Here is a 144,179-nt window from a genome sequence, read left to right as displayed (position 1 = left end):
TTTTTAGCACAACTATGTTATTTTCCATAATATTACGATATATCATCAGGGAAACAATTCTTGTAAAGTCGGAAGAATACTGAGGATAACGTGGTCCTTTTCCACTCCTTATAACTCCTGTCTGATTTTGTTCTTTGTCATACCCAAAATTATGACTCAAATCAGCACTTTGAATGATAAACACTTATTGATCCTCAGGTAAATGAATGGCTTTTTTTGTGCTATCTTATCCTTTGATACATAAATTCCGCAATATTCAAACTTTTGTACACCTAGACATTTTCGAACTTTGTCATTTATGGCTACAACTATATCAATAATACTTGGTTACAATACAAATTTTTTTGAATGTTTCTACATAACGTAGTAACGAGAAAAGTATATCGAGCAATTTATCAATTTCTTCCCTTTGTAGTTGTATAGATTGATTATTTTCCATTGATTTTATTTCTACGACATTCTATAATATCTAATTTTTTTTGGTGTCGGATCAGTGTCCTTTGTAATTTTTTTTCCATTATGCAGAGTCAACTCAAATTGGGATAATTGTGAGTCTACGTTCAAATTTTGTTTTTTTCGTAAATTGTGTGATACTATAAATTAAGTGAAATTTTTTGGGACTTTTCTTGTAGAATAATTTAAAAAACTCACAATTTATTGAGTATTATTCACAATTAGAAATATAAAATTTCTTGAGAAACCGGTATTTCAACTCATACTGTTAAAAACGAATACTGATTTTAAAGTGATATTAGAGAATAAATCTTTAAATTACAAGACAAACAAATAACACATTTTATTGTACATTACAGTTTTCATTTTTTGGGACTTTTCTTCTAGAACAATATGAAAAAGTCCCAATTTATTGTGAAGTTTTAAGAGTAAATTTCTTGAAAAACCAATATTTCAACTCATACTGTTCAACACCAATACTAAATGAAAAATGATTTTGAGGATAAATAGTTGAATTACAAGACAAAAAACACAATTAACACAAATTATTCTACATAACAGTTCTCAACAAACATAAAGTCTCCCAAAACTTTGGACAGTTGTTTGAATTTGTTCAAAGTATAGTTGACACAGGCAGCTTGTTTAATTGCTTCCTTCTTTTTTGCAGTCAAGAGTCAAATCTGAGTTTCAGGAGTCTTGAGAACACTATACTTCTTGATCTTGACACAAATTTGTCTTCTATTGTAAGTTGCTATGTCATACACTATGTTGAAGTGGGCAAGCACCTGATCCAGAGTTGAAGCTTTCTCTGAAGTGATTTCAAATATAGAACAAGTCAAATGTTTTCAGCATCGTGAATAAAAGTTTTTCTAGTTGCGGAGGTTGCTTCTCCTTCTGTTTTTCCCAAGATAGACTTGCTGTCTTTTTTCGAGTTGCCGCAACTCAATTTTTTTGAATAGTTGAAAGCCGGGCTCAAAGTAATTTTTCCCCTTTTAAAATTTTTCGGGACCAATAAAATCACCCAATTCTCGTTTGATTTTTTTGAAAATTTAATATAATTGGAACTAGTGTTTTTAGCACATTTTAAATAGAAGAGAAAATTAATCAGATGAGGAAAAATGGGAGAAAGTAGTTTGAGATTAACTGAATATGGAAATAAGCAGTATGAGTCATTAAATTAACCATTAAAGGAAATAAAACTAAAAATGGAGATTTTGTGTAAAATTCCAAAATATGGAAACTGTTGGCGTTATGGCTCCTATATAATTGCACAATTGTAAGAAAAATTTTTTGTTACAGATAGCTACTTCAATGTTTCAAGCTCTTACCAGCTTTTGTCCAGATTATTGTAACAATTCGGTATTTATTTCTGTTTCCAGTGACTTTTACTAAAAGTTTATTGTAACCCAAGATTATTGTATCACTACCCACAATTCCTACTGTTCTTTGGATAATTGTAAGTTCCACGTACTTCTGTTTGGTTTCTTTTTTGGTCAAATTTTACAAAGATTGGGTGAATTTCATTTCACATACCAAAGTATCGATTGCCTTTACCCTCTGTACGAATAAGATTTTATTCGAAAGTTATTTCATCAACTGGTTTTCATCCTATATAACCACGCTGTTCGTCACAATTTTCAATGGGAAGGAACAGAAAAAATGCGAAGTATAGCCAAGAAAAGACTGTTACGCAAACGATTGACTATTTTAATAATGGCTATGGATTTGTGAATATTTATCGTGTCAACTTTTCTAGGAAAATTCATTAAACATTTGGTAATTTATCTATTTTCTCTAATATGTCTTCAAAGTTACCAAAAGTATCAGAGAAAAAAAATCGTCACAATTATTTAAGGAAAATGCAAAAACCTCTTCCAGTTGATAAAAAAAATATTTTGTTCTAATTTTCATAAAGCTGCAAAAAACTTATTAATTTTTTTAACAAGGTACGAAAAACTTTTCAATTTTTTCAACAAATTGCAAAAAATGATTCATTTGTTTTGACATAGTGCTAAAAGTGTTTCAACTTTTTAAACAAGATGCATAAAATAGTTATTTTTCTGACAAGATGCGAAAAGTGTTTCGAGTTTTTCAACAAAAGTGAAAAAGGTTTCTGTTTTTTTTTCGACAAGACACAAAAATGATCAAATATGTGTATTTTTGTGACATTTTTTTTTGTTGTTTTCCCTAACATGTGTGCTGAAAATCATCAAGTTTCTTAATGCACGTGCAAACGTTGTGTCGCTAATTTAATTTGTGTTCTAACTGTTTTCATTTAATTGCTTTGTTTTACCCTGAACTACTCATCTAATCTCATAGTTAAAAGTAGATTAAAACCAGATATTAATTACTAAAGATGAAATAAATGACAAGCAACAATTATTTACAAAAGTTTTAACCAAAGAGCTGTCGAGCAGCAGAGCTCTGGAGGTTCTCTAAAGAATGCAAAGTTGGTCGAAATTCCATCGCTCGTGGTGCTGGAGGCGTCATTGTTTGAAAGGACCCCTCATCTTCGTCTGTTGAGATGGGGTTTTCGGCTGATCCTGCTTCCTCCCAAGAGGAGCTGAAATTACAATGAATTTTAGTTAAGAGTGAGGGGAAAACTTCAACTGAAACTTGTGGGTTTTACCAGTCAGAATTGAATTTACTCCTTTTATGGAAATTTTTATAAAAGTCATGTCCAATCCGAAATAAAATTCCATTTTAGGAATTTTTTACACAATGTCGGTTCCAATCAAAAAAATTGCTCATTTTGTTTTGTTTGTCGTATCCAATCAGAAAAAATTATCTTTTAAGGACAAGATGCGAAAAGTACCAAAAGTAAACTTGGATGTCATTCGAGAAGATTTGGATGTCATTCGTGCAAAAATTTTCCAGAGACTGTTTCTCGCTTTTGGATTTGTACTAAATCAGGCAAAAATTCTGCCTAGCACATAATATTGCTACTTTGCTCTCGAGAAGATCATTTTGATAATAAGCTGAGTAAAAAATACAGAATAAAGAAAACAAAAATGACTAATTAAGAGCTGAAAATAAAAAGATTCTTAGTTCAGAGTGAGGGGTACCTTCAACTCAAATTTGCGGATTTTGTCAATCAGAAATGAATTTTCTTGTTTAGTTATAAAGTTTTCTGCTAAACTTATTTTGTTAAAAATTTTTGACTGTTTCATTAAAAATTCTGGATTTATAGATAATTACCATGTCATTTTTTCAATGGAAAATTTATAAACATTTGATAGTTGATCTGTTTTCTCTCAAATGCTTACAAAATTATCAGATAAGTAAATCGTCAGTTGTTTTAGGAAAAAGCAAAAATCTCGTCAAGTTTGTAAAAAAGATGTAATATTTTATTCTGATATTCAACAAGCTGCAAAAACATTTTAATTTTTTCAACAAGGTCCGAAAATTTTTCAATTTTTTTAAACAAATTGCGAAAAATGATTCATTTTTTTGACAAAATGTTTAAAGTGTTTCATTTTTTGATTTAATATTTTAAAAAAGATTTAATTTTTCTTTAAGATGCAATAATTAATTCAATTTTTTCAACAAAACGCTAAAAAGGTTTCATTTTTTGACAAGACGAAAAAATGATCAAGTATTTTTATTTATGTGATTTTTTCTAGTGCTTTCTCTAAGAAGTGCGCTAAAAATTATCAGGTTCCTTAATAATTGTGCAAATGTTGTATCGGGAATTTACTCTTTGATCTAACTGTCTCCAGTCAATTGGTATGTTTTAACCTGAACTATTCATCTATTCGCATAGCTAAAAATAAATCAAAAACAAGATATTCATTACAAAAGATAACATAAATGACCAGCAACAATTTTTACAAAAATTATTATTCAAAGAGCTGTCGAGCAGCAGAAGAGTTCTGCAGGTTCTCCATAGAAGGAAGAGTTGGTCGAGACTCAAATGCTGGTGGTACTGGAGGCGTCATTGTTCCAGAGAAGCCCTCATCTTTGTCTATTGCGATGGGGTTTTCTGCTGATCCTGCTTCCTCCCAAGGAAAGAGTCGTTAACTAATTGAGCCACATATCTAGAGCCAGGATTCTCGGTGTAGTTCATTCCCACATGCTCAGACACTTCCTCAATCATTTCTTTTGATCCAAGTTGGTTCTCTGTGATGGGTACTTACATCAGATAATGTTCGTTGAAATCTCTTCGCATCACTTCCACCTTGTGCCAAACTTGGATTTGGATGTCATTCGTGCCAAAACTTTTCCAGAGACTGTTTCTCGCTCTTGGATTTGTACTAAATCAGGCAAAAATTCTGCCTAGCACATAATATTGCTACTTTGCTCACGAGAAGATCATTTTGATAATAATTTGAGTAAAAGATACAGAATAAAGAAAACAAAATGACTAATTTAGAGCTGAAAATAAAAAGATTCTTAGTTCAGAGTGAGGGGTACCTTCAACTCAAATTTGTGGATTTTGTCAACCAGAAGTGAACTTTCTTGTTTAGTCTGTAGTCGTGTCCAGTCATATTTCAGCTTCCTTTTTTGAAAATTTATATAAAACTCATGTCCAATCCGAAATAAAGTTTCATTTTAAGAATTTTTCTCGCAACTACGATTCAAATCAGAAAAAAAAGTTCATTTTTGTTCTGGTTGTTGTAACCAATCAGAGAAAAACTTACCTTTTAAGGACTTGAATTTCACAATTAATTAAAAGTTTAAACAAAAGAAAATGCAAAAATAAATGGCCACAGGTTATTTGCTGTAAAAAAAAGAACTATCATTGATATCAGTAACTCATAAAAAATAAACAATAAAAAGCAACTCTGCAAGTTTTCTCATCAGGTTGATTCAATTTTTTTATTATAATCAATGATAAATTGCTGATTTTTGAGTTGATGGACAAGTTCTTTGATTTTGATGTATGTTTGAGAGGATAGGTCAACGTTAATGAGTTTTTCAAAGAAAACCTCTGGAAATCTTATTCCAAACCTCATAAGGCAAGTTTTTGAACTTTGAAAATTTAAAAAAAAATAAAAGAACAAAGACTTTTGCTGGGGATTTTTGACAATTTTAGGAATCAAGTCGGAAATAAAAAGAGTCTCTGACGTTTTTATCATTCGAAACTTTGGTCAAATATTCGAGAATATAAAAAGTTTCCTTGTCAGGAGCTTGGATTAAAGCATGGATACTCAATACTTGGTTCAAAAGTAAACTTTATGATTGAGTAATTTTCTCTAAAAAGACCTAATATAGTCGGATAACTCTATTTTGTTTCATTTAAACGTCCAAAAACTTATGAAAAAAATGAGAGTCAACATCTTTTTCATCAATAAGAAAATCAATTGTGAATTTTTTTTGTCAGTACTTCGAGGAAATTCACATATTTTTTGGTAGAAATTTCTCAAATACAATTTTTTTTAAAAAATAATAAAGAAATCAGTTTTAGAAAATGCTGGACTCTGATTGGCTGACTTTGAGCGAACAGTGTTACTTAAAAGAATACCCGATTCTGATTGGTTGGTTTATTTTCCCTAAGCAACAGCAAAAGCCTTTCTTTTCTGATTTTTTTTATGTTGAACGCGATCACTCTATACTTTGTATAACTACTTGAAATTGTTTTCAATTGTTCTAAACAATTCAAATTAATTTATTTTAATCTTTTAGTTTTTTTGGGCAATTTTAAATCTCCCATTTTTGTAGCTACCGTGCGTGTACTTTTCTTCAATTTAGGTACCTGCAATTTCTCCCAAGTTTTTTCAGATGCCGTCACTTTACAGGAATGAGAAAGTAACAAGCCAGGACTGTGACAAAGAGTACAGGAGAGCCAATGCGGCTCGACACTGCAAGAGTTGTGTGCGAGGAGTTAATTCTTTTCACAAATTAAAATATTCACAATTTACTTACAATCAGCAAGAAATAATTTTCTATACGAGCAAGAAGCACGTAAAGTCAAGCTCGAAATCAACAACGTGTGTATCGATTGAGAAAGAATTTCAAGGCGTTTGTTCACTTCAACAACATCGCAAGAAAGATCACGGGTTGAAAGCGAGAAAAACGAGTGATTCTGTTGCTTGGAAAACGAGGAGAATATTGTTTAGCTATGAGATGATTTGAATGCCTGTCAACACTTCTTGAAAGATACCAAGATGGAAAACAGACGCCACAAGGTTTTCAATTTTCGAATTTAGATCTAAACTAGTTATTGAAAAACTGGATCAAGTCTTTAAAAAACTTGGTTGCGCAGCGAAAATCCATATTGTCTCGGAATTTGTGTTACGTATTATAGAAACCATTGAAAATCCTTATTTCTACTCTCAGGAAAACAACACACTCTTTGATAAATCTATGCTGCTTTGTACTAAATCAGTCTTGACGAACATACAGAAAAATTTCAATAATCAAGATATCAATGAAGTTTGTACACAAGAGAGACAAAATACAAAATGGCGATTCAAGTTGATCACTAATGTGACTTTTTTCGCTGCCTTACTCAAAAAAATTTGATGGGTTGTCCAGATTCAGTGATTCCCGAACCACTTCTAAGAAAAAAATCAAGTAAAACTGTTTGATTTTGGACCAAAAACGTCAGCCTTACAATGATAACCTGTGTTTGTTTCGAAAACTTGCAGTTCAATTGAATGTAAAAACAATTCTTGAAACGTCCACCTCCAAGATCTCTAATGGTTTTCTGGAAAATACCGAATGTGGTCTGAGAGAGCTTTGTGGAGTTCGATGGATAATTTACCGATAGTCGAAGATGTAGTCGAGAAAAACAAATTTGTCTACGATATCGAGTTTGAAGCTGGAAATTTCGTGGGAGAATTAGCTCGGAGAAATATCTGTAATTACGAAAACACAGTGAAAATGCTACGATACTACAACCACAGTTTTATGTCATTAATATCTACAACTTCCTCAAAAGCCTTTGACGCCCATCTTGCGATATATCATTCGGCAAAGCAAACCATTTGAATCATCATCTTTTTTGTTGCAAAAAAAGACTCAATCAAATGATTTTATCCCTAAAATGTTTGCACATTACGTTAAACGTTATTTGAAAAACTGGATGGCTTCAAAATCAAGCATAGCAATGAACAAACGTTTTTCAAAAATATTGCCATTTTCGACTTTGAATCGATTTGCGTGCCATCCGAAGAACTAAAACCCACAGAAACAATAACCTGGATCGAGAAGCATGAACCCATTTCAATGTCAAATTTATCAAATTTGCTTGATCAATCCATATTTTTGTGTGACAACGATTCACACAAAATCCCTCGTTGAGTTTGTTGCAAAGTTGGAATTGTTGGTTGAAAAGAATAAAACCGAGATGCGGTCAAATTTCTGGAAATTGAAAACAATATCAAAAACCGACTTCACACAATTTTCATCGTCCAAAAGAGTTTCAAAAAAAGTGAAGCCAGAGAATGCGAAAGCGAAGGTGTCCAGGATGAGAAAAAAACAGATGCATCAACTTACCTTCTCAGGACTCAAAAAATCAATTGATCGATTTAATATATAATCTAGAGAGATACACCAATACGCTACCAGTATTTGGATTCAATACTTGCCGGTAAGATATAATCTTCACTAAATCATATCGCCTTCCCTATTTAATCAACGAAAAGGAAATTGAATTTTCAAATATCAAAAAAGCGAACGACTTCACTTCCTTCACATTTGGAGACAATCAGCTTTTTGGACATTATGAAGTTTTTGTGTGGAGCTACTTCTTTAGAATCTTTTCTAAAAGCTTACTAGACCAGCGAGACGAATGCCTGTGATCTCGCTCTTGGATTTGTACTAAATCAGGCAAAAATTCTGCCTAGCACATGATATTGCTACTTTGCTCACGAGAAGATCATTTTGATAATAAGTTGAGTAAAAGATACAGAATAAAGAATACAAAAATGACTAATTTAGAGCTGAAAATAAAAAGATTCTTAGTTCAGAGTGAGGGGTACCTTCAACTCAAATTTGTGGATTTTGTCAATCAGAAATGAACTTTCTTGTTTAGTCTGTAGTCGTGTCCAGTCATATTTCAGCTTCCTTTTTTGAAAAATTTATATAAAACTCATGCCCAATCCGAAATAAAGTTTCATTTTAAGAATTTTTCTCGCAACTACGATTCAAATCAGAAAAAAATGTTCATTTTTGTTCTGGTTGTTGTAACCAATCAGAGAAAAACTTACCTTTTAAGGACTTGAATCTCACAATTAATTAAAAGTTTAAACAAAAGAAAATGCAAAAATAAATGGCCACAGGTTATTTGCTGTAAAAAAAAACTATCATCGATATAAGTAACTCATTAAAAATAAACAGCAAAAAGCAACTCGGCAAGCTTTCTCATCAGGTTGATTCAATTTTTTGAATATAATCAATGATAAATTGCTGATTTTTGAGTTGATGGACAAGTTCTTTGATTTTGATGTATGTTTGAGAGGATAGGTCAACGTTTATGAATTTTTCAAAGAAAACCTCTAGAAATCTTATTCCAAACCTCATAAGGCAAGTTTTTGAACTTTGAAAATTTTAAAAAAAATGAAAGAACAAAGACTTTTGCTGGGGATTTTTGACAATTTTAGGAATCAAGTCGGAAATAAAAAGAGTCTCTGACCTTTTTATCATACGAAACTTTGGTCAAATATTCGAGAATATAAAAAATTTCCTTGTCAGGAGCTTGGATTAAAGCATGGATACTCAATACTTGGTTCAAAAGTAAACTTTATGATTGAGTAATTTTCTCTAAAAAGACCTAATATAGTCGGATAACTCTATTTTGTTTCATTTAAACGTCCAAAAACTTATGAAAAAAATAAGAGTCAACATCTTTTTCATCAATAAGAAAATCAATTGTGAATTTTTTTTGTCAGTACTTCGAGGAAATTCACATATTTTTTGGAAGAAATTTTTCAAATACAAATTTTGTTTTAAAAATAATAAAGAAATCGGTTTTAGAAAATGCTGGACTCTGATTGGCTGACTTTGAGCAAACAGTGTTACTTAAAAGAATACCCGATTCTGATTGGTTGGTTTATTTTCCCTAAGCAACAGCAAAAGCCTTTCTTTCTGATTTTTTTTTATGTTGAAAGCGATCGCTCTATACTTTGTATAACTACTTGAAATTGTTTTCAATTGTTCTAAACAATTCAAATTAAGTTATTTTAATCTTTTAGTTTTTTTGGGCAATTTTAAATCTCCCATTTTTGTAGCTACCGTGCGTGTACTTTTCTTCAAATTAGGTACCTGCAAATTCTCCCAAGTTTTTTCAGATGCCGTCACTTTACAGGAATGAGAAAGTAACAAGCCAGGACTGTGACAAAGAGTACAGGAGAGCCAATGCGGCTCGACACTGCAAGAGTTGTGTGCGAGGAGTTAATTCTTTTCCATAATTTAAATATTCACAATTTACTTACAATCAGCAAGAAATGATTTTCTATACGAGCAAGAAGCACGTAAAGTCAAGCTCGAAATCAACAACGTGTGTATTGGTTGAGAAAGAATTTCAAGGCGTTTGTTCACTTCAACAACATCGCAAGAAAGATCACGGGTTGAAAGCGAAAAAAAAACGAGTAATTCTGTTGCTTGCAAAACGAGGAGAATATTGTTTAGCTATGAGATGATTTGAATGCCTGTCAACACTTCTTGAAAGATACCAAGATGGAAAACAGACGCCACAAGGTTTTCAATTTTCAACTTTCCAATTTAGATCTTAACCAGTTATTGAAAAACTGGATCAAGTCTTTAAAAAACTTGGTTGCGCAGCGAAAATCCACTTTGCCTGGGATTTTGTGTTACATATTATTGAAACCATTGAAAATCCTTATTTCTACTCTCAGGAAAACAACACACTCTTTGATAAATCTATGCTGCTTTGTACTAAATCAACCTTGACGACTATACAGAAAAAGTTCAATAAGCAAGATATCATTGAAGTTGGTACACAAGAGAGACAAAATACAAAATGGCTATTCAATTTGATCACTAATGTGACTTTTTTCGCTGCCTTACTCAAAAACATTTGATGGGTTGTCCAGATTCAGTGATTCCCGAACCACTTCTAAGAAAAAAATCAAATAAAACTCTAATGGTTTTCTGGAAAATACCGAATGTGGTCTGAGAGAGTTTTGTGGAGTTCGATGGATAATTTACCGATAGTCGAAGATGTAGTCGAGAAAAACAAATTTGTCCACGATATCGAGTTTGAAGCTGGAAATTTCGTGGGAGAATTAGCTCGGAGAAATATCTGTAAATACGAAAACACAGTGAAAATGCTACGATACTACAACCACAGTTTTATGTCATTAATATCGACAACTTCTTAAAAGCCTTTGACGCACATCTTGCGATATATCATTCGGCAAAGCAGACCATTTGAATCATCATCTTTTTTGTTGCAAAAAAAGACTCAATCAAATGATTTTATCTCTAAAATATTTGCACATTACGTTAAACTTTATTTGAAAAACTGGATGGCTTCAAAATCAAGCATAGCAATGAACAAACTTTGTTCAAAAATATTGCCATTTTCGACTTTGAATCGATTTGCGTGCCATCCGAAGAACTAAACCCCACAGAAACGATAACCTGGATCGAGAAGCATGAACCCATTTCAATGTCAAATTTATCAAGTTTGCTTGATCAATCCATATTTTGTGTGACAACGATTAACACAAAATCCCTCGTTGTTGAGTTTGTTGCAAAGTTGGAAGTGTTGGTTGAAAAGAATAAAACCGAGATGCGGTCAAATTTCTGGAAATTGAAAACAATATCAAAAACCGACTTCACACAATTTTCAGCGTCCAAAAGAGTTTCAAAAAAAGTGAAGCCAGAGAATGCGAAAGCGAAGGTGTCCAGGATGAGAAAAAAACAGATGCATCAACTTACCTTCTCAGGACTCAAAAAATCAATTGATTGATTTAATATATAATCTAGAGAGATACACCAATACGCTACCATTATTTGGATTCAATACTTGCCGGTATGATATAAACTTCACTAAATCATATCGCCTTCCCTATTTAATCAACGAAAAGGAAATTGAATTTTCAAATATCAAAAAAGCGAACGACTTCACTTCCTTCACATTTGGAGACAATCAGCTTTTTGGACATTATGAAGTTTTTGTGTGGAGCTACTTCTTTAGAATCTTTTCTAAAAGCTTACTAGACCAGCGAGATGAATGCCTGTGAACACTTCTTGATGGACACCGAGATGGAGAATGGACGCCACAAGATTTTCAAATTTCAATTTTCCAATCCAGATCTCAACTAGTTATTGAAAAACTGGATCAAGTCTTCGAAAACTTGATTGCGCAGCGAAAACCAACATTGCCTCGGAATTTGTGTTACGCATTGTAGAAACCGCTGAATCTCGTTTTTTCTACGCTATGAAACGTTATGAAACCAACACACTATGATATGATATCGTTATGAAACCAACACACTCTTTGATAAATCTGCGCTGTTTTAACTAAATCAGGCTTGACGACTATACAGAAAAAGGTCAATAAGCAAGATATCGTCGATGTTTGTACACAAGAGAGACAAATTACAAAATGGCAATTCAGTTTGAACACTAATGTGACTATTTTTGCTGCCTTATTCAAAAACGTTTTGATGGGTTGTCCAGATTCAGTGATTCCCGAACCAATTCTAAGAAATAATCAAGTAAAACTCTAATGGTTTTCTGGAAAATACCGAATGTGGTCTGAGAGAGTTTTGTGGAGTTCGATGGATAATTTACCGATAGTCGAAGATGTAGTCGAGAAAAACAAATTTGTCTACGATATCGAGTTTGAAGCTGGAAATTTCTTGGGAGAATTAGCTCGGAGAAATATCTGTAAATACGAAAACACAGTGAAAATGCTACGATACTACAACCACAGTTTTATGTCATTAATATCGACAACTTCCTCAAAAGCCTTTGACGCCCATCTTGCGATATATCATTCGGCAAAGCAGACCATTTGAATCATCATCTTTTTTGTTGCAAAAAAAGACTCAATCAAATGATTTTATCTCTAAAATGTTTGCACATTACGTTAAACTTTATTTGAAAAACTGGATGGCTTCAAAATCAAGCATAGCAATGAACAAACTTTGTTCAAAAATATTGCCATTTTCGACTTTGAATCGATTTGCGTGCCATCCGAAGAACTAAAACCCACAGAAACGATAACCTGGATCGAGAAGCATGAACCCATTTCAATGTCAAATTTATCAAGTTTGCTTGATCAATCCATATTTTGTGTGACAACGATTAACACAAAATCCCTCGTTGTTGAGTTTGTTGCAAAGTTGGAAGTGTTGGTTGAAAAGAATAAAACCGAGATGCGGTCAAATTTCTGGAAATTGAAAACAATATCAAAAACCGACTTCACACAATTTTCAGCGTCCAAAAGAGTTTCAAAAAAAGTGAAGCCAGAGAATGCGAAAGCGAAGGTGTCCAGGATGAGAAAAAAAAACAGATGCATCAACTTACCTTCTCAGGACTCAAAAAATCAATTGATTGATTTAATATATAATCTAGAGAGATACACCAATACGCTACCATTATTTGGATTCAATACTTGCCGGTATGATATAAACTTCACTAAATCATATCGCCTTCCCTATTTAATCAACGAAAAGGAAATTGAATTTTCAAATATCAAAAAAGCGAACGACTTCACTTCCTTCACATTTGGAGACAATCAGCTTTTTGGACATTATGAAGTTTTTGTGTGGAGCTACTTCTTTAGAATCTTTTCTAAAAGCTTACTAGACCAGCGAGATGAACGCCTGTGAACACTTCTTGATGGACACCGAGATGGAGAATGGACGCCACAAGATTTTCAAGTTTCAATTTTCCAATCCAGATCTCAACTAGTTATTGAAAAACTGGATCAAGTCTTCGAAAACTTGATTGCGCAGCGAAAACCAACATTGCCTCGGAATTTGTGTTACGCATTGTAGAAACCGCTGAATCTCATTTTTTCTACGCTATGAAACGTTATGAAACCAACACACTATGATATGATATCGTTATGAAACCAACACACTCTTTGATAAATCTGCGCTGTTTTAACTAAATCAGGCTTGACGACTATACAGAAAAAGGTCAATAAGCAAGATATCGTCGATGTTTGTACACAAGAGAGACAAATTACAAAATGGCAATTCAGTTTGAACACTAATGTGACTATTTTTGCTGCCTTACTCAAAAACGTTTTGATGGGTTGTCCAGATTCAGTGATTCCCGAACCAATTCTAAGAAATAATCAAGTAAAACTCTAATGGTTTTCTGGAAAATACCGAATGTGGTCTGAGAGAGTTTTGTGGAGTTCGATGGATAATTTACCGATAGTCGAAGATGTAGTCGAGAAAAACAAATTTGTCTACGATATCGAGTTTGAAGCTGGAAATTTCGTGGGAGAATTAGCTCGGAGAAATATCTGTAAATACGAAAACACAGTGAAAATGCTACGATACTACAACCACAGTTTTATGTCATTAATATCGACAACTTCCTCAAAAGGCTTTGACGCCCATCTTGCGATATATCATTCGGCAAAGCAGACCATTTGAATCATCATCTTTTTTGTTGCAAAAAAAAGACTCAATCAAATGATTTTATCCCTAAAATGTTTGCACATTACGTTAAACGTAATTTGAAAAACTGGATGGCTTCAAAATCAAGCATAGCAATGAACAAACTTTGTTCAAAAATATTGCCATTTTCGACTTTGAATCGATTTGCGTGCCATCCGAAGAACTAAAACCCACAGAAACGATAACCTGGATCGAGAAGCATGAACCCATTTCAATGTCAAATTTATCAAATTTGCTTGATCAATCCATAATTTTGTGTGACAACGATTCACACAAAATCCCTCGTTGTTGAGTTTGTTGCAAAGTTGGAATTGTTGGTTGAAAAGAATAAAACCGAGATGCGGTCAAATTTCTGGAAATTGAAAACAATATCAAAAACCGACTTCACACAATTTTCAGCGTCCAAAAGAGTTTCAAAAAAAGTGAAGCCAGAGAATACGAAAGCGAAGGTGTCCAGGATGAGAAAAAAACAGATGCATCAACTTACCTTCTCAGGACTCAAAAAATCAATTGATCGATTTAATATATAATCTAGAGAGATACACCAATACGCTACCAGTATTTGGATTCAATACTTGCCGGTATGATATAAACTTCACTAAATCATATCGCCTTCCCTATTTAATCAACGAAAAGGAAATTGAATTTTCAAATATCAAAAAGCGAACGACTTCACTTCCTTCACATTTGGAGACAATCAGCTTTTTGGACATTATGAAGTTTTTGTGTGGAGCTACTTCTTTAGAATCTTTTCTAAAAGCTTACTAGACCAGCGAGATGAATGCCTGTGAACACTTCTTGATGGACACCGAGATGGAGAATGGACGCCACAAGATTTTCAAATTTCAATTTTCCAATCCAGATCTCAACTAGTTATTGAAAAACTGGATCAAGTCTTCGAAAACTTGATTGCGCAGCGAAAACCAACATTGCCTCGGAATTTGTGTTACGCATTGTAGAAACCGCTGAATCTCATTTTTTCTAGGCTATGAAACGTTATGAAACCAACACACTATGATATGATATCGTTATGAAACCAACACACTCTTTGATAAATCTGCGCTGTTTTAACTAAATCAGGCTTGACGACTATACAGAAAAAGGTCAATAAGCAAGATATCGTCGATGTTTGTACACAAGAAAGACAAATTACAAAATGGCAATTCAGTTTCAACACTAATGTGACTATTTTTGCTGGCATACTCAAAAACGTTTTGATGGGTTGTCCAGATTCAGTGATTCCCGAACTAATTCTAAGAAATAATCAAGTAAAACTATTTGATTTTGGACCCAAAGCGTCTGCCTTACAATGATAACCTGTAATTGTTTCGAAAACTTGCAGTTCAATTGAGTGGAAAAACAAATCTTGAAACTTCCACCTCCAAGACCCTTAATGGTTTTCTGGAAAATACCGAATGTGGTCTAGACAGTTTTGTGGAGTTCGATGGATAATTTACCGATAGTCGAAGATGTAGTCAAGAAAAACACATTTATCTACGATATCGGGTTTGAAGCCAGAGACTTCGTGGGAGAAATAGCTCAGAGAAGTATCGGTAGATACGAGAATACAGTGAAAATGCTACGATACCACAACCACAATTTTATGTCATTAATTTCGAAAACTTTCTCAAAACAGACCACTTGAATCAGCATCTTTTTTGTTGCAAAAAAAGACTCAACCAAATCTAATACTTTTATCCCGACAATTTTTACACATTATTTTAAACGTTATTTTAAAAACTGGATGGCTTCAATATCGAGTATAGCAACGAACAAACTTTTTTCAAAATGTTGCCATTTTGACTTTGTATCGATTTGCGTGCCATCCGAAGAACTAAAACCGACAGAAACAATAACCTGGACCGGGAAGCACAAAGACATATCAGTGTCAAATTCATCGAATTTGCTTGATCAACCCATATTTTTGTTTGACGAATATCCACAATGCCTCATTTTTGAATTTGTTGCAAACTTGGAATTGTTGGCTGAAATGAATAAAACCAAGGTGCGATCAAAGATTCTGGAAATTGAAAATAGCACTAAAAAGCGAATTCACGCATTTTGGCGTCCATAACGAGCGAGGCAGTTTCAATAAAAATGAAGCAAGAGAATACGAAAGCGAATGTGTCCAGGATGAGGAAAAAACAGATGCATCAACTCACCTTCTCAGGACTAAAAAAATAAATTGATCGATTTAATGCAACATCTAAAGAGATACATCAATAATCTACCAGTATTTGGATTCAACAGTTGCCGGTATGATATAAACATCATTGAATCATATCTCATTCCCCACCTAATCAACGTAAATGAAATTGAGCTTTCAGTTATTAAAAAAGCAAGCGACCTCACTTCCTTCACCTTTGGAGACAACCAGCTTTTGTATATTAAGAATTTTTTGTGTAGAGCTACTTCTTTAGCCTGTTTTCTAAAAGCTTTCAAGACCAGCGAGATGAAAGGGTAGTTTACATACGATTAGTTTGACACTCTCAAAGTGTTCGATGAACAATAACTTCACCTTATGATGCCTTTTACAGCAAACAGAAGAATGGCAATCCTCTCGACAAAGAGTTTGATGATTATCAGAAACTTCTCAATTCTGATTTAATTAAAAGCAAGCCAGGAGAAAATATTTAGTCCAAAACCAAATCACATACGGGACTTGAAAACTAAAACTACTTGAATTATATTTGGAAACAGAAAAATCTGACCTTTCGCGATTTTTACAGTGGTATAATATTAAAGATATTGTTCTTATTCTTGAAGCGATGCAAAAAATGATTGATTTTTATCACGATAAAGGGATGGTTACGTTAAAACTTGGCTGCATGCTACCAAATCTAGTGAATAATTGCCCACACAATTCAGCTGACTATAAACCTTTTTCCTTATCAAGTGATAGTGACTTGCTCGAAAAACTACGAGAACATAAATACGGTAATTCCTCAATCGTTTTCACAAGCGTAACAGTAGAAAACGATCCGTTCGTTCGAAAATCAAACAAATTGTCTAAATCAATAGTTGGGATTGGTGCCAGTCAGTTATATTATTATTCTATGTGTCAAGATATGCCCACAGGTTTGTATACGAGATTGGACTACAATGAAGGAACACAAAAAGTCAAGGCAATGCAAAATCGAGTTCGTACGTTTAAACGTATGGTCATTAACTTTTTTAAAGCAACTATACCTGAAAGTAAAATTGAGAGCTACTACCATACAGGAACCATGAAACGATTTTTTTGCCTCAATATTGATGGTTATTGAAACCATTGTGAGACTATTTTTAAAGCAATGGGTTGTTAGTTTCATTTTTGCTCGTGTCAAAAAACTAGACCTAGCCTAACTGATGATGATATCAAATGAAAAACCAAGAAAAGAGCAATGGATGAGCTTCGAAAAGAATACATTAGAGAATTAGGATACTCGATAGAAAAAGTGTGGGATTGTAGTTCGTGGGATCATTTTAAAAACAACATAGATGTGAAAAACCACGGTAGAACTCAGTTTCCTTTCAAAAGACATCTTTCATTCATTTCACTGCTGCAAAATATTTCAATTGAAACAATGTTCGGTTGTGCGATTCATTATAAATTTTTCGATAAATTTCGCGACGTCAACATTTTCAAGAACTCAAAATGGTCACAGACTCCCTCTACTTGGCTTTGCTAGAAGAAGATTTATTTGAATGTGTTCTTCCCAGCAAGCGAGGAGAATGGAATGACAAGAGAGAGTCAGGATTGTTCAAGGAAAAGTTCCGATGCACCGAAACATTGTTCCTTTGTAGTAAATTTTGTTGTTGTTACGATGGTAAACCTCAAAAGAATAAGTTTAGCAGTAAAGGGTTGAACAAACGCACATTAGATGTTTCTGGAGATGGCCCCATGGCAAAGTATCGACATAGAGGATAGACGATACTAATAGAGGATTTAAAACTATTAATCAAGCAGTTGCAACCTGTGATCAGACTGAGCTATTTTTACCTTAAACGGAAAGTTGAATGTGATGGAAAACATACTAAATCTCTAAATTTGTTATGCAGTAAAGTTATATACGATGCTGTAACCTAATACATATTCTCTGTATTTTTTCTTTTTTTTTCAACAATTTGTTTTTAAACGCTACGTTTGGGATTGGGATAGCAATCTTTTGTTTTTTGATCTAGAATTCGTTTAAAATCTTAAACGATGCTGTATCGGTAAAATGGGGCGCCAAAATGTAAAATTTTTAGCGAAACTGACAATCTTACTATCTGAAACTCTCTGAAACTTATCTTAATACATACGGAAACTTATTCCCTATCTTAATACATTGAGTTTCTTTTACTAATCCTAACACATAGTGGAATCGGTACACTATCTTAATACATGGGAAGTTCGGGTGCTGAAGAAACTTACCATGTGAAACATTTAACCTATCTTAATATATTGTCAAACATATTCCCTATCCTAATACGTTGGGAAATCTTTTCCCTATGTTAATATATAGGAAGAGGACTAAATATTCTGTACTCTATCTGAATACATGGGGGTCCTCACCCGGTAGAGCCGAATCAAGCCAACATATAGTACTAGCAGGTTTTTTTAGTAATCATAAAGGTTAAGCGAAAAACCTAATTGAAAATAATTTAAGAACTTGTCGATAAGAGTCTGAAGTAGAATAGGAAACCTCATTTTAACATGTATAACTAAGATAAAACAAGTTTTTCAAAATGATGCGTGCGTTAGTTGCAGAACTATCTTTGATGTGAAACGAATTGAGACGAAGAGTTCATACAGCATTTAGTTTAATAGTGAAATGTCTAGGTGTTAAAAAGTACAGTGTTAAACTGGAGAATAGGAGTTAATAAGGATTTATATTGTTTAATAGTGAAAAGACTAAGTGTTAAAATTTACGGTGTTAAATTGGCTGGTATTGAATTGTAGGACACCAAAATTTCAAAACCGTTTCTCTCGAAACTGGAACAAAATTGAGTGTCAACTAGTGTCTACTGTGAAATAATTGTAGTATTTCAAGGAAACTAAAGAACAATGTTTGTCGCCGATCAGTTCAAGAAATTCCATAATTATCTCTAATACACAAAAAAAACACGAGTTTTTCACGCTTTTTTATACTGATTTATCTGCATACAATCATTTTATTTTCAATCATAAGCAGGTTTAGAGGTCGCCTTGTTTTTTCCGTCATAGATAGACAATTCATGTGTCGGTCGAATTTTGTGGGAAATTGGTAGTGATTGTTTTATTTTTTTTTGTCCGTTGTTTACCTTTTCAAATTGATAGCTGTGTTTTTTCGGGACTTTTTACCATTTTCTAAACTTAAGCCACGCAAAAATCTTATTGTCTTGACAATTGTTTGAGTAACTTCAGAGTTAAAGTTTTTCAATTGAATTTTTTCAAGTTTCATTCTGATATAGTGTCGCTGTTTCTGCTGCGTTTTTTAAATTACTCGTTTTGTTATCGTTTTGCCCGGATTTGAACCACGTGTTAGTCACTCCACTATATTCTGGATTTGCACAGTCGTTATTTACATCCGGTTGATCCGAAAAATGTCCAAAATGGGTACTATATAAAATTTGAGTATCTACTATATTTACATTTTTACGACGTGATTTTCAGAGTCTGGTAAAGTGTCCTTTCTAATTACACGATGTACAGGTCTTGTCCTTTAAAAGGTATAGTGCTAAATGACCCTTAAAAAAGCACCACCACCTTTTATTCAAGTGGCGTCTCGCACGATTTTCAGAGTTGGTTCTCTTTCAACATTGAAATGATTAAAATATGTATTTACAGATGATCCATTGGATTTAAAACTGTTCGTCATCTTCAAGTGATCGGTTTTTCCTTTATTCTTTTTTCGGCTAAGAATGCTACGTTTAGTGTTTCTAATGGGAGAAACTTTTCTGTCAATACCTTTCTGTGAATATCAGAGCTTTTCATGTTTTTTTACTTTTTTTTATCCATTTGTCCTCCCCAGCGGTTATGTCACACTTTTTCAGATGTCGATTCTGATGGTTCGCTTTTCTCATCCCGCAGTAGTTTTTGATCAACAATTTTTTTAACTTCATTTCCGAGCTAAAAAGAGCATTGAGCGATTGGTTTCTGCCTGTATTGATGCCATTGCTTCGTCGTCAAATCTTTTCTGTTCTTGGATGTTTCTATCGAGTGGTGCTGTTTTTTGATTTTCTGTTTACTTATCTGTTGGGTTTTCGAATGCATGTGGTTGTCGATGGCTTCTATTCATTGAGTTGAGTAGACTCGCAAGGTCTACATTCTGCCAAGCGCTTACTGCTAAATGAAAAAGATCACTCTACTCTTCCCATCGAATTGGTAGGTCCACTGTATGATTTTGCCAAAATTGATGTATGCCTCTCACGTTAGAGTCGTTGTTGTTTCACTACGCTTTGATAAAATGTTACTTTATTGCATTTAACTCTACTTATTTACAGTTGAAAGAAAAAAGTAAGAAGTGAAATAATTTTAAAAAAATACTGCAATCACAACACTCGGTATGAACTGGCTGATTGGGAAAATGTGTGATTGCCGATTATTGTTTGAACTTATTTTTGCTGTTGCTGTATTTTGAAATTGTCGATTCTGATGTTTCGTTTTTCTCATAGCCGTCTGAAAACTAGCCAGCTTTCTTTCTTTTTGTTGAATGCTCAATTGATCAAAACAAGCTCATTTGAAAGCCGTTTCAGATGTTTTCTTGCATGCTAATGAACACTTAAGATAATTTTTGACGTTATTTTGTTAATCCATGCTTTGGTTTTTTATCAATTTCTGCTATTATATTCGTTTTTTCCCTAAAAGTATTTTCTTCTAGGCGCTATCTTTTTGCTATCGGTTTGTTGCTTAACATTTTTTAGAAAAAAATCAACGGCTTTGCAATTTCCCTTTTTTAAAACTGACTACAAATTGTTGCGAAAGTTTTGGACGCAGCTAGTTTTTTTTTCTGAATTTTCTTTTTCTGAATTTTCCTATTCAGTTTTTTATTTAATTTTCGTCTGTGTTTTGTTCTTCAGCTCCAGGTTAAGTATGGCGTTCTTTCCGAAAGAGTTTTTTTAATGTGTTCTTTGTAAGATGGCTGAATTTTTTATCTAGAAGTTTGACTATCGCATCCCGGGTCGAGATCCCTCTCAAAAACCGCTCAAGATAAGAGCGGTTTGAGCGGTTTTTGAGCGGGATCTCGACCCGCGAATAAGCGGTTTGAGCGGTTTTTGAACGGTTTATCTAAAAAAACCGCTCAAAAACCGCGCAAGATTTGAACGGTTTTTAGCGGTTTATCTAAAAAAACCGCTCAAAAACCGCGCTTTTAGATAAACCGCTCAAAACCGTTCAAATCTTGCGCGGTTTTTTTAGATAAAACCATTCAAAAACCGCTCAAACCGCTCACTTTGAAGCAAGATTTTGAGCGTAATCGTCTAAAAAAACCGCTCAAATCTTGCTTCAAATTAGGTGAAAAATCTCGACTCGGGATTCGCAACATCCGAGATGGAAATGGTTCAGATGGTAACTTTCTTTTGCTGCTTAAGAATTTTTCTGAAATAGTGTCGGCTTAACATTTTTTTTGTTGCTTTTTGAAATATCAGTCCCAATGTTTAATGGCTGGCCACTGTCTGAAGTTTAGCTTAAATAGACCAGGAATTAACCTGATCGAATTTATTTTTTGATTCATTTTTTGAATCTAAGGTAATATGAAAGTGGCCAGATTGAAAGCTTTTTTTAACATATAAGTAAATCGATTTGTGTCGAAAAGGTTTTTCCCTTCCCGAATCGAGGTCACAGACTCATGTTCAGACTTTGAGCGTTTTTTTAGACAACTACGCTCAAAATCTTGCTTCAAAATGAGCGGTCTGAGCGGTTTTTGAACGGTTTATCTAAAAAAAACCGCTCAAAAACCGCGGTTTTGACACAAATTGCATAGTCGCGCCGAGTGTTTGAGTCTGTAAAGCCTGGACATGAGTCGCGCCGTGGGCCGCGAAAGTCTGGACATACCAAAATTTGGTCGCAAAAGTCTGGATATGGGTCGCGAAAATCTGGACACATACTTTTGCGACCCATTTCCAAATTTTTGCGACCAAATTTTGGTATGTCCAGACTCTCGCGACCCATGGCTAGAATTTCGCGACCAATTTTTGGCTTGTCCAGACTTTCGCGGCCCACGGCGCGACTCATGTCCAGCCTTTCCAGACACAAACTCTCAGCGCGACTATGCAATTTGGATCTAAATCCGGATGCGCCTCGAACCTTGGCGCGACTCATGTCCAGACTTTCCAGACTTTATGTCCAGACTTTCCAGACTCAAACTCTCGGTGCGACTATGCAATTTGGGTCTAAAAACGGATGCGGCGCGACCCTTGGCGCGAATCGTGTCCAGATTTTCCAGATTCAAACTCTCGGCGTGACTATGCAATTTTTGGTCTGAATCCGGATGCGGATCGACCCTTGCCGCGTCTCATATCCAGATTTTCCAGATTTTATGCCCAGACTTTCCAGACTCAAACTTGAAAATTTGACTTCGTTTTTTTTGAAAATCTAAGCGTTGCAAGCGTTTGAAAACAAAACATAAAAGATGTGAAATTTTGATGAATCCAAATTTATGATTAAAAAAATGAAAAATTGCGACTATAAATTGTCTTTGTTATTTTTACTGATATTTTCAACAGAAAACAAGTTCAAGCTATAAAGTGCGGCATACGAACACCGTCTTTTCCTCGTTCTGCAAAGTCGCGCTGTATCTGCATTGTTCTGGAAAATTGCGCCGTCTCCACCCTGGTCTGGAAGAATGCGCCGTATCCGCTCTGTTCGCGAAAGTCGCGCCGCATAAGCCACGGTATTGAAGAATTGTTTCTTGGTCGCCATGTCTCCACCTCGGCCTGGAAAGTCGTTCCGCCTTGGCCTGGAAAACCGCTCCGTCTCCAACCTGACCTGGAAAGTCGCGCCGTATCCATCTCGGTCGTGAGGAATTAATTCTTGGTCGCGCCGTCTTTGCCTCGGTCTGGAAAATCGCGCCGTTTCCGCCTTGGACTGGAAAGTCGCGCCGTCGCCAACGTGGTCTGAAAGTCGCGCCGTCTCTGATCTGTTCGTGGGAGTCGCGCCTCATCCGCCACGGTCGCAAAAAAATTGTTTTATGGTCGCGCCGCATCGGTTTTGCCTTGGTCTGGAAAGTGACGCCGTCTCTGCCTTGGTCTGGAAAACCGCGCCGTCTCCAACCTGGCCTGGAAAGTCGCGCCGTATCCACTTCGGTCGCCAGGAATTCTTTCTTGCTCGCGCCGTCTCTTCCTCGGTCCGCGAAGTCACGCCGTATCTGCATTGGTCTGGAAAGTCGCGCTGTTTCCACCCTGGTTTGGAAAGCCGCGCCACATCCACCACGGTCGCGAAGAAGTGTTTTTTGGTCGCGCTGTCTGGAAAGTTGCGCCGTCTCCGCCTTTGTCTGGAAAATCGCGCCGTCTCCGCCTTTGTCTGGAAAATCGGGCCGTCTCCGCCTTTGTCTGGAAAATTGCGCCGTCTCCACTCTGATTGCGAAATCGCGTCACATCCGCCACTGACGCGACATTTTTTTTGTTGGTCGCGCAGTCTCTGTTTCGGTCTGGAAAATTGCGCCGTCTCCGCGTTAGTCTGGAAAATTTCTCAGTCTCCAACTTTGTCTGGATAGTCGCGCCGTCTCCAACTCGGTCGCGAAAATCGCAAAGATTTTTTCTTAGTCACGCCGTCTCCACGTTAGTCGCGAAAATGGCGCCGTTTTTTATCTCGGTCTGGAAAGTCTGGAAATGGCTGAGTTTGGTCACGCCAGTTGCGCTATTTTCTGCCCCGCAGGGTTGGGCCGTACCCGCATTGGTCGCGAACGTCGCGACTGAGTTTTTTTTTTATCGCGAAAGGGAATGGCAAATCTTGGTCGCCAAAGTCTGGACGTACCAAATTGGGTCGCGATGCTATGGTCGCGCCAACTCCGCTTCGGTCGCGACGGATCACCGTTCTCGCAAAAGTTTGGAAATGTCAAGTTTTGGTCGCGAAAGTCTGGAAACGTCTAATTTCAGTCTGGAAAGTCTGGGTATGCCAAAAATTGGTCGCGAAAGTCTGGACATGAGACTGGGACCTCGACCCGGGTTAGTTTGTTTCTAATGAGTGCTGAAAATGGTTTCACTTGCACTGATACTCAGCAAGTGCTGATAGAGCCATCAAACAAATTCTGATTTAAAATTTCGATTCAAAAAAAATTTCAGCAAAGATTATGAGAACCAATTGTGTTTTTTATTTCTCGATAATGGCTTCTAAAGAATCGCCCCCGTACTTCAAACTACTAATCATCTCCTCTGCGATTTTAACCTAATCATATAACAAGACTGCTCGTATCAGGGCTAAGCATTTAATGTTCCGACTGCCTTCTAAGGCCTATGAAGCAAAAAATAACATGAAAAAACTAAATATAATTAAGTAAAATGAAAAATTTAAAATTTGAGATTTTTGAAAATCATCCCCCACACGCCGTATGAAATACAAAATGATAGATTTCCATTCCTTGTAACATATCAATTATGAAACCTTCCTTCAACTAATTTGGAACGATTTCTAAGTTGAATTAAATTTCCGCTTCCGCTTTCATTGTCCCAAATTGGCCGAATTGGCAATCGTTGAACCCCCATAACGTTGCAAAAAATGATCACAGGTAAGAAAATATTTTCAAATTCAAGCTCAGGACAACAGTACCTTTTGAATGATATATGGCTTGTTAAAAAGTCTTGTTGAAAAGTCGAAGTGGCTTGTTGAAAAGTCGAAACTTGTCTAAAAAAAACCACCCGAGCACAAATTTTCCGTTACTTTTGTTATGAAAGTCGGAATAAAAACACATAAAAACCAAGCCTTCCAGTTTTTCAGTTTGATTTTAATCCGGAAAAATCAGCACAAAACACCCCCTTGGAAACATTGATAGCTATCTTACAAGCCTAAATTTTTAAACAGGAAATGATTGTTTCACAGTTCCGGCCAGGTATCATAGAAACATCATCTGATAGCAATTGGTTTCAAAAGAACGAGAAAAAATAAAGTATTCATTTCCTTTACATAAACCACCTGTTTTTATTTGCTTTGGTTTTTGTTTGAAGTTTGACTGCCCCCTAAATTTTTTAAATGTCCTTACCCTAACTATGACATGTTTTATTCTGTTTTTGTTTTTGGATAAACTTATAAACTTTCATAGCCAAATGTTTTTATGCAATTATTTTGAGTTAATCCTTTAGTTATGGCGCAAAAATTAAACAAGCATTTAACTTTTTTTTCGATATTGGTATTTATAGGCTTGTTTTTGGATTACCCAAGAGTATCAGTTATACCGTTTCTTAAACAACAATATGCCACACTTAACAATGTTGCCCAGAAAACAAGAGAATTGGTAATCAACGCCAAAAATCGCAAAGAAGACATTACAAGAAATGCCAGAAATGAATGTTTGAAGCGAAAAATGAACCCGGATGAGAGTACGAACCCAGGAGCCCCGATAACTTTTATGCCAACTGGAGCTGACATGATAAATGAGAACTTGACAAGTTTTGAAGGATGCAAAACTAAACTTAGAAATCACCGGGTTCTGTTCATACTAAGTCGTGTTCAAAGTTTCGAGCAGCGATCTGTCATCAGAAAAACATATGCTAATTTCAGCAAATACTCAAATGGTAACTTAAAAGGAAATTGGACGAAGTTTTTCTTGCTCGGATGGCCGCTAAATAATGATGAAAAACAAAAACTTGTCAGCGAAACTTCTGTTCACGAGGATATAGTGGTTTCAAAGATAACAGATACCAAAAAACAGAAGGGATCGACTATAAAGTACTTGATTGGTTTGAAGATTGCTTCTTGTTTTTGCCCAGATGCAGATTATTTGATAAGAGCTGACGACGATAGTTACATTCGCTTAAAACAAACCGAACGAGTTTTGAATCTAGCGCAGAAGGAGGCGGACACTCTGGCTGATAAGCAGCGCCAAAAAAATCCAAGCGATCAGCAACAATTAAAAACAGCTGAAACTCATGTTCGATTTTATACCGGCATTGGTTGTTACAACGATAACGCAATGAGAGGTGGTTACTGGGCAGTTACGCGTGATGAGTATCCAGAAAAAAAGTATCCTTTTTTCTGCAAGGGTGGATTAAACATTTTATCTATGTCAGCCGTCCATGAATTGGCAATAGATTGTCCACGACACTGTATTGGTCACAGCTACGACAATATTCAACAGTTCAAAAACAGAACCTGTTTGTTTTGGATTGACGACGTTTTTCTGGGATCGTGTGTCTCGTTTACTCAACGCGATAAAACTAAAGCGATAGCGCTCAAACACAAGTGGGGAGTCTGTTTAGAAAAACTGAATATGACAGAACCTAGAAATGCTTCGAATGACCTGGTAGCACATGGCATTCAATACAAAACACCAGCTGGATTGATGCAAGTGCACAAGTATTACAATGATCGGAAACTAGTGTATTAGCCGGATATAACTCCTAAAAATAAAAAAAGAGATTCACTCCTACGTTTTTAAGAGAAGTTTCTCACTAAAAATAGAACAAATTGCCGCCAGATGCATGCTCATCTGTTTTTGAGATGAATGCGCAAAGTTCAGGGTCTGGTCGGCCAAAAACTGATGGTTTAAAAAAAGACCAGAGGGGCCGTTTGAGCGGAGAGGGGGTTGCATCCCTAAAGCGAGAATCTGTACTAGCTTCCACTAAATTACAGATTTCACCAAAAAACCTGATTTCAATGCTACTGATTTGAACAAGAATTAATCCATTTTTCATTTAAAATGCTCATTTCTCTGCTAAAATGCTCTGCTATAAGAGGAATTTTGTCAAAAATGTTTTGATTTTAAAGGTTTTTTTTATTATTAATACAATTCATAGAAAAATAGTGTATAACCTAAAAATTTGAAACAAAAACTCATAACAGTTTGATTAAATCTACTTTTTAACAAGTGGTACATATTTAATGATGGTTGAAGAGCTTACATGCATTATGTTACCAAAAAGCTAGAAACAACAACAGAAATGAATACCGAACAACTTTTTTTAAGTGAAATCCTCTAAGAAACTAAATTAAAAATAAACAAGGATAGATGATTGCGGTGCAAGTAGCACAGAATGTACAAGCATATTCGAGAAAAACCTGCAGACAACTTTTTCTTTTTTAAAACTAGTTTCGTTGTTTGTATAAAGTGTGATAAAATCCTCTGAACGAAACCTTAAATTTTGGGGTTACTTGACACTTTTAGTAAAAAAGGACAAAACTTTTTGTCAAAAAAAGACCAGAAAAACGAAAATTCAAAAAAAAATTTAGCAAAATTTTTTTGCATTTTTGAAACTTTTCGTGCCAAAAATGGCACCTAAAAATTTGGAAAAGTAATTTACTGCAGTAAAATAAAATTTTCAGGGCTTCAATAGTATAAGGAAAAAAGTAAGACACACCCGAATAGAAAATTTTTTCTCCATTTTCAATGGTTAGAATGACAATTAACCGGATTCATTTTCAGGTTTTCGATTTGTTACCTTGAAAGATGTATTTTTAGAGCTTTTCTATCTTTTTAGTACTTTCGTGTATTTTATTTTGAAATCAAAATTTTTCAATTACTTTTATAGTTTTGTAGTTTTTTCTAAGTTAAAAAAAACTGGATAAAGTTTATGTAGCAATATGATTATTTTGCTGTCTTCAAACCAAAACAAAAAAGGGAGAATAAAAATGCTCAAAAAGAAAGGGCAAAATATATCAGATATTTCTGTTTGTTATGCAGTTTGTCTAAAATTAGCCATACAATTAGTTTCTTAGCGTTTATTCTTTTTTTGCATTTAATCGGGATTGCAGCGAGTGATGGTGCAGTATTTAAAGCCAGTATTTTGTCAATAATCACTGAAATTTACAGTTTCACATACCAAATGGAATACCCCAAGCTACTCTTACTTGTAAGTTGCAAACTTGTTTTACTGTGAGTTTCAATGCCTATAAAAGACTGGTGATGGTTGAAAGCTAAAGAAAGCATTTTTTAAAGAAATAATCATTTTCTGTTTGTATTTTTGAGCTCATTAATTGGATCATAAGTCAGGATTATTTATGCCACATTTCCAATTATTACAGCAAAATCTAAAAGATTTATTTCCTCTAACTAATTCGGGAAAGAAATACTCAAAAATAACACCACCGATTTTCTGTTGCTGAGCAAGTCTCACAGTTTGTTCCAACCACAATAATTCAACTGAAACAAATTAGGAACAAAGTTAAAAACAAACGTAATTTTTGCAGCACTGAGTGGGTTCATTCAAATAAAAAATATCTGCACAGTTAATTTAATATACAGTGCTGATTTAAATTAACCCGACAAAATGCGTTAAATTTGAAACTTAAAATTGCGTTTTTCTCAAATTGGGTTGAGTTTATATGGTGTATTTGTTTTGCAAAATTCGGGCACAAAATTCTACCTCAAAATGGGTCATTTTGGTTTTTTTTAGTTAATCAAAAATTACGCCAAAAATACCCAGTCGATCACAGACATAATTATATCAAAGTGAGTCCCTTACGTAGTCCAACAAACTAAAGAAGGGTATACTCTTCAAAAAAAATTGCAAACCGTTCAAAAATTGTTTTTAAATAAAAAGTTGGTCTTTTATATAGTAAAAACGACTTTTTTGTCTATCAAATAAAAATAAATTATTTTATACTATGTTTTGGAGAATATACCCTTCTTTAGTTTGTTGGACTGCGTAAGGGACTCACTTTGATATAATTATGTCTGTGATCGACTGGGTATTTTTGGCGTAATTTTTGATTAACTAAAAAAAACCAAAATGACCCATTTTGAGGTAGAATTTTGTGCCCGAATTTTGCAAAACAAATACACCATATAAATTCTGCTAAAATTTTAAGCAAATTTTGTCTTCATAAGTTTTCACCTAAACTCAACCCAATTTGCGAAAAACGCGTTTTAAATTTCAAGTTTAGCTCGTTTTGTCCGGTTAATTTAAATCACCACTGTAGCTGAAAAAGCATTAACGCAGCAGAATTAGACTCCAATGCCCTTCTCAATATCTCACTATTTAATCTGGCGTTTTTTTCAGACAACTAAATCAGTCCAAAAAAAGGAAAACAGGTAACCGGTTCTCAACACATGCAGGTAAAATTTGCAATTTTTGTTAAATCAGGGTTAAATAGGACTATAAAATGATATCATATATGAACCTTTTTGAGCTTTTTCGAAGAAAAAAACCAAGCTCGATAACTCTTTTTTGGTCAGTTTCAGTGACGTGATTGGAACAACAACTCACTAAGTTTATTAATTTTAAAATGACGTGCCTATCGCTGTTGCTTGTTTTGTGTAGCAATTGAAACTAAATGAAAAACCTCAAAGAGATCAATTTTTGCACAAAAGCCAAACCAGAAAGCTTTGGTTTAAAACAAGCAGTCTTGTTTGTGCCATTTTTTGAATGAAATAGTCAAACACTTAAGCTTGGGGTTGCTTGTTTCTTCTTATTCTAGTCAGCTTCAAAAAATGTAAAATTGTGATCTGATATGTCTCCTCAGCTTTTCAAGAGTTGTAATTTAGGTCCGAAAATGACTGTTGTACAAAGTTTATATCAGATTCAAACACATGGTTCAGTAACAAGAATAACATCTTTTGTTTTAAGTGAATCCAGATAACGTAGATGTCAGCAAGGTCAAGTGGCAGGTCTTCAGACAACAAACTCAAACTCAACAACTGTACATAAATAATTTGCCACAACTGATGGGACAATAAATATCTTGCTAATCTAATTTGCTGCAATTGATAAGACAATAATCTCATTTCATCAATAAAATCAGAGCGTAGTAAAAGTCAATTGGTGACCAATTAATTGCAATTAATTGGAGACAATTAATTGACAAAAATTTTCCTTCAATTAGTGTCAATTGACAACGAAGGCCAATTAATTGCAATTAATTGTTTAATGTAATTGACATAACTAGGATTTTCAATCCAATTAATTGACGAAACTTTCAGTTAATTGACATTTTAAACCCCAATGACTTTTACTAAGCCCTGAGTAAAATGTTTGGAATGCATATTACCTCTCCTCATATCACATTGAAATGAATTTAAACGCAAAAAAGACTGCTCGTATATTAGGGCAAAGCCCTGAATGTTCCGACTGTCCCTTAATTCATATCGAATAGGTTTTGGGGAAAGAGAACATTGAAAACATGTAAATTTTGGACAAAATCAAAAACTAAAATTTTGAGTCGTACGAAGTTAATGCGACCAATTAGCTAGCCTCACTTCACTTTGGAACGGTTTTGGTTGCGGAATAATTCGCGTTACGCTCTCAGCAATATGGAATATATTCTTCAAAGCGCGCATAATTTAGTCCAGAACATGGCCAAAATGGCTATTTTCAAACCCCCAGAACTTTACAAAAAATGATCGGAGGTAAAAATATCTTTTAACATTTGAACTCAAGAAATCGATATCTTCAATGGGGTTCAAAAAATATTTGTTGAAAACTATTAACTCGATCGGCCAAAATTGACTGAATAAAAAAAACCACACCGAGAATGAATATTCCGTTTTCTTCGGAAGTCGGAACAAAAGTAATCAGAGTAGCCAAAAACGATCGCAGGTGAAATATGTTATCGAGTTTGACTATATAAAATATCTTGCTTAATAATACAATTTCTTTGTCAAAACAATTAACAGAAAAATCAAGAATGATTCAAGGGCGGATGAGGGTTCAAGGCCACATTACAAGCAGACTTCTTTTTTCAATTCTTTTCTATGATTTGCGAGGGACATGAAAAAATTATCGAACTCGGTTTAATTTGGCAATATTTTTGTGATCGGAACTTCTATTGTCCGGAAGTCAAAACGTGAATATGTTGGTTTGTAAAATTTTAGCGAGAAAATAATGGCAATTTTTGATCTCAAATATCTTAGAAAAGTTTTTCTTCTGATCGCAAAATTTGCCATATGATCCATATTCAAATGTTGGGATATAACAAAAAGTGGATATAAAACTCCGTCCTCAATCTATGGTAAGTCAGACGCTTACGATTGTTGTTCCGACTTCCTTAACAAAAGTAACGGAATATTTGTGCGCGGTGTATGTTTTTTTCTTCAGATAAATTTCGACTTTTTAACTAGCCATTTTGACGGAGTTTTTTTAAATCATTCAAAAAGTATTGTTGTCCTCAGTTTAAATTTGAAAAAATATTTTATCTGTGATTGTATTTCGCAAAGTTATGGGGGTTTAAAGATTGCCATTTTGGCCAATTTGGGACAATTAATGCGCGATATATTTCGAGCTACTAACGCGCAAGCGGAGATTTAATCCGTCTTTGAAATCGTTCAAAATAAGTTCAAAGAAGCTTACTTGCCATAATTTATTTGTTACAAGGAGCGAAATCTATCCTTTTGTACTTTATATGGCGTGTAGGGGGATGATTTTCACAAAAAAATCTCCAATTTTTGAAGAAAAAAATTCATTTCTTGTTATTACATTTAAACTGTTTTATGTTATAACTGCTCCATAAACCTTAAAAGGCAGTTGATACGTTCAAGGCTTTGCCGTGACATGAGTCATTTTGTTGTTCCGTTTTTCGTAACGAAAGTAACGAAATATTTGTGCTCGGGGTGGTTTTTTTTCGTCAGACAAATTTCGACTTTTTAACTAGCCATTTTTGACGGAGTTTTTTATAACAGTCAAAAAGTATTGATGTCCTTAGTTTAAATTTGAAAAGATATTTTATCTGTAATTGTTTTTTGTAAAGTTATGGGGGTTTAAAGGTTGTCATTTTGGCCAATTTGGGACAATTAACGCGCGATATATTTCGCGCTACTAACGCGTAAGCGGAGATTTAATACGTCTTTGAAATCGTTCGAAATTGGTCTAAAAAAGCTTATTTGCCTAAATTGATTTATTACAAGAAGCAAAATTTATCCTTTTGTACTTTTTATGGCGTCTGGGGTGATGTTTTCACGAAAAAAATCTCAAATTTTTGAAGAAAAAAAATGCATTTCATCTTATTAAATTAAACTGTTTATGTTTATGATAAACCTTAAAAGACAGTCGCAACGTTCAGGGCTTCGCACTGATACGAGCATTTTAGTTCTTCCTTCTTTCGTAACGAAAGTAATGAAATATTTGTGCTCGGGTGGGTTTTTTTTCTTCAGACAAATTTCGACTTTTTAACTAGCCATTATATTTCGCGCTATAAACGCGTAAGCGGAGATTTAATTTGTCTTAGAAATCGTTCAAAATCGGTTGAAAGAAGCTTATTTTCCATAATCGATTTGTTACTAGGAGCGAAATCTAAATTTTTGTACTTTGTATGTCGTGTGGGGCGATGATTTTTGCAAAAACATCAAATTAAAAAAATGTATTTTGTTTTATTACATTTAATTTTTTCATGCTATTATCGACCCATAGACTTCAAAGACAGTCGGAGCATACAGGGTTTCGCCCTAATACGAGCAGTCTTGTTGTATTTTACAAGAGTCGCTTACCGTAGCCGCCACTTGATCCTGTATTTCAGTGAGTGGTGGCCTTACAGTGGCAAAATGAACGCTTGCGCTCCCTTGAATTTCATCTGTTTTCCTTGCAGCAAAATTGTATAGTGTGAATTAAAGACTTTGATTGTTTGAAATTTTTTCAGCATTCTCCAGCATGAGAACCCTCCCCGTACGAAATTATTACGACCGATTAGCTTGCGTCGGTTCAATTTGGATTAGTTTTGTTCGCGTTACACTCTCAGCATTATGAGTCAACTCTTCAAAGTGCGCATAATTTTGTCCAGAACATGGCAAATTTGGAAATTTTCAAACCCCCAGAACTTTACAAAAAATAATCGAAGGTGAAATATCTTTTACATTTGAACTCAGGAAGTTGGTATCTTCAATGGCGTATAAAAATTTTTGCCTTCGAAAACTATTTTTTCGATCGGTGAAAATTGACTCTGAATAAAAAAACCACACCGAGCATAAATATTCCGTTTTCTACAAAAGTCGGAAAAATAAAAGAAAGAAATGTGCGCGAGTGTGTTTGTCTGTGACAGAAGTCCTCTTAGGATAGTAACCGCACGACAGTGAAATTCTACATGTATGCGCATATGAAAACAAAGAGTGCTGTATCGACTAATTGTTTTTTGTAACCTTCGACCAACTTCCTTTCAAATGGACGAAAAGCGTGTGGGAAATTAGAGTTACCTGAATTCTTCATTTTTTTTCACTTCTTTTATACAATACAATATATCACTTCTTTTCGATACAATATTTTATAGGACTTGTATTAGAAAATCAGTATCAAATACTCGCTGCAGGTGTAAGTCAAACGCTTTTCAATTCGATATTGATCATAATAAGTAACTTTCTTTTTACAAAAAAATATGCTGATTTTCACTACATTGGTAAAGGAATTGAACCAGGTCAAAAGCTGTTTCACCCACAATCTTAAAAAATGATGATTTGTACCCATAGCTTTTAAACCAACCAATTGAGCGTCTAGATGTCAAGATGCGAGTCTCAGGTGTATCTGCCTGATTAGTCCGCTAATTTAACCTTACGAACTTCGGCGCGAACACTTGGCCAGGCCAACCCGAGCTTCTAAGAGTGACAGACTCCAGTGTCAGCAAAGCGAACTGGAAATCGATACAAAGCGATGCCATTGTGCAGAGCGATCTACCAGTTGCAAGGAGCAACGTGGAAAAAGCGATACTAACAAGCTTAGCAATCGAACTGTAGCGATTGAGCTACCAGGGGCATCCGGTCAACCTAAAGGAGCCATCTTAAAGCTGGCTGATTTCCAAAATGGGCACTTGACATGATTATTCACTAATCATATGGATCGAGTAAACGTAATTCGATCAGGCATTTTGTATAATTTTTCAAGCGTACCATTTGCAACAATACTTTTGTAAATCATAAGTTGTTGCGTGGCAATCAGTGCTGCTCGGTTCAGGCCATTACAGGTCATATCCGGGCAAAGCAGTGATTGCTCCCACTGATCGTGTTTTTTTTCGATAGTCTGCCCATCAATCACTTGCAATATCAAGCGTATAGTGTTATATGTTGTGTCTAGCCATGCGGTATTTCAGCAATTTGCTTGCTATAATTAGATTTGGATTTTTACGCCGCTGAAACATTAATAAAAATTACATATATTTAGGTAAAACATATATTAATTTTTTAAATTTTCAACTCGGCTGCGATTTTATTCAGTCATAAAAAAACGAGGCAAAAATTAAATTAAGAGCATGGTAATTTGTCTGGTCAGTCGGACAAAAGTCGGAACAACAGTAATTCTTCAAAAGTCGGAACAACAGTAGCCGAAGTTCAAAGAAAGTTGATGAGTTAAAAGAATGATTTTGAAGTAGTAAAAATTGAAATATCTATCAAAGTAAATGGTTTAAAAACAATCCGAGCGTAGTTTTTTCTCATTTTATTCAAAAATCACTAAATTAGTAACTTTTATCAGTAATTGTCGTTTTTGACATTTTTATTCACCTGTTAAACTCGTGTTCAGAACCATCTACATTCTGTTTTGATTTTAACAATCTTACTCATCAAGCTCGAACGTACCCGTTTTACTATCTATCAGCTGGCAACTTTTTTATTTTATTGTCATCGTTACCAAGATAATATTCCCATGTTAACTTCATCATTACTTGCCTTCATTATGTGAACCAGTTTCTATTTTTCAAACGATTAATTGTTCAGCCTCCCAGAGTATAAAAAAAGAAAGAAAATTATCCGAGCTCTTGTGAACAAATTGGCATATCAGCCATAAGCTCATGAAACATATGAATTTTAATTCGCTTTAGCATGCCAGATGTCAATCATTTTAATCTTTGGGAGAAGCTTGCCAATCAAGTAATTGAAGCAAACTGTTGGATATCAATTAAATTTTTTGGAACCTGTGCTCAGGATTTAATGAATCAGATTGTGAAATAAAGAAAAATACAAGTTGGCCAATTGGTGATTTCTGTGATTTTATCTCGAATGTTTTAGAGGAAATTCAAGTCGAGTTCATCTTAACTGCTTTTGTGGCTCATCAGTTCAGATTTTTTTCCAATGGAATCATTATCTCAAAGCACAGCAAACGCGGTTAGCGCGGCTTGGAAAACTTTTACAGGTAAAAATTACCAGAAAAGATAGCATCAAAAATGTCTGGAGATAGAGGTGTGGTAACTTGTTAACATTCGATACCAATTTGGATACTTGTGTATTTTTGTTTGAGCTTTAATATTGCTTATTTTTCAATTTTTTTTTTCAATTTCTGGATTTGAAAACTGCTAAAACCACAACGTGTGCATGTCGACAGTTGAATGAATTCAATTTTGCTTTTGAATGTCGATACTGGTTTTTTTTTTACTTTTAGTCGTCTGAAATTTAGTCAGTTTCCATTCTGATCGTTGTTTGCTCAGTTGTTCAAAATAAGCTAAATTGAGAGACGTTTCAGAGTTTGGATCAACACTAATAGATTATTAAGAACTTTTTTGAGTTATTTGTTTTCAATTGACGCTTTTTCAATTGATGTTTTTTTTATAGGTACCAACCGATACGAGTCCAAAAAACTTCAGGCCTTATGGTTTGTACCACTTGTGATTTACTTCGACTTCGAACCTTTTTTAAAACCTGTACATTCTTGCCTTAATAATTCTTCGCGATCATCAACCCGAGTTGTACAAAAACATTAAGCTTGTGGATTTTTATTGGCTGTAATTGAACACGGAAAATCACAGCCCTATTTCGTTGACTATGACAGCTCTGATCAATGCATGAAAAAGTTTCTCAACTGGTTGCATCAATTGGCAAGAAAAACACATGATCAAAAGGTACGGTTTTCTCATTTCCTAGGAAGTCAAGAATCCTTGAACAAAAAAAGTATATCAGCATATTGAATTTGCTGTATCAAATTTACCAATGAACACAAAAATTGTCTTGACCATTGTCATTTTTCTGGAAAGTTTCTGGGATGAGCGCATGGAAAATGCAATCTAGCCAGACGAAAAGTGAGTTTTACCCCAGTCAGTGGACATAACATCCAGAACTTTGACCTTCATGTATGTGTTATCTCAAAGCACAGCAAACGAGGTTAGCGCGGCCTGGAAAACTTTTAAAGTTAAAAATTGCCAGAAAAGGACCGGCGAAGACTATATATCGTTAAGCATTGGAGTCCTAGTTAAAACTATAATTAGGACTCCAATGCTTCTTGAGTTGAAGATCTATAATGCCAAATTTGAAGAAAAAGTACTGCCTACATTGCATCATTAATCTTATGTTTTGGATGGAGGAAAAGAAAAATTGCAGTTTCAGAAGCGGATCTGGAAGATGGAAAAATGTTTTCAGGGATTTCAAATATCAGAACTTGGAGGGCTATCACAACTTGTATCTCAAGTGTGATACACTTCTTGTTGCTTACGTCTTTGACGAGTTTCGACAAATCAGTCAGCAAAGTTATCGCCTGGACTGTGCGCACCATTTTAGTGCTTCGAACTGAGCTGGAGACGCCTTCAAACGTATTTGCAAAAACTCGAACGTTCAGCCTGTATCAGACCGCAGGCATCTCGAAATGCCCGAGAATATGATGAGAGATGGCACTGAATCTGTGTTCCATAGCCGCTTTTTCAAAGCTAATAACAAAGAATGACCCGACTTCAACCTAGATCAGCCTAGTGCCTACAGGTTGATGATCGACGAGAATAACCTCTATAGCGGCGTCATGCAAACGGAAAACTACCGGGGCAGAACTTTGAGTTAAAAGAGCATCTAGACGACGAGAGTAATTTCGAACCAAATCCTTAAAACGACTGACGGCTCTCTGATTAGATTTATATTAGAAGTTGACTTCAGTTACCAAGAAGAACTACATGACAGTCATCATGACTACCCTCTAGCTCCTACCAATGAAACAGGACCCCAGTGTTGGTTGAGTCTCTGTCAAACAATTTTTCTCGGGCAGATGAGAAATCAAGAAATGGCAAGACGTTCAATTGGTAAGACCAAGAAGTTGCCGCAGACGTTGCATGACAAGTCAATTTATACAATTCGTAACAAACTTCTGCAAGTGTATGTTAGGTTGGGAGTAAAAGTTCTTAAAAAATGCACCGTGTGCTGAAGTTTGAACAAGAAGCATGGTTGGAACCATATATCTCTCTGAACACGACCAAACGTCAACAGTATAGAACAAAAACTTGAGGAGGACTTGTACAAATTTTGCTTAGCGAAAACATGCGAGTCAAACGGATGCTCGCTCGGGTAGTTAGAGATTGTCAAACTGCTTTGAGAGAATTTAGTGAATTCGAGTTCAAATCCTAAAAAAAATTCGTGTAAAATTTGGCAGCGCTCACTTAAAATTTTACAAAAACTTTAATGGGATGTGCCAACGATTTTGGGAGCTAGTGTTCATCAAATAGCAAAGTTTCACATGCGTAAACTTCCTTACGACACTATAAAAACAAATTTTGAATGTCATCTTTTCAATTTTGATACGGATAGTCTCCTGTACAAAATCAGAATTGAGGATCTATAACGCCAACTTTCCGAAAAAAAGATTACTTTGAATAAACCTGATCTGTAAAATCTCCCAAAGAACTATCCCCTACGATCCAAAAATGGTTGTTTTAGAATTCAAGGACGAGTTTCCAGGGACATAATAATCGACTTAATATCCCTAAAACCTAGGCTTTATTCCATTTTGTCCAGAAGTTATCATTTTGTCCAGAAGCACGGATTTTTTTTGGTGGCTATTATTTTTTTTAGGTCTTTTGTGGGCAAAAGTCTGTCACTTTTTAAAATTTTTTCAAGAAAAAATTTTTACGTCGGCCAAACTTTTTTTCTGACGAAAAGGTTTGATTTGAAAAAAAAACTTTTTGTAGGGTGAATTGTTTTTGGCTCCGAGAATTGTTTTGTGATGCCCGATTTTTAAATTTTTTTGAATTTTTGTAATGATGAATGATTTTTAAGGTGAAACTTGACCTTCAGGTTACTTTTGCTGCACCTGGATTGAAACTGATGTAGCAGCCACAAAAAAACACAAAAAACACAGATTACTTTTTTTCACTACTCATTACTGTTCATCGTTAAATGGGTTGGTAATCATTTAAATGTTTAAATAGACTGCTGAAACTACCACCCATAATTGTATCAAAAGCTGCACAGAAGATGTTGACTCATCAGCGGTATCGAGCCACCTTGACCTATAGCTCATAATTCAAAACTGAAAACAGTCGAATCGCATCCGAGTCACACAATCTGCAAACTGTGACTTCGATAAAAACATCGTTATCAGCTTTTGACGACAAAGCTACATCCTCAATGATGACCAGCAGACTCTTCCCTAGGCTCACAAAAACATGGGGGTCAAACTTCGATTGACAATGATGATAGTAATGACAACCCCGCCGTTTGAAGTTGGGACTCAACTGATGATGACGATTTGGAAAAAAGGATGTCTTTTTTGAAGATCGTCAACAGGCAGTGTCGCGGGGATTGTGACGATGTCCTAGATGTGGTGTCTGAAGAATTCGCTAAAACTCAAAACTTTTATTGGGACCATCCGGAATTTGATGATAATTACTCTAAGGATAGTTTTGCTGTTGAAAATACACAACCATATCGTTCGCTTCAACAACTGATGGACCAGATCAATAGCAGTTGGCGCACTCCAGACCCCGGTCTAATTCGGGCAGCAGAAACAAACGATAGTGATATAGATAGCCAAGATATCGCCGATCTGTAGGCGAATACTTCCGACAAGGAGGAGTCGCGATTCTTCAACAACTCTTTTTTCGATAATGAAGCAGTAAAAGAAGGAAAACCACGGTCAAAAAATCGACAAATAATTTGAAACACAAAAAAACCCAGATTAATTTCTCCACAAAATCTAGGTTCAATGAGATTACTCAAAATATATCGAAAATTTACATGACGACTATTAGTTTAAAATATTACACGGTGACAATTAGGATCTTTACATGGTGACCATTGGTTGTCAGACGAAACATGGCGACAATTATGATCTATAACAATGGTCATTCATAGATGCCGCCCCATCATAGTGTACTATATGCATTCTACTAAAGTTGTTTAATCATTGCAAAATATTAGTGCGAGAATAATTCGGAGTATTTGAGAGTTAATTTTGCAAAAAGCAGTTAAAGTTATTTGTGAATTATTTTCCGTTAATCTGTTTTAGGTGTTTTTCTGTTGTTCATAGGCTTCAGTTAGTATTCTATTACTGCTTCAAAACATTGCAGGCATTTAAAAAAGCGACAAGTACTTCACAAACTTAGCATTGTAGCAACTTGTGTTCAATCTGTTGATGAAGGTAATTTGTAATTCGTTTTTGCTCCGATTTTTGAAGAAAGTGAGGAGTTTATATGAATTTATTCGAAGTTTTCAGCCTAAAGTTTGTTGCTTGTAAATATTTCCGGAAACAAATCGAGACCAATAAATAGGCAGTCGAAACATTGCAGGGCTCTGCAATTAATAGGCTTTTTGAAGTAAAACAAATTTTAAACAGAACATTATATTGTTTTCCATTTGGGGGATGACTTATAACAAACTTCCCTGTCTTTTTGTTCCATATTCTGCGAGTGTACTTGAGGAAAAACTGACGTTCCAAGTTTAACGGCAAAAGTCGATGACTTTTACACACTGAAAGATTTTCAGGCTACATTAAGCGTACAATACTGTTATAAGACGTGTTATAAAAATGAGTTATTTTTGCCAATTAGATGCTTGCTTTACCATCAACTATTGGGTTAAGAATTATAACGCAATCAATTAATTGCATCCCAATAATTGCAATTAAATTTTTCCACAATAGTTTTTGAACAACCCTGACGGGCAGTTTTGTTTTATTGAGACCTGCTCTCAACGAACTCAACTAAAAAACAATTGGAAGACATTTGGCGCTGCTAATTTTGCTTTGCCGTCATTGCTTTCTTCCAGAGAAAATTATCTCTTGACAACTTCTGAATAAAACAAACCTGGTGCTGTAAGAAATTAAATCACAATCAGGTATGCAGCATCAGTTTTTTCGGGAAGGTGTTGGCGGATAAGTGGCTGCTATGGAAAAGAGCAATGATCCCGAAACAAAATCGATGTCCCCAATAGTCGCTCAATTGTAAATTTTGTTTTTCAAATTCCTACTTGTCATTGTCTGACAGTGAATTTAGGTCCGGTGATCTGTTTGTCACGCAGACTTATTTTTGGCCGGACAGATTCGATCAAATTCTTTGATCAATAGTAATCCTAATCTTACTCTTATGTTTCTAAGTCTCGGTAAATCTAGTATAAACTGGCGCTCTTGCGAGGTTAGAAGAGAGAAGAAAGCAACTGATATCAACCTGTATTATATTTTTCTGGCTGAAAGTATGAATAGTTTCAGCTTTATATTTCTTTGTAAATTTTAGTAGTGAATCATGATTGGTTAGTTCTAGTAATTTTTTAAAATGAATATTGAGATGAGAATTGAGCACTTGTTTTGAGATGGTTCCAAACCAAACAATTTTTTGTAAGCCAATGCTTTCTGGTGAAGGATGGATGAAGCATCTTCTAAGTTCCTTGAGAGAAGTGTAAATTGATTGTGTCAATGAAGTACACGTAATGAGATAAAAAAAAGATTATTGTGAATCCAAAAAGGTCGTATTGAAGTTGCAGTTCTGTGGTAATGTGGTGTCGAATTCCTAAATTAGATCGAGACTACGTGCATTCTCAATTATTCGTTCTTATTGAACCAGTAGCGATACAAGTGTTTGACTTCTTTGAGTGAATTTCCAAGTGACAAGGATACATATGTTTGAGTTTTGATATCGAGTTGACCATTGTTCGTTTTCAATGAATAGTTTTGCAGCAAAGTCGACTCCATAATTAAAATCCTATTAGGTTTGTGACAGCGGTAAACAAAACCAATACATTTGACATTCCTTAGTCAGAATGTCGTCGAGTTTTCATCTCCCTTTTCCTGCTCGATTCTTTTGCTCTATGAATTCAATTATTTTTGTTTATCTGCAGTTTAGTGATTTGGTTTAGTTCTGATATTTTCCATTTTTTTCTCAAACGTTTTTTAGTTAGTTCGGTTATTTCAAAGAGTTGCTCACCGTAGAGTCAGAACTAAATTTTTGCCTAAAATTTTTTTAATTTTGAGTTTAGTCACCTCCAAAAATATCAGCCGTTTGGCTCACTGGGAACCGCAAAAGTATTAAATGTAGGACAATCAACGGAAAATTGTAGTACGAATATAATTGAAAGTATTTGAAAAAGAATAGGGCAAAAAGCAAAAAAGTTACCTGTAAATTAGTTTTCCGTGAATCTGTTTGTGTATTTTTCTAAGCTTCAGTTAGTATACTTTTAGTGCTTCCTTTTTTCAATCTAAGCAATTTCGCAACGTGTAATAATCCGCTGATGAAGGCATTTCATTATTGTTTCCATTTGCGAAGAAAGTGCGTAATGAATATGCCTGGGGTGATTTTTTATTTAGACCAATTTTAGATAAGTTGACAGCGTATGGGTTTTGATCCGGAAAGCTTCGGATTGCCAAGCGAGTATGCTTGCTCCAGAAATAAATGCTACTCTTACTGATTTTTTCAGCATGCGAACTTCTTATGGAAGACAAATTGTTGGCATTCATAATAGTTCCAATTTGAGTTGAGATAAGCCAGATGATTTTGTGAACTTCATGCAGGACTCATATTTTACTTGAAAATTCGATACTATTAGCCTAAAGTTTAAGAAAAACAATAAATCATTTTGCGTTTTGAGGATGATTCATAGAAAAGTTCCCTGTCTTTTTGTTCGATAGTCCGCGGGTGTACTCGAGGAATAACTGACTTTCCAAGTTTGCCACCAAGGTCGATAACTTGAGAATGCGTTAGAATTGTAAATTCAAACAAACGTTTTCGCACATTTTTGTGCATCTTCAGGTTTTCAAACTTCTAAGCACTCTGTACAAAATGATCAAAGATCATAAAAAGTGTCATACACATCATTATGTCAAAATTTTAAAAACTCAACCAATCAAAACTTTACAAATATCAATGGAATTATGTAACAACTATTATGTAACAATTTTAAACATTTTGTCACAAATTTCTGAGAGTTTTCACCTTTTTTGTTTTAACAATTTCGTTTTGTCTCTAATTTTTATGCTAACATGTAAGTTATTTCAAAATTTTGTTGTTTTAGCCAGAATTTTTCGATTCTGAAACTACAGCCTTAGTTTCAGCTACCTACTTCTAAAATCGTCGCGCGTGTTAATTGCCGGTCTCTTTTTCAGCGCATTGGTGATATCGCGCATTTTTTTGCTAATTTCTGACTGCGATTCCCCCTATATTAGACCATTAAGATGGGTGGTGAATCAATGCTATAATTACAGGGCTTCTTTTTCTCAGCCATGTTCTTTTTGTTTTTGCCCTCGCTGATGATCTTTTCAAGGGCATGGGATGAAAGTCGATAACGTTCACATACTAAAAGAATAACCAGGCTACGTTAGCCTACGTTACTTTTATAAGATGTGTTATAAATACGCGTTTTTGTTGCCAATTAATTGCTTGTTTTACCATCAACTAATGGGTTTAGAAGTATACCGCATTCAAATAAGTGCATCCCAATAATTGCAATTAACATTAGTTTTTGAACAACCCTTACCGGCAGTCTTGTCTTGTTTTTTAGGATTTCAATTCCGATATGTCATTAACACTACCCGAGCTTGCTTTTGCAAACAGTCTAACTTTATGCTCTGAGCCCCCGTTCTTATCATTTTAGTTTATAGCACCCCAGTTTTTTCTGCTTTTCAAATAGCCTCCGAAGTTTTCTTAAATTGTACCACTCTTTTCATTAACAACTTTCTTCGATATTTTGCGCGGTGTTGCCACAATTATTGTTTTCATTCAATTGTTTTCGATTTGGGTGTTAACTTATAACAATCTTCCCAGTCTTTTTGTTCCATAGTCTGCGAGTGTACTTGAGGAAAAACTGACGTTCCAAGTTTAACGGCAAAAGTCGATGACTTTAACACAATGAAAGATTTTCAGGCTACATTAGGCGTACAATACTGTTATAAGACCTGTTATAAATACGCATTATTTTATGCCAATTAGATGCTTGCTTTACCATCAACTATTGGGTTAAAAATTATAACGCAATCAAATAATTGCATCCCAATAATTGCAATTAAATTTTTCCACAATAGTTTTTGAACAAACCTGACGGGCAGTTTTGTTTTATTGAGACCTGATCTCAACGAACTCAACTAAAAAACAATTGGAAGACATTTGGCGCTGCTAATTTTGCTTTGCCGTCATTGCTTTCTTCCAGAGAAAATTATCCCTTGACAACTTCTGAATAAAACAAACCTGGTGCTGTAAGAAATTAAATCACAATCAGGTATGCAGCATCAGTTTTTTCGGGAAGGTGTTGGCGGATAAGTGGCTGCTATGGAAAAGAGCAATGATCCCGAAACAAAATCGATGTCCCCAATAGTCGCTCAATTGTAAATTTTGTTTTTCCAATTCCTACTTGTCATTGTCTGACAGTGAATTTAGGTCCGGTGATCTGTTTGTCACGCACTTATTTTTGGCCGGACAGATTCGATCAAATTCTTTGATCAATACTAATCCTAATCTTACTCTTATGTTTCTAAGTCTCGGTAAATCTAGTATAAACTGGCGCTCTTGCGAGGTTAGAAGAGAGAAGAAAGCAACTGATATCAACCTGTATTATATTTTTCTGGCTGAAAGTATGAATAGTTTCAGCTTTATATTTCTTTGTAAATTTTAGTAGTGAGTCATGATTGGTTAGTTCTAGTAATTTTATAAAATGAGTATTGAGATGAGAATTGAGCACTTGTTTTGAGATGGTTTCAGCTATCGCGTGTCTTATTAATTTTTTGTAAACCAAGGTTTTCTGATGAAGGATGGATGAAGCAACTTCTAAATTCCTTGAGGGAAGTGTAGATTGATTGTGTCAATGAAGTAGACGTAATGAGATAAAAAAAAGATTGTTGTGAATCCAAAAAGATTGTATGGAAGTTGTAGTTTTGTGGTAATGTAGTGTCGAATTCCTAAATTAGATCGAGACTACGTGCATTCTCAATTATTCGTTCTTATTGAACCAGTAGCGATACAAGTGTTTGACTTCTTTGAGTGAATTTCCAATTGACAAGGATACATATGTTTGAGTTTTGATATCGAGTTGGCAATTGTTAGTTTTCAATGAATAGTTTTGCAGCAACGTCGACTCATTAATTAAAACTCTATTAGGTTTGTGACAGCGGTAAACAGAACCAATACATTTGACATTCCTTACTCAGAATGTCGTCGAGTTTTCATCTCCTTTTTCCTGCTCGATTCTTTTGCTCTATGAATTTACTAAATTTTGTTTGTCTGCAGTTTAGTGATTTAGTTTAGTTCTGATCTTTTCCATTATTTTCTCAAACGCTTTTTAGTTAGTTCGGTTATTTCAAAGAAATGCTCACCGTAGAGTCAGAACTAAAGTTTTGCCTAAAATTTGTTTAATTTTGAATTAAGTCACCGCCCAAAATATCAGCTCTTTGGCTCACTGGGAACCGCAAAATTATTAAATGTAGGACAATTAAAGGAAAATTGCAGTACGAATATAATTGAAAGTATTTGAAAAAGAATAGGGCAAAAAGCAAAAAACTTACCTGTAAATTATTTTTCCGTGAATCTGTTTGTGTGTTTTTCTAATCGCACATTTTAGAAGCTTCAGCAAGTATACTTTTGGTGCTTGCATTTTTCAACCTAAGCAATGAGGCAACGTGTTATAATCCGCTGATGAAGGCAATTCATTATTGTTTCCATTTGCGACGTTTGTGCGGAACAAATATGCCTGAGGTGGTTTTTTATTTAGATCGATTTTAGATAAGTTGACAGCGTATGGGTTTCGATCCGGAAAGCTTCGGATTGTCAAGCGAGTATGCTTGCTCTAGAGTTAAATGCTACTCCTACTGATTTTTTCAGCATGCGAACTTCTTATGAAAGACAAATTGTTGGCATTCATAAGTTCCAATTTGAGTTGAGATATGCCAGATGATTTTGTGAACTTCATGCACGACTCATATTTTACTTTAAAAGCGGATACTATCAGCCTAAAGTTTGTAATTATTTCATCAATACTTCTAAAAACTAAACGAGAAGAATAAAGTCAAAATTTTCAGGGCTGTAAAATTATTAGGTTTTTTCAAGGAAAACATATTTTAAAGAAAACAATAAATCATTCTGCGTTTTGAGGATAATTTATAGAAAAATTCCCTGTCTTTTTGTTCCATAGTCCGCGGGTGTACTCGAGGAATAACTGACTTTCCAAGTTTGAACCAAAGTCGATAACTTGAGAATGCGCTAAAATTGTAAATTGAAACAAACGTTTTCGCACATTTTTGTGCATCTTCAGGTTTTAAAAGTTCTAAACTATCTGTACAAAATGATCAAAAATCATAAAAAGTGTCATACACATCATTATTTCAAAATTTAACCAATCAAAACTTTATAAATATCACTGAAATTTTGTAAAAACTATTATGTAACAATTTTAAATATTTTGTCACAAATTTCTGAGAGTTTTCACCTTTTTTGTTTTCACAATTTCGTTTTGTCGCTTATTTTGATGCTAACTTGTAAGTTATTTCAAAATTTTGTTGTTTTAGCCAGAATTTTTCGATTTTGGAACTATAGCCTTAGTGTCAGCTGCCTACTTCTAAACTCGTCGCGCGTGTTAATTGCCGGTCTCTCTTTCCTAATGTGCAGCGCCTCCAATGTAAGTAACTTGATGGGCGCGTGCCCACGACCCTATATAAGGGCGCGTGCCCACGACCCATTGAGAAGGGATAGGGGCCCCCTCGAAACATTAGACACTTGGCCAGTTTAGCGGTTACTTTTTTAAAAAAAAATTAGACGGGTGCTCAAAAACTCTCCGCTAGAATTCCCTAATTTTTTGCATGCGACCCTAAACGCCAGAACTAATAGCGGTTTTTGTTATTGCCATTTTTTGATGGTTTTATTTTTGAGATGGGTTTTGGTAATTTTTGCCTTTTTCCCAACGACCATAAAAATTGATTTTTTCAGTTATCATCTGGCCGACATAGATGGATTTGCACCCACAACGTTCAAGTCTGTACACCACTTTTGATTTCAGTTCACTGGAAAATAAGGATTTTAGAGAGGGCTTTCAAGTTTTGATTTTCCTCGTCGTGAATATTATCAGCGCATTGGTGATATCGCGCACTTTTTTTGCTAATGTCTGACTGTGATTCCCCCTATATTAGACCATCAAGATGGGTGGTGAATCAATGCTATAATTACAGGGCTTCTTTTTCTCAGCCATGTTCTTTTTATTTTTCCCTCGCTAATGATTTTTCAGGGGCATGGGATGAAAGTCGATAACGTTCACACTAAAAGAATGTCCAGGCTACGTTAGGCCTACAATACTGCTATAAGACGTGTTATAAATACGCGTTTTTTTTGTCAATTAATTGCCTGTTTAACCATCAACTAATGGGTTTAGAAGTATACCGCATTCAAATAAGTGCATCCCAATAATTGCAATTAATTTTTCCTAACAACCCTTACCGGCAGTCTTGTCTTGTTTTTTAGGATTTCAATTCCGATTTGTCATTAACACTACCCGAGCTTGCTTTTGCAAGTAGTCTAACTTTATGCTCTGAGCCCCCCGTTCTTATCATTTTAGTTTATAGCACCCCAGTTTCTTCTGCTTTTCAATTAGCCTCCGAAGTTTTCTTAAATTGTACCATTCTTTTCATTGACAATTTTCTTCGATTTTTTGCGCAGTGTTGCCACAATTATTGATGATTGTAATTTACCGACTACTTGTCGATATTTTTATTTCAGTCTTGACACTGTTTTACAAGTCATGATTCACCATTTTGGTAAATTAAACTGCCTACAACTCATTTCTGAAAAAATTTTTGCTAAAAAGTAAATTTCAAACGTTTTTGCAACTATGTGCATCGTCAGAATTTTTACAAAAAACTAATCTAAATGACGATAAAACTTCAATTTACAAACGTTAATTACAATGTTATTTTCGTAACTTGCCGGCTTTCTTAATTCTTCAAAAATGAGTTGTAAAATTTAACACTGAAAATTTAGTCCCAAAATATTTTTGGTTTTTTATTTAAAACGTACATGTCTAAATCGAATTTATCACTCAAAAATTTCCAGACAAAATACTTTTAAAATAAATAATTAATTTTAGAGGTTAAAGGTATTTTAATCTTAATAGTGGTGAACAACACCATTAGCAGCCACAGAACAAACAACTATGGCCCAGCCGGTGTCGAGGAGCTGACAAACTATTTGAAGTCGAAGAAGCAGCAGATATTGGCGATCGTTTATTGCAGAAGGGAGGAACGCCCGACTTGTTTAGTCAGCTTCTCGGCTCAGGAGTGCTCATTATTCCTGCTAGAAAACGGCTACTCTCCAAGAGCAAGCAAAACGACCCGGAGCAGCTCAAGGAAAATTTGAAGCTGCACCAGAGTGCTGAATTGGAGCTGAAATCTCTGCGATTGGTAGTGGCACACAAAGAAAGGCTGTCAGAGCTGATTGGCAAAATCAGGGGCGAACAGCAGAGACCATCACAGACAAAGAAGAAGGCGAAAACAAGATGTGAGCAGGAGCTGAAGGCATAGGAAGTGTCTGCGCTTCAAAGACAGGGGTGAGAAGAGTGTGATTTGTTTTGCTTTGTGACTTGTGAGTTTCATTACTCATAGCCTGCAAAACAATGACCACAATACTTTTGCCTGCTGTTTGGCTCAGACAAATTTTAAAAAGAAAACTAACTTGGAAAATTGTGTTAGACTATTTAAAAATCTTTAAAAAAACTCAAGTATCTGTACATAGACTGAAGTTTTTGAGAAAATGTCTGAAAAACGATCTAATACCGGACTTTTTGAAGTTTAGGGTCCCCGAGAACGGATTTTTTTTGGACCAAGCTGTGCATAATTTTCAATTAAAACTACTAAGGACTGAAACTTCTAGGTCAATTGAGGATAAGAAAAGGTGCGAGGAGATGATAATAAAAGCAAGATCACTGGTGCAAAAAAAAGTTGACGAACAGTGGTGGGCATCCATTTCCCGCTTCGTGAAGCGTCAATTTGAGGCAAGCTTAAAGACAACATCAGAAAACCATAGAAAAAAATTAGAAAAACTGTCCGAGAGACAAGATAAACCTCTTGGGGGGGGAGAAATGAGCGATCAGTTAAGGTACTTGATAACATTGAACTGCCTGAATGGGTATATGAAGTGCTATCAATGGGCTCGAAGCATCCCATTAGAGACAAAATTAACAAAACACTTTTTTGGCGGATATCAACATTTTCCTCTCACAATTGAAATATTAAAAACATCTGGTGAAACGTTATGTGAAATAGAAGCCGCGGCAAAGGCATATGCAAAAAACGTAAGGCAAACCCCAAGAGACAAAGCCGTTGAAAAACCGAGAAAATATCTCAAAGATAATGGGTTGCTGGCTGTGCCTTTTGATAATGGGGTTGGTTTTTGCATAATGAGGAAACGAACGTATGAATCAAAGCTGGAATCCTTGTTGCAATCCGCTCAGTTTGTGAAAAAACATGCAACCACTGATGAGGTGATACTGAAAATTGAGAAGGAACTTAACAAAGAATTACTAGCCATGAACAAAAAAGACGAGATAAGTGATAAGTTATATTCTAAGATGAGGTCAACAGGGAGGCAACCCGCCCGTTTGTACGGTTAACCAAGGTATACAAGGATGAGACACCCCTACGACCAGTGCTATCACTTCCAGGCAGCTCGTATGTGAATTTTAACAAAATGATTGCAATTTTTTTTGACAGAATCGACGGAGCAAATATAGAAACCAATACTAAAGAGGCTAGAGAAACAATTGAAAACATTGCTCTAGATCCGGATGAAACCATAATATCTCTTGATGTGAAAAGTTTGTACACCAACGTTCCCCTGAAGGAGGCAATTGAAATTGTTTTACAGAAGCTGTACAGCCAGGAGTCGCCTCCTGAAATTCGAAGAGCAATCATGAAAAGGCTTTTGAATATGGCGGTCAGCAAAGTATACTTCAAGTGTAATGATTCATGGTATGTGCAAGCTGATGGTTTAGTCCCTCGCTGTAATTCTGGCAATTTAATGGCTGAAAGAGTACGAATTTGCTCTAAGACAAGAAATATCGGTGGGAACTGAGGTACAGCAAATTAATGACAAAAACGGCTCGTGCCCATTTTGCAGCAGGAAAGTCCCATATAGATCAAAGGGGGTTGAATGCGAGAGTTGCTGAAAATGGTATCATCTAAAATGCGGAAAAATATCCGATGACGTATACGCATCAATAACCGAGATATTCTGGTACTGTGAAAGCTGCTGCCGAGCTAAGAACAAGGAGAAGGATACTCCCCAGGTGAAATTGTTCCTCAGGTATGTGGATGACATTGTTAGAACAGTCAGAGGGGAGCCGAGTTGTCTTCTCGATGCCGCCAATTCTCTTCATCCAAATTTGCAGTTCACTCTAGAAAAAAATAATTCGGAGGGGAATTTGCCGTTCCTGGATTTGAACAAAAATTGATTGCAGGGTAGGCGTGTAACTTGCAGTTGGTATCAAAAACCAACAGATACAGGGACTATACTGAACTATAGAACCTGCGCCCCAACTCAGTATGAGCGTAGTGTTATCCAAGGCACTGTACACAGGGTTTTTAGGAGTACATCTAGCTGGGAGCCATTTGATAAGGCTATGGAAACCAATAGGGCGCAAGCGCTGACAAATCAGTACCCTGAAAATTGGTCCGCAAAGGTGGCTTCAGACGCCTTGTGCAAGATCATCGAGGGTAAGGGCAAGCCCCTGGATAGTGAGAGGTGACAGGTTACTAACAGGTTACGAAAATTAACTAACGTTCAAGTGGTTTTCACCACAAGAAAACTAGAATGATGTTTACAATCACTGAATTCAGCATTTTTTAATGACCTCAAGTCAAGAGTGGTTTATAAACTGTCATGTAGTGGATGCACTTCCACCTATGTCGGACAAACTGTTCGACATTTGACCACTAGAATTGAGGAACATAAGAAAGCAGACTCACCGGTAGGCCTCCACCTTCAGCAATGCTAACTTGAGGGAAATAGCGCAGATCTTAGTTGGGAAATTAGAGATAGGTCAAACAACCAAACAAAATTGCTAACACTAGATGCAATACATATCAGGAAAGAGAAACCGAGCTTGAACACGCGCGATGAGTTTAGGAGCAGGGATTTAACACTGAAAATTTAGTCCTAAAACATTTTTGGTTTCTTATTTAAAACGTACTTGTCTAAATCGAAATTATGTCTCAGAAACTTCCAGACTCATTTCTGAGCCTACGCATACTAGTGGCAATATTCTTCATATTACATTCACAAACAAACCTGAACTGTGTTCAGTCAGTTTTGACAGAATTACTTTTATTTCTGGCTATTTTCCTGTCTATGTCCCTTATCACATTTCTTCAAATGATAGTATTCCACAAACTCTGCTTTAGATGTTCGTATTTATTTTAAAAGATCTTTCAATTGTTCCAGTTTCATTAACTCTTTGTTTTGTTTTAACTTCATGTTTAAATTTTGTTACTTTTTGTCGCCGTTTAACTTTTAGGTTGCGTGGTATGACGCACTAAATTCTGTATAAAATTCAATGAGTCTCGAAAAAAAAGAAAAGGTTCATTTATGCCTTTCAATTCCACAAGCAACTCTGTTTATCCCGTATTGATTTTAATTGAAAAGGACTTAAACACTTGTCATCTTCTTTTAACATTATCACTTCCATATCTAGAAAATTCCAAGGATTTTGACTGGAATACATGATGAGTGGACTCATGACTATAACCTCGGTTACTATGATACTTTTGACCTTCTGATTACCATATACCATTTGCAACCAGTTCCTAAAAACACTTTCTCAGGGGACTATTGTGCCGTAGACATTACATTTGAAAAAAAAACGCTTTTTAATAAGTTTATCACAATAATTAGGCTAGGGAGCGGGTCGATAATGATAAAGAACCATAATTACTTTAATCATAGGCAAACTCCATACCGTGTAAACGAGGCCGGCAAAAAACAAGCAGGGAAATGAAAATGCGATAATTAGTTTTTGTCAAGCGGAAAAATTTCTGTTTTCATCCTGACCAAATTCGAACGGCAGGTCTATATCTTCGCAGGCATGTGTATTACCTCTATGCGACAGGTGTGGATTACCGTCTTTGTTTTAAATGTTCGAGATGTCAATCGATATAAGTGCTTCAGTTTTGACTTTAGTAGTTAATTTAGTTGTTAACTGTTCCGATTAGATAAAGCTTGCAGTTGTTATGTACTTGTTAACAGGAAAAAAGTCCGATTAAATAACGCTTGCTAATTGCAAGCGTAAAAGCAAACTAAGTAAACTAAACCAAAATATAACAAGGATAGCCGGTTACTGTGCAAATAGCAAGCAGTCTTAAACAATACATATATATTTTTTTTCAAATGAGTGTCGTTGTTTCTGTGTAGTGTGATAAAAATATATAAAAGAGAATAGAAATTAAACCTATTCGACTGTCATAGTCACCTAGGCCAATTGCAAAATAGTTTGGAGAAAAATGAATAGAAAAAAAATCTTCAAGAAAAATTAAAACATTTTTCGTTAGCAGAATTTTTGATTCCTAAAAGGAGCTAAAAAAATTCCAAAAACAAATTTTACTCGAGTAAAACTAAGTTTTCAAGGCCTAAATTAAGACTTGTTTCTGAGTGACCCACAATCGAGAAGGTTTGTAAGTCACGTCAGAGGGTTGCTGTTTGGATTGAAGCTCAGCCCACCAATAGCAGTTAGAAAGGGTGCCAATTTATTTTGTCTTGTGACGCTAGAAAATTGTTGATATTTCGTATACAGCTTGCTCCAATATAATATACCATTATATGAATACAGCCATCTCAAATTAATACAGCTTGCTCCAATTAATACAGCCATCTCAAATGTCCGAGTACTCAAGAGAGTACCAAAAGACTCGCGTGTTCCCTTGGCGGAAAGTCTGTCGGACACAATAAACGACATCCACTACAATGTAGAAGATGTTACAAAATGGCTAATTTTTTTAACGTCGTTCTTTTTTTCTTTGGAGCAACCGAAAAGAAGTGGACGCAAACAGACCACAAGCATGAGCTCTTTGATAAATAAAAAAACTCGAGCAAATGACGTGTCACTTCCAAAACCCCATCCCCAAGTTTCAAGCCCGCCTCTGAGTGACCTCGAGCAGAGAATAAAGTTAATAAGTAGTAAGCTCGATGAAGGAAATGTAAAGGGAGGAATAAGGCTTGCTGCTTCGGATGACAAAATAGCTCCTTTTTCAACTGATAACTATCAAAAATTGTTGTCTAAGCACCCGCAGCGAGCCAAATTTGCAGCTCCAAATCCAGAAAAGTTGGATAGTTTTTTCGTAACCGATTTTGACCTATACAAAGCGATAATGTCCTTTCCAAACGGATCAGCAGCAGGTCCCGATAAAATAGTTCCTCAAAATAGACTTAATTTTCTGAAATCGCTTACTAAGCTGATAAACCTCATTGGAGATGGCAAAATACCCGAACCACTAAGAACTTTATTATTGGCGCAAAGCTTATCGCCCTCATGAAGATAGACGGAGGGTTGAGACCGATTGCCATACGCAACACGCTGAGACGTATCGCGTCTAAATGCGCTGGAAGCAAGGCCCTCTCCGAGCGAAAATTTTTTTTCGGAAACGTACAGTTAGGATGCGGTGCCAAACGAGGAGCAGAAATAGCTGCGCACTCGTTTCGAAACCTAATTGAACGCGACGACAATCCATAATGCACTGTTATTTTAAAACTAGATTTTAGGAATGCCTTTAACTCTTTAACCAGAGAAACAATGCTGAATCATGTTTTTTCAAATCGCCCCGAATTGTATAATTACACCCATTGCGCGTATGGTAAACCTAGTTACCTTTTTTACGGAAGCTCTGTCATAATGTCAGAAGACGGAACTCAGCAAGGTGATCCTGAAGCCCCACCCCTTTCTGCGGAAACAATTCATACACTAGTCAAACAGTTGGAGTCGAAAATTAACATCTGGTATTTAGATGATGGGAATTTAGCCGACGACTATAAGGTAGTACTCCGGGACCTTAAAAACATTCTGAAATCGGAACAAGTTTACGGCCTGAGCTTAAACACTGAGAAGTGTGAACTTTGTTTTTTGGGACCGACTACTAGTACACAGTATACTTCATTTGGAGCACAATTTCGAAAAATATGCCCCAAAATAAAAATAAAAACAAAAGAAGAACTCCTCATTTTAGGGTCTCCAATCGGCGAACTTTGCCAAAAAGAACTGCTCGACAAAAAAATTAGGGAGCTTGAAAAAATCTCGGATGTCATTGACAAACTAGACGCCCATTATGGTTTTTACCTCCTGAAAAATTGCTTTAGCATGCCAAAACTCCTATATTTTTTGCGTACGAGCCCTTGTTTTTTTGCAAAATGATTTTTTGGAACGCTACAATAAATTACTAAGAAATTCGTTATGCAAGGTCACTAACGTGAAAATGGATGATAACCAGTTTTTACAAGCAGTTCTCCCGGCAGCCAAAGGTGGCTTGGGCGTTTCTTCCGCTCGTCTACTCGCTCTACCCGCTTTCTTAGCCTCAGCAGTAGGAGCGAAAGATGCCTTGAGCGAAATCTTTGGTTTGGAGCATGTGGATGGAACCTATGATGATGCGCTTAAACGGTGGTTTGACCTTGGAAAAATTGAAATGGCTCCGGAAAATGAAATCTAAAAAAATGGACGGAGCAAGTTTTTTTGAGCAAGCTTTGTAAGAACCTAAGCATATGCACTGAGGAACCCAGAGCAGGCAGCTTTTTAAAACAGAGAATCTCCCTGGCAATACAGATTGTGAACGCGACAGCGAAATTGCAGACTTGATTTTACGACTCGAAACAACGGACGTAAAAAGGTTCCACGCGTTCCAAGATAGATTTGGCTCCCAATGGTTGAACGTCATCCCGTGCAAAAATAAAAGGTTAAAACTGTCGAACCAACAACTCAGAATTGCGATAGGACTTCGATTAGGATCAAAAATATGCGAGCGGCATAAATGTGTGTGCGGAAAAGACGTTACCGAGGATGGTTGGCATGGTCTTTTTTGCCTCAAAAGTGCAGAGAGATTCTCTAGGCATTCAAACCTGAAGGCCCTCATAAAGCAGAGTCTATCATCTACTCACATTTCGTCTGTTTTAGAACCCCGACACCTCTACAGGACCGATCAGAAGCGACCAGACGGTTTGACGCTCGTTCCATGGGCTGATGGTAAGCAGCTCTTGTGGGATGTAACGGTAGTAGACTCATTAGCTCCTTGTAGGAATAATGCCGGGTCTGTTTGTAACCCTGGTACGGCTGCCGCTGAAGCGGAAGAGCGAAAAATTGACAAGTATAAAGATCTTGTAAATGATGGATATCTTTTTCAGCCGCTAGCTTTTGAAATTCAGGGTGCGGCCGGCCACAGCACAGAAGTTTTTTTGAGCAAGCTTTGTAAGGTGGTGTGACGAAAATTTCATGTCAATGAACTTAGGAAAAAGTAAAGTGCTCTGCATTAAAGGTACAGCTCCTATTGCACTTCCAAACCATGAATTTGAAACAACTGAATGTATGAAAGATCTGGGAATTCTCGTAAATGACACACTCTCGTGGACTCTGCATGCAAAGAAAAGGACCGAAAAAGCCTTGAACGCTCTCTTCATCCTAAAACGGAATCTTTCAAAAGCGACGTTTTGGACCAGAAAGAACGCATATATCTGTTATGTTGTGCCAATTTTAAACTACGGATCAGCCCTCTGGAAACCATCAAAAGGCGACTTAGGTACTCTTGAAAGTATCCAGCGAAAAGCAGTATCATGGATCTTCATCACAAACAACATATCCTATAAGGATAAGCTCCTGAAACTCGATATCCTTCCAATCTCCTTATATCAAGAACTTCATGTTATTCTCTTGTTTGCCAAAATACTAACCGGAAAAGTTGACATAGACTGGCGTAGTCAAGTTACCATCACAGACATCGGTACTCGAAGAACACAAGGAACACGAAATTTTGCCTGCCAAAAAATACGTCTGAAGAAGTGTGAATCAGATTACTGGTTTCGAGCTTGCCGTCTGGCCAATCTTTTTATCGATTACTTCAAATTTGACACAATCTTTGATCCAGGATGCAAAATTAAACTGCTGGAAGTTTATACGAAGTTCTTCAAAACCCGCTACAACGAAGCAGATTCATGCACTTGGCGGATATTATGTGGCTGCAACAACTGTAGAGATTTGAAGAAACTTAACTTTAACAACTGAAACACGAACGTTGAACCTCCCAATCACTGGGTTTTATGCGAACCCTTGGATTAGTCCTAAATCCTTTGTTATTATTATTAATATTATAAGAACCTAAGCATATGCACTAAGGAACCCAGAGCAGGCAGCTTTTTAAAACAGAGAATCTCCCTGGCAATACAGATTGCGAACGCCGCTTGCGTACTCGGAACAATAAATGACAAAATAACTTTCGACGAAATTTTTTACTTGTAAGACTTGTATATTATATTATCTCGTGTCGAGTTGCGTGTTCTTATTGAAGAAACGTAACCCGTATTGATTTTAATTGAAAAGGACTTAAACACTTGTCATCTTCTTTTACCATCATCACTTCCATATCTAGAAAATTCCAAGGATTTTGACTGGAATACATGATGAGGGGACTCATGACTGTAACCTCGGTTACTATGATACTTTTGTTCTTCTGATTATCATATACCATTTGCAACCAGTTCCTAAAAACACTTTCTCAAGGGACTATTGTGCCGTAGACATTACATTTGAAAAAAAAAACGCTTTTTAATAAGTTTATCGCAATAATTAGGCTAGGGAGCGGGTCGATAATGATAAAGACCCATAATTACTTTAATCATAGGCAAACTCCATACCGTGTAAACGAGGCCGGCAAAAAACAAGCAGGGAAATGAAAATGCGATAATTAGTTTTTGTCAAGCGGAAAAATTTCTGTTTTCATCCTGACCAAATTCGAACGACAGGTCTATATCTTCGCAGGCATGTGTATTACCTCTATGCGACAGGTGTGGATTACCGTCTTTGTTTTAAATGTTCGAGATGTCAATCGATATAAGTGCTTCAGTTTTGACTTTAGTAGTTAATTTAGTTGTTAACTGTTCCGATTAGATAAAGCTTGCAGTTGTTATGTACTTGTTAACAGGAAAAAAGTCCGATTAAATAACGCTTGCTAATTGCAAGCGTAAAAGCAAACTAAGTAAACTAAACCAAAATATAACAAGGATAGCCGGTTACTGTGCAAATAGCAAGCAGTCTTAAACAATACATATATATTTTTTTTCAAATGAGTCTCGTTGTTTCTGTGTAGTGTGATAAAAATATATGAAAGAGAATAGAAATTAAACCTATTCGACTGTCATAGTCACCTAGGCCAATTGCAAAATAGTTTGGAGAAAAATGAATAGAAAAAAATCTTCAAGAAAAATTAAAACATTTTTCGTTAGCAGAATTTTTGATTCCTAAAATGGAGCTAAAAAAATTCCAAAAACAAATTTTACTCGAGTAAAACTAAGTTTTCAAGGCTTAAATTGAGCTTAAATAAGCCTGCACGCTCACATTTTAGAAATCAAAAACATTTAGCTCGAAATAAGATCAGAAGTCAGAAATTTCAAACTGATTCTTGACGCTGATAAAAAATTTAAAAAATAATTTAATGCCGTTCGAAGTTTTAATGACTGAAAGAGCTTTAATATGATATAGCAGTTGACCCATTTCTATTTTTTTGTGGTAGCTGATTTTGCGTGGAAAACAAATTGAAAAAGAAAGAAAAACAATACGAATACAAAGGTCCTCAACATTTTTCAAATGGTCGGAACAACTAAAACCAATAGCTACACTTGCGATCAGTTTAGTGTATCATTGCGAACCTTCTTTTTTTCTAACCTAGCATGCAAATTAAAGTGTTCATAATAAGTGTTCACTTATCTGGAAATTTCACTGTAGCATGTGAAATTGCATAGCATCTGTTCTGTGCTTTATTTAAGACTTGTGTTTTGTGCCTATTAAGCTTCCGTGGCTGAGTGGTCAGTGTGCGAGACTCTTAATCGCTAGGCTGCAGGTTCGAATCTCATAGATAGCCTTTTTTTATTTATTCAAGGTTTATTTCTAATATTTATTATTGCACTTTTTAGAGCTGCTTTTGTGTTCTCGCAAGTGTTTGCGAAGCGAAGCTTCGCCTCTGTGTTCATCTCTTCTGCTAAAAGGAAAACAAATTCCATTATCGAACAGTGTAACAAAGCTATTAGCTAAATTAGTCAAACAATATAAATTTAACCTCTCTATTATATATTTAAATGCGGGCTCCACTATCTCGCCATGTTTAAGTTTTTTCAACGTATTAGTTTTGCATGTTTAACATAAGAATTTTTGCATGTCTAAGCTATATCGTATATTGCAATGGTTAAGATTTTTTTCTCGATTTTCCAGGTTGATGTCAAGGATTGTTTCATCAATTTTGAAAATAGCAACCGAATGGTGGGATGCAATAACGATTCCCCAGGGGTTGTGAGTTTGGTCCCCATATATGAATAACCAAATCCTTTTTTTTTACGAGATGTTGCAATTTTCGAGATTTTTTAAAAATATCTAGAAAACTTTCACAAAATTTAATGTTCTCAACTCTTTAGTTGGGTGTTTTCAGGGTACTCTCAGGGGTTGCGAATCTCGCCTCTGATTATGATTGCTCAAATCCTTCTAGTTTTCGAGATAAGACGTTTTTTAGGAGTTTTTCAAAGCTTTTAAAAGAATTTAGATTAAAAATTTCACAAAATTTGAAGTTTATCTCTTTGGTGAGGCTCTGTCAGGGTACTCCCTAAAGTTGCGATTTTTGCCTCTAATTATGACTGCTCAAATTATTGTAGTTTTTGAGATATGACGTTTTTGTGGTTTTTCAGAAAACATTAATTTAATTTTTTTTCTTCAAAATTTGAAATACCCGTTTTTGTAGTGGGCGCTTTCAGAGTACTCTTAGGGTATCAGAGGTTGCGAATCTTGTCACCAAATATGACTGCTCAATTTCTTGTAGTTTTCGAAATATGATTTGTTATATGATTTCTTTTTAATTTTTCAGAAAACTTAGATTTTAAAAATTCAAAAAATGTGAAGTTCTCAACCTTCTAGTTTCGTACTGCGAAGGTGCTCTCACGAGCTGCAAGTTGCAATTTTTGCATTCAATTGCGACTGCTCATTTGCTTTCAATTTCCGAGTTGTGACGTTTTTTTGTCCTTTCAAAACTTTTCAAAGGACTTCACAGACGTTTTTTTTTAGGATTTTTTCAAAAATTTTTCAGAAAACTTAAATATAAAAATTTCCCAAAATTTCAATTTTCCATCTCTGTAGTGAGGCTATGTCAGGGTCCTTTCAGGAGTTACAAATTCTGCCTCCAAATATGACTGCTCGAATCTTTGTATTTTTCGAGATGTGATTATTTTTTTTTCAGAAATTTTCTAAAAAAACTTAGATGTTAAAAAATTCCAAAACTTTCAAGATCTCAATCCTGTTATTGGAAACTGTGAAGGTCTTCTTACGGAGTTGCAAATCTTGCCTCTGAATATGGCAGCTCAAATCTTTGTAATTTTTGAGATATGACGTTTTTTTAGGAGAACTATAGGAGAACAAAGTTTGAAATTATCATCTCTATAGTGAGGCTATGTCAGGGCACTCTCAGGAGTTGCAAATTTTATCTCCAAATATGACTGCTCAAAACCTCGTAGTTTTCCAAATATGATGTTTTTCTGGGATTTTTTCAAAAAACTTTCTTGAAAATTAATTTTAATTTTTTTTTCAAAATTTGAAATTCCTAACCTTAAGTTGGGGGCTGTCAGAGTAGTCTCAGGGTTTGCGAATTCGACCTCCAATTAAAAACACCTAACTTTTTTATTTTATGAGATACGACGATTTATTTGATTTATCGGAAATTTTTAGGAAACTTAAAATATAAAATAATTCATAAAAGTGGAATTCCCAACCCTGTAGTTGTGTGCTGTCAGAGTAGTCAAAGATTGCGAGTATTGCCTTCAAATAAGGTTGCTCAAATCTTGATAGTTTTCGAGATGTGACATTTTTTCTGGTTTTCAAAAAATACCTGTTTTTAGAACTCTTAAGGTTGAAGTTTCTCAAAATTTGAATTTCCCAACGTTGTAGTTGGATACTGTAAGAGTACTCTCAGGAGCTGCAAATCTTGCGTCCAAATGCGACTGCTCAATTACTTTTAGTTTCCCAGATGTGACGTTTCTTATTTCATTTTAAAATTTTTTCTAAGAACTCGCATGAAATTTCACAAAATTTTGTTGTTCTTCAAAATTTGTGTAAAAAACTTGTATAAAAAACTGTGCAAAATTTGTAATTACGAACCCTGTAATTGGGTGCTGTCAGAGTACACTCAAAGAATGCAAATCTTATTTCCAATATATGCAGTTTTTTATGAGTTGTTAAAAAATCGGGAGTACCGGAGATGCGTTATACTACACGCTAGTATATATTAAGCTGGCAACCGGTCATGGTGGTTGCTCACAAAGTTAGTGACATTTAGAAGCACTATTTTACAAACAGCAAAAGCGTAAATGTCACAAAAATTTGATCGACATCTAGTTTCGAACGTGGAATTGAATTTACAGATTTCCCAGTTCAACAAAAAATTTACCTAATGATTCAGTTTTAAAATGGGTTAATTTAATCAAAAATTTATCAATCATAAATTGATGTTTAACGAAAGAATTTTTTTCACGTTTAAGCTATATCGTATAATGCAATGGTTAAGAATTAGTTTCAATTTTTTAGTTTGATATCATCACCTGTTTCACAAAGTTTAAAATAACCATTCCTATCGTAAGATGCTATCAGGTTTTTCCCAGGGGTTGCATTTTTGGCCTCCAATTATGAATACACAAATCCTTTTAGTTTACGAGATACGACGATTTTTGTGGGTTTTCAAAAATGTTCAGAAAACGTAAGTTTAAAAGCATTCTCAAAATTTGAAATTCCCATCCCTGTAGTTAGGTCCTGTCAGGGTACTCTCAGGGGTTGCGAATCTCGCCTCTGATTATGATTGCTCAAATCCTTCTAGTTTTCGAGATAAGACGTTTTTTAGGAGTTTTTCAAAGCTTTTAAAAGAATTTAGATTAAAAATTTCACAAAATTTGAAGTTTATCTCTTTGGTGAGGCTCTGTCAGGGTACTCCCTAAAGTTGCGATTTTTGCCTCTAATTATGACTGCTCAAATTATTGTAGTTTTTGAGATATGACGTTTTTGTGGTTTTTCAGAAAACATTAATTTAATTTTTTTTCTTCAAAATTTGAAATACCCGTTTTTGTAGTGGGCGCTTTCAGAGTACTCTTAGGGTATCAGAGGTTGCGAATCTTGTCACCAAATATGACTGCTCAATTTCTTGTAGTTTTCGAAATATGATTTGTTATATGATTTCTTTTTAGTTTTTCAGAAAACTTAGATTTTAAAAATTCAAAAAATGTGAAGTTCTCAACCTTCTAGTTTCGTACTGCGAAGGTGCTCTCACGAGCTGCAAGTTGCAATTTTTGCATTCAATTGCGACTGCTCATTTGCTTTCAATTTCCGAGTTGTGACGTTTTTTTGTCCTTTCAAAACTTTTCAAAGGACTTCACAGACGTTTTTTTTTAGGATTTTTTCAAAAATTTTTCAGAAAACTTAAATATAAAAATTTCCCAAAATTTCAAATTTCCATCTCTGTAGTGAGGCTATGTCAGGGTCCTTTCAGGAGTTACAAATTCTGCCTCCAAATATGACTGCTCGAATCTTTGTATTTTTCGAGATGTGATTATTTTTTTTTCAGAAATTTTCTAAAAAAACTTAGATGTTAAAAAATTCCAAAACTTTCAAGATCTCAATCCTGTTATTGGAAACTGTGAAGGTCTTCTTAGGGAGTTGCAAATCTTGCCTCTGAATATGGCAGCTCAAATCTTTGTAATTTTTGAGATATGACGTTTTTTTAGGAGAACTATAGGAGAACAAAGTTTGAAATTATCATCTCTATAGTGAGGCTATGTCAGGGCACTCTCAGGAGTTGCAAATTTTATCTCCAAATATGACTGCTCAAAACCTCGTAGTTTTCCAAATATGATGTTTTTCTGGGATTTTTTCAAAAAACTTTCTTGAAAATTAATTTTAATTTTTTTTTCAAAATTTGAAATTCCTAACCTTAAGTTGGGGGCTGTCAGAGTAGTCTCAGGGTTTGAGAATTCGACCTCCAATTAAAAACACCTAACTTTTTTATTTTATGAGATACGACGATTTATTTGATTTTTTCGGAAATTTTTAGGAAACTTAAAATATAAAATAATTCATAAAAGTGGAATTCCCAACCCTGTAGTTGTGTGCTGTCAGAGTAGTCAAAGATTGCGAGTATTGCCTTCAAATAAGGTTGCTCAAATCTTGATAGTTTTCGAGATGTGACATTTTTTCTGGTTTTCAAAAAATACCTGTTTTTAGAACTCTTAAGGTTGAAGTTTCTCAAAATTTGAATTTCCCAACGTTGTAGTTGGATACTGTAAGAGTACTCTCAGGAGCTGCAAATCTTGCGTCCAAATGCGACTGCTCAATTACTTTTAGTTTCCCAGATGTGACGTTTCTTATTTCATTTTAAAATTTTTTCTAAGAACTCGCATGAAATTTCACAAAATTTTGTTGTTCTTCAAAATTTGTGTAAAAAACTTGTATAAAAAACTGTGCAAAATTTGTAATTACGAACCCTGTAATTGGGTGCTGTCAGAGTACACTCAAAGAATGCAAATCTTATTTCCAATATATGCAGTTTTTTATGAGTTGTTAAAAAATCGGGAGTACCGGAGATGCGTTATACTACACGCTAGTATATATTAAGCTGGCAACCGGTCATGGTGGTTGCTCACAAAGTTAGTGACATTTAGAAGCACTATTTTACAAACAGCAAAAGCGTAAATGTCACAAAAATTTGATCGACATCTAGTTTCGAACGTGGAATTGAATTTACAGATTTCCCAGTTCAACAAAAAATTTACCTAATGATTCAGTTTTAAAATGGGTTAATTTAATCAAAAATTTATCAATCATAAATTGATGTTTAACGAAAGAATTTTTTTCACGTTTAAGCTATATCGTATAATGCAATGGTTAAGAATTAGTTTCAATTTTTTAGTTTGATATCATCACCTGTTTCGCAAAGTTTAAAATAACCATTCCTATCGTAAGATGCTATCAGGTTTTTCCCAGGGGTTGCATTTTTGGCCTCCAATTATGAATACACAAATCCTTTTAGTTTACGAGATACGACGATTTTTGTGGGTTTTCAAAAATGTTCAGAAAACGTAAGTTTAAAAGCATTCTCAAAATTTGAAATTCCCATCCCTGTAGTTAGGTCCTGTCAGGGTACTCTCAGGGACTGCGAATCTTGCCTCAAAATTGACCTCTCGAATCCTTGTAGTTTTCGAGAGACGTTTTTGTGATTTTTTAAATGAATTTTATAAAACTTAAATTTAAAAACATTCAAAACTTCCAACCCTGTAGTAGGGTGCTGCCAGGGTTTTCGAATCTTGCCTCAAATTACGACAGCTCAAACTTTTGTAGTTATCGGGATACGATGATTTTTTCGTGATTATTTTCAGAAAAATTAAAGTTTTTTTTCGTTTTGTATAATTTTTTCACTTATGTTCAAAGAACTTAATATACTTAAATTTTCAAGTATATGTAGTGAGTTGCTGTCTGGGTACCTTCAGCCCGTTGCCGAATGTGCCTTCAAATATGACTGCTCAAATTCTTTCCGTTTCCTCCAAATATAACTGCTCAAATTCTTTTAGTTGCCGATTCTTCAAAAAAAATTCAAAGAAATTATTTTAAAACCGGATAAAAGTTTAATTTCTCAACCCTGTAATTACGCGCTGTCAGAATACTCTCGGGAATTTTGTATCATGCCTCCAATTGTAACTGCTAAAATCTTTGTAGTTTTCTGGATATGACGTTGTTAGTGATTTTTTCAAAAAGGTTTCACAAAACTTAAATTGGTTTTTCTATTGAAATTTGAAATTCCCAATCTTATTGTTGGGTTCTGTGAGAGTACTCTCAGAAGTTCCAAAGGTCAAATCCTGCGTCCGAACTGCTCAATTGCTCTTAGTTTCCGAGATGTGACGTTTGTTTTGTTTTTTTTTCTTTTGACTTGTTCGAAGAACTTCGATATAAAAAATTCAAAATGTGAAGGTCTCATCTCTGTAGCTAGCCTCTCCCAGTTCGTCCCATGAGTTGCGAAATTCGCCTTTAAACATGAATGCTCAAATTGACGTGGTTTTTGATATATGACGTTTTTTTTTAAATGATTTTTCCGAAAAAAAAATTCAGAAAACCCAAATTAGTTTTTTTCTTCAAAATTTGAAATCCCCAACCCTGTTGTTGGGGGCTGCCAGAGTTCTCTCAGGAGTTGCAAATCTTGCCTCCAAATATGAGTGCTCAATTCTTGGTAGTTTTCGAGATATGAGGTTTTTCCGTTTTTTTTTTAAAAAAAGAATTTCTTAGAAAACACAATTTTGAAATTTCTCATAATTTGAAATACCCAACACTGTAGTTGGGTACTGTATGAGTTTTCTCAGGAGTTGCCACTCTTGCGTCTAAGTGCGGCTGCCCAATTACTTTGAGTTTCCGAGATGTGACGTTTCTCAATTCATTTTGAATTTGTTCAAAGAGTTTAGATATAAAAAACTTTTTGCTTTTCAAATTTTCAATTAAAAACTTTGAAAAAAAAACTTTACATAATTGAAATTATCAACCGTGTATTTGGTTGCTGTCAGAGTACACTCAAAGAATGCAGATCTTATTTCCAATAAATGCGGTTTTTTATGAGTTGTTTAAAATTCGAAGCGCTGAATTTGCGTTACACGCTAGTATCATTTTAAAGCCCTTTCAGTCGTGATTGGAACATAAAGTGTCGAGAAAAACCGGTGTTACATTTGTAATTTTTTTGTCTAATTTCGTGTTTTTTCGTTTATCTTGTCATTTTCCTACTTTTTTTTTCCAAATTGCTTATTTTACTTTGATTGTGTAATATGCTCAAGTTCTAGTTTTTCGTTCAGATCCTTTTATCACATCACGCAGAAAAAACTGTATTTTGAAAAAAAAAAAATTTTTTTCTTTGTAATTTTAAGATTATGGTCTGAACATTCTGTACTACTTGCAAATTTTTTCGTTTATCTTGTCATTTTCCTACTTTTTTTCCAAATTGCTTATTTTACTTTGATTGTGTAATATGCTCAAGTTCTAGTTTTTCGTTCAGATCCTTTTATCACATCACGCAGAAAAAACTGTATTTTGAAAAAAAAAATTTTTTTTTTTGTATTTTTAAGATTATATTCTGAACATTCTGTACTACTTGCACAGTAACTAGCTATACTTGTTTATTTCTGGTAAATGTGTTCTCAGTATTTTTTAGTCAAATTGAACTGCATTTCGGACAAAAGAAAGAAATCAGTTTAATTTTTTTTCGACTCAGGCTTTTGTGTTTTGTCTGCTCTTTTTAGTCTCTTCCAACTTATACAACTCTTTTCCAACTAATACAACCTTAAATAGAAAGACAAAATTAAATAAAAAGAGGAAGTTACCTATTTTGGATTTTGTAAATGCTAGTCTGTCAGACATGAGTGAGTTTTCAAGGTCACTTGATTCTAGATTGCATGAAAATTTTATTCTAAATTGACAACTTGCTCTTAATTATTTTTCTGTTCAAACTTTGCATGGAAAAATTGACTTCTTTGGCAGATTGCCTTCTGAATTGTTTGTCTGTTCCAACTTTTTGCAACTCTCTATATATAGCTTTTAACAATTTTATCGTACAACTTCTTAATTTTCTGAAATGGATCTTGAGACAGTGAAGTAGAGTTGAAGTTACAACCAAGTTCACAAAACTGCTTTCTAACTGTCAAAAGAGCAAACGAAAATGATTGCGCTATATCAGAGGTTGTTTTTTTTAAATTTCATTTAAAGTTTTGTTAACTTTAAAACAATTTTCGAAGTTAAGGACTCTTTTGGATTTGATCTCTGATCTCTGATCTCTAAAAAAGCGCAATCATTTTGGTTTACTCTTTTGACAGTTCAAAAGTAATTTTGAAAATTCGGTTGTCAATTCAACTCTATTTCCTTGTCTCAAGGTCAGAACTATTTCAGAAATGTAATTATAATTAGTAGCAAAAAGTTCGGACAGACAGAATTAATTAAAATGAGCAATCCTTGCTTTTTGACGTTTTTTTTGCATGCAAAATCTGAAGACGAACAACCTTGAATTTTTGTCAGGCCAAATTTAAGATGCGAGATCTTCGGATATCTGAAGGTTTTGCTAGCCTTATTTTCAAATACTGCAATGAACATCCAGATTTTACTATAGAACAGTTAGCAAAGTTAGTTAAAAAACGAAACACAGAAAAAAAAACAGATTAGGCCGCACAAAAAAAAACAAAGGGCAGTGAAGATGATCAAATCATTTAAAATTTGGAAACTAATCGCAGAAATCGATAGCCACCCTGAGCAGTAATTTTCATGTTTCAATGTTTACTATTCGACGCTTCGGATGCAATTGCCCGCCGTGGTTATAATTTTCGAGCAAAACTGCTTTATGAACTTTCGACGTTATGTTTATTTCAGTTTTAATTTCGGTTGATGTCTAGACAGTTGTTCTTTTTAATTAATTCTGTCTGTCCGAACTTTTTGCAACTCTGCAAATAGTTCTTTGAATTTTTGCGTTTGCTTTTTTGTCTGTGGTTTATGTGTTCGTTTCTATTGAAAAATTGCATGTCAGATCGCTGCTGAATGAAAAGTGTTTCGATGACTTGCTTTTATGTATTTTCATCTTTATTTCACTATCTCATGGTCAGATTTATTTAAGAAATATTAGACGTCCGATAAATTAAATTTGTTCAAAGCTATATAATAGTGCATTGTACAACCAACCAGCCACTGCAACTCAGAAGTTTGAGCAATTATACGAGGCGTAGTTATGTCGAATTTAGTTGAGCGAATTTTTGATCAAGATGAATTGTGATCAACCCATGAAGTCTTAGTCGTAATCTTTTTTTGCCTGTATTAATTTAATCAACTGTTTCAGACACAATATGGTCCTCGGAGAAATCACTAGCCAGCTGTCCAACACTGTCATTACAAGTGACAGCACGACTACTGTAGTCAAGTCGACAAGTGAGCATACGCGACAGATAAAGGATAAAAGGCGAGTGAATGAGGAGCCATTGCTGAAGGAGAATCCTACCAAGTATGTCATGTTTCCGATCCAGTACCACGACATCTGGAGCATGTACAAGAAGGCAGTTGCGAGTTTCTGGACAGTCGAGGAAGTGGATCTATCCAAAGACATGGACGACTGGGAGAAACTGAAGGACGATGAGAAGTACTTCATCAAACACGTTTTGGCATTTTTCGCAGCTAGTGACGGAATCGTTAACGAGAATCTAGTTGAGAGGTTCGGTCAGGAGGTCCAGATTCCAGAGGCCAGAAGTTTCTACGGCTTTCAAGTAGCGATTGAAAACATTCACTCTGAAATGTACTCGTTGCTGATTGACACTTACATTAGAGATCCGACGGAGCGGGATTATTTGTTCAACGCTATTGAGAACATGCCTCCTGTGCGAAAGAAGGCAGATTGGGCGCTGAATTGGATCGCAGCAGACAACGCCACTTTTGGAGAACGAATCATTGCGTTTGCGTCTGTCGAAGGAATATTTTTCTCAGGTTCATTCGCTGCTATTTTTTGGCTCAAGAAACGAGGTGTAATGCCTGGATTGACGTTCTCTAATGAGTTGATCAGTCGAGACGAAGGATTGCATACCGACTTCGCCTGTTTGATGTTTAAGCATCTTATCAACAAACCGACCGAGGCGAGGATTAAGGAAATAGTTACTGATGCTGTTAAAATTGAGCAGGAATTCCTGACTGATGCGCTGCCTGTTAAGCTCATTGGAATGAACAGTGAGCTCATGTGTCAATACATTGAGTTCGTTGCCGACAGGTTGCTGGTCGAGTTGAATTGCGAGAAGATCTGGAACAGCGAGAACCCGTTTCCTTTCATGGACATGATCAACATGGAGGGCAAGACGAACTTTTTTGAAAAGCGAGTGGGCGAATATCAGAAAGCAGGAGTAATGAATTCGGTTGGCTCTTCGGCTAAAAAGCAATTCGTCTTCAGCACCGAAGAGGAGTTTTAATATTTGAAATGATTTGAACACAGTTGTATCTTGTGTGCTCTGTTATACAACAGTGATTGCTTTGTTTTTGTGTGATTTGCGCTGTTTTTAAAGTGTGTTGGGTTTGTAACCACAACATTTTTGGGTGTTAATGTACGAAGCTTCAAATTATTAATTGGTTTTCGTGATTACATTTGCGAGATGAAGTGTCTCGTGTAATTAATAGTTTTAAAATTGTAGTTTTACTATACGAGAAGTCAACACAGGTAAGTTTTAGGTGGAAGATAATGAAAAAATGTATGACAAAAACAAACAGCAGGATTATTTCGGCAGCTCTCGAGTAAAATCAAGTAGTCATCCACAATTTTGGTATTCTTACCGGCTTTTAATTTTTTAACTTTCATTCTTTCAGTTGCTAAATGGCAGGTAAATTGCGCTCTCCGATATCAGAAATGCAAAAATTGTGAAATTGTGATTCCAATTTTTAAAGAATTCCCCTAGGAATGAATAAATTTTGATCCAGATTTTGAGCTGAATTAATTTCAACAAAAAAGTTAGTGTATAAACAAATTCAAAGGTAGTGTAGCTTTCAGAATCTCGAATTTTGAAAGCAATCAAATATGCTAGGGATATTTTCTTTTTGTTCGAGTCAATCATAGCACTTGCGAGAGCAAGTGTCTTCTAATCGGGAGCTATACGTTTTCCCGTAAACAATTTCTTACTAATAGAAAAATTGAGCTTGCCTTGTTTTTGAAACTTAACAACGTCCTACCTCCTCCCCTCTTTTCTTAGAGATAACCCAGTTGCCTTTGCAATTTATCGTCTGGTATGCGAGTCCCGGCTGGAGCTTTTTTTTTCAGTATGTATGAAATTGAATTGTTCAGTGAAAATTGCATTGTCGCCCTATTGTTTCTTGCTCATGATCTGTCAGCTTAGTTTCCACATCACGGGTTTTTCCTGTACTGTAAGGATTTCCTTATAAGTTGCCAGTGTTACAAGAGATAATCAGCAATACTTGCAACTACATCTCTAATTTGAAAATTGGCTAGCCCAGTTTCATTCGGTCGACATGGTTTCGGCTTATGTTTAATCGACTTAGTCATCCTTTATTGTGTTGTTTGGGGTGGGTGGGCAAGAGTGATAATTAAGACTATGAATCCAGTGAGTACTCTTTTATGAGTCTTGGTGTTTTTTTCTTTCTTTTTTTTGGAAAAGTCCTAACATTTGTTCACGCTCAATTTTTGATTTTTTTTTGGGGTTTGGTTTCTTCATTTCTTTTGTTAAAAGGAAGGCAAACTCCTTTATCGAACAGCAAAACGTAAAGGTCACAAAAAACGTGATCGAATTCTAATTTCGAAAACGAAAACTAATTATCAGATTTCCCAGCAAAATATAAATTTTTTCTATTGATCCAGTTATCTCGAATTAGGTTAATGTTGCCAAAAAAGTGTCTATGTTACAAATTGTTTTACAAATCAAAGAGCTCTAATGCCATCTCTTTTTCAACAGTATGTTGGTATGTTTTAAAAATTAATTCGGTCGGTTGTGGTGTACAAGTTCAAAAATTCAAACTGAATTGCTGAAAATTTTTTCAAGACACTATATGGTTGTTTTTGTGTTCGGCTCAATGGGTTTCTTGTTTTGTTGGCTTAATTTATTGCTTAATTGCTCTCGGTAAATACTAAAAGTTTTTTTAATGCTGATAGTTGTATTTCTTGAGTGTTTTTCTGAAATCGAGTTTTTAGCGTATTGCATTGCGTATTGCGAAATTCAATTTTTCCGAGATTTTCTGTCTCATTTTCTGTTGCTAGCTTGCAATGCTACGCTTCTCGTTTGTGTTACTTTCCAACTCTTTGGGGACTCTTTGTTTGCAATATAATAGCCTTGGTAACGTGATATAACTACCATTTTCTCAATATTTTTAGTGCGCAATTGGTGAGCTATCTCAACTAGGTAGTTTCAACAAAACTTATTTTTCTTGACGTTCTTGACATCTGGATAAGCTTTAAAAAACAATTGAGTAAAAATTTTACGTTGTTGACATATCAGCGTCAAAGTTAAGCTGCTATTGAATGTTACTGGTTGCTAGTCGAAGATTTCATCAGGTTTGAATTTTAATAATCTAAGCTTTGTAATGATCTTGCAATAGAATCGGTATTCGGAACTTAGTGAAGAAAATGATCAATTAAGTGCAACTGTTATAACTTGTTATTTCAATTGCTAGAGCAAGTGAATTCTAATCGGGAACTCGTCTTTTTCTTCCGTAAACAACTTTTCTGACAAATTCTTAAGATCCGCTTTGAGCTTTTCAAAGTAATTGCGCTCTGTGTAGTTATTATTTTCACCTTCCTGTGCAGACTGTCATGCTCAGTATCTTGAAAACTTTAATTAATATATCCGTTAGATTCTTCCAGGTATTAATTAATTTAAACAATTTTATATACTGGATTTTTTAAAGATTTGTGCTTGTCGTCCTAATTACTGTGGGCCAATTTTTTTTTTCAAATGCAATTTATTTTGTACGTTTTTCAAGCAGTTTCTTTCCAAAGCGTGGGTAATTTAATTTTTGATTAAAACAGTTTTCATAATTGAAAGTTGTTCTGTAGTTTGTAAATATTTGAACTCTGATTTTGAATTTTTTTCTTGATTAAAGGGGTTAGGCTTTTGGTATATCGACGTAGTCAATTTTTATTGAGTAGTTTGAAGGTTGAATTCTTTTGATCACTTTGCGTGTTTCAGGAGGGATGGACGGAAAAGTTTTTAGTAGAGGTTTGTTTTCGACTTAGTTGCCGCTCGGTCATTGTTTTTCAATGCAAGGAAAGGCTGTTCATGAATATTTGAGACAAAGTATCAATTTTTTGAAGATGTAGTTTTTTCTACTTTCAAATAATTTTTTGAGCCTACTTGCTTCTTTTCCTGTTCTATTTCTTTTAGGGCAATTTTTATTTTGTATCGCAAGTGTTGCGAAGCTCCGCGTCGCCTCCGTAATATTGTTTCTGTTCGGCTTATCAATTGTCACTATTACAAATCGGAATTGATCAGTGTTTTCTAATAGCTTAGTTTGGTTCATGCCGAAAATATTTCCTTGATTTTGACAGAAGTATGGTTAACTATACCAATTATTTTAGATAGGTTTACTGAGAAAGAGGTCAGTCTCTAAGTTTAGAATCAAATTTGATTGCGTTAGTTCTGACCACTTGCAAAGAGTGGGAAAACTATTTACTCAGGGTGCTTTTTTTCCAGCCAATTTTGACCGCGTCAAGAAAACCGCAGAGGTTGGTATGAAAGTGTTGTCATACTAAAGCCCCATTGGCCTTGAATTGGATTCCGAAGAAATCACAAGTTGTGCCATTGACGGAAAAATATTTGAATATTTTTTTTCGTTTTGCAGTCCAAATTGGACGAATTTTGAAAGACGTGCCTCCCAAGTTTAAATCTCTTAGATATTTTATGCTCTCTTGTGACGGTGTTTCAAGTACAGTTTCTGCTTTTTCTAATTCTATCGACCTTAAAAATCAACAGATTAAGACAAGTTGCAAAATTTTTTTCTTCTTTTTGTTATTGTCATCAGTTTTTTTATTTGTATGAAAAGTGATGTTAAGCTCCGCTTGGCTTCTGTGTATTTGTCTGATCCTATGATTTGCCTGGCATTTTTGCAGAAACTGGAATGCTAGGAAACGTTGGATCCAATAAATTGTTAGTAAATGAAAGTTATATTGACTTGATATCAAAATTTGAATCGACAAAATTTGTACTTCAGTGTTTCTCTTATCTTTCAATTTTTGGTTGTTTTTGTTCCGACTATTGCAAATAAGGAGAAAATTTGTTTTAGGATAAGATTTAGTTTTTTTGTTCCACTTTTCGTCTAATTTCAAGCGAATAGGGAGCGGAGGCTATTTTATTTACCACGCTAAATCAGGTTCCACAAATAATCATCGAAGTAGAATGCGTGGTATTATATATTAAAGTCCGTTCAATGGTGATTCGAACGATTTGGACAAAATTCAAAAATTGGTAACAATATTTAGAAAATTGGTGTGAAGTTTTTGTGTAATTTTGAGCGAAGTTAAGACCACCTCGCTAGCTTTACTTGCTCAAAATTTGGCCTAAAGCTTTCAATTAAATTGTGAAAACTTAAAACTTAATTTAGCTACGGGAACACTAGTTTTGGAAGTTTCATATAGCGCTTCCTCAGCATTAAAAAGTTTTTAAAAATAATCAAAAATGTATTCTGAATTCAAGCATTTGTTTCTGAAATTAAAGTTGGTTTTTCATTTTTCGAATAGAACCACTGTCGGTTGTGTCTAAATCAGTAACTTACGTTGCTTTAGTTCTGTCATGATACCACGCGCAAAAAAATAACCCTAATTTGAAAAAATTGTATTTTTTTTATAGTGTTTTATGAATATGGTCGGAAAATTCATTCTGTGCTACCTGCACAGCAACCGGCTATTCTTGGTTAATTCATGTGAAGTGCCGCAGATTTCTCAGAAGTTGAGTTCAATTTTAAATGAAACAACTAGTTTTTGACTGCCTGTGATTGCTTACTGAAAACTTTAAAAAGTTCACTTTGTCTCGGCCATCCTTCGCTAAGTCAAGAGGTGCTGAGATTTTAACACATTTAAATTGTTTTCAGAATTTGATGAATTTTGTTTTTTAATGAGGAAATAAGATTAATAATGACTTCAAAAATGGCATCAAAACTGCTTAATTTTGATTTTGATTTGAATACATTTTTTTGATATGCATTTTTTAAAATTCTCTTCCCTGTGAAATTTTTCTCGTTTTTTAAATTTCTGGCTGCTGCTCAGGGTTGTTTTTTTTGTAGTTTTGTCAGTGCTTTCTGACAAAGTATAAGTAATAACAAAGTATAAGTATAAGTGTTGTCATACTAAAGCCCTATTGGCCTTGAATTGGATTCCGAATAAATCACAAGTTGTGCCATTGACGGAAAACTATTTGAATATTTTTTTTCGTTTTGCAGTCCAAATTGGACAAATTTTGAAAGACGTGCCTCCCAAGTTTAAATCTCTTAGATATTTTATGCTCTCTTGTGACGGTGTTTCAAGTACAGTTTCTGCTTTTTCTAATTCTATCGACCTTAAAAATCAACAGATTAAGACAAGTTGCAAAATTTTTTTCTTCTTTTTGTTATTGTCATCAGTTTTTTTATTTGTATGAAAAGTGATGTTAAGCTCCGCTTGGCTTCTGTGTATTTGTCTGATCCTATGATTTGCCTGGCATTTTTGCAGAAACTGGAATGCTAGGAAACGTTGGATCCAATAAATTGTTAGTAAATGAAAGTTATATTGACTTGATATCAAAATTTGAATCGACAAAATTTGTACTTCAGTGTTTCTCTTATCTTTCAATTTTTGGTTGTTTTTGTTCCGACTATTGCAAATAAGGAGAAAATTTGTTTTAGGATAAGATTTAGTTTTTTGTTCCACTTTTCGTCTAATTTCAAGCGAATAGGGAGCGGAGGCTATTTTATTTACCACGCTAAATCAGGTTCCACAAATAATCATCGAAGTAGAATGCGTGGTATTATATATTAAAGTCCGTTCAATGGTGATTCGAACGATTTGGACAAAATTCAAAAATTGGTAACAATATTTAGAAAATTGGTGTGAAGTTTTTGTGTAATTTTGAGCGAAGTTAAGACCACCTCGCTAGCTTTACTTGCTCAAAATTTGGCCTAAAGCTTTCAATTAAATTGTGAAAACTTAATTTAGCTACGGGAACACTAGTTTTGGAAGTTTCATATAGCGCTTCCTCAGCATTAAAAAGTTTTTAAAAATAATCAAAAATGTATTCTGAATTCAAGCATTTGTTTCTGAAATTAAAGTTGGTTTTTCATTTTTCGAATAGAACCACTGTCGGTTGTGTCTAAATCAGTAACTTACGTTGCTTTAGTTCTGTCATGATACCACGCGCAAAAAAATAACCCTAATTTGAAAAAATTGTATTTTTTTATAGTGTTTTATGAATATGGTCGGAAAATTCATTCTGTGCTACCTGCACAGTAACCGGCTATTCTTGGTTAATTCATGTGAAGTGCAGCAGATTTCTCAGAAGTTGAGTTCAATTTTAAATGAAACAACTAGTTTTTGACTGCCTGTGATTGCTTACTGAAAACTTTAAAAAGTTCACTTTGTCTCGGCCATCCTTCGCTAAGTCAAGAGGTGCTGAGATTGTAACACATTTAAATTGTTTTCAGAATTTGATGAATTTTGTTTTCTAATGAGGAAATAAGATTAATAATGACTTCAAAAATGGCATCAAAACTGCTTAATTTTGATTTTGATTTGAATACATTTTTTTGATATGCATTTTTTAAAATTCTCTTCCCTGTGAAATTTTTCTCGTTTTTTAAATTTCTGGCTGCTGCTCAGGGTTGTTTTTTTTTGTAGTTTTGTCAGTGCTTTCTGACAAAGTATAAGTAATAACAAAGTATAAGTATAAGTGTTGTCATACTAAAGCCCTATTGGCCTTGAATTGGATTCCGAATAAATCACAAGTTGTGCCATTGACGGAAAACTATTTGAATATTTTTTTTCGTTTTGCAGTCCAAATTGGACGAATTTTGAAAGACGTGCCTCCCAAGTTTAAATCTCTTAGATATTTTATGCTCTCTTGTGACGGTGTTTCAAGTACAGTTTCTGCTTTTTCTAATTCTATCGACCTTAAAAATCAACAGATTAAGACAAGTTGCAAAATTTTTTTCTTCTTTTTGTTATTGTCATCAGTTTTTTTAATTGTATGAAAAGTGATGTTAATCTCCGCGTGGCTTCTGTGTATTTGTCTGATCCTATGATTTGCCTGGCATTTTTGCAGAAACTGGATTGCTAGGAAACGTTGGATCCAATAAATTGTTAGTAAATGAAAGTTATATTGACTTGATATCAAAATTTGAATCGACAAAATTTGTACTTCAGTGTTTCTCTTATCTTTCAATTTTTGGTTGTTTTTGTTCCGACTATTGCAAATAAGGAGAAAATTTGTTTTAGGATAAGATTTAGTTTTTTTGTTCCACTTTTCGTCTAATTTCAAGCGAATAGGGAGCGGAGGCTATTTTATTTACCACGCTAAATCAGGTTCCACAAATAATCATCGAAGTAGAATGCGTGGTATTATATATTAAAGTCCGTTCAATGGTGATTCGAACGATTTGGACAAAATTCAAAAATTGGTAACAATATTTAGAAAATTGGTGTGAAGTTTTTGTGTAATTTTGAGCGAAGTTAAGACCACCTCGCTAGCTTTACTTGCTCAAAATTTGACCTAAAGCTTTCAATTAAATTGTGAAAACTTAAAACTTAATTTAGCTACGGGAACACTAGTTTTGGAAGTTTCATATAGCGCTTCCTCAGCATTAAAAAGTTTTTAAAAATAATCAAAAATGTATTCTGAATTCAAGCATTTGTTTCTGAAATTAAAGTTGGTTTTTCATTTTTCGAATAGAACCACTGTCGGTTGTGTCTAAATCAGTAACTTACGTTGCTTTAGTTCTGTCATGATACCACGCGCAAATAATAACCCTAATTTGAAAAAATTGTATTTTTTTATAGTGTTTTATGAATATGGTCGGAAAACTCTTTCTGTGCTACCTGCTTAGCAACCGGATATTCTTGGTTAGTTCATGTGAAGTGCCGCAGCTTTCTCAGAAGTTGAGTTCATTTCCTAAATGAAACCACTATTTTTTGACTGCCTGTGATTGCTTACTGAAAACTTAAAAAAAGTTCATTGTTTCGGCCATCCTTCGCTAAGTCAAGAGGTGCTGAGATTGTTACACAACTGAATTGTTTTCAGAATTCGATGAATTTTGTTTTTTAATGAGGAAATAAGATTAATAATGACTTCAAAAATGGCATCAAAACTGCTTAATTTTGAGTTTGATTTGAATACATTTTTTTGATATGCATTTTTTAAGTTCTCTTCCCTGTGAAATTTTTCTCGTTTTTTAAATTTCTGGCTGCTGCTCAGGGTTGTTTTTTTGTAGTTTTGTCAGTGCTTTCTGACAAAGTATAAGTAATAACACTGTTGAACTTTGATGTTAAATGATTTTTTTTTGATAATTTAAACTCCTATTTTTTTGCAATTGATTTTGTTAATTTTGTTGATATTAATTTGATATCAAAGGATAAATAGAGCAACCGGTAGGTCCGTCTTTGCATGCTCTGTTTTAGGGCTTCTATATTGCTTGTTTTATTGCTATCAAAATTATGTGCCAGAGAAACATAAATTTTTTTTCGTTGGAACAAAATGCTTGTTTTAATATCAAATCTAGAGTGTTACAAGTAGTATTGTATCGTGTCCCGGATCCTAAGGGGGGGGGGGTCCTTCCTAAGGGGGGGGGGGGGTCCTCACGTAAAGCAAAATCCTAGGAAAGGGGTCCTTAATTTTTTGGAGGACCCTCATCCTAGGATTTTGTAAACGAAAGAAATTTTCCACCCAAAAAGCAGAAGACCCCCTACTTAGGATCTTGCTAAGTTTAGCTTAACAACAAGGGACACGATACAAAATTCTTTCTAATTCCAATTTTTGGGGTCCTAATTATTGGTCTTGGTTAATTATATGAATCATATTAATTGTTATATTTGTTTCGGGCAAATGAACTTTCGACCTAGTTGAAATTTGTTAGTGAACGGGGAATTGACTTTTATGGTATATAATAAAAATGCGCCGGCCAATTTGGCAGCGTAGCTTAACTGTTGGCAGCAGTAAACTAATTCCTTAACTTGACCTAAATTTTATGGTGAAAAGGCAGTAAATTGAAATTACTCTCAAAAGGCGGCGGCCGTTTCTGGGCAAAATATACCAAATGATAAATTTGACAAATTTTGAAATAAGAAAAATGAAATTAGAGGGAACTTGGTGTACTGAAGATATTGATAATGAGCATTTACAATTAAGAGTGTTTTCAACCGCAGAAAAAACTCATTTTTCAAATTTAGTAATGAACGCTACGTCGTCTTCCTCGAAAGGGCGAAGGAAATTTCAAAGAAAGAATACGAGTTAATTTTCAAAGAACAATTTTATTTGAGTGAGCTTCAACAAATCTCTTGGTGCATTTCTACAAAACAACAGTATGGTACTGTGAGCGATTTGAATTTTGCTGATTATGAAAACGTATTCGACTATTCGTTCGATTTTACCTCAAAAAGGGTTGATAAAGACTTGGAGAGAAAAATCCGTCTATGTTTCAACAAGCTATCAAAATACAAAAAACTTCCGGTGGTTTATTTAATTATTTACCACCGTTATCTTAATGAGACTAAATGGTATTTGCAAGGTCACTTTTATTTCCACTGGCTTGAAATTCAGCAGGTTGGAGAGGTGTTGGAAAAAATAAATAATGAAATTGCAAAAAAGCAGAGTAACTCCTATTGATTTGAAAATAATTCACGAAATTTATACGTCTTTGAAACAAACTTATCCTGATAATTCTAACCGACGCAACTATTTTCTAGCTGCATGTTCTCTGTTTTTTGTTAGTTCTGATAACCTTAACTACGACATTTTAATTAAGTTGAGACCTTATGGTGGCTTGATTGGTATTGATAACTCTTCCTTGGACAAATACTTAAAAAATTCCAAAATTTTACGATTGCACGCTATTTTGCACGATGCGGCCGGATTTATACACGAATTTTATCAACAGGGTCCCACGTACTGTTACATGTTGCCCTGGAACTGTAACAACAGCTTATTGGGACATTTGAGTGGAATAGCGTTCTGCCTTTTCATTAAGTTGAAAAAACCAGAAGTTTATCATTTACTAGAATGCTAGGCGAGAGATCAGTTGTGCTTGACGTGGAAGGCTTTCGTTACAAGAAAAACGCCTTTGTGGTTAAAGAATTAGCAATAACAACTTCAGACTACAGCGATCGACTCATTTTCCTACCTCCAGTGAATTTCAATATACTACCAAAGCTTGAACAAAAAGCTTACAACTGGTTAACAAATTATTTACACGGTCTCCATTGGGAAAACGGTGATTATCTTTACATAAACTTGAATCAAATACTTCAGAGTTTTGTGCTGAGAAATCCCGGTGCCGTTTTTTACGCTAAAGGAAAAGAAAAGACAGAATTTTTGGCCAAGTACTTGGACCGAAAGATTGAAAACCTAGATGATTTGGGCTGTCCTCGGGTTGAAAACTTATATTTTAAAAATTATCCAAGTTGCAATAAACATATTCCACATTACAACTCCAGGAATCATTGTGCCCTGAAGAAAACCAAGGTTTTTTATGATTGGTTGAAAAATGAACAACAGCGAGAGATCAGCGAAAGTGGAGACATACCTATCACCAAATTCAATGCTTTGTGCGTGGATGACTCCAGAGGGTGATATTAAAATTTCATTAACGAGAATAGAGCGTATTGATTGTAGTGGCCAAATTGTTCAGAGGAAGGAGCAAATAATAATTTCCGAAGAAGAGTTGTCTACGTTGAAGAGGTTTTTTCCAGTTATTGATCAATTTGTATACTTCCAGAGATTCAAGTTTATCAGAAATGTTAGCCAGCAAGCGAGGAGTATATCTTCCCGAACTAGTCTTAGTACCCAAACGTCAGCCAGGAGTTCAGATGGATCTAAACAGCAGTGAATTGCCAGATGAGATTAAGACGATTGTGAAAGAGGATACTGTGAAGAAAATAATGTACTACAAAAAAAGTGCAAATATCCCAGCAAACTTTGTTTTAGAAATGCATGACATAAATGATAGAGAATTCACACGTTATGAAATTTTTTACTGTTCTCAAAAGTAATTTAATTTTTTACAAGCTTCATTCACAGAGAGAAAAAGTCTAACACAGTCTGTAGAATAAATAGTTTCTCAAATGTCAGAAGCAACAACAGCAGTAGATGAACCCGACGCAACATTAGTAACAGAGTTTGTTTATAACGAGACAAACAGTGAAAAAAAATCATGGAAGTTTTGTAACAATGTAACTTTGCCAAGGTCTGAAGTAGTTTTTGTTGCGCAAATGGTAGTAATTCTAATTTTACTAACTTTCTGCATTCTCAAACTTTCTTTCACTAAATTAAGTTGCGAAGAAACGTCAGTTTGGTTCTCGATTTTATCAGGCTTGGTTGGTTACGTACTACCAAACCCAAGAATATGAATAAAGTGATTGATACTTCGACAAGAATTTTTATGGCGATAGTGGGACCTTCAGGATCCGGGAAAACTGAGTTAATTTTGAAACTTCTGATGGGAAATACTTTTTACCCTAAATTTGGAACCGTTCTATATCTTTTCAAAGAGATGCAACCTGCATTCTCAGAAAAAGTGTCCTCTCGCGAAGTGAATGTGGAGTTCATGAAATTCGACGGATTCGAATCTGTGAGAAAATTAGAAAATGTTCTTCTAGTTTTCGATGATTCATGTGAAGACATCTATAATGACAAGGACGTTCAGCAACTAGATCTTTTAGGAAGACAATTGAATTTATCAAAATTTTTGAGAAACTGTTACGAATTAGCTACCAGAGACTCTTTTGGACATCTTCTAATCGACTTGGACCCCCGTACATCAGATTGTTTGAGATATTGTTCAAATATCACACCACCTGGGCCAACAGTTTTTTATTTACCCTTATCTGAAGCAGAAACTACTCCAATCACAAATGAAAAAGAAAAACTTATCTATTCTGCGGCATATGGTACAACTGAAACCTGACCAGCTAAGAAGATTAATTAGAAAAACTTCAAATCGTGAGATCATAACACTTATTTGTGAATGTTTGCTCAATGTAGTCAATGGAAACGTACCCGTTAAAATCGCAAACATCGAACGATTCGAGACAGCATACAAATACTTAATAACTCCAAAAACCAATGTTGTCAAAAAACGTGCGATTATTTTGAGTAAAGAAGGCTTCCATTTAGTTCGACAAATACTTTATTTTTGTTACAAGTACCTCACAACTTAATGATGACTGCTGAAGAATTATTTCTAATTCCGAAACACTTATATGTTAAAGAGCAGCCACATGCTGCACGTGTTCTTCATGATAATAATATTAAACATAAAAATGCTCAACTGTCCTATCTTAACCGGCTTAGACCCCAATTACCTCCACAAACTAGTAAGACTACTGCAACGAAGGAAACATTTACGGATAATGTTGAGCCCCAACAAGAACAGCTTAAACTGTTAACGGACGATGAAGAAGTACCGGTCGAACGTGTTAAAGACGAAATACTAGAAGAGAAACACAATAGACAGACCGAAAGCATTTTAGGACAGTTACAAGTTTTAGAAGACAAAAAATTTGTTAGAGCAAAAACCGTACTTGAAATCATAGAAAATTCAGAAAGAGTAACCATAAACCGTGACAATGAGGTGATATATGTAGATAAAGTACCAACAGGACTTAAAGCTACAATATTTTTATACGACATACAACAACCAACGAAAAAATTACACAATCCGGCGTTCATTAACATTTTAAGTGCTCTCAACTTGAATGAAAACCTGGTTATAAATCGAAATACCAAACACGCGGTTCAGTCAGCGCCTATTAACGCTCAAGAGAAACGAGAACCCGGACCCTCAAGAACCCGCTCAACATCGCCCACTTGGCAGGAAAAAAGTAGTGCAAACCTTAAGAGAAGTAAAAAACACAAACGAAAAAGTCTCAGCGGTAATAGAAAAACCCAAAACCAAAAACGTGAAAAAGAGTCAGAAGAAGGCTCTGACTCATACGGAACGCCCCATAACGATTCAGATTCTCCAACGTCAGAAAAGACGAAGGCGCAAACAAAACAATGGGAAAATTACCAAGATTGAAGAAAAATTGTTGAAAACTAAATACAGTGACAAAGGTCCCGCGTTATTTGGTAGTGTGAACAACTTGATAAAAGCAAGCAATTTGTCGCGAAAGAAAGTTAAACATTTCCTTCATACTGAACCTGCTTACACAAAATATCGAACTGTGATCCGAAAAACGCCGCGACTCAAGGTCATAGTTTACGATATCGACGAAATCTGGTCATTAGATCTGGCCTTTGTTGATAGACTTGCCCAGTACAACCATGATGTTAAGTATCTGCTTGTTGCAGTTGACTGCATGTCCCGCTATCTCAGAGTGCAACCCTTGAAATCAAAGTATGCTACTACAACAGCAGAAGCGTTCAAACTAATGATAACGACAAAACAACCGGAAAAAGTATGGGTGGACAAGGGCACAGAGTTTAAAGGGTCCTTCGAAGCATTATGTAAAAAGAAAGGCATAAACACATATAGCACAGAGAGCGAGAAAAAGTCCGCATTCGCTGAGAGAAATATCCGTTCCTTGAAAAATCTTATTTATAAGTACTTGGAGGATAAATGGACTTACTCATACATTGACAAATTGCAAGATTTTGTCAATGCAATTAATTCGAGAACAAATCGTGTCACAAATCTTGCACCAAATAAAGTAACTAAAAAAGATGTTCCTCGCCTGATTTCATTAAGAGCAGAACAGTCTTTGAAGTTAGTTCGACGTCCAAAGCTTTATGTTGGTGATTATGTTAGACTTGCCAAAGTAGACATACGTTTTCGCAAGGGTTACAAACAATCGTTCACCGATGAAGTGTTTGAAGTTTTTGACATACCAACACGAAATCCCCCAACATACAATTTGATTGATTCTAACAGAGAACCGATTGAGGGAAAATTTTACGAGTCTGAACTAATTCGCGTTCTGGAGAAGGACAATCATGACTGAGGGCACTTCCGACAGCCTTTTTACCCATAATGTTCCCCCTTCCTTCACAATTACCCTAGTTTCATCTGCATCAATGAACGTTTTTAAAGATAACACTCTGGCCAACTTCAAAAATCTCCTGAGTGAAGAAATAAATTTGCAAGGTGAATGGAGAGTAGCAGTTACAGAAATTACCTTCCCTACTCAGATAAACAACGTAACTGACAACAACATTGTGTACTACAAAAAAGATCGGGTTATAGCAAGCATGAAAGTTGAGAAAGACAAGATCTCCAGACCTTACCTTGGAGAAACAGCAAAAATAACAAAAGGAGAATATACGAGCATTGATCAAATACTGGACGAGATTCGTCGAAAGACAGAATTAGAGAAATTGGATTACGTAATAGATCCAATAACCAAACATCTTTCCTTATGGCTGCATTATTGGGAAAGTATAACTTTTTCAAGCCCGCAAATTCCTAGTCTACTTGGATTCAAAGGCGTCAGAGATGGAACTGGTTATCATATAGGTTACAAACAAGGAAGCACGAAACATAGCACATTCTCTACCCAAGATCTTATTGCTGACTATCCCGTTGATGTATGCGCTGGTACTCAGCTTATGTTTATTTATCTGGACATAATTCATTATCAAATAGTCGGAGACACAAAAGCACCCCTTTTACGAGTCATTGATACAAATCGTCGAGTGAAAAACGGTTACGCATGTACAATTGAACCGAATCATCGTAAAGTGTTTAGTAATTTGGATTTTAAAAAACTTTTGGTCAATAATATTTCCAATATTTCTGTGAACTTGCGCACAGAAACTGGAGGACTTGTTCCTTTCGCTGGAGGGGGAAAAGTTGTTCTGACTTTGAAATTTCAAAAGTTTAGCAATTGATCAAAATGGATTCATATTACCACAACCAAGCAAACCTACCACATTTCTCGGGGCATTATAGACAACGAGGCAGTGGCTTCGGTGCATTAGCTTTGGGAATAGGAAGAGTCGCACTTCCACTGGCTCGAAAATTTGTGATACCCGCGGCTAAAAAAATCGGAAAAGAACTACTTCTTCAGGCAGCTCCAGAACTGATAGAAGTTGTAACAAAAAGAAAAAGTCCTAAGCAGGCACTCAAAAGCACCGTTAGAAAAACAATCAAAAAGCAAGTAGGAGGAGGAAGTAGATCTCGGAAAAGTCATCCGAAAAGAACGACGGCGTTTAAACGAAAAACGAGACGCGTCATTCCCAGAAAACGAACTGCACAGAGAAGTCGCTCCGATTTCTTTACAAGGGTTAAAAATGATTTCTAATTTAATCCCGAGTGAAGCAACTCACAGCTCCTTGGACTTATTTGAGAAACCGCCTTTACTTGTCACTTTTGAAAATGCATTCACCCAAAAAATTGGACCTTCCTACTCTCCTGATGGTCCTATGCTCGAGTTTGAAGTACTCGGCGACAGAAATAATTTCATCGATCTTCAACGTACTCGTTTGGAAATAGTTGCACGAATTGTTCGAAGCAATGGAAACGTGCTTCGAACGCATGCTACAGAGGCGGCAAACAGAGATACGCCGTATTTTGTTAACAATCCTTTATCTTCATTATTTTCTGAGTGTACACTGTCTCTGAATGGTGAAAAAATATCAACTACCAATGCTAATTTTGCCCATAAAAGCTTTATTGAGACCGAGTTTTCATACGGTAATGATGCCAAGAAAACATGGTTGGCTTGTCAAGGTTATTATTATGAAGAAAATCCATCAGCCATTGACGGTGCTGGAAGGAGAGCTGATGATGTTACGGAGCGTAAAGGTCTCGTTGCGGCCTCGAGCGAGCTGAAGCTATTTGGTAAAATTGCTTGCGACTTTTTGTCGTGTGACAAGCATCTACTTAGCGGTGTGACAATAAGATTGTCTCTTAGACGTTCTCCTAATGATTTTGTTATCATATCTGAAGATGCAGCTAAACACTACAAGGTCCAAATAATCGAAGCTAACCTCTATGTCAGAAAGATGACTGTGACTGACTATGTTCTCTCATCAATAGAAAAAACTTTGTTGAAGAACCCGGCAATTTACAATTACATCGAAGTAGTACCAAAAACCTTTCTCGCAACTGCAGGAGTACAAAGCTGGCGACAAGAGGATGTTTTTGCAAAAGAACCTGTTCGAAGAATGATAGTAGCAATGAGCATAAACGAAGCATATTTGGGTACTAATAGAACAAACCCTTTTCATTACCAGAAATTTGGGTTGAATGAGATCATTGTGTACAGAAACGGTCTACCCATTGCCGGAACTCCTATCTCAACATCAGACAATAAAAGAATTTATTACAATACGCTTGAGGCTCTTGATTTTGTTTTAAACACTAGTCATGGAATCAGTCTCGCTAATTATGATAATCATTATATTATGGCTTTTGATCTCACGTCTACTCAGGAGGCTTCACACGATTTTATTCATCCTGAATTGACCAATTGCACTATTTCGCTCGAACTCAAGTTTGACGCAGGTCTCGGTAATAACGTCGAGTTATTGTTTATGGGAGAGCGCGCATCAACAGTTTGTGCGTTCAGATAGAAAAATTACCAAAAACACTCTTATGACCTAAGATAGACATGGATAATCTTCAACTAGTAGAAATTATTAACCGTTGTAAACATTTGAAACATCGCTTTAGAGGTGTTTTTCCGGCAGATTTGCCATGCTCTTCAGTACTGAAAAACGATAATACATTCATGATTATGAATGCCTCACCATCGGATCAACCTGGAACCCACTGGTTGCTTTTTGCTCAAGCTGGAGGACAGATAATCTTCGCAGATCCTCTAGGTAAACGATTATGTGATTATCCCCTCGTGTACAAGAATATGCGACGTACAATTCACGAGGGAAATCAGCTACTGTTGAAAAAACCAATACAATCAGCTGATTCGGTGTTATGCGGACTTTATTGTATTTATGTTGCTCATGTTATAATTACAAACAAATTTCCAATAGGTTTCAAACTTAATGATCATGATTTGATAAGATTTGCCAAACATATGTTATTCTAAATTAATTTATTGATGTTTTTGTAAAATTTATAAATTCGTTTTTTTTTTCAATTCATTCTTATTAACAACAAAAATTTTTTTCTGCAAGTTTATGTGAACCGCGAAAAGTTTCATATCAAGTCCTTCGAAATATTAAGGCATGGCCGTTTGGTTTAAGGGGCAATAGCTAACCCGGCGTTGCTCGTCGCTACGCTCCTCGGGAACGCCTCCCGCTTGTGTAGTAACATTTTTTTTTGATATACAAGAGCGAAAGAAAACCAATATTTAAACTTAAAGTGTTTGAATCAATTTCCATACAACCATACCCACTTAAAATTATGTCAATTATTTTAGAAAACTCAGCAGCGTTTTCACCATTCAAAATATTAGTAAAGCGTTCAATTGTTACGTTAGTAATCAGGTCAGTTTGAGTTTGAACAGATTTAGTCTGCGAGCCGAAGCAAACTTGAGGCAATCGTCTGCGAACTGGAACACCACTAACATCTAAGTTGTTCATGGAGTTATAATTCACAGCTATTTTCAGTTTTTCCATCAGAGGGCCAGACAATTCATAGTTGGAGCAACCCAAAATTAAATATTTGAATGTAGAGAGAAGACAAGGAACAACGAAGGCTTTTGAAGTCATCTTGTTAAGTAAATCGGTAGACTCTTTCGTAAATTCGACCAGCACTTGATAATGTTTTTCGTTGTCAATCGAATGGTTGCAAAAATCTAATTTATTCGAATGGGAGGATACTGCAAAATTTGCTTTTGAAGCGAAGCCTGAAAAGTTGGGTTCATGATTCAGGATGAAAAATTTGTAATTTTTACGGAACTGTTTGAAATAATCAGGGGATTGCTCCTACATTGCTTCAACCATTGCTTTGAAGTTTCAATAGAATAACGAGTTGATAATGTTACACAACCCGACAGTTATCATCGTTTTCACTTTCGCGTTCCTTTTCAGAGCATGAAGATTTTTTAGATTTGTTTCGTTTTTTTCTAAGTTTTTCAGTCACGTCGCAGTTTTTTGCTTTCGTCAACCTTTTAATTTTTGTGTAATTGTCCGCCAAGGACTCGAATTCACCAGTTGACAAAGTTATTCCTTGTCGATACTTGAAAGTTCCTTCTTCGTCTTTTTTGTACAATTTGATAGTTATGTAAGTACCGGTCTGTGCGAATGTTTTTGCACCGACTCTAACTAAACGTTTATCATTCGAAGATATATCCCTAAAATCATCGAAATAGTCTACATCCGTGTCAAGAGAAGCGTACATTATAAATGAATAACAACCAACTGGTTTTTAGTGTGGAACGTTGAAGAATGACTGATCACAGTATACGAGACAGATCATGCGCTCCCAAAGTAAAAATTTAGGTGATAAAGTTTACGAGCGCCCTAAGCCATATTGATAAGACTTAATCACCAAGAATATAATTTCTTTAACGATAAACCTCTTTTTATATGGGTATTTAGTTACTTTTTCCCCCGGCTATACTCTAAAAATATTCTAGTGTTATTTATTGTGACGGTTATTTTAATGACTGTTATGAATCATGGTAATGAATTTCTAACAGCATAACAATGATTGTCTGGCAAACTATCATGAAAACTTGATTTTGAGTGCTTTCGCCCGTAGCCACTATAATAAAGCTGTCACATAAATCTAAAAAATCGGGTTTTCACATTCATTCCTAACATGACCTCAGGCGTCATGCTTAAAAGAATGAATAAAACTTGATAGCCTGGCCTAAAAAGTTATTAGCTTTGACCTAATTGAACTATGCCACCCCTTTCTTGATCTCATTCTCATAAATAAACTTTTCATACTTTTCATTCTCTCAATTTCATTTCGGTAGTTCAGTCATTTCATTTTAACAAAACTTTAAACCTCTTCAAGTCATGACTAGTCCTTTACAAATAATCTCAGTGTCTGATCGAGAAAGAACAATTATCTACCAAACATACACGAGAGAGTCGATTGCAGTCATCCATCAACAGAAAGAGAGAGTCTCTCCGTCTACAGCAAGTCCGTTCAATGACTTGGCTCCCCGAAAAAACGACGAGAATCAAAACGAGGAATGGACTACAAAAAGTCATATCATGCTACCGAACTACCTCCTTGATCACATCGATCTACTTAGACAGAATCGAAAACGAATGTACGAGAGTTGCACTATTCACGAGAGCTATCCGGCATTAGAAAAGACGGAGATAAACGACACAACCTCGCTCGAGCAGTCTCCAAGAAAAATTCTCTTCGCGTATGACTGCGAGTCAATGCCGTTGTATGAAAATCAGGAGGGATGTATTCGTGACTATGCAGAGCGCGAAGCGTACTGGGATATTCCGACAGCAATGTCTCCCGAGTCGTTTGTTAGGGGAGCAGTTTCAACTCCAGAACAATCAACTTCCTATTCGGATGCTCGGGTTTCATCTAGTGCGGAGAAAATTGATCTAGTCACCCCAGATCTCATTCAAGGCACTCCTCCAAATGCAGCTTGCTATGCGCCAAAAAAGAGAAAACTACAGTTTCGAGGTTTCTAATAACTTAAACTAAAAACCTTCCTTTGTTTCAAATATTATTCCAAGGTTTTATATTTTCATTTTGTTTGATTTGACTTCTAAGCTGTTTTAACATTACTGTGTGTATATTTTGGTCTCAGTTTTTATTTTGCTTAATAGATCAATTAAAGTTTGCCCCGTAAAGTTTTCAGCAAAATGTTAGAGAAAAACTAGAAAAAAATCACAAATCGAGAATAATTTTACGCTAAAATTGTTGTTTGAGAAAGAATGAGAGAGAGAGAGAGATAAATACACTTGCTCAGTAGTGAACCCCATTTGGAATATCCTTTTCGGGATATTGCTTTCTTTTCAAAAGAAAGATAAATATGGAAGGGTCCAACATTTTCTTGTTGGTAGTCCAACCATATTTATTTGGCTTTTTTTATCAAACACTCTCTGTCCTCTCTCTCATCATACTTTGTGCCCGGTGGGGTTAGCCAGGTCTTACGCAAAGTAACAGAGAGTGTTTTAAGCCATAAATCTGCATTATATTACATTCATATACATGTTTTGGGTGTAAAACGGACAATTTTTTGGTAAAAATGTGAAAAAAAAAAATTATGTTTTTTTTTCGAAAAATTAACATGACCCTTAACCCTGCTCAGAAATTCATGGCAAATTGATTGAGGGTAGTTTCAGTGGATTTGGAGAGAAAAAAAATTTTCCCAATTTTTTTTCAATATTTTCACAAAAATCAGATTTTCTCAAAAAATCACAACGTTTTAAGCGTCTACTCTCATTGATTGGGCTATAATTTTTTTTTTTTAAATTTCTACGCTTGTCCTAATTACGTATCAGATAGCTCCTAAAAATTTCAAACCACATTCACTTGAATTTAAAACGTGAACGAATAATTCAAGCTAAAAATGAGGCAAAAAGAAGTTAAAAAATTATGTTTTTTAAATTTCGAACTTGACCAGTAGAACTGTGCTCGAGGTCCCACAAAACTTACTGGTTTTTTTGTTGATAGATTTAAAAGACACTTTTTTAAACATTACTTTTCCTTTTTTCACAATATAAAAAGTTTGAGGTTTTCCTTTATTTTGAAAAAAAAAAATTTCACTTGAAATTACAGAACGGGAGGCGTTCCCGAGGAGCGTAGCGACGAGCAACGCCGGGTTAGCTTTTGCCCCTTAAACCAAACGGCCATGCTTTAATATTTCGAAGGACATGATATGAAATGTTTCACGGGACACTGAATGACATGAAGGAAAATTTGATTCCGATATCTTTTACACATTCAAATGACAATCTATGCTTATCATGCATCGGTAACTATCAAGGTGTCAAATTTGCAAAATTTTCATTTTTTCAGTTTACTAGTTTATTTCAACTTAATTAGTTAGTTGAGGGCTTTACTTTCTGAATACTTTTATCTCATGTTTCTACTTTTTATTATACCTATTTACGCAAACCAAGAAGTGGGCTTGAAATCATTAGGAAATTACTGTTTCACGGTTAAAATTAGTCAGAAAAAGTTTTAGGCTCTATCTGAATCATTCTAAGCTTTAAATTTTGTAATTTAGTGCTGAAATGTTAATTGAAAGTCTAAACCAGTCCCCTAAAAAAAGCCAAAACTTTATCGCTAACCCTTAAAATTAACAGCAAAAGTTTGAGGCTGTAAATGAATCAGTTTTTAGTATACAAAACCCCTCCACTTGAGCAGAGTGATGAGACATATAGAGCTTAAAGCTAGAATAAACCCTGTTTTTGGAAAGGAAAGTACTTATTGCCAAGACGGCGAAGTATAACTCTCGTTAATGGCTTCTACTTGCCCTTACCCGCAAAGTTTTTTGGTGCTAGTCACTTCTCGCTTTTGCTTTTTCATAACCAGTTCTACTTGAAATTCTCCTGAATTTTCTTGAAACTTTCCTGAATTACTTCAGTAACTTCAACAAACAATGCCGAACTCTACTTCTATCGCGACACCTGTTCCTTGCCAGCAGTGCGGAAAAATACTGAGCTCTAAAAGGAACTTGAGAAGACATGAGCAAAAAGTTCACAAGATCCTTCATCCCCCTCCTCCTCAAACTGTTTGCGATGAGTGTCTCGAGTCATTCGAGAGTTTGTCGGAAGCCCGAGAGCACGTCGAGCTGGTACATGACATGACTTCGAATAATCATTGTATCTATTGCCATACAATATTTCTCACCGCGGAAAGCTATGGACAACACTTGCTGAAGAAGCACGCATTGCCAGTTTGGGACGGCATTGAGACGACGTCTTCCGCTGCCCCAACGGAAAGCGCGTTCAGAGGCAAATTGCGTCGATACGATCTCAAAGTTGGTGAAAAAGAAATGGATTTGCTTCAAGTCATGATGCAAAACAAGGAGGAAATAGATGCTCTTATACTGGAAAGGGTCAAAGAGGGTCCGAACAAGGTGCAATTCCACGTGGAAGTGGGAATGATCAAAATTCCCACTGTACAAGACGGGGACAGTGGAAACTTCGAAAGGACCATGCTGTTTCTGAACACTAAGACATTGACAGTGTACTTCGAGGGAATAGCTGGGGTTCAATTCTTGGAACTGATTGAACATATGGTCAACCAAGTCAATTCGTTCTCTTCTCATGGTAGCGGATGGATTATTGACAGAATTGAAAAATTGCAAATCAGTTTCGCGGCCTTCTCACCAATAAGAGCAGGATCCTACCTCGAGCTACCTGATGCACTCAGCGCAGCATCTACTCTGCTCACAAATATCAACACTAAAGATGATGACCGTTGCTTTCTCTACTGCTTTGTTGCCGCATATCACAATGTGAATGAGCCGGCCCTCTACCCCACATCTAGACGGTGGCTGGAGAAAAACAAAGTCTCAACCTACAATCTCGACAAAGAAGGAATTGTGAAAATCAATGGGGAATACGAAATGCCAATGGGTCTGATGGATATGGACAGATTTGAAAAGTTGAACAATTGTCAAATCAACGTCTTCCGGTAAGCAAATTCTAATTGCCTTCTAAAAATTTTAAAATTTCTTCAATAATGTTCTTCACCTATTCAAACACCCTTTTTATTTCATTCCAAACCTAGGTATAAAAATTATTTTTCTGTTCAGGTACAACGATGGCGAATTGTTGCCCATAAGAGTATCGAGCAGATTCACTACTAGCCTGATTGTGGACTTGTTGCTGCTGACAGATGGATCAAAATATCACTTTGTGTTGATAAGTGATCTCCAGAAACTGGTCGAGTACGTGCGGCACAAAGTGCACCGATTTCAATCTGAGATTTGTCTCAAATGTTTCCACACATGCGCTTCATTCGAAACTCTGAGAAGACATCAAGAACTGTGCTACCAAGACGAAGATGTCGTCATAACAATGCCCAAGCCCGGAAAAGATGACCACAAGTTCAAAAACTTAACAGCTCGTTGGTACGTACCCAGAGTAATCTACTTTGATTTGGAGTCACTGCTCTTACCAGTATACGGACCGCAACCTGATCCGCGAAAATCTAGCACGCAAACAATTGAAATCCATCAACCGTGCGGCTACGCGTTAGCAGTAATCGAATTTGGGAAAAAAGACCTGTTAAAGTTTGAGCTTAAAAGAGGACCGAATGTGATGGAAGAGCTAATTAGCTCCCTTGAATCGTTAGCGAGACAAATTTACGTAGAAAAAAGGAAATATTACACTTTCACTGGTATAACAGACCAGGAACGGGAAGATGCTACAATTTGTTGGATATGCGAGAATGATTTTTCCGACAATGATCAAGTGGTACTTGATCATTGCCATTACACCAACAAGTTTCAGGGTTGGGCACACAATGAGTGTAACGTTAATAGAAAAACAACAAATTACATTCCAGTGGTAGCTCATAATTTGTCAAATTATGATTTACACTTTATAATCAAAGCGCTGGCAAAAAGCGATTCGGAAAACACTTTTTCCGTAATACCCGCATCTGAACAAAAATATATATCCTTGACAATCTCAGTCTACATAAAAACGTACACGGACAAAAACGGAAAAATCAAAAAACTCTACAAAAATCTGAGATTCATCGATTCGTATAGGTTCATGCTAGCATCGTTGGCAAAACTTGTCGATAATTTGCCCAACGAAAAGTTTTTTCTGCTGGAGAACTATTTTGAAAAACTCGGCCACTCACCTGAAAAAGTCAGTCTGTTGAAACAGAAAGGGCATTACCCCTACTCATACTTCAACTCATTCGAAAAATTCCGAGAAACTCGCCTTCCCCCACGAGCAATGTGGAAAAATAGTCTAACAGGAGGGGATGTGAGTGTTTCAAGAAGCGAGTACAATCATGCCCTTAAAGTTTTCACCGAACTGAAGTGTGGCTCACTTGGTGATTACCACGACTTGTACTTGACTACAGATGTGCTGTTGCTTGCTTCCGTTTTCGAAGCTTTTCGTGAAGTTTGCTATCAAACATACGGGCTGGATTGCGCCTGTTACTTCACGGCAAGTAACTTTTCCGGGGACGCCTTTCTAAAAGTTTGTAAGCCCGAACTGAAACTCTTAACGGACCGTGAACATCTAGACCTTGTGCAGCGAATGATACGAGGAGGCATGTCGTCGGTTTACGCGCGCCGATTTTACAAAGCAAACAATAAAAACCTCGACGATTTTTCGCCCTCAGAACCATCAAGCTACATCCTCAATATTGATGCAAACAATTTGTACGGGGGGATAATGAAACACTGCCCTTTGCCCTTAAACGATTTTTCAATAGTTGAAAAAAGTCTGGCAGACATACTGCTCACCAGCGAAACCTCAGAGTGGGGTTATATAGTTGAAGTCAATTTAACCATACCCGAAGAGCTTCACGACTTCTTTGCTGATTACCCCCTTGCCCCCTCTCGTGAAGTAGTGGACATCGGTGCAATGAGCAACGAGCAAGTCGACATGTTGGGAAAATTGGGAATCACCACACTGCCAAAAGTGCCAAAGCTTCTACAGACCTTGCATCCTAAAGAAGGTTATGTTTTGCACTACCTTACCCTAAAATTGTACCATGAGCTGGGAATGAAAATAACTCACCTCGGAAAAGTTCTTCAGTTCCGCCAAAGTCACTGGATGGCACCCTTTGTCGACCTCAACACCCGCCTACAAAAAGCCGCGGTAAATAAATTCCAGGAGAACTTCTACAAGCTAATTGTTAATTCAGCTTTCGGTAAGACAATGGAGTCTAAGTTAGGAAGAAAGAAGCTGGAGATTGTAAGGAATGAGAGAGAACTTTTACAAAAAACAGCTCTGAGCACAATGAAAAGCTTTCAAATCATTGACGATCAATTAGCCACAATTAGCTTTTCAGTAACAAAAATATTGTGGGATAAACCTATGATAGTTGGTGCAACCATCCTAGACCTCGCCAAGCGTTTCATGTTTCAGTTTCATTATCGAAAAATGAAACCAAATCTAAACTTGGAACTCCTTTACTCCGACACGGATAGTTTTATTTACGCCATAAAAACTGATGACGTTTACCGAGACTTGGAGAAAATAAAAGCTGATTTCGACTTTTCAAATTACGATAAGGACCATTTCTTGTTCGAGGATACCAACAAGAAAGTTGTGCTGAAGTTCAAAGACGAGACTGGTGGGAAGCCGATCAGAGAATTCATCGCCCTAAAACCGAAACTATATTCGGTCGTCCTTAATGGTAAATAAAATTTAAGCCACCCTTCCACCCCCCATTCCTACCTTTTACAGAACAAAAATACCACCACCAACCTACCTACACCCCTTAATTTGTTGCATTAAACTATGGGCATTTAGCTGATTTAGGCAACATTATACAATGTTGCCTAAACGTTGATTTATCTGACAACATATTCCCTCTTTTTTCCTCTTTTTTAATCATAATTTAGAGTCTTCTGCTCTTTTTTGGTAAAATGAATCAAATTTTGTTCGGTATAAATTGAGTTGCTGAAGTGAAATGAAGCTATCCCCTACGTTGTAGAAAAGAATAATAATTTTGCTTCTGTTTAGAAGGCACTCAAAAATTGAGTGCCAAAGGAATTAAACGGAGTGCACAGAGAGAACTGGTCCACCAAACCTTCAGGGACACATTATTCACTGGAAAAACAATGAGAGTGTACAACTATAATATAGTTTCGAAAGGTCACACCAATATGACAGTGAAACAAAACAAACTTGCATTATCACCATTCGACTCAAAACGTTTTCTACTTTTCGACGGAATTTCGACAGTGCCCTTTGGCCATAAAGCCGCTGAAGAAAATGCTTTTCTAGAAGACATTTACATGGACACCGAGTGGGCCAACTCATACAATGAAACTGATAACAGTTCTCCCGATTTTACACTTCCGGATTGGGGATTTTTACAGCGGCCCTACTCAGAAGCAGAGCTGCAAGAAGAAGAAGAAGCTTCTAGTAGCCGAGTCCGTGAACGTCCCCCTATAAAAAACCCATTTATTTTATCTGAAGCTTCAGAAGAACGACCATCTAAAAAACAACGCAAAGAAAACCAAAACAATAAACATTAAAGTCTGAAACATATATTTTCAGATGATTTTTACTCTTCGTCCTTTTTATACTTCGACTTGTATATGTTTTGGTTTTTACCAATTTACAACTAATAAAATACTCGTATTGAGCTCCATCACTGTTTTAACATAAATAGCTTCAGGCAAATAAACTAGTAGACGCAAACCAAGTGTTAATTCAAACAAATGTGTGAAATCCTTAGGCTTGTTAACAAACTTTAATAGCATGACAAATCTTTGACGAAAAGAAAGAAAGAAAGCCAGGAAATGATATCCACATGAAACTAGGACGAAAAAGAAAAGTTCAGGAATTAGGACGATTAATTTTAATTATCGCGGGAAAAGGGACCGCTTTAAAAGGAATTAGAAGGAATTATTGTATCGCGTCCCGGTTGTTGAGCTCAGCTTAACAAGATCCTAAGGAGGGGGTCTTTTACTTTAGGGGTGGGAACTTGCGATCATTTACAAAATCCTAGGATAGGGGTCCTCCAAAAAATTAAGGACCCCTTTCCTAGGATTTTGCTTTACGTGAGGACCCCCCCCTTAGGAAGGACCCCCCCTTAGGATCCGGGACACGATACAATACTACTGTTACAATTCGATAAAAACCCAATGAGGTTTAGTTTTATTTCTTTCATCCGTAAATAGCGAGATTCCTTAATTTTGAGATCCCTAAAGAAGGTTATGTTTTGCACTACCTTACCCTAAAATTGTACCATGAGCTGGGAATGAAAATAACTCACCTCGGAAAAGTTCTTCAGTTCCGCCAAAGTCACTGGATGGCACCCTTTGTCGACCTCAACACCCGCCTACAAAAAGCCGCGGTAAATAAATTCCAGGAGAACTTCTACAAGCTAATTGTTAATTCAGCTTTCGGTAAGACAATGGAGTCTAAGTTAGGAAGAAAGAAGCTGGAGATTGTAAGGAATGAGAGAGAACTTTTACAAAAAACAGCTCTGAGCACAATGAAAAGCTTTCAAATCATTGACGATCAATTAGCCACAATTAGCTTTTCAGTAACAAAAATATTGTGGGATAAACCTATGATAGTTGGTGCAACCATCCTAGACCTCGCCAAGCGTTTCATGTTTCAGTTTCATTATCGAAAAATGAAACCAAATCTAAACTTGGAACTCCTTTACTCCGACACGGATAGTTTTATTTACGCCATAAAAACTGATGACGTTTACCGAGACTTGGAGAAAATAAAAGCTGATTTCGACTTTTCAAATTACGATAAGGACCATTTCTTGTTCGAGGATACCAACAAGAAAGTTGTGCTGAAGTTCAAAGACGAGACTGGTGGGAAGCCGATCAGAGAATTCATCGCCCTAAAACCGAAACTATATTCGGTCGTCCTTAATGGTAAATAAAATTTAAGCCACCCTTCCACCCCCCATTCCTACCTTTTACAGAACAAAAATACCACCACCAACCTACCTACACCCCTTAATTTGTTGCATTAAACTATGGGCATTTAGCTGATTTAGGCAACATTATACAATGTTGCCTAAACGTTGATTTATCTGACAACATATTCCCTCTTTTTTCCTCTTTTTTAATCATAATTTAGAGTCTTCTGCTCTTTTTTGGTAAAATGAATCAAATTTTGTTCGGTATAAATTGAGTTGCTGAAGTGAAATGAAGCTATCCCCTACGTTGTAGAAAAGAATAATAATTTTGCTTCTGTTTAGAAGGCACTCAAAAATTGAGTGCCAAAGGAATTAAACGGAGTGCACAGAGAGAACTGGTCCACCAAACCTTCAGGGACACATTATTCACTGGAAAAACAATGAGAGTGTACAACTATAATATAGTTTCGAAAGGTCACACCAATATGACCGTGAAACAAAACAAACTTGCATTATCACCATTCGACTCAAAACGTTTTCTACTTTTCGACGGAATTTCGACAGTGCCCTTTGGCCATAAAGCCGCTGAAGAAAATGCTTTTCTAGAAGACATTTACATGGACACCGAGTGGGCCAACTCATACAATGAAACTGATAACAGTTCTCCCGATTTTACACTTCCGGATTGGGGATTTTTACAGCGGCCCTACTCAGAAGCAGAGCTGCAAGAAGAAGAAGAAGCTTCTAGTAGCCGAGTCCGTGAACGTCCCCCTATAAAAAACCCATTTATTTTATCTGAAGCTTCAGAAGAACGACCATCTAAAAAACAACGCAAAGAAAACCAAAACAATAAACATTAAAGTCTGAAACATATATTTTCAGATGATTTTTACTCTTCGTCCTTTTTATACTTCGACTTGTATATGTTTTGGTTTTTACCAATTTACAACTAATAAAATACTCGTATTGAGCTCCATCACTGTTTTAACATAAATAGCTTCAGGCAAATAAACTAGTAGACGCAAACCAAGTGTTAATTCAAACAAATGTGTGAAATCCTTAGGCTTGTTAACAAACTTTAATAGCATGACAAATCTTTGACGAAAAGAAAGAAAGAAAGCCAGGAAATGATATCCACATGAAACTAGGACGAAAAAGAAAAGTTCAGGAATTAGGACGATTAATTTTAATTATCGCGGGAAAAGGGACCGCTTTAAAAGGAATTAGAAGGAATTATTGTATCGCGTCCCGGTTGTTGAGCTCAGCTTAACAAGATCCTAAGGAGGGGGTCTTTTACTTTAGGGGTGGGAACTTGCGATCATTTACAAAATCCTAGGATAGGGGTCCTCCAAAAAATTAAGGACCCCTTTCCTAGGATTTTGCTTTACGTGAGGACCCCCCCCCTTAGGAAGGACCCCCCCCCCCTTAGGATCCGGGACACGATACAATACTACTGTTACAATTCGATAAAAACCCAATGAGGTTTAGTTTTATTTCTTTCATCCGTAAATAGCGAGATTCCTTAATTTTTCTATCGTAAGTGTTGCGAAGCTCTGCTTCGCCTCTGCGTTGAAGTAATTCAATTGAGGTGGGGCTAGAAATGAATGAGTGAAAGAGAAGGCTTTCAATGAAATATTGAAAAATAATATTACACAATTGTGCTTGCGCTATAGGGCTCTGTGGTTTAATTTGCAGTTAAGTTTGCTTGCACTATTTTTTTCAGAAACTGAATCAGGATACGATAAATTCGAATCATTTAGCAAAATATCTTCTACCTGAATGCGAAAAGCAAGAGAGCAGTGACATAGTTTAGTTCGGAAAAATAGTGCGGACTATATTTTTTATGCGTAAGTTTGAACACATTTCAAAAATTTTCACTGACAATAATATTATTTGAATTATTTTTGCTCAAGTTTTCTGAGAAATTTTTGGGCAACTAAGAAAGGAATCACCTTTAAATATTTTGCATTTGGACAGACCTATGACTGCAAGAGAAACTAGAGCACAAATGAAAGGGTTATTATTTTTATCTGCTGACAAAACTTCGAAAACGAAAAACTCGATTTCATTGAAAATAATAAGGGTGTATAATTTTTTGGTTGATAACAATATAATTTCCAAAGACCTTTTTGTATTCTAGGTGGCTTGGAGGGATGCTACTAGAAGGGTTGAATAACCCGTAGAGCATTCCTGATGTAGTGTTTGTAATTTAACTGATATATGAAAATGTATCTAAAATGTTTGTTTTTCTACATCGAAATTCAAACATAGAGGTTAAGTTGTGGTATTCTGCATCTCTAGATGATTCAATGATGCAAGAAATTGTTGAGATGTTAAAAAGCGTGTTCCGACCAGCCGTTAAATCTTTTTTTTAGCAGTTCGTTTTTCTGCTGTCCATGGAAGTGCAAACACTGCTGTCCAGTGGAAGATTGTCAAACACTTTTTGATAGTTTGTTTTCAGAAATCATGCTGCGGAGCCTGTGCAAGGTCCCCCCTAATGTTTCTGCAGTTCGATCATGCGGTAAGTTAGATTATATAAACATGTTTTATTTAAAGACAATGTGCATCTGAACATAAAGACACCCATTTGTTGTTTCAGGCGTTGACCGTGTTTTAGCTTCAGTTGTTAGTGGTCCCAAAACAAAGAGGGTGCTTGCAGAGTTATCCACTTTAACACCAAATAGTAGCAGTAAATCAAGTGAGAATTTCCGAGATTTGTCGATTTTTTCAGAAAGTTGAATAGATTTTTCAGACATTAAGGTAAAACCACCAGAAAATGCTTTTTGCAGTTCTTTCGTGTTCTCGGATAGTTATTTCACAGGATCAGTTTTTTTAGTATTCTTATTTTTTAAAGGTTATTTTATCAAGGGTGTGATAATATCTCCTGGATGTTGTAAAAGTGTGTCAAAGAGAATAAAGATGGCCGATCACTGAGTAGTATACTAGGCTTCCTTCCAATCAGACCATTGAAAGGAGTTTCGAAGAGTGATAATTTAAGACCAAAGAGACATGATCGCCGATTTCTGTGTGGCCTGAAAGTAGCATGGCTAAACCATTATAAAAGCTCAGGATGTAGCGACAACATTTTTTTTGAAGAAAAAATGACGAATCTGAAGCTCGTTTCCACCTTGGAAGGGTGGTCGAAGAAATAACTCAAGTCTACTAATCAGTGTTCAGTTATCTCAACGCATAGTACTCTCTGTGGTTCATTTCATTTCTCCAAGATGATAATTAATTCATTTGTTACTATAATTTAGTTGAATGTTTAGTCCTCAGTAGAACGTCTCCAATGGGCTCAATGCAGTCGTCCCGTAATAGAAAGGAGTTGGCCTCCATGTCCTCCTCTGCCTCCGCGTGTGCAGTGCATACAGTGCCTGGTAGCGTGAGTGGACCTGAACTGATGAAGACATCGACCATGACTGTGAACTTAATAGACGGAGTGGCTGTGGTGTCTCTAGATGTACCCGACAATAAGGTACAGAAAATAGTAATGATGATTTAAATAAAAATAATAATAATAATAATAAATTGTTTTCAGGCTTACCAAAATTATATATGATTTTATATATTTTAATACCTTGGCACTGCTATGTTTTTGTGATATTTATGAATTGCTTGACAAGTATAATGATTGTGACTTTAGATGAATGTTTTAAACGAAGCGGTGATTGATGAGATGCCGAAAGTGCTGGATCTGATCGAGGACCACAGTGAAGTGAAGGGTGCTCTTCTGATCTCCAGCAAGAAGGGCTCATTCATCGCCGGTGCTGATATCAAGATGCTGGACAGATGTGCGAATGCAGAGGAAGCACAGACCATAGCTACACATGGACAGGTGAGTTGCAAGAAATCTGTTTCTTTTAAACAGATGACATTTCTCAAGTTTATAGATGATTAAACTGGTGTGTGTATCAATTCCGAAGAAGTGTTGAAATCCAGTCTTTCTGGAAGTAGAATAATCGCGATACATCAAATTTTTTAAATCAATATAGGGGAACCCTGATCGATAAGTTATTTTTGAGCTGTAATAATCTGATCATTTTTTTATATCACATGGTTGGTCAAAGTCAAGTATCATTTACAGAAAAAAATGATTGAAAGACAGATTTGCATGAACGCATGATTTTGTTTCTCTAGAACTTAAACAACAGAATAGAGAACTGTAGGAAGCCAGTTGTGGCAGCGATAGCTGGTCCCTGTCTGGGAGGAGGTCTGGAAGTAGCTCTGGCCTGTCACTACAGAATTGCACTGGATGATCCCAAGACTGCTCTAGGAGTTCCCGAGGTAAATATTTGTTCGCTAGTGAGGTTGAATTGTTGAGGCTAAAGAATGAACAACTCATTAAGTTTTTCGCCTCGTGGATAAACACTCTAAATTTCATTCTTATAAACACCCCTGCTAATGATTATTTATCTCAATTCTACAAATCATCCCATAATTCTAAAACTTAAATATAAATTTAAACAAAATAGCTGATTTTTGCAATGAGTCGTAATTTGTCTCAGGAATGGAAAATGAGTCATTTTGCATTTGAAATAGGTAATGTTGGGGTTGCTTCCCGGAGCAGGTGGCACATACAGAATTCCCCGAATCCCCGACATGACCCTGGACAAAGCACTGGACCTCATCATGACTGGCAAGCAGCTGAACGCAACCAAGGCCAAGAAGATGAAGCTTGTGGACGCCCTGGTTGACCCCTTGGGTCCTGGAACTTTAGACTCTGGTCTCAATACAATGGAGTATTTGAAGACAACAGGCATCAAGACTGTGCTTGGACTAGTCAAGGGATCAATTCAGGTAAAATGGACGATTTTATGGCATGGTTTGATTACAGAAGCGCTTTCAAGTGCACCAACGCCTATCCCATTTCAATGACGATAGATTTTTTTTGGCACTTGCTTGTCTCTTATCTTTTTTCTTGAAGCACATTTATATTTTTAAAAAAAACTGATTGAAAACGGTCGGAATATATGTCGACTAATAACATGCCGAAAATCTCTAAAAATGGAGGGCAAATCTGAAATAACCGCAATTATTTCAAGATTCTTTTACTAATAGGTTTCGTTGTTTAGGTCACGCCATTAGATGGGAAGAAAAGCAGCATGACGAACAAATTAATGTCTAGTGGGACGGCGATTGATTATATCAAGAAGAAAGCAACCGAAAAGATTAGCAAGCCGCCGCTGAATAATTACCCAGCGCCTTTTAAAATTCTAGAAGTTAGTGAGACTTCTTGTTTTTTTTTGTGTCTTGATTCCTATTACGCTATTCGCTGTCGTGATTCCAAGCGAAAACAATACGAATGAACTTGATTGCCTCAATTTTGAACGCTTTATGATGAAAAGTTTTTTTGTATTAATTTTTTTTTTAATTGTCGCTGCAATTAGTTATACAGGTTGATTTTTTAAGATCTAATCCTGGGACGACAAAGGTCCGGATCTCGAATCCGGCAAGCATCTGTTTCTTTTTGTTGACTTGAAATATTCGGTTACATGACAAAATATCCCTTACCTTAAGAGCCCAAACGAGAAGATCCCAGTCAATAAGATACCATTCCAAAAGATACCTCGTTCTAAAATCGCCCACGACATAAGATACCATAATAAAATAACACAGAACCTGAGAATTGAAAATAAAGCGGTTAATCGATCAATGCAAAATCAAAGCGTCGGTTAAAATCAAAGAAACGGCAAAATTTTTGCTGCACAAATTTTGAACATAAATGACCTTGCTAATCACTTGGCCTTTAAAATAACTCAAACTTCAAAACAGCTTAGACTTCAATTGAACTTGAAAAGGATTTCAAAATAATCAAAACCAACTTTGCCAAAATTGGCCTGATTTTCCAGACAACTCAAGTCGGTACAAAATTGAGTTTTTGCAAAATTCTAAAGCTTTGAAAAGATTTTCATTACGAATCACTTGCCATTCTATTTGATAAAAAATATCAATTCTCAATTTTGATCAACTTTTTTTCGCTAGGCGCAATACTCAAACGGCCGTCAGGCCCCCACCCCCAACATAGCGTCCCGTAAATAAGAGCAATTGCTCTGGGATCAAATTGCTAGAGACAGCATTTTCGAATGCGAGTCGTAGTATTGCGTTTCGGCGTTCTCCGGGAGGGTGCAAGGAGACGTCTATAAAAAAGTTGATCAAACAATTTTAAATTTAGGAAAAATCAGGCAAAAACTAAAACAAAATTTAATAGGTTAAATGGGCAAGTGAACGGATATAAGACAATAAGTTAGAGTCTGTGTATGAACTTGTTATCTGTTGAACTTTTCATTCAGATCACGGTACTTCTTCCGGGATAAGTTGATAGTGCCGCTAGATGCCTTCAAAATGTTGAACTTTTGATTGTAGTAATCCAGTTGAATTTTTTCGAGAAACGTATATATTGAAGGATGGTTGCTTCCATAGAGAAATAGGAAAAAGTGTTTTTCGGCCAATCAAATCCCCTCTAATGTACGTTTTTTGGAAATAAGCAGTGAGCTCGTCTAATTTTTCGAGATCGTTTTGTGAAATATCCAGTTTGGTTGCCACACTGCATATTTCCTCAATGACTAGGTCGAACCCGATTTCCAATTGACTCCGGCACAAAACTAAGCGCAGGAATCATATTCAGCGCTAAGACTAGCTCGCTGTTTGATTCGTAAGTCTTTTTAAGGCCCAATTCGGATATTTTTTGCATAAAGCTCTGACAGAGGTGAAAATAGCATCCCTGAATGTCAGTTTCGTAATGAGAGGTAAAAGCACTCAGCGCCGCAATTTCAAAGTCGATCAAATTTTTTTCCGGGGTTACGTCACCGATAAGCGATTTAAGTGCGGTTAGGAATTTGTTATAGGTTGATAAGCGCTTATTGCTGAGCAGAGCGTAGACGCAATGTGGATAAAACCCGCCAATCTGGATGTGTACAGTGCACAGCTGGTAAAATTGACTGGGGCGAATTTTAAAAGTACCGTCTACAAGCCAGGTTTTGTTGTACAATTTAAGTGCATTGAGGTTCTCAATGTTGCCAAAAATTATTATGCGTTCCGTATCTTTTTTTCCGCTTTCAAAAAGACAAAATTGCCTAAAACGATCGGATATTTCGAAATGACAGTCATCTGTGGCAATAGTGGGCAGGGATGTCGTTTGTTTACTTCTGTTTAAAATTCGCCTTAGCGCCGACCGGGGGGCAAAGACAGTTGGGTTGCTTTTTCGTCCTGCACCAATTGCAAACTAGCTGCGATTATCTGGCTGTTTACTGGATTTAATTGATTCCTAACTGTCTCCTTCATTTGTTGAACTAGTTGCCGAGCTTCTGGGCGTCCTGCGTTGAGCTCATGGCTATGCTTGTTGCTCTGTGAGATTATATCGATCTTCATTTGCTGCAGAGACGTCTATAAAAAAGTTAATCAAACAATTTTAAATATTGGAAAAATTAGGCAAAAACTAAAAAAAAAATTTAATAGGTTAAATGGGCAAGTGAACGGATAAAGGACAATAAGTTAGAGTCTGTGTATGAACTTGTTATCTGTTGAACTTTTTCATTCAGATCACGGTACTTCCGGGATAAGTTGATAGTGCCGCTAGATGCCTTCAAAATGTTGAACTTTTGATTGTAGGAATCCAGTCGAATTTTTTCGAGAAACGTATATATTGAAGGACGGTTGCTTCCATAGAGAAATAGCAAAAAAGTGTTTTTCGGCCAATCAAATCCCCTCTAATGTACGTTTTTTGGAAATAAGCAGTTAGCTCGTCTAATTTTTCGAGATCGTTTTGTGAAATATCCAGTTTGGTTGCCACACTGCATATTTCCTCAATGACTAGGTCGAACCCGATTTCCAATTGACTCCGGCACAAAACTAAGCGCAGGAATCATATTCAGCGCTAAGACTAGCTCGCTGTTTGATTCGTAAGTCTTTTTAAGGCCCAATTCGGATATTTTTTGCATAAAGCTCTGACAGAGGTGAAAATAGCATCCCTGAATGTCAGTTTCGTAATGAGAGGTAAAAGCACTCAGCGCCGCAATTTCAAAGTCGATCAAATTTTTTTCCGGGGTTACGTCACCGATAAGCGATTTAAGTGCGGTTAGGAATTTGTTATAGGTTGATAAGCGCTTATTGCTGAGCAGAGCGTAGACGCAATGTGGATAAAACCCGCCAATCTGGATGTGTACAGTGCACAGCTGGTAAAATTGACTGGGGCGAATTTTAAAAGTACCGTCTACAAGCCAGGTTTTGTTGTACAATTTAAGTGCATTGAGGTTCTCAATGTTGCCAAAAATTATTATGCGTTCCGTATCTTTTTTTCCGCTTTCAAAAAGACAAAATTGCCTAAAACGATCGGATATTTCGAAATGACAGTCATCTGTGGCAAAAGTGGGCAGGGATGTCGTTTGTTTACTTCTGTTTAAAGTTCGCCTTAGCGCCGACCGGGGGGCAAAGACAGTTGGGTTGCTTTTTCGTCCTGCACCAAGTGCAAACTAGCTGCGATTATCTGGCTGTTCACTGGATTTAATTGATTCCTAACTGTCTCCTTCATTTGTTGAACTAGTTGCCGAGCTTCTGGGCGTCCTGCGTTGAGCTCATGACTCTGCTCGTTGCTCTGTGAGATTATATCGATCTCCATTTGCTGCAGAGACGTCTATAAAAAAGTTAATCAAACAATTTTAAATATTGGAAAAATTAGGCAAAAACTAAAAAAAAAACTTAATAGGTTAAATGGGCAAGTGAACGGATATAAGACAATAAGTTAGAGTCTGTGTAAGAACTTGTTATCTGTTGAACTTTTTCATTCAAATCACGGTACTTCTTCCGGGATAAGTTGATAGTGCCGCTAGTTGCCTTCAAAATGTTGAACTTTTGATTGCAGTAATCCAGTTGAATTTTTCCGAGAAACGTATATATTGAAGGATGGTTGCTTCCATAGAGAAATAGGAAAAAGTGTTTTTCGGCCAATCAAATCCTCTCTAATGTACGTTTTTTGGAAATAAGCAGTGAGCTCGTCTAATTTTTCGAGATCGTTTTGTGAAATATCCAGTTTGGATGCCACACTGCATATTTCCTCAATGACTAGGTCGAACCCGATTTCCAATTGACTCCGGCACAAAACTAAGCGCAGGAATCATATTCAGCGCTAAGACTAGCTCGCTGTTTGATTCGTAAGTCTTTTTAAGGCCCAATTCGGATATTTTTTGCATAAAGCTCTGACAGAGGTGAAAATAGCATCCCTGAATGTCAGTTTCGTAATGAGGGTAAAAGCACTCAGCGCCGCAATTTCAAAGTCGATCAAATTTTTTTCCGGGGTTACGTCACCGATAAGCGATTTAAGTGCGGTTAGGAATTTGTTATAGGTTGATAAGCGCTTATTGCTGAGCAGAGCGTAGACGCAATGTGGATAAAACCCGCCAATCTGGATGTGTACAGTGCACAGCTGGTAAAATTGACTGGGGCAAATTTTAAAAGTACCGTCTACAAGCCAGGTTTTGTTGTACAATTTAAGTGCATTGAGGTTCTCAATGTTGCCAAAAATTATTATGCGTTCCGTATCTTTTTTTCCGCTTTCAAAAAGACAAAATTGCCTAAAACGATCGGATATTTCGAAATGACAGTCATCTGTGGCAATAGTGGGCAGGGATGTCGTTTGTTTACTTCTGTTTAAAGTTCGCCTTAGCGCCGACCGGGGGGCAAAGACAGTTGGGTTGCTTTTTCGTCCTGCACCAATTGCAAACTAGCTGCGATTATCTGGCTGTTTACTGGATTTAATTGATTCCTAACTGTCTCCTTCATTTGTTGAACTAGTTGCCGAGCTTCTGGGCGTCCTGCGTTGAGCTCATGGCTATGCTCGTTGCTCTGTGAGATTATATCGATCTCCATTTGCTGCAGAGACGTCTATAAAAAAGTTAATCAAACAATTTTAAATATTGGAAAAATTAGGCAAAAACTAAAAAAAAAATTAAATAGGTTAAATGGGCAAGTGAACGGATAAAGGACAATAAGTTAGAGTCTGTGTATGAACTTGTTATCTTTTGAACTTTTTCATTCAGATCACGGTACTTCTTCCGGGATAAGTTGATAGTGCCGCTAGATGCCTTCAAAATGTTGAACTTTTGATTGTAGTAATCCAGTTGAATTTTTTCGAGAAACGTATATATTGAAGGATGGTTGCTTCCATAGAGAAAAAGGAAAAAGTGTTTTTCGGTCAATCAAATCCTCTCTAATGTACGTTTTTTGGAAATAAGCAGTGAGCTCGTCTAATTTTTCGAGATCGTTTTGTGAAATATCCAGTTTGGTTGCCACACTGCATATTTCCTCAATGACTAGGTCGAACCCGATTTCCAATTGACTCCGGCACAAAACTAAGCGCCGGAATCATATTCAGCGCTAAGACTAGCTCGCTGTTTGATTCGTAAGTCTTTTTAAGGCCCAATTCGGATATTTTTTGCATAAAGCTCTGACAGAGGTGAAAATAGCATCCCTGAATGTCAGTTTCGTAATGAGAGGTAAAAGCACTCAGCGCCGCAATTTCAAAGTCGATCAATTTGTTTTCCGGGGTTACGTCACCGATAAGCGATTTAAGTGCGGTTAGGAATTTGTTATAGGTTGATAAGCGCTTATTGCTGAGCAGAGCGTAGACGCAATGTGGATAAAACCCGCCAATCTGGATGTGTACAGTGCACAGCTGGTAAAATTGACTGGGGCAAATTTTAAAAGTACCGTCTACAAGCCAGGTTTTGTTGTACAAATTAAGTGCATTGAGGTTCTCAATGTTGCCAAAAATTATTATGCGTTCCGTATCTTTTTTTCCGCTTTCAAAAAGACAAAATTGCCTAAAACGATCGGATATTTCGAAATGACAGTCAGCTGTGGCAATAGTGGGCAGGGATATCGTTTGTTTACTTCTGTTTAAAGTTCGCCTTAGCGCCGACCGGGGGGCAAAGATAGTTGGGTTGCTTTTTCGTCCTGCACCAATTGCAAACGAGCTGCGATTATCTGGCTGTTTACTGGATTTAATTGATTCCTAACTGTCTCCTCCATTTGTTGAACTAGTTGCCGAGCTTCTGGGCGTCCTGCGTTGAGCTCATGACTATGCTCGTTGCTCTGTGAGATTATATCGATCTCCATTTGCTGCAGAGACGTCTATAAAAAAGTTAATCAAACAATTTTAAATATTGGAAAAATTAGGCAAAAACTAAAACAAAATTTAATAGGTTAAATGGGCAAGTGAACGGATATAAGACAATAAGTTAGAGTATGTGTATGAACTTGTTATCTGTTGAACTTTTTCATTCAGATCACAGTACTTTTTCCGGGATAAGTTGATAGTGCCGCTAGATGCCTTCAAAATGTTGAACTTTTGATTGTAGGAATCCAGTCGAACTTTTTCGAGAAACGTATATATTGAAGGACGGTTGCTTCCATAGAGAAATAGCAAAAAAGTGTTTTTCGGCCAATCAAATCCCCTCTAATGTACGTTTTTTGGAAATAAGCAGTGAGCTCGTCTAATTTTTCGAGATCGTTTTGTGAAATGTCCAGTTTGGTTGCCACACTGCATATTTCCTCAATGACTAGGTCGAACCCGATTTCCAATTGACTCCGGCACAAAACTAAGCACAGGAATCATATTCAGTGCTAAGACTAGCTCGCTGTTTGATTAGTAAGTCTTTTTAAGGCCCAATTTGGATATTTTTCGCATAAAGCTCTGACAGAGGTGAAAATAGCATCCCTTAATGTCAGTTTCGTAATGAGAGGTAAAAGCACTCAGCGCCGCAATTTCAAAGTCGATCAAAATTCTTTCCGGTGTTACGTCACCGATAAGCGACTTAAGTGCGGCTAGGAATTTGTTATAGGTTGATAAGCGCTTATTGCTGAGCAGAGCGTAGACGCAAGGTGGATAAAACCCGCCAATCTGGATGTGTACAGTGCACAGCTGGTAAAACTGACTGGGGCAAATTTTAAAAGTACCGTCTACAAGCCAGGTTTTGTTGTACAATTTAAGTGCATTGAGGTTCTCAATGTCGCCAAAAATTATTATGCGTTCCGTATCTTTTTTCCGCTATCAAAAAGACAAAATTGCTTAAAACGATCGGGTATTTCGAAATGACGGTCATCTGTGGCAATAGTGGGCAGGGATGTCGTTTGTTTACTTCTGTTTAAAGTTCGACTTAGCGCCGACCGGGGAGCAAAGACAGTTGGGTTGCTTTTTCGTCCTGCACCAATTGCAAACTAGCTGCGATTATCTGGCTGTTTACTGGATTTAATTGATTCCTAACTGTCTCCTTCATTTGTTGAACTAGTTACCGAGCTTCTGAGCGGCCTGCGTTAAGCTCATGACTATGCTCGTTGCTCTGTGAGATTATATCGATCTCCATTTGCTGCAGCGCCAGTGTGTCCTTGTCTTCGCATCGCGTTTCTTTTGAAATTGTTGGCCATCAAGAATAATCATTGTTTGGCCTTTTGTGAGGTTCCCCAAGTAAAAGAATTCATTTTTGACTTATCAATGAGTTAAAGAGGGAGATAATGAATGCAGAGTGTATAAATTTTCAATTGAGTTGTTCTAATTCAATGCCATATTAACCCTAATTTAAACACATGTTGGCTCCATGTTAATCCCAACAATGAGTCCAGTTTTAATTTAGTTATCTTAAATTTGCTTTGTTTTTTAATAGCGCGAACCTAATTGATAGCATTACTCTAGATTTATTTCTGCTTACACTTTAATCATGATTTTGTTCATAATTCATGGGATCTTTTCAATTGGCAAATTTTAAAAGTACCGTCTACAAGCCAGGTTTTGTTGTACAAATTAAGTGCATTGAGGTTCTCAATGTTGCCAAAAATTATTATGCGTTCCGTATCTTTTTTTCCGCTTTCAAAAAGACAAAATTGCCTAAAACGATCGGATATTTCGAAATGACAGTCATCTGTGGCAATAGTGGGCAGGGATATCGTTTGTTTACTTCTGTTTAAAGTTCGCCTTAGCGCCGACCGGGGGGCAAAGATAGTTGGGTTGCTTTTTCGTCCTGCACCAATTGCAAACGAGCTGCGATTATCTGGCTGTTTACTGGATTTAATTGATTCCTAACTGTCTCCTTCATTTGTTGAACTAGTTGCCGAGCTTCTGGGCGTCCTGCGTTGAGCTCATGACTATGCTCGTCGCTCTGTGAGATTATATCGATCTCCATTTGCTGCAGAGACGTCTATAAAAAAGTTGATCAAACAATTTTAAATATTGGAAAAATTAGGCAAAAACTAAAACAAAATTTAATAGGTTAAATGGACAAGTGAACGGATATAAGACAATAAGTTAGAGTATGTGTATGAACTTGTTATCTGTTGAACTTTTTCATTCAGATCACGGTACTTCTTCCGGGATAAGTTGATAGTGCCGCTAGATGCCTTCAAAATGTTGAACTTTTGATTGTAGGAATCCAGTCGAATTTTTTCGAGAAACGTATATATTGAAGGACGGTTGCTTCCATAGAGAAATAGCAAAAAAGTGTTTTTCGGCCAATCAAATCCCCTCTAATGTACGTTTTTTGGAAATAAGCAGTGAGCTCGTCTAATTTTTCGAGATCGTTTTGTGAAATGTCCAGTTGCAAACTAGCTGCGATTATCTGGCTGTTTACTGGATTTAATTGATTCCTAACTGTCTCCTTCATTTGTTGAACTAGTTACCGAGCTTCTGAGCGGCCTGCGTTAAGCTCATGACTATGCTCGTTGCTCTGTGAGATTATATCGATCTCCATTTGCTGCAGCGCCAGTGTGTCGTTGTCTTCGCATCGCGTTTCTTTTGAAATTGTTGGCCATCAAGAATAATCATTGTTTGGCCTTTTGTGAGGTTCCCCAAGTAAAAGAATTCATTTTTGACTTATCAATGAGTTAAAGAGGGAGATAATGAATGCAGAGTGTATAAATTTTCAATTGAGTTGTTCTAATTCAATGCCATATTAACCCTAATTTAAACACATGTTGGCTCCATGTTAATCCCAACAATGAGTCCAGTTTTAATTTAGTTATCTTAAATTTGCTTTGTTTTTTAATAGCGCGAACCTAATTGATAGCATTACTCTAGATTTATTTCTGCTTACACTTTAATCATGATTTTTGTTCATAATTCATGGGATCTTTTCAATTGGCATGGGATTTTATGGTATGGGCGATTTTTATACAAGGGATCTTTTGGTACGGTATCTTTTGTCATGGGAGCTTTTGGTATGGTATCTTTTGTCCTGACACCGAAATATTCAGCTTGAAAAAATAGTTATCGACCTGTCGTTTAAATTGTATTCTTGTAATTTTGTAAACGTATAATTTCCCTGATTTTGTATTACTTCATTTTATTTTCTTTTTTTTTCCACTTGAAAGGTTTATTTGGTTTAAATGGCTTCTGCTTAGATTATATCGACATATTCGCCAAATTTTGCGTTGTTGGAAATAAAAAAATTGGATTTTTATCATTTTGTTTCCCGAGGGGTGAATAGGTCTGACAACAATTTTGGGAAGCCTTCACGTGGCGGCAGGTGTGGATCCTTGCAGAAGGATCTCAAATTTCCCATACCAAAGAGTGTTTGGCCAAAACACATGGAAACCAGTGCGGGTTTTTGCTGAAGCACCATAGTGACCCCGATCTATGGTGGCTTCTAATTCTGGCAGGGGATATCGAGCTGAATCCGGGGCCGGTGAAATGGCCTTGTGGATACTGTGGTGAGGCGGTTAGTAGCAGAGTCTGGTCTATCTACTGTGTTGATTGCAAGAATTGGATACATCAGCGCTGCGCAGGGATGTCGACCCAAGAGATCAGGGCACATCAGAATTTCAGGTGGCATTGTGGGTGTGTTACAGTTCCCACTGTCCCTGTTGCTCCAGTTGCAGTTCTGCAGCCAGCCACCCAAACTCGGAGACCAAAAGTGACGACTCCAGTGCCCAGATGTTTGAAGATTTTGCAGCTGAACATCGATGGTTGGAGAGGTAAGGTCACTAGTCTCAACGAGTTTCTCGACGAGAAGAAAATTGATGTTGCGTTGTTGCAAGAGACGAAGCTGATGAGTTCTACTGCTGACCCTAGTGCTAATGGGTGGAAAGTCCATAGAGCAGAACGCACGGTTCATCTGGTGCAGAATGAGCAACCTCAAGGAGGTTTGGCGGTGCTCGTCAGACCTGGAGTCCAGTCACGCAGGTTAGAAAGTTTGAATCTTCCGACAGGAGCTGCTTTGGAGTCGTTGGGAGTTTCAGTGGAGACCAAGCATGGCTGGATGAATCTCTGGAATATGTACCGTCTTCCTGCTACTGGTGGTGCAGACGTGAGAGATGCTGCGTTGTATTTGAACCATTGGCCTAGAGAGAAGAGTTCTGTTATCTGTGCGGATGTTAATGCGCATGGTTCATGGGATGCGAACAGAGATTCCGATCAGTTGGGAGAAGAAATTGACGACTGGTTGATTGACAACAGTATGGCGCATGTGAATAGTGGCATTCCTACACGTGTTCGGCAGCTGGGTCACGCGATGGTGGAAACAGCACCCGACATCACCATTGTGCACAGTTCTGTGGCGAGTAGTTGTTCTTGGGATGTGCTGGAGACCATTGGTTCCGATCATTTGCCAATTCAATTGGTCATTGGCTCTTCAGGGATGAAAGAAGAAGAGACAAAACGCAAGTTTAACTTCAACAAAACGGACTGGGAGAAGTACAGCAGTGTGTGTGACAGGAGTTTGTCAGAGTGGAATGAAGATATGTCACTGGAGAAGAATTACAAGGTCCTGATCGAGACGATGCAGAAGGCAGCTAAGGAGTCAACTCCCTTCACTAAGGTTGGTGGCAACAGAAAGCCTTGGTGGTCTAGTCTCTGTGAGAGCGCGAAGAGGTCTATGAAGGATGCTTTCAGTCTCTTGAGGAGGAGCCCTTGCGAAGAAAATGTGGAAAGGTACAAGAACGCGAAGAAGATGTTTGCTGATACCATCAGAGAAGAAAAACGACGTAGTTGGCGGGAGTTTGTTGACACGTTGTCTCCGGCGACTCCTAGTACCAAGGTCTGGCGCACGCTTCAAAGTATGGATGGCAGGAAGAAACTGGGATTGCCAGACAATCCAGTGTGTGCCGGGGACAAGACTGCTGTCACTGACAAGTCGAAAGCGGAACTTGCAGTGAAAACGTATGCCGCAGCCAGCAAGGTCCAGATCACTAGAGAGGACTCCAAGGAAGCTTACCTAGCGACTAGAGAAAGTCTGAAAGAAACTTCGGAAGGTGAGCTGGGTGACAGTTTCACCGAAGACGAGTTGGCAAGAGCTTTACAGAAGATGAAGAATGGAGCTGCCGGCCCAGATGGAGTTGTTCCCCAGATGATCAAGCACTTGCCAGAGAATTGCATCTTGTTTCTGCTTCGTGTCTTCAATGAGAGCTTACGTCTAGGAAAAGTTCTAGATTGCTGGAAACGTGCAGTCATTGTGCCAATTTTGAAGAATGGTAAACCGCCTTCTCAGATAAAGAGTTATAGGCCCGTTTCTCTGTTGCCGTGTATTGCCAAAGTTCTGGAGTCTATGATGGAATCCCGCGTTCGTCATTGGGCCGAGAGTACTCACATGATTCCAGATTGTCAGTCAGGATTTCGTGCCAAACGATCCTCAACAGATGTTCTTGCTAATCTCAGCCAAAAGGCATTCGACAACTTACAGATGAAGAAGCGAACAGTGATCACGGCAGTTGACTTCAAAGGAGCGTTTGATAGGGTGTGGCGTGGTGGTCTTCTTAGAGACTTAGCGAAAGCTGGCCTTCATCCTACTTGCCTGCGGTGGATCAAGTCGTTTCTTAGCGACAGAAGAGCGTGTGTCAGATGGAACAGTTCTCTTTCCAAGTATAAGGTGTTTCAGCAGGGAGTTCCACAAGGCTCACCTCTGTCCCCTTTGCTTTTTTGTCTTGCTACGGCTAGTTTGCCTACAAGGATTGCTCAAAATGCTCCAGACACGAAAAGTGCCCAATTTGCGGATGATTATTCGCTTTATAATGAGGATGTTTCTCCTGATTCAGCAGCAGCTAGAATGCAACCAGCTCTGGATAGCGTCAGTTCTTGGGCGAGTGATCATTATATGCTCATTGAACCGTCGAAGACTGAGGGGTTAGTGATCAGCCTGGACCCGAGAGAGACGGCAGGCAAAGCACAGCCAGCTCTTCTTCTGGAGAACACACAAGTTCCTTTCAACAAGCATATCAAGATTCTGGGTGTCAACATTGATACACAGTTGACGTTTTCCGAACACACAAACATCATGGTGAAGAAGATGAGGAAAAGGACACAACTGCTTTCTAGTTTGTCAGGGAAGAACTGGGGTCTGACATCCACTGACCTTAGAAGATTGTATAATGCCTATGTCAAGCCAGGAGCACTTTACGCCAGTGAAGTTTGGGGTTCTTTTCTCTCGGACTCGAATTGGAATAAACTGGAGGCATGCAACAACAGAGCAGCAAGAATTATTTGTGGCACGCCAGCAAGTTCCAATGCCGTCGCTACTCGCGCTGAGGCAAGGCTTTCTTCGTTGAAGCAGTACAGTGACGAAAAGGCAGCCATTTTGTACAGTAAGTTCCTCCGGTTCCCGATAGATCATCATCTGCATCTTTTGACAGATGACGGCCCGCCTCAGAGACTGAAAGCGAGAGGGGATAGCAGATTTCGTCCGGACTGGAGAGTTACCGCTAGAAAGATGATCCAAGATAAACCAGAAAATCTCAGTACGAAAGAGTTTATTCTGACGAATAGAGAAGAAGTGACACTAGAAGATTACCGGCAAAAAGTGGACGAAGATCACTTACACAGACGAATTTGTAATGGCATGGCTTTGGAGCATTCAACTAATCGTTCAAGAGAAGAGGAAGTTTTGTTGCATAGGCTCCGGGTGAATCGATGTAGTAACCTAGCTAAAACTGAGCATCTCTTTGGTCGTATTGAATCTCCGCAGTGCCGTCAGTGTGACAGTGAAGAAGTTGAAGACACAGAGCATTTCATCCTGAAATGCGATAAATGGAATGAAGAAAGATTGTTAACTTTGGGCTCAAACCCCATTATCTCAGTTTTGCAAACAAATCCGGACAAAGTTTTAATGTTTATTGGCCGAACAGGACGTTTACGTCCCTCATATCATCTATGACGAGCTCCATCAACAACAACAACAACAACACAACAATTTTGTTTTTGGTTCAAATGGCGGCTACCCAAGTAGTTTTCGCTAAGTTGACGCTCGATAGAATTTTCTGAATGCATCATTTGAACTGAGCGTAAAACAAAATTCATAGATCGGCTTTTTGGCATTTTGTTTTATTTTTTTAAGAGTAATGAAAGTGGCGATACTCTTACATAGGTCTTGTTTTTTAATTCAAGAAAAAGTCTTAAAATTTGTTCACGCTCAACGTTGATTTTTCGCGGTTTGACTTTTGGATTTTTTTTCAGTTCTTTTGATTTTTGTTGTCAAAACGAAGGCAAACTCCATTATTGTAAAGATGTAAAAATGTATAGGTCACGAAAAACTTGATCGACTTCCAATTTCGAAAATGGAAATTAAATGTCAGGTTTCGCACCGTTATAAAAGTTTTATCTATTGATTTAGTTTTCTCAAGTTGGTTTATTGTTATCAAAAAATTATCAGTCCCAAATTGTTCTACAAGTTCAAAGAGTTTTTGACCTATCTATTTTTTTTCTTGGAAATTCAAAAGTTGAAGATTTTTTTTTAATTAAGTCAGTTTTTTTTTCAATTTCTTTGGGTTCATTACTCTTTTGCAGATGTAAATTGGCTATGTTTGTCGAATTATTGGCCTCGGTCCGCTAGCCTACAAGAAAATTCCACGCCGCCTCTTGAGTTCACTTGAAATTAATTTGGTAAATGGAAGGCAAATTTTGCTGTCCAATAATTAAAGTGCAAATGGAACAAAAATATTTGAAGACCTTCAGTTTTGAAAGAGGATTGCAATTTTGAATTTTCTTAGTGGATTCAAATGATTTATTTTTGATCTAGTTTTTTAAATAAGTTGTTCATGTTAAAATGTCGTCAGTCAAAAAAGTTTCGGGAAATCATTTATGGCCGCATTCTTTTATCCTTCAAAAGTTTCAAAAATAACAGTTTCTTTTTTTTCGGATTTCTTGAAACCTTGACACTTTTTCAACTCTCCATTGGCTAAAGTTCTTCTTCAGAACGTATTGCTTTTTGACGGTTTTAAAAAAGAGAATTCAAATTAATTATTTAAAGGTGGCTTTCATTTGGGTTAAAAAGGGGAACATGTAATTCTTTAGTTAACTTGTGTTGATAAACTATGGGACATGCTGTTTTAGAGTATGTTAGTTTCCATAACCTATAAATGTTTGTTTGGTCTGTTCCAGTGTGTACATAGTTCGTTGCGCAACCGTGAGAGCAAATCGGAGTCGTTGAAGCGGGAGGCGAAGCTGTTCGGCCAGTTGGCTGCCACAACTGAGAGTCAGGCCCTGATTGGTCTGTTCAACGGACAGACAGAGTGCAAGAAGAACAACTTCGGAACTCCGCAGAGAGAACCCAAGTTAGATTTGAGTCCAGATTGTAGTATGCCAAGCTTAAGCTGTGATTTCGGCACATTTTCATGTTTTTAATGTCAAACAATGTGAGGGCTGATTCGTTAACATCCAACAATCTCATCAATTAAAAAACATAGAACTCATCAAAGTTCAAAGGATCGAAATAAAAAGTACCATGTAAATGGGGTATCTGCTTGGAAATTAAGAAGAAGAAGAAGAAGAATTTATTTCTCCAAATAATAATATAGCAGACCATTGTTTAATAGCTATTTCTTTTACAATTTAAACAAATAAATAATGTAAACAAATAAATAAACAATGGCTTTCACATTATAAGGAGAGGACAGGCAAAGGGAATAATAAATTCCCACTGAGCGCCTACCCTATTCAAGCATTATTTCAAACTGCAAATAGTACAAATATTTTTATATATCTAATTGTCTGCAAGAAAAATAGAACAATTATTGCATTAATCTGATAGAAGTCGTATAAGCTGGTTCAAAGTTCCTTTACCCACTGAGAGTGAACCCGAGGTCGCCAGAACTCTAAACCATTCAAACGAGTATATATATATATATATATATATATATATTTTTTTTTTTCAAACCATATGTTAGAGAAATTACTTTTCCAGCAGAGCAAACAACATTGAAAATTAAAATAATCATTATAAACTTTATCAAAATCAGAAACATAGTCTCTTGAATGGACATAGAACATAGAACAACCGCATTGCACAAATAATTTAATTTTAACAGCAAGGATGGTAGAGGTATTATTCAGAAGATAAGGGATGAAAAAATATATAACTGATTTGTTTACAAATTTCAAGTTTTTCACCGAAAACTTATACCAGGCAATTTTTTTCCTCCTTAAAATTCGCTAGTTAATTGGGCATAGTAGAACCTTTGGGGGCTACATTTTCTAACTTTTTCAAAAATATGACTATGTTCTAGGCGATGCAAAAATTCACTTCACCAGCACAATTCCCATACTAGGACTTGAATAGTATAAAACTATGTTGTCTAGGACAACGCCCTTTCTTCTGAAAGAATGTGCTGGCTCCGCTTCAGATTGCATCACAACAAAGTCATACTTTTATTTACAACTGAAAATGTGCTTAACGAGGTCTATGTTGCCTATCAGAAAATTCATTTTGAAATTTTTCAGAAATTTTTTTATTTCATTCTTTTTCAAGGAACAAAGATTTTCTGGTAGAATTTTATTTTCACTTAATAAATTTAAAAGTCTCGAGCCCCTTCTTTTCAGTGAATTTGATCTGGTATTTGTTTTGCAAAAAGGTTCTGAAAAAAGAAGAAATTCAGATTTTCTCGTTTTGCGCATGTATTCAGTTTTGGTGAAAAAGGAATTTAGAAAAACAGTTGAATGCATTTCATTTACCGATTGTAGACAAAATTTCAGAAGTTCGTGAACATATAATTCGTGAACGGTTAATATTCCACTTGAGTAGAAATGGTCGGTAATACTATCATATTTTTTTATGTAAAATATATGACGCATAATCTTTTTCTGTAACATATGAATGGGATTTAAGGCATTTATACTGGTGCAACCATAAACAAGCAATCCGTATTGAATGATTGGTAGGATATTATAGTTATAGTATTAATATAAAATTTGGAAGAAAATCCCAATTGATCAGTTCGAATATAGAAAGTAGATATAAAATCATATCAAAAACTCTATTCATTTTCAACTTTGTACACTCCGTGCTGGGTAAAACATAACTCTTATTTTTGAATAAGCACTGTATAAGTTTTATGTCTCACCCAGTTTCAAGTGGAGTCTGTCTTCAGGAACATAGCAGTGATCGGGGCTGGTCTGATGGGGGCTGGCATTGCACAAGTCACAATTGACAAGGGCATTAATGTCACTCTGAAGGACATCAGCAACAAGTCACTGGCCAAGGGAAACACTGACATCTACAAGGGACTGGACAAGAAGGTCAAGAGGAAGAAGATCTCTTCGTTAGTATAATTACCTTATATGCATATAATCTCACATTGACCTAAAGTTGGAGCGATTGCACATCCCTTGAATGATTATTTAATAACCCGGATTTAACTGTGCACTGGATAACATCAGGTTCGAGCGTGACTGTGCACTGGATAGGCGCACAATTTGGTGTCTGTAGGTCAATGGAATCCAGAGACATGTCTTAACACCTGTTCCAAAATTTCCGTGGATTCCACATATACCTGTAACGTAAGTTTTGTCGGCATATTAGTTTTGTCGCGGATTCCTTAACGAGCAAAAAGAGCTAGTTGTTCCGGATTCCGCAAATGTAAGTGGGTTCTAAAACAGCGAAGAAGATTTTAAAAAAAAAAGCTATTTTGCGGATTCCGCGAAAAATTTGGTTTCAGCTTGTTGCGGAATCAGCTTAGAATTAACAAAATACACAGTTTGGCATCGTAATGTAAGTCATATTGTATAACATTAGAATTTCATAACACCAGGAGGAAAGAAAGCATCAGGATTTTGGAGGGTATTTTAGAGAGAAAATCACTTGAAGAACTATGTAAAGTGATTTAGTGAAATCTGGTGTCGAATCACCAGCCTAGATGGGATCCCTAGCATTCAAATTGAGTACTCAATGAAACGGATGTTAAGCTAAAGCTTCCTTTTTATTCGAGATATCGCACTATGCTGGTATCACTCCACAACTAATTATCCTGGACTCAATTGTTTTCACAGCCCGATGTTTTGTTTTTCAGCAAAATAGTCGGTTAATGACCTTGAATGTGACCATTCTGTTCAGGTTCGAGCGTGACCAGATCATGACGAGGCTGGACTTGACGACAGACTGGGATGGATTCAAGGAGGCAGATGTAGTGGTGGAGGCAGTGTTCGAGGAACTGTCTCTCAAACACAAGGTCCTCAAGGAGACAGAGGCCAACACGCCCGATCACTGTGTCTTCGCCTCAAACACGTCCGCACTCCCAATTGCACAGATCGCCCAAGCCAGCAAGCGACCTGAAAAGGCGAGTATTTGTGTTGTTATGAAGCAAACCTGTAGGTAATAGACCCTGAAGGGAAGTTGAAGAAGTTGTACGGTTAGGTTAGTCTATGGGAACTTCAGCCTAGCTTTGACCCAGTGAGATACATTAATTCGGCCGAGTTGGTTGTTTAATGTTAAACAAGGACTTTGTAGGCTTTGGTTACGCTGGCAATTAGAAAGCGTTATCAAATCGGAATATAGACTTTTTTCGGGTTAACAACTAGTTTAACAAAATCTGTTGAATCATTTCAGTGTCATGATTGCTGCTACAACAGATTGACTGGCATCATAATTCTTTGAGCATGTCATTTTAAATTGACGTTTTTTTCTCGAATTTTCATTGTTAGTTGTAAATCAACTCATTTTCAATTCAATTTTTGCTTATTATCGGTTTTTTTTTCACTTAAAGGATTTTTTTTGGCTTAAATAGTTTGGGTTGATTTTACATCCGCTTAGTTGACCCATAATTCGTCGTTTGAAGGATCGACTTTTTTGAAACTTGTCAGTGCTTCCGAATACTTCATAAAACTGTGGAAATTTCTTTTGGCTCAAAATGTTTTATAGCTCGATTTTTTTCGGATCTACAGTCGTCTGCCTAAGTTTTGTCTGCTCAGTATCCGCTTGATAAGTTTTGCTTTTAAGTAATTGTGTGTTTTCAATATTTTTCGTCAAATTTAAAAGCATTTCGGACAAAAGTAAGAGAAATCAATTTCAAACAGGCTTTCGTGTTTCGTCTTTTTTGTGCTATCTGCCGCCGTGCTGTTTCTTGCTATATCGCCTCTGTGTATAAATTTCCAGAATTTTTCAAATTTTCTGCAAATTGTTTTTCGCGGAAATTGTATGAAACTTCAGCATTCACTTTTTTTCAGTTCTTTTCTTTCATTTTTATTTTAGTTTATAGTTATTTTTTATTACACAAGCAAAGCGATGTGTATTATTACGAACAATTTTTTTTTCCAACCTAAGTCGCAAATAAAAGTGCTCACATTAGTGGCACTTTTGGTATATTTCAATTTCATCATATTTAAGCATTGGTAATTTAATAGCATATAGTGCTGGTTTTTTTTGGCTAGTATTAGGTCCTGTTTGAAAACAGCAGGTTTTATGAAAATGTATGGGATTTGTTAATTTTTTTTTTTGCGACCCTTTGGAAAATTTTTGAACTTTTGACAAAAATTTCATTTTTTTTCTCAAAAACTACTGAACCAATTTTCAAAACAATGGTGTCGTTGGAAAAACTGGCTGCTATTCTATGTGCCTGCATATTTTGCAAGTCTCTTTTCAGTTTAAACCGCGTCCTATGGCTTTCGAAAATTTCAGTAGGGGGATTTTTGACTTATTTGATTTTGAATTTGTTCATTTTCTCAACTAATAAATGCATAAATTTGAGATGAATGGTTAAACTAAAGAACTAATCATTGGGATCTCTCCTTCTCAAGCGGCTATTCCCTAAATTCGGAAGAAGGATGTTATGGTCTCAATCAAGCCCATTTTTTGAAATTTTGGTTATTTTTTAATTTTTTTTGATTTTTCTCAAAAACTACCTTGCCAAATCAGAGAATTAGAGTTCAGCCGGAAGAAAAAACGTAGTATGCGAATCTTCCCTGCTCAAGCGGCTATGCCCTGCGTTTTAAAAAAAATATGGCCTTAGAAAATGTACAATTTTTGAAACTTTGCCCGTTTTTTGGAAACTTCTTTTTTCAAAAACTGACCTGCTGATTCTCAGGTTGATAATTCATTCAAACTAACACCGTGCTTAGATTTATCCTGTGTAATCTGTTTCGCTTTTTGTTTTGCAGAAAAGACTATATGGACATCGGAAAAATCCATTTTTTTGAAGTTTTTACCGTTTTTTTAAAGAAATTTCATCACTGTTCTCGAAAGCTACTAGCTAAAGCCGATATTAAGGATTCAATCTAAAAATCAGGGTGTGGAAATCTTCCCTGCATATGAGATTTTTCCTTTGCTTTGGTAGAAAAAATTTAGTGAATTTGGGAAAAGCCAACTTTTTCAATTTTTGATCGTTTTTGGAATCTTTTCAATTTTTTTTCTCGAAAACTACCCAGCCAAATCTAAGAAAAAGAATTCAGTTGAAAGATGGATTAGTAGTTTTTTCTTTAAATATGCAGCCAATCCACTACTTGAGCAGAAAAATATTAGGGTTTTGCGTTAAGTCCATTTTTGAGACTTTCAAAATTACGTATTTCGGTATCAGTACAAAGTATGATCAAAATATTAAAACATATGAATCTAGCATAAGCTGGGCAACTAGTTTTTCTTTCAAGCGTCCGTGGAGCAAATGCGAGGAAGTGAAAATCCTAATCAACTGGTAGGAGATCCAAATCCGGAACATTGAAATGGTTACAGTTTTTTTGGTCGAGGTTTTCCTGCATCGCATTGGCAATTTGATAGAAACTGCAGCTGATTTATTGGTGGCTAGTGTTAGTAAAATTACAAGCGGTCATGAAGCAGATGTGAGAACGTGTTAATCCCAAGCCTTGGAAAAAAGTTTCTCAAGGTGTCTTTTAACCTTTTCCTTTTTTCACTTTGTTTTGCCTGTTTAGAGATCTTTTTTGCATTTTCCTCGCTTGTGTTTGCGAAGTGCAGCTTCGCCTCTGTGTTGATATTTATAGTTCAAGGTTCCTGTAGGATTTGCAGGTTGTTTGGTGGCAGTATTAAGCAAATTTTTTCAGTACGTTTAGGAATTTTGGTCAATTTTTTGCCCAAATTTTTTTCTGAGCGGGTTCATCAATTGTTTATGAAAAAGAAATGAATGGTATTTTTGTAGCCCGAATCATTCATTTGTTTTAGGTAATTGATTATTATGAAAAATGCAATAAAATTTGTACTATATTTTTTAGCCTACGATTAAGTTTTTTGTTTGAGACGTTATCTTTTGATTTTTGTCAGTTTTTTGTATCGCAAAGAGAGCGAAGCTCAGCTTCGCCTCTGTGTATCAAATACGCCCTGACTCTTCGTTAGATAACCCTTGACTCTTTGCATGTTGATGTGTGCGTGTGTGTTTTAGGTGGTGGGCATGCACTACTTCTCCCCAGTGGACAAGATGCAGCTGCTGGAGATCATCACTTACGACAAGACCAGTCAGGACACAGCCGCCACTGCTGTCTCACTCGGACTCAAACAGGGCAAAGTGGTCATAGTTGTCAAGGTCACTGTCTAGATATATATTTCATATCAAGCTACTTGAGTCAATTTTGAGCAGCCATGAAAATCTGCAGCCTTGAAACTACGATTTGTATATTTCTTCAGGAAGGAAGGAAAAAAGGATAGCATTTTACTTGGATGCTCAAGTTTCTAAGAACAAATCTAGTAACTCATATCACTGAAGCTTCTGTTCCCAATAAGGGATACTCAAAATTCTAAAAACATATCTATGATCTCATCTATTATATATTTAAATGCGGACTTGATTATCTCGCCATGATTAAGCGTTTTGAACGTATTTTTTTTTGCAAGCTTTACGAACGAATTTTTGCACATTTAAGCTATATATCGTATATTGCAATGCTTAAGCAAAGGTTACGTTTTTCCACCTTGAATTTTTGTCAACTTTGAAATTAGCAACCTAAAAGTAGGATTTTGAAGGAGACATTAGGGGTTGCAAAGGTGGTCTCCAAATATGAATACCCAAATCTTTTTAGTTACGAGATACGAAGATTCTTGTAATTTTTTTTTTCGAATAGATCTAAAAAAATCCAGAAAAATTGAAGTTTTCAACACTGTAATTGGGTGCTGTCAGGTTAATTGGGGCTGGGGTTGCAATTCTTGCCTCAAAAGCTGATTGCTGAAATCCTTTTAGTTAGCGAGATATGACGTTTTTTAATGATTTTTCTAAAATTTGCAAAGAACTTGTATATCAACACTTGACAAAATTCAAATTCTCAACTCTATGGTGTGAGTTGCTTTCAAAGTGTTTTCAGTCGTCGCAAATTGTGTCTCTAAATATGACTCTCAAATCCTCGAAGTTTCGAGATATGACGTTTTAATGATTTTTTTTTCAAAAAAATTCAAAGAAGTTATATATTAAAACTTGACTAGAGTTGAAATTCGTAACCCTATGTTTGGGGGCTGTCCGGGATTCGAAATCTGGCTTTAAAATAAGACTGCTCAAATCTTTTTAGTTTTCGAGATATGAGGCTTCTTAAGATTTTTTCATAAATTTTAAAATAACTTAGATAAAAAACACATAAAAGTTGAAATTCCTAACTTTATAGTGTGAGGTGCTGTCAAGGTAATCTCAGGCGTTGCAAATCTTGCATCCAAATATGATTGCTCATTTTTTTTTGTTCCGAAATATGATAATTTTATTATCTTTTTTTTCAGAAAGTTTCAGAAATTTTAGGTTGGAAAAATTTCACATTGTTGGAAATTGCCACTCCTGTAGTCAGGTATTGTCGAGGTACTCTCAGCGGTTGCAAATCCTGTTTTCAAAGTTGACTGCTCTTAAATTAAAATTTTCAACACTATAGAAGGGTTTTCTGTGGTTACTCAAATATTGCAGATCTTACCTTCAAATCTGATTGCTCCAAATCATCTTAGTTTCTGAGATATGCCGTCTTTCATGCTTTTTCAAAAGTTTTCTAAAATCTTATGTTCTAAAATAATTTCAAGTTTGAAGTTCTAAAACTATGGCGGGAAACTCTCAAGGTACTCTCAGGATGTTTTTCTGGACTCCAACCAATTTTAACTGCTCAACGCCTTTTGCTTTCTTGGATATGACGCTTTTTTCTTTTTTGAAAATTTAAAAAAAAATAAATCAAATACTTTTCAAAACTTGAAAATGTCGACCATTTGGTGTGGTGATGGCAGGTTACTACCAGCGGATGCACATTTGGTCTCTCATCCTAATTTTATCGCGCAAATTGTTTCATTAAACTTACAATCACATTAAGAAAAAAAAGAGTCTGAAAACTTAAAATCAATTACGCTGGATTATGAATCCCATTTTTGAATTTGATGATTTTGCAATTGAAATTGTTTCAATTTTCTTGCAATATGGAAAGTGATGTTGTATGCTATCGCCCATTTTAGGGTTTTGTTTACGAAGATATGAAACCCAGTAGTTATGGAGATTTGTCTATTTAAGTTTAAAAAAACTTTTAAGTCACAAATATTTGGTGACGTGAAAGGTGCGTTACACGCTAGTATCACTGAAGTTTTTGTCCCAATAAGAAATTAACACCGTTGAATGATTGATTTTTTCCGGTTCTGTTGCTAATTTTGACGAACACTTCTTGGCTCATCCTAATGGATATGTTCTCATTGGTTCTAGGACGGCCCTGGCTTCTACACCACCCGTGTTCTGGCCCCAATCATGTCAGAGGCCCTTCGTCTGCTCCAGGAGGGAGTTCCGGCTGAGAAGCTGGACAGACTGTCCAAAGTGATGGGACTGCCAGTGGGCTGTATCACCCTCATCGATGAAGTGGGAGTGGATGTGGCCATGCACGTCTCTGAAGACCTAGGTGAGAAGTTTACATGAATAATTTGTGAGAGAGTTTTGCTCGAGTAAAGCTCATGCATATTGCTGCTATGCCAATTAGCTATAATTGACCTTCTGCAATGAGAACGCTGAATTGCCGAAGCTTAAACACAACACTTCTAGTAAACCAAAACTGACGTTAACTTACGATCGAACGTTATCAATACGAAAAACATGAATTATTCAGAAACTGAAATTAAAATCATTAAATGAATGTGAAACGAAATTCACTCAAATGAAATTCGATTCGGTTTATTTGATTCGAACTTATTTGGTTTTGAAATTGAGGCCTACTTTTTGTGAAGTAAAACGTTTTGTTAAATTGAGCTCAAAAAAGAAATAAAAAATTGAATTTGAATCCGATTTATCAACCGGTTTATCATTTAAACGTGGTGTGGTGTACTGAGATTAACTAAAAATTAAGTAGTGGAAACTTGGTATTCTATTTCAAAAAAAATAAAGTCCAAGGTTTTTGTAAACAATAATTACCTATAGGAGCTGCCTTCAAGGAACGAATGGAAGGAGGCAACCCTGGCATCCTTCGAGATATGGTCAACGCCAACCTCATGGGGCGTAAATCAGGAAAAGGCTTCTTCGATTTCCAATCGGGATCCAAGAGACGACCTCCAACTCAAGAAGCAGCAGAGATTGTGGCCAAGTACAACATGCAGCCGAAGATTCCATTGACGGATGCAGATATAATGGATAGACTGCTGTTGCGGTTTGTGAATGAGGCTGTGATGTGTCTGCAAGAGGATATTCTGAGGAACCCGATCGAGGGCGATATTGGCGCCGTGTTCGGACTGGGATTCCCACCATTTTTGGGAGGTATGTACTGCAGACGGGTTGGTTCACCGATAATTTATGACCTAATTCCTTCCTTTGCTGTTAATTACTCCATGGGTTTTTTTCGTTCTATCCAAAATTTCCATATTGTCAAGAATCTGAAATTTGTCAAGATAAAAATGAGCGGTAGTCTCGAACCAAAAAAATACAAAGAAAAAACTCAATCGATCGAAAATTGGTGAGTGTCTGCGATATGATAGAAGCGTTTTAAGTCTCATTTTGAATTTTCATTGTTTCAGGTCCATTTAGATATGTTGACATAGCCGGTGCCTCGACTGTAGTTGGAAAACTGAAGAAGTACGAAGAAGTATATGGGCCTTCATTCACACCAGCTAAACTTTTACTGGATCACGCCGGTGATTCATCCAGAAAATTCCACCCTAGATAAGCTAGGGAGAATGAAAGAGTGTACTACTCTGGACAAGAGAGTAAGGAGCTCGAGAAGTAATGATAAACTGGGAGAAGATGTTTATTAATAACTGATTAAATTGTAAAGTGCTGACTCAAACTGACGTTTAATAACCAACTGAAAATAGATTATTTCAACAGTCGTTTCTGAAGTAGAAATGAACATAGTTATAAGTTATTTGATTTAGATAACGGCAACTGTAAAGAAAAGTAATAAAAATGGAAAAACTATTGAATACAAGTCCTGTCATGAATTACCTTTTAGTTTTTGCTTTCCCAAGTTTTGATGATCAAGTTAATTATCCCCAGATCGGTTTAATTTTTTTTTGCCAAACAAGCACTCAAAATATATTAGCAATATGGATTTTATGTGTTTGTGATTTTTAGTTAGGCTTCTCGCAAAAAGCGTGCGAAATAAACTTGACCATTGAGAGTTGGAGTGTCAATGCATTTAGTGAAGACAATTATACAACGCTGATTTGAATTCTTTGGACAAATTGCATATAACTGGAATTTAAAGAGCGATTTTCTCAAAATGAAGAACACTAAATTTGCTTAGATTTTAGAAGTAATATGGTGCAGTTTGATTTTCGAAGCTCGGGCACAAAATATTAACCTAAAAATGAAATATTTTAGGCTTTTTAGTCAACCAAAAAGTACACTTAAACTCTTGGGTCAATTACTGACAAAATTATATCAAATTATATCTTAAGTGAACCCAAAATGCACAAGAGGGGTAGTATCTCCGGAAAATTGAGCAAAATGTTGAAAATAGTTTTCAAATAAAATTTATTTTATTTTTGTTTGATAGACATGTTAACCAGATATACAATACCAAAAATAAATTCTACTTTTTTGGAGATAACACCCCTTATAAATTTTGTAGGGCTTTATAAGAGTCTCACTTTGACATCGTTTTCAGTAATTGATCCGGTAGTTCAACGTAATTTTTGATTGACTAAAAAAGACAAAATGAATCCATTTTTGGCTTAAAATTTAAAATTTTGCGCCCGAATTTCCAAAAACTAATTACATTTCAATTCTGCAGATTCTAAGCAAGTTTAGCCTTCTCTTTTTTGGTCTAAAATCAACCTGTTTTGAGTAAAAGGCGTCTGAATTTCAAATTTTATGCATTCTGTTCGGATAATTTAAATCAGCACTGTATAGGGCAGATTATATAACGTTTGTTTTTCGAAGAAAAAGTTGTGCTCGCTCAAATTTGTTTATTTATTTTGCGGTTTAACTTCGTTTAAAATTAATAAACATTTAATAACTTCAGAGGAAATTTTGCTCTTCCTTGCCTGAAGTTCGCCAAAAATGTTGTATAACCTGATTTCGAAAAGACTTTGTTTCAGAATTCACAGCTGAAAAAAAAAACGTTTAGATTGACCTAGTTAAAAATCAAATTGGAAGTTTTATACGAATAGTGTCAAAAAATGTTTTTGGCAACTCAAAGCATTAATAAAGACGCATTTTTAAGTTCGAAGTTTGAACATTTTTTAGAAAAATATGTTTTTCTGCCTTTGAAATCATTGATACTTTCCAAACTATTTCCGGTTTAATAACTTCAGAGGAAATTTTGCTCTTCCTTACCTGAAGTTCGCCAAAAATGTTGTATAACCTGATTTCGAAAGGACTTTGTTTCAGAATTCACAGCTGAAAAAAAAAACGTTTAGATTGACCTAGTTTAAAATCAAATTGGAAGTTTTAAACGAATGGTGTCAAAAAATGTTTTTGGCAACTCAAAGCATTAATAACGACGCATTTCGAAGTTTGAACATTTTTTAGAAAAAATGTTTTTCTGCCTTTGAAATCATTGATACTTTCCAAACTATTTCCGGTTTAAGAATTTCAGATGAAATTTTGCTCTTCCTTACCTGAAGTTCGCAAAAAATGTTGTATAACCTGATTTCGAAAGGACTTTGTTTCAGAATTCACAGCTGAAAAAAAAACGTTCAGATTGACCTAGTTTAAAATCAAATTGGAAGTTTTAAACGAATAGTGTCAAAAAATGTTTTTGGCAACTCAAAGCATTAATAAAGACGCATTTTGAAGTTCGAAGTTTGAACATTTTTTAGAAAAAAAAAGGTTTTTCTGCCCTTGAAATCATTGATACTTTTTCGGTTTTTTTTTTGACAAAATCAGGTATTTGGAATGTCTGCTTGTGTGAAATTGAGGTGTCCCATAGTGAAGGTTTTTCTGATGCCGTGTTGGATCCAATTGAATCCTAAAGTTTGTTGAGAAAATCAAAAGAGGATCAACCGTAGAATCCCCCCCCCCCTATGCGACCTACCGTAGAATGCCCTCCCCAAGCATAAAATAGTTGTGAAAATTATTTCTGTATAAAATATGCATTTCATAGCCGCGCAAAAAAAATTGGTTTTTACCTTTTATATGCGGAGTAGCATTTGTTTGCTGTTAATTACACGATTTAATGTTTTATTTCATTTTTCTTTAAAATGCGTTTGTTTTTGAACAAATCTAGTCTATAATCAAAGTTAGATTATGAAAAATCCGTATTTTCTCCCCCTTAATTGATTTGGGGGTGGGGGATTGTCTGGTTGATCCTCGAAAGTTTTTGCTGTAATTTGCTGTTCAGACTCATATGCCGCTACCTTGGTTAGATGATAAGAATAATTTTCTGTGATGCTGCCTTTCCTAACTGCTGTTTGTCAATTTCAAATTATTTCAAAGATGAGTTTTTATTTCTCTGCAAAACAAACGTTGAATTTTTTTGAAAAAGAACTATATCTGAAGAAACTACAGTTCTCCCATTTAGTTTATACATTTTTTCTGTTTTTATTCTGACTATTTAGATTCTGTTGTGTCACAACTAGAATCAAGTGACACTCACAAAGTGTAAGTAAAATAAGAATTCTCTGTGTTGAATTTGTTTGGAATAATTTCCAGCTTCTTTGTGCAATTTCTGTGGCCATTTGAATAACGCGGACCGGCTTTTTAGTTCCGTCGTCATATATTGATACAATTTGGTTTATTCCTATAACCCCCTACACGCATTGACTAATTACAATAGTTTTTTCTGTCTGTAAAATCCATATTTGTATAAAAAAATGGCTTCTCATGTGGACTGATTTATAAGAGTGATTGTTCGATACGCAATACAAGAACTGTGGATCCCACATTGGCAGCATTTGAGCGCATATAATTTTCTAAAAAGGTCGCAAGTGAGTTATGTTTCAAAATACGAGCCTCACTTCATCAGTATTGATCAGAATGTATAAAACATCCCCCCCCCCCTAGTTTAGAGAAAAACTAAAAAACCAACATAAAAAGCAAAATTCGAATAGGACAGATATTTAAAGCGCTAACATGCACAAACGGCGGTAAATTTTTGCAAAAAGAAGCTTTCAAGACATGAGTTCACATGAGTCCTGTGAACCAGTTTATCTACGGGGGAAACACTCTAGTACACGATTGCAAAACCTTTGTTTATTGCAAGGGAAATAATACTTTCAGCATTTACGTAACTGGTACTTCTGGTTTTTATAATAGCGTAAATGAGTCCAAATTCAATTGAAGCAGCTATGCCTGTTTTGTAAACTAGTTTTGAAATTATATTTTTGTATGTTTTATGAGCATGTCAATCAGTTATTTAGAAAAATTGAGACTACATAAGGCGATTCTCAGACATACCAAATCATGCAACAACTCTGGTTGAAGTTTTATTTTTCGAAATTACAAAAATTTCAAATCTGTTTATTTTCAAAACGCTCTACTAAATTATTCAAGGGGCTAGTTTTTTTCGCACACCGGTTTTTTAGCAGACTCAAAACAACTAAACAGTCAGAATGCTAACTTCAAATGCGGAATTGGCAAGTAGAATACGCTTGCTCTGCTCCACTTCGCTCCGCTGCGCTTACATTCGGCACTAGAGGAATACTGCGCGTGAATTAGTATTTGCCTTTAAACGTGTTTGTTTTGCTTAGAACTTTGTTGACAAACCGAGAGATAATTGTCTCAATTAGAGAAGCTCAACCCCAGAATACGCGCAAGTTTACTTCAACCAAGCAATAATGCGTCAAGTTTTGCTGCCTCCACAAAGCTGTCACCCAAAGTCTGCTAAAAGACCTGCTAAACTTCACTTCTTATTCTAAAAAACCGGTTTGCTAAAAAGCCGGTCCGCGTTGTTCAAATAGCCACAGAAATTGCACAAAGAAGCTGGAAATTATTCCAAACAAATTCAACACAGAGAATTCCTATTTTACTTACACTTTGTAAGTGTCACTTGATTCTAGTTGAGAAACAATAGAATCTAAATCGTCAAAGAAAAAACTGACAAAATGTGTAAGCTAAATGGGAGAACTGTAATTTCTTCAGAAATAATACTTTTTCAAAAAAAAAAATGCAACGTTTGTTTTGCAGAAATAAAAACTCACCTTCAAGAAAGCTTTAAATTGTCAAAAGTTAGTTAGGGAAAGCAGCAACACAGACAATTATTATTACTCAAATAAACCGACTCGAATTTCATTTGAGAGAAAATCGTTTCTTATTCTTTTAATGATTTTAATTTCAGTTTCTGAAAAGTCTTGTTTTTCGCATCGATAACGTTCGATCATAATTTGAAGTCAGTTTTGCTTTACTAGAAGTGTTGTGTTTAAGTTCCGGCAATTCAGCGTTCTCATTGCAGAAAGTCAATGTTGGCTAATTGGCATAGCAGCATTATGCATGTGCTTTACTCGAGCAAAACTCTCTCAAATTATTCATTTACAATTCTCGCCTAGGTCTTCAGAGACGTGCATGGCCACATCCACTCCCGCTTCATCGATGAGGGTGATACAGCTCACTGGCAGTCCCATCACTTTGGACTGCCGTGTTTGCCTTTAAACGTGTTTGTTTTGCTTAGAAATTTGTTGACAAACCGAGAGATAATTCTCTCAACTAGAGAAGCTCAACCTCAGAATACGCACAATTTTAATTCAGCCAAGCAAAAATGCGCCAAATTTTGCTGCCTCCACAAAACTGTCACTCAAAGTCTGCTAAAAGACCTGGCAAACTTTCACTTCTTATGCTAAAAAACCGGTTTTCTAAAAAGCCGGTCCGCGTTATTCAAATGGCCACAGAAATTGCACAAAGAAGCTGGAAACTATTCCAAAAAAATTCAACACAGAATTCTTTTTTTTCTTACACTTTGTAAGTGTCACTTGATTCTAGTTGTGAAACAACAGAATCTAAATAGTCATAATAAAAACTGACAAAATTATAAGCTAAATGAAGAACTGTAATTTCTTCAGAAATAATACTTTTTCAAAAAAAAGGCAACGTTTGTTTTGCTGAGAAATAAAAACTTTTCTTCAAAAAAGTTTGAATTTGTCAAAAGTCAGTTAGGAAAAGCAGCAACACAGAAAATTAATCTTTTTCAAGTAAACCGACTCGAATTTCATTTGAGAGAATTTCGTTTCACATTCATTTAACGATTTTAATTTCAGTTTCTGAAAAAGTCATGTTTTTTGCATCGATAACGTTCGATCATAAATTGAAGTCAGTTTTGTTCTACTGGAAGTGCTGTGTTTAAGTTCCGGCGATTCAGTGTTATCATTGCAGAAAGTCAATGTTAGCTATTTGGCATAGCAGCAAAATTCATGGGCTTTACACGGGCAAGATTCTCTCAAATTATTCATTTACACTTCTCACCTAGGTCTTCAGAGAAGTGCATGGCCACATCCACTCCCACTTCATCGATGAGGGTGATACAGCCCACTGGCAGTCCCATCACTTTGGACTGCCATGTTTGCCTTTAAACCTGTTTGTTTTGCTTAGAAATTTGTTGACAAACCGAGAGATAATTGTCTCAACTAGAGAAGCTCAACCCCAGAATACGCGCAAGTTTACATCAGCCAAGCAATAGTGCGTCAAACTTTACTGCATCCACAAAGCTGTCACCCAAAGACTGCTAAAAGACCTGCTAAACTTTCACTTCTTATTCTAAAAAACCGGTTTGCTAAAAAGCCGGTCCGCGTTGTTCAAATGGTCACAGAAATTGCACAAAGGAGCTGGAAATTATTCCAAACAAATTCAACACAGAGAATTCCTATTTTACTTACACTTTGTAAGTGTCACTTGATTCTAGTTGTGAAACAACAGAATCCAATTGATTGATGTTCTTCTCTCAGATTACAGTGAAAAATTTTTTCGTGTTATTTCGATTGGAGTTTTTACTCTCCAAGTTCAATGGAACAAATTTTTCAAAACAGTTCTAATGAAACATTTTTCTCAGATTTCAATGGAACATTTTTTTGTGTCATTTTGTTTGAAATTTTACTCTCCAATTTCTATGGAACATTTTTGTGTCACTTCGATTGAATTTTTTTAAATCAAATTACAATGGATACTTTTTTCGTATCAATTTGATTGAAGTTGTACTTCTCAAATTTCTTTAATATTTTTGTTCGCGTCATTTCGATTGAAATTTTACTCTCAATGTTCCATGAAACATTTTTTTTGTGCCATTTTGATTGAAGTTTTACTCTCAGATTACTATGGATTATTTTTTGTGTCGTTACGATTGAAGTCAATTGTTTTTTTTTGTGATATTTAGGTTTGCACACTTTTTGATGCCGTGTCGACTGAGTTTGTACTCTCAAATCAAAATGGAAACTTTAGTCTGAAACTACTTTGGAACTCTTTTGTGTCATTTCGATTGAAGGTTCACCCTCAAATTCTCAAATTACTATGGATAATTTTAGCATTATTTTGATTAAACTTTTACTCTCAGTCAACTATGGAATTTTTTTTGTGTCATTATGATTGAAACTTTGAAACTTTACACTCAAATTGCTACGGAGTTTTTTTTCGTGCCATTTCGATTAAAGTTTTTACTCTCCAAATACAATGAACTATTTTTTTCGTAACAATTTTATTAAAATTTTACTTTCAGATTACTATGGAACATTTTTTCGTGTCATTTTGATCGAAACTTTTTTTTCAAGTTAAAATGGAACAGTTTTTTGTGTCAGTTTGATTAAAGTTTGCCATTCGCATTACTACGGAACATTTTTTCGTGTCCTTTTGATTGAAATTTTCTTCTGAAACTACTCTGGCATATTTTTTTGTATCATTCCGATTAAAATTTCACTCTCAAAATACTATGAATTTTTTTAGAATCATTTTGACTGAAATTGTACTCTCAACTGAAAACAGATTTTTTTTGTGTCATTTCGATTGAAATTTTACTCTCAGACTTCTATGAAACAATTTTTTTTGTCATTTCGGTTAACTTTTACTGTCAGAGCTTAATGAATTTTTTTTTCGCGTCATTTGGAGTAAAATTTTACTCTCAGATTACAGAGGAATTTTGTTTTCGTGTCATTTCGTTTGAAATTTTACTCACAATATTCTATGAAACGTTTTTTTTGTGCCATTTTCATTGAAATTTTACTCTCAGTCAACTATGGAACTTTTTTTTGTGTCATTATGATTGAAACTTTGCTCTCAAATTGCTACGGAGGTTTTTTTCGTGTCATTTCGATTGAAGTTTTTACTCTCCGAATACAATGAAAGTTTTTTTTTCATGTCAATTTTGTTAAAGTTTTAGTCTCAGATTACTATGGAACATTTTGTCGTGCCAATTTGATAGAAGTTTTACTCTCAAATTACAATTGAATTTTTTTGTGCCCTTTTGATTAAAATGTACTCTCAGTCAACTATGGAACATTTTTTTGTCATTTCGATTGAGTTTTTTTTTCAAATTAAAATGGAACAGTTTTTTGTGTCAGTTTGATTAAAGTTTTCCATTCAAATTACTATGGAACACTTTTTTGTGTCAATTCGATTTAAATTTCATTCTAAAAATACTATGGCACATTTTTTGTGTCATTCCAATTAAAATTTCAGTCTCAAAATACTATGAATTTTTTTAGTATAATTTTGATTGAAATTGTACTCTCAACTGAAAACAGACTTTTTTCGTGTCAATTTAATTGAAATTTTACTCTCCAATTTTCTATAAATGTTTTTTTTTTGCGTCATTTCGATTGAAATTTTACTCTCAAATTTCTATGAAACGTTTTTTTTGTGTCATTTTGATTGAAATTTTACTCTCCAATTTCTATGACACATTTTTTGTGTCACTTCCATTGGAATTTTTTAATCAAATTACTATGGATACTTTTTTCGTATCAATTTGATTTAAACTGTACTTCTCAAATTTCTATAATTTTTTTCGCGTCATTTCGATTGAAATATTACTCTCAAACTTCTATGAAACGTTTTTTTTGTGCCATTTTGATTGAAGTTTTACTCTCAGATTACTATGGATCGTTTTTTGTGTCGTTACGATTGAATTCAATTGTTAATTTTTGTGATATTTAGGTTTAAGTGAAAATTGCACACCCGATTCTAAGAAAAATGGATCATTGGGATTGGGAGTACTGTGAACGAAATTTGGCCTGAAGTTATTCCATTCGTTTTTGAAAACTTGATGTCCCATTATCCCCCCCCCGATAATTGGGAAAAATTTTCTACCAAGCAACTCAAGCTTCATTGCAATGATTTCATTATAAAATCTCGAAGAGGTCTAGCAAAAAAAACTATATTGAACATATAAACTCAATTAGATTGAACTTCATAATCGCCCAAAGTTTTGGCTAAAATTTTTCTAAGAATATTTTGATGAAATTTGAATTTAATCTTTTCGTTTAATCAGCTACCATCACCAATGCTTGCGTTACTCTGAGCCGAGATTTTAGAAAGCACACTTTTTGATGCCGTGTCGACTGAGTTTGTACTCTCAAAAAAAATGGAAATTTTAGTCTGAAACTACTTTGGAACTCTTTTGTGTCATTTCGATTGAAGGTTCACCCTCAAATTCTCAAATTACTATGGATAATTTTAGCATTATTTTGATTAAACTTTTACTCTCCGTCAACTATAGAATTTTTTTTGTGTCATTATGATTGAAACTTTGAAACTTTACACTCAAATTGCTACGGAGTTTTTTTTCGTGTCATTTCGATTAAAGTTTTTACTCTCCAAATACAATGAACTATTTTTTTCGTAACAATTTTATTAAAATTTTACTTTCAGATTACTATGGAACATTTTTTCGTGTCATTTTGATCGAAATTTTTTTTTCAAGTTAAAATGGAACAGTTTTTTGTGTCAGTTTGATTAAAGTTTTCCATTCGCATTACTACGGAACATTTTTTTGTGTCCTTTCGATTGAAATTTTCTTCTGAAATTACTCTGGCATATTTTTTTGTGTCATTTCGATTGAAATTTTACTCTCAGACTTCTATGAAACAATTTTTTTTGTCATTTCGGTTAAGTTTTACTGTCAGAGCTTAATGAAATTTTTTTTCGCGTCATTTGGAGTAAAATTTTACTCTCAGATTACAGAGGAATTTTGTTTTTGTGTCATTTCGTTTGAAATTTCACTCACAATATTCTATGAAACGTTTTTTTTTGTGCCATTTTCATTGAAATTTTACTCTCAGTCAACTATGGAACTTTTTTTTGTGTCATTATGATTGAAACTTTGCTCTCAAATTGCTACGGAGATTTTTTCGTGTCATTTCGATTGAAGTTTTTACTCTCCGAATACAATGAAAGTTTTTTTTTCATGTCAATTTTGTTAAAGTTTTAGTCTCAGATTACTATGGAACATTTTGTCGTGCCAATTTGATAGAAGTTTTACTCTCAAATTACAAATGAATTTTTTTGTGCCCTTTTGATTAAAATGTACTCTCAGTCAACTATGGAACATTTTTTTTGTCATTTCGATTGAGTTTTTTTTTTCAAATTAAAATGGAACAGTTTTTTGTGTCAGTTTGATTAAAGTTTTCCATTCAAATTACTATGGAACACTTTTTTGTGTCAATTCGATTTAAATTTCATTCTAAAAATACTATGGCACATTTTTTGTGTCATTCCAATTAAAATTTCAGTCTCAAAATACTATGAATTTTTTTAGTATAATTTTGATTGAAATTGTACTCTCAACTGAAAACAGACTTTTTTCGTGTCAATTTAATTGAAATTTTACTCTCCACTTTTCTATAAATGTTTTTTTTTGCGTCATTTCGATTGAAATTTTACTCTCAAATTTCTATGAAACGTTTTTTTTGTGTCATTTTGATTGAAATTTTACTCTCCAATTTCTATGACACATTTTTTGTGTCACTTCCATTGGAATTTTTTAATCAAATTACTATGGATACTTTTTTCGTATCAATTTGATTTAAACTGTACTTCTCAAATTTCTATAATTTTTTTCGCGTCATTTCGATTGAAATATTACTCTCAAACTTCTATGAAACGTTTTTTTTGTGCCATTTTGATTGAAGTTTTACTCTCAGATTACTATGGATCGTTTTTTGTGTCGTTACGATTGAATTCAATTGTTAATTTTTGTGATATTTAGGTTTAAGTGAAAATTGCACACCCGATTCTAAGAAAAATGGATCATTGGGATTGGGAGTACTGTGAACGAAATTTGGCCTGAAGTTATTCCATTCGTTTTTGAAAACTTGATGTCCCATTATCCCCCCCCCCCCCCGATAATTGGGAAAAGTTTTCTACCAAGCAACTCAAGCTTCATTGCAATGATTTCATTATAAAATCTCGAAGAGGTCTAGCAAAAAAAAAACTATATTGAACATATAAACTCAATTAGATTGAACTTCATAATCGCCCAAAGTTTTGGCTAAAATTTTTCTAAGAATATTTTGATGAAATTTGAATTTAATCTTTTCGTTTAATCAGCTACCATCACCAATGCTTGCGTTACTCTGAGCCGAGATTTTAGAAAGCACACTTTTTGATGCCGTGTCGACTGAGTTTGTACTCTCAAAAAAAATGGAAATTTTAGTCTGAAACTACTTTGGAACTCTTTTGTGTCATTTCGATTGAAGGTTCACCCTCAAATTCTCAAATTACTATGGATAATTTTAGCATTATTTTGATTAAACTTTTACTCTCCGTCAACTATAGAATTTTTTTTGTGTCATTATGATTGAAACTTTGAAACTTTACACTCAAATTGCTACGGAGTTTTTTTTCGTGTCATTTCGATTAAAGTTTTTACTCTCCAAATACAATGAACTATTTTTTTCGTAACAATTTTATTAAAATTTTACTTTCAGATTACTATGGAACATTTTTTCGTGTCATTTTGACCGAAATGTTTTTTTCAAGTTAAAATGGAACAGTTTTTTGTGTCAGTTTGATTAAAGTTTTCCATTCGCATTACTACGGAACATTTTTTTGTGTCCTTTCGATTGAATTTTTCTTCTGAAATTACTCTGGCATATTTTTTTGTGTCATTCCGATTAAAATTTCACTCTCAAATAATATGAATTTTTTTAGAATCATTTTGATTGAAATTGTACTCTCAACTGAAAACAGATTTTTTTTTGTGTCATTTCGATTGAAATTTTACTCTCAGACTTCTATGAAACAATTTTTTTTGTCATTTCGGTTAAGTTTTAGTGTCAGAGCTTAATGAAATTTTTTTTCGCGTCATTTGGAGTAAAATTTTACTCTCAGATTACAAAGGAATTTTGTTTTTGTGTCATTTCGTTTGAAATTTTACTCACAATATTCTATGAAACGTTTTTTTTGTGCCGTTTTCATTGAAATTTTACTCTCAGTCAACTATGGAACTTTTTTTTGTGTCATTATGATTGAAACTTTGCTCTCAAATTGCTACGGAGGTTTTTTTCGTGTCATTTCGATTGAAGTTTTTACTCTCCGAATACAATGAAAGTTTTTTTTTCATGTCAATTTTGTTAAAGTTTTAGTCTCAGATTACTATGGAACATTTTGTCGTGCCAATTTGATAGAAGTTTTACTCTCAAATTACAATTGAATTTTTTTGTGCCCTTTTGATTAAAATGTACTCTCAGTCAACTATGGAACATTTTTTTTGTCATTTCGATTGAGTTTTTTTTTCAAATTAAAATGGAACAGTTTTTTGTGTCAGTTTGATTAAAGTTTTCCATTCAAATTACTATGGAACACTTTTTTGTGTCATTCCAATTAAAATTTCAGTCTCAAAATACTATGAATTTTTTTAGTATAATTTTGATTGAACAGACTTTTTTCGTGTCAATTTAATTGAAATTTTACTCTCCAATTTTCTATAAATGTTTTTTTTTTGCGTCATTTTGATTGAAATTTTACTCTCAAATTTCTATGAAACGTTTTTTTTGTGTCATTTTGATTGAAATTTTACTCTCCAAATTCTATGACACATTTTTTGTGTCACTTCCATTGGAATTTTTTAATCAAATTACTATGGATACTTTTTTCGTATCAATTTGATTTAAACTGTACTTCTCAAATTTCTATAATTTTTTCCGCGTCATTTCGCTTCATAAGTTTTCCATAGTAATTTGATTAAAGTTTTCCATTCAAATTACTATGGAACACTTTTTTGTGTCAATTCGATTTAAATTTCATTCTAAAAATACTATGGCACATTTTTTGTGTCATTCCAATTAAAATTTCAGTCTCAAAATACTATGAATTTTTTTAGTATAATTTTGATTGAAATTGTACTCTCAACTGAAAACAGACTTTTTTTGTGTCAATTTAATTGAAATTTTACTCTCCAATTTTCTATAAATGTTTTTTTTGCGTCATTTCGATTGAAATTTTACTCTCAAATTTCTATGAAACGTTTTTTTGTGTAATTTTGATTGAAATTTTACCCCTCAATTTCTATGACACATTTTTTGTGTCACTTCCATTGGAATTTTTTAATCAAATTACTATGGATACTTTTTTCGTATCAATTTGATTTAAACTGTACTTCTCAAATTTCTATAATTTTTTTCGCGTCATTTAGATTGAAATATTACTCTCAAACTTCTATGAAACGTTTTTTTTGTGCCATTTTGATTGAAGTTTTACTCTCAGATTACTATGGATCGTTTTTTTTGTCGTTACGATTGAATTCAATTGTTAATTTTTGTGATATTTAGGTTTAAGTGAAAATTGCACACCCGATTCTAAGAAAAATGGATCATTGGGATTGGGAGTACTGTGAACGAAATTTGGCCTGAAGTTATTCCATTCGTTTTTGAAAACTTGATGTCCCATTATCCCCCCCCCCCCGATAATTGGGAAAAGTTTTCTACCAAGCAACTCAAGCTTCATTGCAATGATTTCATTATAAAATCTCGAAGAGGTCTAGCAAAAAAAAACTATATTGAACATATAAACTCAATTAGATTGAACTTCATAATCGCCCAAAGTTTTGGCTAAAATTTTTCTAAGAATATTTTGATGAAATTTGAATTTAATTTTTTCGTTTAATCAGCTACCATCACCAATGCTTGCGTTACTCTGAGCCGAGATTTTAGAAAGCACACTTTTTGATGCCGTGTCGACTGAGTTTGTACTCTCAAAAAAAATGGAAATTTTAGTCTGAAACTACTTTGGAACTCTTTTGTGTTATTTCGATTGAAGGTTCACCCTCAAATTCTCAAATTACTATGGATAATTTTAGCATTATTTTGATTAAACTTTTACTCTCCGTCAACTATAGAATTTTTTTTGTGTCATTATGATTGAAACTTTGAAACTTTACACTCAAATTGCTACGGAGTTTTTTTTCGTGTCATTTCGATTAAAGTTTTTACTCTCCAAATACAATGAACTATTTTTTTCGTAACAATTTTATTAAAATTTTACTTTCAGATTACTATGGAACATTTTTTCGTGTCATTTTGATCGAAATTTTTTTTTTCAACATAAAATGGAACAGTTTTTTGTGTCAGTTTGATTAAAATTTTCCATTCGCATTACTACGGAACATTTTTTTGTGTCCTTTCGATTGAAATTTTCTTCTGAAATTACTCTGCCATATTTTTTTGTGTCATTCCGATTAAAATTTCACTCTCAAAATACTATGAATTTTTTTAGAATCATTTTGATTGAAATTGTACTCTCAACTGAAAACAGATTTTTTTTGTGTCATTTCGATTGAAATTTTACTCTCAGACTTCTATGAAACAATTTTTTTTGTCATTTCGGTTAAGTTTTACTGTCAGAGCTTGATGAAATTTTTTTTCGCGTCATTTGGAGTAAAATTTTACTCACAGATTACAAAGGAATTTTGTTTTCGTGTCATTTCGTTTGAAATTTTACTCACAATATTCTATGAAACGTTTTTTTTTGTGCCGTTTTCATTGAAATTTTACTCTCAGTCAACTATGGAACTTTTTTTTGTGTCATTATGATTGAAACTTTACTCTCAATTTGCTACGGAGGTTTTTTTCGTGTCATTTCGATTGAAGTTTTTACTCTCCGAATACAATGAAAGTTTTTTTTTCATGTCAATTTTATTAAAGTTTTAGTCTCAGATTACTATGGAACATTTGGTCGTGCCAATTTGATTGAAGTTTTACTCTCAAATTACAATTGATTTTTTTTGTGCCCTTTTGATTACAATTGTACTCTCAGTCAACTATGGAACATTTTTTTTGTCATTTTGATTGAGTTTTTTTTAAAATTAAGATGGAACAGTTTTTTGTGTCAGTTTGATTAAAGTTTTCCATTCAAATTACTATGGAACACTTTTTTGTGTCAATTTGATTTAAATTTCATTCTAAAAATACTATGGCACAATTTTTTTGTCATTCCGATTAAAATTTCAGTTTCAAAATACTATGAATTTTTTTAGTATAATTTTGATTGAAATTGTACTCTCAACTGAAAACAGACTTTTTTCGTGTCAATTTAATTGAAATTTTACTCTCCAATTTTCTATAAATGTTTTTTTTTTGCGTCATTTCGATTGAAATTTTACTCTCAAATTTCTATGAAACGTTTTTTTGTGTCATTTTGATTGAAATTTTACTCTCCAATTTCTATGACACATTTTTTGTGTCACTTCCATTGGAACTTTTAAATCAAATTACTATGGATACTTTTTTCGTATCAATTTGATTTAAACTGTACTTCTCAAATTTCTATAATTTTTTCCGCGTCATTTCGCGTCATTAAATTTCCATAGTAATTTGATTAAAGTTTTCCATTCAAATTACTATGGAACACTTTTTTGTGTCAATTCGATTTAAATTTCATTCTAAAAATACTATGGCACATTTTTTGTGTCATTCCAATTAAAATTTCAGTCTCAAAATACTATGAATTTTTTTAGTATAATTTTGATTGAAATTGTACTCTCAACTGAAAACAGACTTTTTTCGTGTCAATTTAATTGAAATTTTACTCTCCACTTTTCTATAAATGTTTTTTTTTGCGTCATTTCGATTGAAATTTTACTCTCAAATTTCTATGAAACGTTTTTTTTGTGTCATTTTGATTGAAATTTTACTCTCCAATTTCTATGACACATTTTTTGTGTCACTTCCATTGGAATTTTTTAATCAAATTACTATGGATACTTTTTTCGTATCAATTTGATTTAAACTGTACTTCTCAAATTTCTATAATTTTTTTCGCGTCATTTCGATTGAAATATTACTCTCAAACTTCTATGAAACGTTTTTTTTTGTGCCATTTTGATTGAAGTTTTACTCTCAGATTACTATGGATCGTTTTTTGTGTCGTTACGATTGAATTCAATTGTTAATTTTTGTGATATTTAGGTTTAAGTGAAAATTGCACACCCGATTCTAAGAAAAATGGATCATTGGGATTGGGAGTACTGTGAACGAAATTTGGCCTGAAGTTATTCCATTCGTTTTTGAAAACTTGATGTCCCATTATCCCCCCCCCCCGATAATTGGGAAAAGTTTTCTACCAAGCAACTCAAGCTTCATTGCAATGATTTTATTATAAAATCTCGAAGAGGTCTAGCAAAAAAAACTATATTGAACATATAAACTCAATTAGATTGAACTTCATAATCGCCCAAAATTTTGGCTAAAATTTTTCTAAGAATATTTTGATGAAATTTGAATTTAATCTTTTCGTTTAATCAGCTACCATCACCAATGCTTGCGTTACTCTGAGCCGAGATTTTAGAAAGTACACTTTTTGATGCCGTGTCGACTGAGTTTGTACTCTCAAAAAAAATGGAAATTTTAGTCTGAAACTACTTTGGAACTCTTTTGTGTCATTTCGATTGAAGGTTCACCCTCAAATTCTCAAATTACTATGGATAATTTTAGCATTATTTTGATTAAACTTTTACTCTCCGTCAACTATAGAATTTTTTTTGTGTCATTATGATTGAAACTTTGAAACTTTACACTCAAATTGCTACGGAGTTTTTTTTCGTGTCATTTCGATTAAAGTTTTTACTCTCCAAATACAATGAACTCCGATTACATTAAAGCCCATCTAATAAGCCGTGCAATCCGCGAACAAAGAAAAAAACCTGAGAAAGAAATTTTTTTAAAGAAGTTGCAACCTCAGTTTCTTAATTTTCTGCACGCGATCTTCTAAACTCTTTAGATTGCAGCAATGTCCCAATTTTTTTTTCATATTTGATTTTTTTTTCTATGGAAAACGAGTAATTTAAATATTTATAGGACATTAGTACCTTATTTGAAATCTTAATAATGCGAAATGGTGACAGGTTCCAGAAAAGGTCACTTACATCAAACCATTTTCGAGAGAAAAAAATAAAACGAAATTTCTATTTTTTCGTTCTTGGTTGCTTCTTCTTTTCTTGGATTTGAATGGATTAGTTTTCGCAATTCGTTCTCATCCTTCAAAAAAATGATTAAAAACAACTAATTTGAAGTTTTCATGAACAGGTTTGCAAAAAAAAATTTGAAAAAATTATCCCTTATAGCGAAATTGCTTGTCATACAATTATCATATATGGAAATTGTATGGTAAGCCTTTTTTGTAAAAATTTCATTACAGATTTAACAATCTCCCAACCCTTTGCTAGTAGATTGCTTAATTTCTCATTAGCTCAATTTGCTTTTTCTCAAAAAAATGCAATCTTTTTTTCAATTTGAATGGATTATGATTGTTGTTTTGTATTTCTGAGGAACAAGCTATCAAATTTATGCTAGTCGATACATTTTCATGTTTTCCACATTTGCGGTCACAAAGAACTTTTGGTAGCTTTCTGCTGAATTGATTGGCTCCACTGGTTACAGTTTTTTGGTATTTTAGTTACAGTTTAATTTATTAAAATTTCATAGCTTTTAATTAGTTCTCTCAATATGAATACCTAATGTTGTGGTTTCCGAAGTTGTTCATTTTTTTGGTCTTTTTACTTATTTCGCTCAAAAACCAATATTTCAACATCTTGAATTGAAACTACTTTGATTCAATTTGATTGGCTAGAATTAGCCAATCAAATTTCGGTACCATCTCAAAATGTTTTTTTTTCTTTCACAATTTTAAGTCGAATTATAAATAGGCCGAACTGACATCGAAGAGTAGAAAAAAACGCAGAAAACAGCGCCACGAAAAAATTGATCACGTATCTGCTCAAAATTTTACCTGGTTTGAAGTCGGCTTTAGATTAAAGTGATCGCGTTTGTATTAAGCAAATCAATCAGTGCTATCAGTGTTGTTCTAAGCATTTACACATTGAATATTACAAAGTTTCAAAATAAGGAAATTTGTGCAGAAAAGGTAAAAACAACCAATTTTTTCAGTATCAAGTTCAGTATAGTTAGTATTGTGCGAGCAAATTGAAAGCTATAGTTTCTAAGTGAAAAATGCAGATAAAAATCTGCCTCAAAACTTTAATTTTTCTTTAATATTCGTTTTCTGTTTTTTTTTTACATGATAAACATCATCAAATTCAGCTCGTCTGCGCCTCCTTGAGTTGTCAGAAAATTTACGGTTAATGGCATTTTAACGTATAGCAAGTCGCGTGAAGCTCCACGTGCGGCCTGAAGTTTTCAACGCATCTATGTTTTCAACCCATCATTTTTAAAAGTTCAATTCCTTAGCCGAACTAATTCCCCCCTTTTGCAATGCGAAATAGAAGTAGAAAAAGTGCTAATGATTTGATCATAAAACTGTAAAAACTTAAGCCCTTCTTTTTTAACCCAATTTTATTCAACTTTGTCGAAACCTTCTTTTTGAGCTCAAAATGACCACATTGTTCAAATGGTTCTTAGAAACCAAGTAAGAAAAGCTGAAAAAAATATCTCGAACTTTGTGTAAAGAAGTTATAAGACAATGAGCATGAGCATAAAACACTATTTCCATGATGCTCGGATTTTGTTAAACTGAGCCAAATCTGTTCAGCGGTACCTTACATTTCAGATTTATTCCCCTCATATTTTATTGACCCGATTTTTTTCAATAGCTTTTAAATGACGTTTGATCTAAGTTTTCTTATCAGACCAATTTCTGTTTTTATTGAAACAGTTTGACAATTTTTTTAAGCCTTGAGAATTTTTGATGCTGTGACCCACAAATCAAAAAAAACCTCTTCTGCGACTAGTTTACGTAATTTTTTTAAATCAGTTTTGGACAATTAATACACGCTATCTACCGTTTTTCTAAAATCACCAGACTGTTTTTGCAAAGATTATGGCCAAAAAAGAATCGTCGCCGATTCACGATAAAAAAAGTTTTTACTTACGGCCTATTTTTTGTGATTTTCAGATTTCATAAAAAGGTGAAGCTCCAAACTAGAGTTCCGGAAAGCCTGCAGTTTTCAAGATAATTTATAAATTTCTGGATAAATAAAAATATTCCGTTGAACTTCTGAAAAATTTCAAAATGGAGTCATTGTGGAATCAAAAGGAAAATTGATCATGATTTCGGCTGCATAAAAAATGATCAGTGTATCTAAGAATTATTAAAATTTAAACAGAGCCATGTTATTCCGATATTTTACAGTTATTAGGACTTTTTCATTAGACATAAGAGCCAAAGGAGGTTTGTTACTCACTAATTATTGCATTTGTCAAATGCCCAAATGAAGTTGCCAAACCATTCTTGAACATATTTGAAGCATCTGTCTTCTCCAACACCTGCTATGTTCTCAAACCCGCCCGGGCAACCATTACGTTTATCTATTGAGGCCTCTACAAAAAAACACATGGTTTGAAAACAATGTATTTTAACTAGTCTTTATAACTACTGCTATTCTGTCAAAATCAGTTCGAGTCTGCGCGCACTGACACAATTTGGAATCGAGATTGATTCAAATAGAATTTTATACAGGTAATAAATTGTAAAAAAAATCAATTTACTGTAGCCCATTTAGTTACGTAATTCGACTTAGAATAGTTTTAAACGGATTTTCAAGGAAGAAAAAAAATCGGTTTTGTTGCCTACAAAATGATTCAAATCAATCTAACTGGCTTTTTGCAAGGCAGTGAAGTCCATAAAAATTGCAAAAAAAAGTGATTTGAATTATTTATTGTTTTTCAAGAAAAATCTCCCACCACGGAGAGCTACAGAGAGCAAGAATCACTCGAGGAGAGTTTTTAGCGCAAACTGTTAAGCTTAAGGCAATTCCCTTTGATAATCTAAGATTTTCCGCGGCGATGAACAGTCGAATATTGCAAAAGCTTCTTCAAATATCAATTTCATTATTAATGTTGTAGGCTCAATTTTGTTAGGCAAATGAACAGAGAATTGAAAAAGTCAATGTAGAAAACTTCAATTTTGGAAGCTTTTTTCTCAAGAGCTTGCCACTACCAAGTAACAAATAGTCCACTTAGGAAATTTACCTATGTTTTTTCAAAAGGCGCCCGTGCCTTTGCACTTGAAATCAAGGAATATTTATAGGTATGATTTAACGCGAGCTGTTCAACTGATGTTTGTAGATAAAATGAATGTTCAGTAGGGCATAATGTTGCAAGAAAAATCCTAGAAAAAATTTTTTACTTACAAGGAATACTGTGTTTGATCTAGAAAAAGTGGCCAAATATTATTATTTTTCTTTTTTTTCTTCAGACAAATTTTTAAGGGCAAAATTCTTATAAAATCTGATTCAAGTTGATCTCCTGAGCTCAAAAAAATAATTTTCCGTTATCAATTTGAAAGAATATCTAGGGTTTCATATCAGCTAGTTTGGGCATTTTAGGACAACTAATTTGCTATACTTTTGGTTCTATTACGCGTAAGCAATAGTTTAACCCGGCTCAGGCACCTTTCCATATTAAATTGAGGTAAGATATTTCCGCCCGTCCAAAACAAAAAATATGGATATAGTCGCTTTTTATTTTTATGTTATCATTTTCTTGCTATTATGGAAAAAAACTTTAAATGCCGGTCGCATAAAATTTTCGGCTCTCTGAAATGCTTATTTTAACAGCTCAAGCAAATAATGTGACCGAACTGTCCCACTGAAAAAATAAGTTGCTGAGGATTGTTTGTCTTTTTAATTCTATTAAAATTTTATTTACTCAAAATTTGGTAATTTTCTAAACAATGAAAACATTTGAGATACTTTTTTACTAATAAATATACTGTTTTTGCAAACAGCTTTATCAAAAAATAAAAAATTATTTTGATTGAT

General features: G+C 35.3%; 2 protein-coding genes across 2 annotated transcripts; both read left to right on the top strand.

The window, feature by feature from the left end:
* The first annotated feature begins 32,034 nt into the window (after positions 1-32,034).
* LOC134846374 (trifunctional enzyme subunit alpha, mitochondrial-like) lies at positions 32,035-123,941 on the top strand. The gene is made up of 15 exons (XM_063863694.1): positions 32,035-32,044; positions 96,967-97,028; positions 97,107-97,205; positions 97,777-97,982; positions 98,151-98,342; positions 98,645-98,791; positions 99,047-99,304; positions 99,580-99,726; positions 113,856-114,028; positions 115,841-116,011; positions 116,803-117,025; positions 120,071-120,211; positions 122,336-122,525; positions 123,038-123,370; positions 123,628-123,941. Exons 2-15 carry the CDS (start codon positions 96,974-96,976, stop codon positions 123,774-123,776), a joined length of 2,484 nt encoding a protein of 827 aa, XP_063719764.1. The 5' UTR covers positions 32,035-32,044; positions 96,967-96,973; the 3' UTR covers positions 123,777-123,941.
* Positions 66,271-67,595, top strand: LOC134845806 (ribonucleoside-diphosphate reductase subunit M2 B-like). The gene has a single exon (XM_063862886.1). It carries the CDS (start codon positions 66,274-66,276, stop codon positions 67,375-67,377), a length of 1,104 nt encoding a protein of 367 aa, XP_063718956.1. The 5' UTR covers positions 66,271-66,273; the 3' UTR covers positions 67,378-67,595.
* Positions 123,942-144,179: the final 20,238 nt, after the last annotated feature.

Source organism: Symsagittifera roscoffensis, chromosome 5 (assembly GCF_963678635.1).
Source record: "Symsagittifera roscoffensis chromosome 5, txSymRosc1.1, whole genome shotgun sequence".
In the NCBI taxonomy this organism is placed as follows: domain Eukaryota; kingdom Metazoa; phylum Xenacoelomorpha; order Acoela; family Convolutidae; genus Symsagittifera; species Symsagittifera roscoffensis.
Note: the sequence above shows the minus strand (reverse complement) of the source record. Positions and strands in the feature narration are given on the sequence as shown.

Bases quoted from the DNA above. Each gene is read 5' to 3' on its own strand.
- LOC134845806 (XM_063862886.1), top strand. From the start codon at position 66,274: ATGGTCCTCGGAGAAATCACTAGCCAGCTGTCCAACACTGTCATTACA.
- LOC134846374 (XM_063863694.1), top strand. From the start codon at position 96,974: ATGCTGCGGAGCCTGTGCAAGGTCCCCCCTAATGTTTCTGCAGTTCGA. The intron at 99,305-99,579 runs GTAAAATGGACG...TTCGTTGTTTAG, and splicing joins TAGTCAAGGGATCAATTCAG to GTCACGCCATTAGATGGGAA. The intron at 116,012-116,802 runs GTTAGTATAATT...CATTCTGTTCAG, and splicing joins AAGAGGAAGAAGATCTCTTC to GTTCGAGCGTGACCAGATCA.